This window comes from Callithrix jacchus, chromosome 4 (assembly GCF_049354715.1).
Source record: "Callithrix jacchus isolate 240 chromosome 4, calJac240_pri, whole genome shotgun sequence".
In the NCBI taxonomy this organism is placed as follows: Eukaryota; Metazoa; Chordata; class Mammalia; order Primates; family Cebidae; genus Callithrix; species Callithrix jacchus.
In genome coordinates, this window is record NC_133505.1 from 42,724,868 (window position 1) to 42,841,563 (window position 116,696).

Sequence of the window (116,696 nt, forward strand, 5' to 3'; positions counted from 1 at the left end):
TCTGGGCTGGGCCCTCCTGGCTTTGGGAAGAGGCGCAGCATGAAAAAGGGACAGAAGGCAGGAGGGCCAGGGTGTGAGCAGGCTGATCTGCCAGGTTTTCTCCTCCTTGGCCTAAGGCTTGCCTGCATGATGAAGGAGGCCCAGCTGGAAGGAACACCTTGTGCTCCCAAACTGAAAAACAGCAGAGAGGTTGTGGGCTGGAAAGGGTGCTTTGCACTGTGAGCTTTGTAGGAGCAGACAGGTGTGATTTCTTTCCTCACCCATCATAGGGAGCATGCCAACACTCCTGTAACAAAAGACAGTTAACAAGACAAAAGCATACCACATTTATTTAATCAAAATTTTATGTGACATGAAACTTTGTCACATGAAAAGACAAAGCCTTCAGAAATGGAAGGCCAATGACTCCTGAAAAATGGTCTATTTTTACACTTGGATTGAAGGATAGACAGCCGTGTGGAAATGGGATTGGACAAAAGGGCATGGTCTGGCGGTAACAGACTGAGAGGGGAAGACTGGTGATGGCAGTGGCTGCTGGCATCCCACTGGCTACAGCAGGGAGGCATGGCTGGGGCTGCATACTCCATGGAGCTGGTGGGCACCCCACCCCTTCTGAGTCGGGGCAGGAGCTCCCTGGGTGCCGCTGCAGCTGCCCAAACCGTGCCTGCAGACCCTGGCCTCCTGCTCTGTGGAGCAGGCAGGAGCCTTGCCCTCCTGGGTGGGGCCACAGCTATCCAAACTGCAGCTGTGGCCCAGGTTCTCTGTGCTGTTGGAGCCGGCCAGGAGCAGGCAAGATCTGCCCTCCTAGGTGCCGCTGCAACCCCCTGACCAGCAGCTGCAGATCTGGGCCTCCTGCTCCACGGAATTGGCAGGAACTGGGGATAAGCAGGAGCCCCGCCCCTTCTGAGTTGCTGGGGTGGGAGTTCTGGGGTGCAGCTGCAGCTGCTGCCCTTCCAGGTGCAGGACCTGGGAGTCTCTGCAGCCTGCACTCTCCAGGGTCCCAGGAATCCTCCCTCCGACACTTCATCCCATCTCTGCAGGCTCGGGGTGTCTGCTGCTTCCACCTCCTGGCCTCTCTCCTCTCCCAGCACCTGCTCTGATCTCAGAGCAGGGTTGGAGCTGAGCCCTAGGGCCATGAATGGCAGTGGGAGGCCTGGGTAGATGGGGGCAGGTCCCCATTTAAGGCCCCAACTTCAGGCTAGAGAGGGCGGGCCTGAAAGCTGAGGGCTGGGCTGCCCCTCCCAGCTGCCAGTCCCAACAAACTGGAGTGGGGACTCATGGTGCCTCTTCTGGCCCACCCATGGCCACTCTTGTACCAATCAGCAGGTTCTCTCTAAGGTCCATAGAAGCCCTGGGCCCAGCCAGAGCAGGGCAGAGGATGGCCAGAGAACAAAGAGGGCAGAGAGACAATGGGACACAACCAGCTACAGAGAGGAACTACCCTCTCCAGGGCCTCCTCTCTGCTGAGCACTGAACACTTGACTGAAGGATGCTCTGCCTACAGAGAGGAGCTACCCACCGCGGTCTCTTCTAAGTTGTTGTAACACTCAATAAAGCTCATCTTTGTCTTCTTTGCCCTTCACTTGTCTGTGTACTGCAGGATGAGAACTTGGGCAAATGTACCATGTCTGGCCAGAAAATCGACACCCCGAAGATTCTGTAACAGCAGCAAGGCCCGGCAAGGCCTTCTGTTCAGATTCGTCTTGGTCTCTCTGTGCAGCATTCCTTCCTTCCATGGTCTGAGGCAGGACCCTTCCAGAATGAGGGTCTTCAGGAGAGAAGGGACAGGGTGACCTTTTAGGTTTTACGGCTTGCTTTGGGAGAGAGACGATCTAGTTTCTATGTCTCACCTTGGAGAAGATAAATTCTGGTTTCTACGACTCCCCTCAGGGGAGAAAGAGGGGCAGGAGACAGAAGAGGGCGAGAGACTTTGTTTCTGAGGCTACTTTGGAGGCCTTTCCCTTAGTTCAAAGTACTTAACTTGCCAGTGTGTCATATTCGGGTTTTGTTTGCTCAGCTCAGCAACCTGATGGCAGTGCTTCTGTTTAACTCCTGTTTTCTTCTTGGGTGCATTTGCTTTGGAGGAAGTAGAAGCTGAAGCACAGCCCAGGATTGAAGAGAAACTCAGCCCTAAAATTCTGGAGACCAGGGCTTGAAGCCTAAGCGTGCCACGGACTCACTGGGACCCCTGACCAACTCACCCAGCCTTTCTGGGCCTGGGACACGGGAGCTTGACTCACTGGGGCCTCTCCAGTTACAGGATACAGGTTCTGGCCATCAGGCTTGGGTTCAAAGACCAGCTCAATGGATGCCTATTGGATGAGTCATTTTCTCATTAAAAAAATGTAGGAGTCAAAGTAATATTTGGTAAGAATCAAATGAAACAATGCATGTGGAGGCTCTTGGAAAACTGAAAAATCAATACTTTGTACAGATTCTCTCCTGCCCCCCACCATTCATTTTGAGGATGACATTACTAATGATGAATTCTGCCCAAGACATTTTTGACTGGACACAGTGGCTCACACTTGTAATCCCAGCACTTTGGGAGGCTGAGGCAGGTGGATAGCTTGAGGCCAGGAGTTTGAGAGTGGCTTGGCCAATATGGTGAAACCCCGTCTCTACTAAAAATACAAAAATTATTGTATTTTTGGGCGTGTTGGTGCACTCCTGTAATTCCAGCTACCGGGAGGATGAGGTGGAGGATCCCTTGAGCCTGGGAGGTGGAGGTTGCAGCGAGCCATGATTATGCCACTGCACTCAAGCCTAGGAGACAGAGCAGAACCTTGTTTCCAAAAAGAAAGGAAAAGAAAACAAGAAAAGAAAAGGAAAAAGAAAAAGTTAAATTGACCTGGCATCCTAAACAAGCAACCAAAAATTACAAAATCTGTCAGGTGTGGAACCTGACGGCCAGCCTTCGGTTAGGTATTCTGCTTGCGTTTAAGGTACAAGGCCACTAGGTGGCGATGGTATCTGGGCCATTGGGGCTTGTTCCAGAGTTGGGTACCCCAAGGACAATCTCAAGCGTCCTCTCTTTTTATACTTGGAGAGAGGCACCCCCGATGGACCCACCGAGCCTCAGTTTCCTCAGTTGTAAAATGAGGGTAAGCGTACCTACACGGGGGCAAGTTTGCAAACGCCTCCTGTGCATAGTAACGTGCTTAGCAAGTGTTTGCTTCTTTCCTAGCTGTATGGTTAGGAGCACAGCTCTTGGAACCAGACTGCCTGGGTTTGAGTCCCAGCTCCACCACTCACCAGTTTTGTGACCTCAGGCAAGTTACCTAACCTCTGTGGGCCTCCATTTTCCTGTCTGTGAAATGGGGGCTGTAATCAGACTCATCCTGTAGTTTCTATGTGTAAAGCTTAGAAAGTGCCTGCTCTGCTGGGCACAGTGGCTCATGCCTGGATTCCCAGCACTTTGGGAGGCCAAGGCAGGTGGATCACTAGGTCAGGAGATCAAGATCATCATGGCCAACATGGTGAAACCCCGTCTCTACTAAAATACAAAAAAATTAGCCAGGCGTGGTGATGCACGCCTGAAGTCCCAGCTACTCAGGAGGCTGAAGCAGGGGACTCACTTGAACCTGGGCGGAGGACGCCGTGAGGTGAGATGGTGCCATTGCACTATAGCCTGGACAACAGAGCAAAACTCCATCTCAACAAAATAATGATAATACAATAAAATAAACAACTAGAAAGTGTCTGCTCCAGGAAAAGGGCTGTGTTTGCCACAGTGTCTGCATGTCCTGGGTGAGTAGGCCGGATCTGTGTCTTAACTCTGGGTGCCTCCCAAGACCGAGGGCCTTGTGAAGGTGAGATGTCTTCAGGGAGTTTTTAAGCCCCTGGGCATGAGTCATGGACTGAGGAAGCCACAGATCTGAGGCTCCTGGCATCCTGGTCTCAGGAATCAGGACACAGCTGGCAACAGCCTCCATCCACCAGGCAGGTTATGGCACTCAATTTGCAAGTGTGAAGCCAGCTGGTGGGAGGATAAGGCGAGGGCAGAAGGAGCTGGGAGACTGTTTTTAAAGAACTTTTGTGCCTCAGGGGTGTCCTGCTCACATCCCTGCGTGCTGCTGAAAGGCAGCTCAGAATATAAAACACCCCACTGGGCGACTGGGCCAATTGCTTTCCACATTCTGACCTGCCCACTTCTATGCAGGTTTGTGGGGGAGTAATCATGTGGTAAAGACAGCACCTGACCAGAAGTCAGGAGATCTGTTTTTAGCCACAGCTCTGTCACAGATGTGCTTTGTGACCTTGAATGAATCACTTTCCCTCTCTGGGCTTCAGAGTCCTGCTCTGCCAAAATTTGGGGAAAAAAAATCAGTGTCTTTTCTTTTTAAGCAGAGATGTGGTAAGAATAGAGAAACTCTTCAAAACCCCACCTTATCCCTGAAACCTTTCATTTTGGATGGAACAAAAGGGAACCCATGGCATCTCCACCACCCTCCTGCTTTCCTATGCTAAATATGCAATATTAATTAACATCCATTATTCATTTATTGATCGATTGATTTCACAGGCTTGTCCAGTGCTGTTCTGTTCTTTCCACATGTTATGTCTGCATGTGAAAACTCCTCTGGGAAGTCTATGCCTGCCTCGTTGCCCTCTATGGTACAGACCGCCTAACGGAGGAGGCTTCTGATGGAGGGAGGGCTCAAAGCTCTCGGTGGAAAGGAAGGTCCCATGGAAACTGAGGCTGGTCAGATCTTAATGGGACTGAGAAAAGTGCACTGAGGCTGGGTGTGGTGGCTCACGCCTGTAATCCCAGCACTTTGGGAGGCCAGGGTGGGTGGATCATGAGGTCAGGAGTTCAAGACTACTCTGGCCAACATGGTGAAACCCTGTTTCTACTAAAAATACAAAAATTAGTCGACCGTGGAGGCACGTGTCTGGAATCCCAGCTACTCCAGAGGCTGAGGCAGTGGACATTGCCGTTAGCTGAGATTGTGCCACTGCACTCCAGCCTGGGCAACAGAGCAAGACTTTGTCGTGGAAAAAAGAAAGAAAAAAAAAGGTGTGTTGAGAAGACAAAGGACGTGAAACGCATTTTGAAGAGTGAAAAGTGCTGTGCAAAAGGGAGAAAGTCTTATTCTCTGAGTAGCGGCGCAAAACAATTAGAGAGGAGAGAGAGGGAGAGAAAAAGTTTATCTTTGATGCATATAACTTTTGCAGGCAGAAAATCTAGAAGAAAACTAGTTTAATTTTAGGAAGCATGGAAGTTGTGTCAATTCCTAAAATAACAGTTTATTTTAGATTACACAGGACAGGGGTGTGTGTGTGTGTGTTCCCCTTTGTTTTTTCATGGCTTGGGGCTGCTAAGGTCTGAATTCAGCTTCAGGAAAGCCTCGTAAGCCCAGCCTCATAAGCTCAGTCTTCTGTCTTCTCCCTCACCCCGCTCCCCACCCACCTCCCTCCCTCCCCCTATCTCTGCCCAATCAGGTCTGCTTAGCCACTGCCCTTCCACACTGTCCCCAAGTGTCTCCACCCCTGTGAAGGCAGAGTCCTCCCTGTGCCCTCTGCATTGTACCTGTCCCCTGTGAATGTCCTCTTCCTGCTCTTGCCATTCTCCACCGAATGCTGCTGCCGAGGGACATTGAGTGTCCTCTCTCAGTCAGCGTCCTGTGCTCTGGACTTCACTGCCTTTTCAAAACCTTCCAGGCCTGGGCTCCATGCCATCTACATCAAAGCTCCTGATGACACATTGAGCCAGGCTAATGTATTAGAAGGGGAGGGGCCGATTGTTAGTCTATCCATCCTAGATTGTCCTTTAAGAGCCTCTTGGGGAATTAGCTTCTCTACATTAAGAAAGTCCTGGTAGGGCAGGCGCAGTGGCTCAAGCCTGTAATCCCAGCACTTTGGGAGGCTGAGGTGGGTGGATCACGAGGTCAAGAGATGGAGACCATCCTGGTCAACGTGGTGAAACCCCGTCTCTATTATAAATACAAAAAATTAGCTGGGCATGGTGGCGTGTGCCTGTAGTCCCAGCTACTCAGGAGGCTGAGGCAGGAGAATTGCCTGAACCCAGGAGGCGGAGGTTGCGGTGAGCCGAGATAGTGCCATTGCACTCCAGCCTGGGTAACAACAGCGAAACTCTGTCTCAAAAAAAAGAAAGAAAGAAATTCCTGGTAGGCCAAGCATGATCGCTCATGCCTGAAACCCCAGCACTTTGGGAGGCTGAGGTGGGAGGCTGGTGTGAGCCCAGGAGTTCAAGACCAGCTTGGGCAACATAGGGAGACCCTGTCTCTACAAATAATTTTTAAAAATCAGCCAGGCTTGGTGGCATACACCTGTAGTCCCAGCTACTAGGGAAACTGAGGTGGGTGGAAGAGAATTGCTTGAGCCCAGGAGGTTGAGGCTGCAGTGAGCTGTGATTGCGACACTTTATTCCAGCCTGGGTGAAACAGCAAGACCCTGGCTGAAAAAAACATTCTGTCTAAAGATGTGTATTTCATAGCACTGTGGTAGACCAGAAAGGGAGAAATTTTGGGGTGCATGTAGTTGATGGTAATAATAATACCATCGTTGTGGCACACCTACTAGGTACCAGGCACTATGCTAGGTGAGTTACGTTCTTTGTCTAATTCCAATAACCCTATGAGGCAAGTGGAATTAACATCATCATCATCATAAATACAACAAAAATAACTGAGTACTTATGTGCTAAGCAGTTCACCTAGATTCTCTTGTGTGGTAGGCGCTGTTGCCATGCCCATTTTCCAAGCCCAGAAACCAAGGAACAGATCAATTAAGCAACTTGCCACATAGCTATTAAGATGAAAAGGCTGAATCTCAAGGGGTTGAATTACTTGTCCATGTTCACCCGGCAAGCAAGCAACGGAGTGAAGTTGATGTCCCCTCGCCTCTGCCCTACATGCTCATCACACCTCCTTCTGGGGTACTGGGAAATTCTAGGTTGGGGTGAGGGCAGCTAGAACCAGGAACTGCTGGAGTGGGAGTGGGGAGTGGGGCTTCACCAGCCCGAGACAAAGAGCATACCCCTTGCTCAGATGGTATCCAGCAGTGCTCCACGACTCAGCCCTAGCCACCTGCCAAACGTCCCCTGGCTTTGCTGGTCTTTCCTAGCAATCCATCCCTGCCTCCTGCCCTGTCTGGCTTATTAGAAGCCCAGTTAACCTTTGGCACCCTGTTGGAATGCTGCCTCCTCCAGGAAGCCTTCCCGGATGGCCCTGAACCAGAGTGTTCTGACCTCCTCTAGAATATTGTTCACTCACTTGGCGGTCCTATTCAGGCTTGAGGTACATACTACCATCTGGCCTCCACAGCTAGGTGTTGAGTTCCCCAAGGCTCCAACACCTAACATGCAGGTGCTCAGAGAACTCTTTTTTTTTTTTGAGATGGAGTTTCACTCTTGTTACCCAGGCTGGAGTGGAATGGCGCGATCTCGGCTCACTGCAACCTCCGCCTCCTGGGTTCAGGCAATTCTCCTGCCTCAGCCTCCTGAGTACCTGGGATTACAGGCACGCGCCATCATGCCCAGCTAATTTTTCGTATTTTTAATAGAGATGGGGTTTCACCACGTTGACCAGGATGGTCTCGATCTCTTGACCTCGTGATCCACCCGCCTCGGCCTCCCAAAGTGCTGGGATTACAGGCGTGAGCCACCATGCCCGGCCCCAGAGAATTCTTAATGCATGAGTAAATACAGCATTCAGGCATTCCACGGGGTCACAGGGGCATGAATTTCAGTGCCTCTGATGAAGTGTGTGGAGAGAGAAGTCAGGAACTATAAACGTGGTTATTCCAGGCTCGAGCAATAGGGAGTAGTGAGGTCTGCAGCAAACTGGAGTCTGCATGGCTATCTGAGGGGCTCACAGTCAAATAAATCACCGCCCCCACCCTCCAGTCCCGACACACATAAAGGGCAGGGACCCATTCTGGTGCTGAGCAATCTCACTTCCTTTCCCTTCCTCCAGCTTTATTTTTCTTCTCTGTGCATACCACTTTAAAACACTCTTAGCTACCGACACTGAATGTCTGTCTTCCCTCGCACAGGTGAACTACGAGACGGCAGAGTTTTGCTTTGTCCCCTGCTGCAGCCCAGCCCCTCATCAGTGGCTGGCACAGAACAGGCCTTCAGTAGGCATGTGCCCCGCTACTCCCTGCAGCTTCCGGGCTCCAGGCAGCATTCAGGACTCAAGTCGGGAAGAGTGAAGGCCGTTGAGGACTTGTTAGGCCCCAACTCCCCCAGAGAACCCCAAGGGGACGGGAGCTTTGAGTTTTTTTGGCGACAGCCGGTCCTGCTGGAACTAGGACCTGAGGGTTAGTGACTCTGCCCCATGGGGTCACCGGGCAGAGGCTGCGGGCGGGAGTGGGCATCGCTGGGGCGGTGGTGCAGGCTCCCACGCACCTCTTCAACATGCCCATCACACAGGCACCCTCACGCACCAGGGGTCGCCGAGGCTCCGGAGCAGAGAAAAGGCCAAGGCGGTGGGGAGATGGGGAGACAGGCGGGGAGCAACACCCGGGGCTCCGAGCGCGCCAGCTGGGAGGGCTGGGAAGGAGGGTGCACGGGAGGGCTCCTGGCCCGCGCGGGCCCGCGGGCAGCCCCCGGAGGAGGGAATCGGGCAGGACGGCTGGGGCAGGGGGCGGCTGAAGCAGGGGGGAGCCGGACCCCACCCGCCACCCCCGGCGCCTGCCAAACTGGTGGCTGCCTCCCCGGCAGCCGCGGCGCGTCCACCTGCGCAGCCACCGCGCCGCCCTGCCCGAGCTGCCATTGGCTAGCTAAAAATGCCTCTCTAATCTGCGCGGCTCTGTGCACGCCTCCTCCTCATCCTTCCCCCCCGCTCCGCCTCGGCTCTGACCTTCCTCCTTCCCGCAGCCCAGGCGAGATCCCAGAGAGACGCGGTGGCGGTGGCAGCGCCAGCCCCTCCTCCCCCGGGAAGTCGGCCGGGCTTGAGGCCGGGCCCCAGACGTCCCGCTTCGCCCCGAGGCGCCGCCAATGGTGCCCCGCGCTCCTGCCCCCAGGTAGGGGGTCTGGCCCTTGAATAGAGGGTGGGGGGTTATGTGGGGGGCGTAGAGTTAGGGAGTGCGTGTTCGAAGTGGGCGCCGAGACTGGCATCTCCCTGGGCCAGAGCCCGGGGCGGGTTGGGCTGCTGTCTGGAGAGAAGTGCGTGCGCGCCCGGGGATGCTTTGCTGGGACCGGAGTTCGGGGGCATCACCCAGGCAGTGCTAGGATGCCCCTGCGCTGTGTCCATTGTGGGGGGACGAGCCGGCAACGGAGGCCTTTACCCCAGGAAAAGCGGCGGAAATAGGTTCCTGGGGAAGCTGGGGCCTGGGCTCGGGCGGTCCGGGTCTCTGGACTGCTACCAGAAGGGGTGGGTGGGCTGATGCCAGCTTGGTGCGTAGGCTATTTATGGATCAGAGTGGGCTGGGGAGAAACACAGCAGCTGATGCCTGTCTGGCTTATGGTTAAAGGTATTTCCTTCTGCCCCCTACCCCTTCCCCCACAGCTGGGATGGGAGGGGGAGGAGGCAAGAAGGAGGTGATGATGCTAAAAGGCCCGCAGTTACAGAAGCCACGGGCTGCTGGGCACTGCCCACCCCTGCAAGCCCCAGGCCACTTGCTGCCTGTTGAAGCTGTCTCTGCCCCTTATTTTCACCTTACAAGAGGCTATGAAAAGGTTAAAGGGTCATCAGGGTGTAGGGGACATGGTGGCAAACCCGGGAGCTTGGCCAGACCCAGCTTCAAGCCTCAGCTGCCCCTGCCCACAACAGCCCAGCTCTGCACCACATAGGTAGTGACATATATGGCCGCTTTTTTCTAGGCTCAACCATAAATAACCCACATTGCCCCAGCCCCTGGCATAGCTGGGGTGCAAACAGGACTATCCGTCAGTGATTTTGCTTCCACCCTCCACCGTGGCCTTTCCATTACATGTCCAAGTCACCCCTCTCAAGCCGCCCTTCCAGGCAGCTTCCCTGATACTTGCCCCCTCCCCTGTGCTCCTGGACTGCCTTGTGGCTGGGTTATTTGTCTTGTTTGTCTCCTTCTGGAGCAGAGTTATCTTCAGGGGAATCTGATTCATCTCTGTCATTGCCCCTGCACCAGAGCAGGGTTTGGCACCAAGTAAATAATTTGTGGAATGAATGATTGAGTGACTGAATGTGAACTCTGGGAAATAGCTGGCAATCCGAGGGAGGGGGTTGAGCCCACTCTTGGGCTTTCTCTCTATCCCCCAGGACCAAAGAGCCACCCAAACCAGACAGTTCTCTTGAGGCCCCTCCTAAGCCTGGAGTTGATGGGCAGCTATGGCTTTTGGAGATACTGTTGCAACCTGCTGGCTCCAGAGGGTCTTATGGGCCCCTGGTTTGAGTGTCCAGGCCTGGTCCTGGCTCTGGGGAAGGTCTGATGTGAAGGTCTGGCTCTCCTCAGGCTGCTGGGTTAGCACTTTCTTCCCGGGGTGCCAAGCTTAGAATAGGGTCTCTGCCTTGGTCGCAGCCCTTGGGAGGAAAATCCAGGTCAACAACAGGGAAGCTGGGAAGGCCCAAGCCAGGCCGTCCTCAGCGTCTGGGGTGTTCACAGCAAGCTCTCAGGGGTCTCATGACCCTCGTGTGTGGAGGAGCAAACCCAGTTCTGAGGAAGAGGCTGCTACCAAGGGTTCTGGCCCAGCCACGGGCCTGTGTCTGTGAAGGATGGCAACACCTCCAGGCTTAGGAGGGGCCTAGAGAGAACTGTCTGGTTTGGGTGGCTCTTTGGTTGTGGGGAATAGAGAGAAAGCCTCCCTCCCTCAGGTTGCCAGCTATTTCCCAGAGTTCACAGTCATTCAATCATTCATTCATTCCACAATGGCCCATGTTGCTATTTGACGTGGCTGTGCCACCGTCCCCATGCCCAGTCTAACTCTTCCTTCTTTGTTTTTTTGGAGATGGGGTTTCACTCTTGTTGCCCAGGCTGGAGTGCAGTGGTGCAATCTCGGCTCACTGCAACCTCCACCTCCCAGGTTCAAGTGATTCTCCTGCCTCAGTCTCCCAAATAGCTGGGATTATAGGCATGGGCCACCACACCTAGCTAATTCATATTTTTAGTAGAGATGGAGTTTCACCATCCTGGCCAGGTTGGTCTCGAACTCTTGACCTCGTGATCCACCCCCCTCGGCCTCCCAAAGTGCTGGCATTACAGGCATGAGCCACCATGCCTGGCCTCCGACTCTCCCTTCTCACTCTCACTCTGCCCCCCAGCTGCCCTGAGCTGCTTTCAGTTCCTCAAGCAAGTGGGGCTTCTGTCACCTGCAGGCTTTGCACAGGCTGTTCCTGCCTCCTCCTCTCCCTCCTCCTTCCCACCCAAATCTCTCACCCTCAGGAGTTCACTGAGACTCCTCTTCCTTCCAGAAGCTTCCCCAGCTTGGGTTGGGAGCCTCACCCATGAATCCCCTTCCTGCAGCCTGGCTGCCTCCCCTGGGAACCCTCCCTTCATACAGTGTCCTCTCGGGCTTCTGATCACCCCTCCCTGCTGGGCTGTGGGGTCTGTGGGTGCAGAGTCTGTGTGCTGTTTCCAGTGGCCCCTGGCGTGGCACAGAGAAGTCCCAGCTCTGGCTTGTGGAGTTGAGTGAGTGAGTGGCTACTGGTCTCATCATCTGCTTTCTCTCCTCACCAATATCAGGACACATTTTGCATTCTTCTTCTCCCATTAAGAGTTTGCAGGTATCCCCAGTAAGAAGGAGTTGGTGGTAGAAAGCCTTCCCTGGAGAAGTCAAACTGGCTACAGGTCTGGAAGGACAGAAGGGACAGGAGAGGACATTAGGGGTGGGGGCATACACTGATTTAGGGGGGCCTCCCTGGGGAAGCAGGTGGATGGGTTGGCATAGGAGTGGGTATACTAGATAGGAAGGAGGCTGCTTGATTTGGTTTTGCATGTTTCTTTTTTTTTTTTTTTTGGTTTTGCATGTTTCTTAAAGAAAAATAACTTTTTTTATTTTTCTTATTACGAAAATAATATGGGTTTGCTGTGGGCAATTTAGAATATTGTGGAAAGCCAAATGAAGGAAACCCATTAGCCATATCAGACCCACCCACCATGGGCACTTCGTAGCTGGCTTCCAGCCAGCGGCAGGGTGGACTGGAGGGGAGGGCTGGGCTGGGGACTTGAGGGGCAGGTCAGGATCCCAGGAAGTAGCTGTGAGGATTGGCAGGAAGGTAGGGGAGGGGAGCTCCCCTGTGGAAAGCAGCGAAGGATGAGGGAAGTGGACTCATGCAGTCCCAACAGGCGATGAGGTGCCCTGGGGCTAGAGTGGCCTTTCAGGTTGTGCTCATTTGCTTGGGAGAGTTGGGCTCTAGACCCCAGCATCTGCACCCATCAGGCACTGGGTGTGGGTGGCCTTCCGGCAGGTGGCTCTGTGGTAGCAGCAGTCCCTGAAGCATCTGTCCACAGAGGTTGCCTGCTGACAGCACCAACCCCCTGGGACAACCGATAGCGTTCCCCACCAGGAAGAATGGGTTGGGAGGAAGCCAGAGGTGGGCCGGAGGGACAAGATCAACTGAACCTGGCCTCAGCTGGCACTGGGGTGACAGGACCTCTAATGCCAGGGAAGTAGCTGGTGCCATTTCCAGGAAGGGAGCGTGTCTGTGGGGAGCAATTTAGAATGTACTGGAAAGCCAAATGAAGGAAACCCATTAGCCACTTTAGACCCACCTGCCATGGGCACTTTGTGGCTGGTTTCCAGCCAGGGGCAGGGTGACCTGGACGGGAGGGTTGGGTTGGGGACTGGGATGTGGGCCTCTCCTCCACCCTCTCCTGGGTGGTGCCTCTGAAGACCTCGAGCTTGGGTGTGAGGGGCTGCAGGATACCTGAAGACTAGGAGGGCAGAGGAGGCCTTGGCTCCTACTTAAAAATCACTCAATATTATTATTGCCATTTTCTTTTTAGAGAGAGGGTCTTGCTCTGTCACCCAGCCTGGAGTGCAGCCTCAACCTCCCAGGCTCAAAGGATCCTCCTACCTCAGCCTCCCGAGTAGCTGGGGCTACAGGTGGCGTGCTACCATGCCTGGCTAATTTTTCAATTTTATTGTAGAGATGGGGTCTTACTATGTTGCTCAGGCTAAAAAATCACTTGATATTAAAATGCTGGGTAGGGGCTAGGGTAGGCTTTCCATATAAAATGCAGGATACTCAGGTAATCTTAAATTTCAGAAAAACGACAAATGTGTTTTTGTTGTTTTTTAATCTATGTGTGTCCCAAACATTGCACAGGACATATTTTTACTAAAAATTGTATTTATCTGAAATTCAGATTTAACTAGGTGTCTTGAATTTTTATTTTATTTTTATATTTATACTTATTTATTGATTGATTTTTATTTTTCAAATGGAGTTTCGCTCTTGTTGCCCAGGCTTGAGTGCAATGGCACAATCTCAGCTCACTGCAACCTCTGCCTCCTGGGTTCAAGCAATTCTCCTGCCTTAGCCTCTTGAGTAGCTGGGATTATAGGTGCCCACCACTGCGTCCAGCTAATTTTTGTATTTTTAGTAGAGATGGGGTTTTGCCACGTTGGCCAGGCTGGTCTCGAATTCCTGACCTCAAGTGATCTGCCCGTCTCAGCCTCCCAAAGTGCTGGGATCACGGGCGTGAGCCTCCTCGCCTGGCTCTGAATTGTTACTGACTAAATGTGGCCACTGTAGGCTGGGATAGGGAGGAGTGAAGAGAGAGGGTGAGAATTTTCTCTTCTTGAGTGTGGGAGAAGAATCAATAGATACTTGTTTGAAGTTGACAGTTTTAAAACATTAACACGTCCATTTTTAGAAACAGGTGAGGTGTTCCAAATTTCCCATCTGTTAACTTTCTATACTGGCTAGAGAGTAGCCCCTTATTTGTGGATTTTGGCTCCTTAGTGCTGCTGAGAAATAATAAAACAATAGTTCCCTCATTTATTCAGGTGGGGCAAAGGGCGATGTGGTGATCAAGGGTGGAATCACTAAATAGGGCTAATCCATTTAAGAAATAAAAATCCTCATCCTAAGAAAGCGCTCATCTGGCAGAGGGCGTGGGAAACTGGAACGCCCACGTCAGCCGGGGAGCGTACGTTAGCACTGTGTTTTTGGCAACGGCGGTCACAGCTTTGACTCGGCAATTCCACTCATTGGGACTTATCCCACAGGTACACTCTGAGCAGGGTGCAAAGATTAGCTGGGCTGACAGTCAGTGTAGCAAAGCTAGATGTCCCTCAGAGGACCAGTGAGAGTCAAGACTTCTTCGTATGCTGTGATTTTAGGCATTTGTTGGTTCTGGGATTTAGTCAGTGGATCTCTGAATGTATTTTGTGCCAGGCCACTTTAGGTGCTCGGGGACACTGAGACCAGACGGGGCGGAGCTTATTACCAGTGTGGAAAGATGGTCACAACATACGGATAAGTTAAAGCAAGTAGCTTTGTAGAACATTGTGCGTAGTATGATGTCCATGTACATATGTTCCTCTCTGTTCATTTCTATGTAACATGCATAGAAGGCTGCACACCTGATTGTGATTAGAGCTTACCTTTGGGGGAGGCTGATTGCCGGGATGGAGGGAGAATGTGTCCTCTTTATTTCAGCCATCCTGTGCTGTTTGCATTTGACAAATATCATTACTCATGAAGAAAAAAATAAAACTGCACTTGATGGTACTGGAAATATTTTCCTTAGAAAGCTAAAAAAAGTGAGCATGTAAACTGCCTTCCCTTTAATCTGACGGGAATGCTGTTGAGTCACGAGCTGCCATTGTGTTTGGGGAGTTTTTATATGTGGCTGGTTCCTAACTGGTCCTCTTATGGGCTTATTTCTCCTCTCCCTCCTCCCAGACCTGTGATGCATGAAACCTGGCGGGATGGGAACGGGGGTAAAGTAACATCTGGGTATCAGGAGGCTGGGTATCAGGAGCATGGCAGAAGTGGGGCATCTGGGAAAGTGGAGGCTACATAGCACTGGGGTGTCCTGTAGGGGCACAAAGGAGGGGCCAGGGATCCCTGACATGTGTTGGGCACTCTTCGGTTTATCCATATTTATTAAATCACTTAGTCCTCTTAGTAACCTCATGGGGTTATCCCCATTTTACAGATGGGGCAACTGAGGTTAAGTGACTTGCCTGAGGTCACACATTGAATAAGTGGCTGAGCCAGATTCACAGGGTGCAGTCTGGCTCCAGAGGCTCCAACCTCTGTGCCCCAGCACCTGTTGTCAAGGAATAGGGATAATCTCTTGTGTCAGAGACTGGAGGCAGGGGTGTTCTGGAAGACTGAAGGAGGGTTGTCTTCTGCAGAAGGCAGACCTGGATGGTCAGATCCAGAGATGGTCGGGGGTGGGTAGGGGTGGGCATTCCAGGCAGAGCGACGGCAGAGACAAAGACGCAAAGGCTGAAATGTGAGTGCTGGGCTCAGGATCTGGGGAGGAAGTCAGCACAGGAACACGAGGGAGGACACGGGCTGTGAGGCTGGTGGGGCAGCCAGCCAGGACTGCTGCTGCTGGGCATTTTAAATGATCTGCCTCATAGGACCTTGGTCCAGGGCTCTCTCTGCTCCTCCTTGCAGGGCCTGGCAAAAACCCTGCATCAGTCAGCCCCACTCTGCCCAACCTGGGCCTCCCCTGAGGTTACACATCTCATCCCTGGGTTCCTGGGGTCTAGCCTTGACCAGACACTGAGGACAAGAGGGGCAGCCGAGGCACAGCTGGAGGGCTGGGGTTGGGGGTCCAGGCCAAGGTCCCTGCCCTGACACTGACTCACTGAGCCACCACTGAGCCATCGCTCAACACGCTCACTTGGATTCTGTTTCCTCTTCTTTTTTTGGCAAACTTTTTATTATGAAACATTTACAGAAGTAGAGAAAATATTATATAACAGTCATAGACTCATGGCTTAGCATCAACAGATGCCAACACATGGCCAGTCTCATCTCAATCAAGATATTTCTCTAAAAGATAAGGACTTTTTGTAATGTAATCCCCATACCATTATTATACCTGAGGAGTAATAATTCCTTTGTACAGTCAGTTATCCACTTAGTATTCACATTCCCTGTTGTCTCAGACGTGTCTTTTTGTTTTTTAAATCCTTTGTTTAAATCAAGTTCCAGGTAAGGTTCACACATGGTGATTGGCTGATATATCTTAGCCTCTTTCAATCCATAGTTCTCCTCTCCATCTTTTCTTATTCTTTTGCAGTTTATCTATGGCAGAAAGCAGGTGGTTTGTCCTGCGTGTTTCCTGCAGACTGGATTTTGTTGATTGCATCCTGTGGTGTTGTTTAGAATGTTCTTCTGTCCTCTCTGTAAACTGGGAGTTGCATTTGTCTGTCTCTGACACCTCATCTAGTCATCAGTAAATCCTTCCAACTCTATATTCAAAACACCCAGAATCTACTCACTTCTTGTCACCTCCATTGCTGCCTTCCCTTCTTGGCCTCCACTATCCTCTCCTAGATGTGTGCAGCAGCCTCTACCTGGTCTTCCTGCCCTATCCTTGCCTCACCAGCCAAAGGTCTTTCAAAACCTAAATCAGATCACATCCTTTCTCTGTTAAAACTCTTCAATGACTCCCCTCCCATTCAGAATAAAGCCCAAAGGCATATAACAGGCCAGGCGCAGTGGCTCATGCCTGTAATCCGAGCACTTTGGGAGGCCAAGATGGGTGGACACCTGAGGTCAGGAGATCGAGACCAGTCTGACCAACGTGGAGAAATTCTGTCTCTACTAAAAATATAAAAAATAATAAATTAGACTTGATCAAAATGTAAAATTCTGGCCTGGTGCAGTGGCTCACACCTGTAATTCCAGCACTTTGGGAGGCCAAGGCAGGTGGATCACAAGGTCAGGAGTTTGAGACCAGCCTGACCAACATGATGAAACCCCATCTATACTAAAATTACAAAAATTAGCCAGGTATGGTGGCACCACACACCTGCAGTCCCAGCTACTCAGGAGCCTGAGGCAGGAGAATCCCTTGAATCCAAGAGGCGGAGGTTGCTGTGGGATGAGATCATACCACTGCACTCCAGCCTGGGCGACAGACCAAGACTGTCTCTAAAAAAAAAAGTCCTAGGCTGGGTGCGGTGGTTCACGCCTATAACCCCAGCACTTTGGGAGGCTGAGGTGGGTGGATAGCCTAAGGTGGGGAGTTCGAGACTAGCCTGACCAGCATGGAGAAATCCTGTCTCTACTAAAAATACAAAAAAATTAGCTTGGCGTGGTGGTGCACGCCTGTAATCCCAACTACTTGGAAGGCTGAGGCAGGAGAATGGCTTGAACCTGGGAGGCGGAGGTTGCAGTGAGCCGAGATCACACTATTGCACTCCAGCCTGGGCAGCGAGAGCGAAACTCTGTCTCAAAAAAAAAAAAAAGTCCTATAATGGCCTACAAGTTCCTGTGTGATCTGGCTGCCCAATGCCTCAGACCTCATCTCATGCATCCTAGCCTCACTGAGCTCCAGGTCATTTCTTAGACCCATCAAACACCCTGCCCCAGGGCCTATGCACTCCTATTCCCTCTGCCTGGAATTCTCTTCCCCAGAGGTCTGCATGGCTCACGATGTTCACATCTCCACCCACATGGCCCCCTCAGAGAGCCCTCCCGGACCACCTCATCCAAAACAGCCCTTGTTGTTCCCCATCCCCTGGCCCTGCTCTGTCATCTTCATAGCACTTATGCCTGACATTATGCTCTTGTTGATATCTTGTCTGTCTCCCTTACCTGCCCGAGAGTTCCATGAAGGCAGGGTTTGGGGGCAGAGCAGCATGGCAGCCCTTTCGCTTTCCCTGCCCCTCAACCCTGACCACAGAGCTAATCGCCTCCTCCTCTCACATTGCTAGCACCTCTCCTTTCAATGTTTCCTAAAATAAAAAAAATTTTTTTCAAACTCACATATTTGTGCCTAGTGTGTCATAGTTTACAAAATACTTCCTGTCTCAGGTCGGGTCTTCTAGAAGCAGAGCTGAGGCAGGGATTCCTGGGCAAATGATTTATTGCAGGCATGCTGACATTAGGGTGGAAAAAGATGTGCTTACAGCTGAAGCCTGGCTCTAGCTGATCCCCCGGGGAGCTCTAGATTATGAACAGGGAGTCTCACAGGGTTATCCTTCCTCCAGGCAAGAGGCCAGGCCTTTGGAGCCCCTTAGTAGGTGGTGGTTGTTGCAAGCTGCTCCCCGGGGAGGGCCTAACCTGCCCCGCATCTCCAGGTGAGGCAGCTTCTGTAAGCCGAGGGCAGCTCTCAGGGGAAGGGAGCAGCTGTGAGCTGTTAGCAGCCAGCACCTACAGCTGCTGGAGATGGGTCCCCCACCTGATAAACGGACAGTAGCAGCACCCCCTCTACTTCCATATCCATTTCTGCTTTGAGCCTTGCCACAAGCCTGTGGGGATGGTATTTATTAATGATGATTATTCCCATTTCTTAGAGGAGGAAGCTGAGGTTCTTAGGATGAAATGACTTGCTGGAGGGTGCACAGCCAGGAAAGGGTTAGATTTGAGCTCCGATTCTTACTCAGGATCCTCTGATTAGCTGCCAAATCATCTTAGTGGCTGCTGGTTTGAAGTTTTACTCGTGCATTCATCCTTACGAATGTTAAATGAATATGTATTGCGTGTGGTGTGCTGGGTACTCAGGTAGACGCCTGGCCATTCAGCAGTGACGGACACACACTTTGTCCTTGTCACTGGAGTTGTCAGTCGGTGGGTCTGCCCAGTATGTAGCCGCCACCATCGTGGTTACCCCTGCTGAGCCCTCAGCGGTTCCAGCTTCCATAATGACAACACAATGTCTGTCGGGCATGAACTATATGAGCTAGCACCGTGCCAGGCTCCCTTCGCCTTCCCAGCACCTCATCTTCAGATGGGTAAGCTGAGGCTGCAGAGGGACTCACAGCTCCCGGCCGAGGTCTCTCAGCAAGTGTGTGATAGATTCTGGGATTCAAAAGCACAGGACTGGATGTGGCTCTCTCCCTTCCTGTGGCTCCTTCCCCAGCCCCCCACCCTCCCCCACAGCAGGATATCTGGTGTCACCTCTATCATCAGCTCCATCGGACACTGGGCTGCCACTGCTGCCTGCTCCCCGAGTATTGGGTGACTGGCTGCCATCTCACCTGCCCCACTTGGCCCTGCCCCAGATGGGGCACCTCTGACAGGAGGCCTCCCCCACCCTACAGGGCCCAGGATCCCTGCCTCTGCCCCCATGCCAGCCCTTGTCACTGGCCCTGACAGCTGGGTGGGCCCTTCTGCCAGCCCCAGCATGGCCTGGGTGTTGGTGGCCCCTCCCCCTTGCACCAGCTGGCCTGGTAAGCCGCAAAGCTGGCTTGGCTCAGCTTGGGGGCCCCAGGATGGGGCTGGGGGCGGGTGGCAAATCACAGAGGACTTCCTTCCTCCCTGCCAAACAGGATCAAGACAAGCCTGACAGGGAGCAACCAAGTCACACAATTGCCACCTGAGGGTTAGAAGGATTGTAAGGATGGCGAGGGCACCCCCCAGGACTGCCTTGGTAATGGGAGTCTAGGAGGCAGTAGCTTGGGGGTGGGCAGTCCAGGCCTGTGTCAGCTTGGGATCCCAAGCCGCCTTTCCTCTCTAGGACCCCCTTGTTCCTGGCCCTCAGGCCTCTCTGACCATTGCTCATTTGGGCTGTGGCAGAGGAGGCTGGTGCTCTGTTCCAAACCTCAGCCCTGAGGGCTTCCTCCAGGGGCTGTACTGAGGAGGGACTGTCCCTCTCTTGGCAGAACTTCAGGAATCTTTGTGTGAATTTTGGGCATGAAATAGTATGTGAAATATATGCAAATAAGCATGTCGAGGCTGGGCATGGTGGCTCATGCCTGTAATCCCAACACTTTGGGAGGCCAAAGCAGGAGGATCACTTGAGCCCAGAAGTTCAAGATCAGCCTGGGCAACAGAGGTAGATGCTGTTTCTATTAAAAAAGAAAGAAAGAGAAAAAAAAAGCATGTCTGTCTCACTGTGGGTGTGGCCCGCTGGGGTGCTGTGGTCTGCAGGAAACAGACACTCCCTGCAGCAGTTGGGGGACAGGGCACAGAAAGGCGAGGCGCCCTGAGGGTTCTGCCTGTCTCATCTTTACTGCAACCTCAAGTCCGCTTTCCATCATATTTTCTCCTCTCCAGATGGTGATTTTGTTCTAATTTGACCATTTTGTTTGCATTTATCAGTTAGACTTCTACAAAGAACTATTCCTTTCACCTATTTTGTTGTTCTGAAACATGGTGCATTCTGGAGGATAAAGGCTCCATTCTTCCCCTGCATTTATCCTTTTTATGTTTGTTTACTTTTTGAGACAGGGCCTCCCTCTGCTGCCCAGGCTGGGGTGCAGTGGCACTATCCTGGTGCATCACAGCCTCAACCTCCTAGGCTCAAGCGATCCTCACACCTCAGCCTCCCTAGTAGCTGAGACTACAGCTGTGTGTCATCACGCCTGGCTAATTTTTTTTTTTTTTTTTGTAGAGAAGGGTCTCCCCATGTTGCCCAGGCTGCTCTTGAACTCCTGGACTCAAGCAATCCTCCCGCCTCAGCCTCCCAAAGTATCGGGATTACAGGCATGAGCCACCATGCCCAGCCCCTTTATTTATCCTTTTATTTTTTTTATTTTTAATTTTTTTTTTTGAGACAGAGTCTCATGCTGGAGTGCAGTGATGTGATCTTGGCTCACTGAAACCTCTGTCTCTTGGGTTCCAGAGATTCTCCTGCCTCGGCCTCCTGAGTAGTTGGGACTACAGGTGTCCACCACCATGCCCGGCTAATTTTTTGTATTTTTAGTAGAGATGGGGTTTCACTATTTTGGCCAGTCTGGTCTCGAACTCTTGACCTTGTGATCCACTTGCCTTGGCCTCCCAAAGTGCTGGGATTACGGGGTGAGCCACCTCACCTAGCCTATTTGTCCATTTTTAAAGAAATGAGTTGGTGCTGTAGCAACCTCCAGTGGTGACCAGTGAATATTTTTTCCAAATGTATATAAAATAGGTTGTCCATTCGTCTTAGTCTTTTTTGTGTTGCTGTAACAGAATTCGTGGTCCCCGGTAATTTAAAAGGACAAGGAGCTTATTTGGCTCACAATTCTGGAGGCCATGACGTTCAAGCAGCATGGTGCCGGGTCTGCTTGGCTTCTGGTGAGGACCACCTGGCTAAATTGTAATATGGCAGAAGCAAGTGCCAGAGTGACAAGTGGGCAAATGCAGAAGAGACACAGACGAGAGGCTGGGCTCACTTTATAACAACCTGCTCTCATGGGAATTAATCTGTTCCCACATTGAGAATTCACTCACTCCCGACAGGTTAATCTAGTCATGAGGACGGTGCCCCCACAGTCCAAACACCTCTCACTAGGCCCCACCTCCCAACACAGCCACATGGGAATCAAATTTCAACATGTGTTTTGAGAGGGGACATACTCAAACCATAGCAACATTTTTTTTTTTTTTTTTGAGATGGAGTCTCACTGTGCCGCCTAGGCTGGAGTGCCGTGGCTTGATCTTGGTTCACTGCAACTTCTGCCTCCTGAGTTCAAGCGATTATCCTGCCTCAGCCTCCCGAGTAGCTGGGATTACAGGAGCCTGCTACTGCACCTGGCTAAATTTTGTAGTTTTAGTAGAGACAGGGTTTCACCATCTTGGCCGGGCTGGTCTCCGCCTTGGCCTCCCAAAGTGCTGGGATTACAGGTGTGAGCCACTATGCCCAGCCCATAGCAACATTTTAACAAATTGAACATAAAGCCAATGTCCAAGTCTCCATCATATAGGAAAAAAAATCAGAACATTGCCGCAGCACCAAAGGACCGCCTCAGACTCTTTCCCATCACTAGCCCCTTCTTCCCCAACTGCGACCCACCATTCTAAATAGGTAGGGTTATTCACGGCTTTGATTTCAGTTTTACCATGTAAGTATGCATCCAAAAACCAAAGAGTTCTGTTTCTTTTTGAATTTTCTGATTTTTCTTTATTTCTCTCTTTTTTGAGACAGGGTCTTGTTCAGGCTGGAGTGCAGTGACATGATTTTGGCCCATTTAGGTTCAACTTCCTGGGCTCAAGCAATCCTCGGTCCTCCCACCTCAGCCTTTTGAGAAGCTGGGACCACAGGAGTGTGCCACCATGTCCAGCTATCTTTTTTTTTTTTTTTTTTTTCTAAAGAGAGATGGGGATTCCCTCCGTTGCCTAGGCTGGCCTTGAACTCCTTGGCTCAAGTGATCCTCCTGCCTCAGCCTCTCAAAGTGCTGGGATTACAGGCATGAGCCACCACACTTAGTCTCTCTGATTTTAAGTAATGAATTATGTATCCTTTAAAGTCTGTTCTTTTTTATTTTTATTTTATTTATAATAATTATTATTATTTCTGAGATAGCATCTCACTCTGTCACCCAGGCTCTAGTACAGTGGCATGATCCTGGCTCACTGACACCTCCGCCTCCCTGGGTTCAAGCGATTCTTCTGCCTCAGCCTCCCAAGTAGCTGGGACTGCAGGCGTGTGCCACCATGCCCAACTAATTTTTGTATCTTTAGTAGAGATGGGATTTCACCATGTTGGCCAGGCTGGTCTCAAACTCCTGATCTCAAGTGATCCAGCTGCCTTGGCCTCCTAAAGTGCTGAGATTAAGGTGCGAGCCACCGTGCCCGGCCTCCGACATCCTTGTCCTGCAGTCACACTGGTCTTTGAAAATGCCCTTGTGTTCTGGTGTGAAGAGGCTTCACGTTCCTCAGGGCTGGACTCAGCCAGCTCTCCAAGGACCTGCAGATCTTTCATAGAAACACATTTTTTATTGAAATACGATTCATACGCCATAATATTTACCCTTTTCAAGTGTACACTTCAGTGGTTTTTAGTATATTTACAAAGTTGGGTAACCACTATCTAATTCCATAACTCCAAAAAGAAACTCCATATCCATTAGCAGACATTTCCAAATTCCCCCTCACTCAGCTCTGGAAACCACAAAACAACTTTCTGTCTGTAAATTGGCTCATTCTGGAAGATTCATATACATTGAATCATATAAGCCTTTTGTGACCGGCTTCTTTCTTTGTTTTGGTTTTGGTTTTTGAGACGGAGTCTTCCTCTGTTGGCCTGGCTGGAGTGCAGTGGTACCATCTTAGCTGCTCACTGCAACCTCCACCTCCCAGGTTCAAGTGATCCTCCTGCTTCAGCCTCCCCAGTAGCTGGGACTTCAGGTGTTCACCACCCCCAGCTAATTTTTGTATTTTGAGTGGAGACAGGTTTTACCACGTTGGGCAGACTATTCTTGAACTCCTGACCTCAGGTGATCCACCTGCCTTGGTCCTCCAAAGTGCTGGGATTACAAGCGTGAGCCACAGCACCCGGCCTTGGCTTTTTTCACTTAGTGTAATGTTTTTAAGATTCATCCACTTTGTAGCATGTAACTACTGCCTTCCTTTTTAGGGCTCAATCATACTCCATTATATAAACACACCACATTTTGTTTATTCATCCATCCATTGATGGACATTTGAATTGTTCCACTTTTTATTATGCATAATGCTTCTAAGAGCATTTATGTGCACGTTTTTGTGAAGCATATATTTTCATTTCTCTCGGATATACACCGAGGAGTAGAATTGCTGGGTCATATGGTAACTCTGTTTTGTTTTGTTTTGAGACGGAGTCTCGCTCTGTCACCCAGGCTAGAGTGCAATGGCACGATCTTGGCTCACTGCAACGTTCACCACCTCCTAGGTTCAAGCAGTTCTCCCTGCCTCAGCCTCCTGAGTAGCTGGGATTACAGGAGCATGCCACCATGCCCAGCTAATTTTTGTATTTTTTAGTAGAGATGGGGTTTCGCCATGTTGGCCAGGCTGGTCTTGAACTCCTGAACTCAGGTGGTCTGCCCACTTTGGCCTCTCAAAGTGCCGGGATTACAGGTGTGAGCTACCACTCCTGGTCAACTCTATGCTTAACCTTTTTTTTGAAACAGGGTCTCATTCTTGTTGCCTAGGCTGGAGTGCAGTGGCATGATCATGGCTCACTGCAGCCTGGACTTCCTGGGCTCAAGTGATCCTCTCACCCCAGCCACCCAAGTAGCTGGGACTACAGGTGTGAGCGACCATGCCCAGCTAATTTTTTTGTATTTTTAGTAGAGATGGAGTTTTGCCATGTTACCCAGGTTGATCTCGAACTCCTAGGTTCAAGTGATCTGCCCACCTCGGCCTCCCAAAGTGCTGGGGTTACACACATGAGCCACCGTGCCTGGCCCAGACTTTCTGAATTCTAGAAATCAACCTAAGTTTCCATCCAATGAAGCTCTGGACAAAGGGCCTTGGGCTGTAGCACCAACCTTGCCCCGTCCCTTCATCTACGGTAAGGTTTCGGGACAGAGGAGGAGGCAGCTTTTGCAGGGCCACGAAGCCTGCGGGCACCAGAGCTAGGGGTCAGTTTGGTTCCTGCTGCTCCTGTAGGGGTCCTCACCCCAGCTGGGCGCATGTCCTCCAAACCTCCAAACCCCACCACTCCCTTTATCTGGTTCTGGCGCCCTGTTCTGTGGCTCCCAGCCTCTCTCCTTCAAGGACTTTATGGGCTGCCCCAGCTGAGAGAGGGGACTTGCCCTTCTAGTCTGATCTCCCGTGGCACCCCGGAGGTGGGAGGTGGCACCTGGACACATTGTTCGTGTTCCAATTTGGGAAATTTACCTTTGAGTTCAACCCAGGTAAAGGGTGTTCTTTAGTGTGGGCCTCATCAGGCCTTTAACATGCTGCTGTGTATTGTGAATGTCAAGACATTTAATTGCCAACATTTAGAAGCAATCAAGATGTCCTTCAGGAGGTGAATGGCTATAGAAACCGTGGCACATCCACATCCAGGCAACGGAATATTATTCAGTGCTCCAAATAAATGAGCTATCAAGCCATGAAAAGACATAGAGGAAGCTTAAATGCAGTTTACTAAGTGAAAGCAGCCAATAGAAAAACACCACATACTGTATGATTCCAACTGGATAACATTCTGGAAGAGGAGAAACTATGGAGATAGTGAAAAGATCAGTGGTTACCAGAGACTGTGGTGGGGCAGGGGGAGGCAAATAGGTAGAAAGCACAGAGGATTTTTAGGGCAGGGCAACTTTTCTGTATGATATTACAATGGTAGATACATGTCATCAACATGAGTCAAAACCTATAGAATATACACAACCAAGAGTGAACCCTAGGGCAGGCATGGTGGCTCACACCTGTAATCACGAGATCAGGAGTTCGAGACCAGCCTGGCCAACATGGTGAAACCCCGTCTCTACTAAAAATACAAAAATTAGCCAGGTGTGGTGGCAGGCGCTTGTAATCCCAGCTACTCCAGAGGCTGAGGCAGGAGAATCGCTTGAACCCTGGAGGCGGAGGTTGCAGTGAATGGAGATGGTGCCATTGCACTCCAGCCTGGGTGACAAGAGGAAGACTCCATCTCAAAACAAAAAAAAACAGAGTGAATGCTAATGTAAACTATGGACTTGGGTGATAATGATGTGTCAGTGTAGGTTCATCAGGGCTAACAAACGTACCACACGGATGCAGGGTGTGGACGGTAGGGGTGGCTACTGTGTGGGTGGGAGGGGGTATATGGGAACTCTGTACTTTCTGATCAATTTTGCTATGAGCCTAAAACTTCTCTAAAAAATAAAATCTATCAATTAAAAAAATATGTACATGTACACACACACATATATTAGGGAGTGATAAGTGTTATAGAGAAAAAATAAAGCAGGGGTGAGGGTTCAAGTGAGGGGTAAGGGGCATGGGCTGGCTGTTCTGGATGGGGCGACCAGGGGGTCAGCATCATGAATCAGAGACTTAAAGCAAGGAAATGCGCCCTGCGGATATTGAGGAGGAGCATCTTGAGACAGGAAGCGGCAGGTGCTAGCCCTGAGGCAAGGCAGGGAAGAGGAAGCACAGGAGGTCTGGAGTGGAGTGAGGCGTGGGGAGTGGTCCCAGGTGAGGATGAGTCAACAGGTTGGGCCCAGAGGTTCAGGGATCTGGTTCTCAGATCGGTGAGTCACTCGCTGGAGGGTTTTGGCAGGGGTGTGATGTGTCAAAATTGTATTTATGTTTTTACTTTTCAATTAAAAAAAAGCCAGTCAAATTTAGCAGTGGAGGGTTGTGTATCAACCTTAGTGACACTATTTATGTTTTAAAAAGATGACTGCAGCTGCCACCTTGCAGATAGACAGTAGGGGGCGAGGGTGGAAGCCGGGGGACCCCTTAGGAGGCCGTGTTGCCCTCTGGGTGGGAGAGGGGGCTGTGCAGACCCTGGCATCTGTGGCCGAGGAGTGAGAGGTGGCTGGATTCCAGGTATAGTTTGAAGGGAGAGTCAGCAGGGTGTGGGGTGAGGCCGATTCCTGACTTCTTGGGTGAACAGCAGCGTTGTGACCCGAGATGGCAAAGGTCAGGGTTGGAGCAGGCTTGGGGGCAGTCATTTGGGGACATGTTAAGTTGGCCTGTCCCACTTCCAAGTGGTGCCGTTGAGGAGGTGAGTGGATTTGTGAGGCTGGAGTTCAGGGGGGTCTAAGGCCACTGCCCAGATGAGATCCCAGATCGAGGGAGGGGACATGAGTGGAGAAGAGAAAAGGCCCCAGGCCTGAGCCCTGGGCATGTGAGGGTCTGCCCAGGGAGACCGAGGTGTGGCACAGAGTGGGAGTGTGGTGTCTGAGGAGCCCGAGGCATGGGACAGGGTGTGTAGAGGAGGAGGACTGGAGACTGCCCATGGTGGGCAGCGGTGGCTGGGAGGGCCAGAGGTCGACTGGAAAGGCTTCAGCGGGAGTGGACAGTTGGGGATGGACAGGCTTTTCAGGAGTGTCCTCTGCCACCCTAGGGAGGAGGCACATGGATGGGCCCGCCACGGCAGCGGGGTTGGGGGGCACTGGGCACTCTAGGAAGTCCTTTTGACTTTCTCTCTCTTTTTTGTTGAGACAGTCTTCCTCTGTCGCCCATGCTGGAATGCAGTGGTGTGATCTCAGCTCACTGCAACCTCCACCTCCTGGGTTCAAGCAATTCTCTGGCCTCAGCCTTCTGTGGGAATACAGGCACCCACCACCATGCCCGGCTAATTTTTGTACTTTTAGTAGAGACGGGGTTCACCACGTTGGCCTGGCCGGTCTCAAACTCCTGACCTCAGGTGATCCACCCACCTCGGCCTCCCAAAGTGTTGGGATTACAGACATCAGGCACCTCGACTGGCCTTGACTTTCTCTTAAATGAGAAAAACAACAGCATGATTCTCTCTGGATGGGAAAGATTCTCATGTAAGGGAAACCCGGTCATGCAGGAGAGGGGAGAGCACATCCCAGCCTGGCAGCAGGGTTGCCAGACAAGGGGGTCGGGGAGTAGGGGCAGGGGGCCTGGGGCCCAGGGGGAGGAAGGCAGGGATTAGGGGCCGGGTGAGGCAGGTGTGGGGTACAGTGTCTCCAGGTGCCTCCCTTTTTCCTCAGAGAAATAAGCAGCACAACTGTCAGCTGAGAGGGAGGGAGGAGGAGGTGCTGTAAACTATTTGTCTCCAATTCGGTTCTCACAGCCACTGGGTGAAGTAGGTGCCATCACCCCCGCTTTGCAGATGAGAAAACAGGAAGGGGGCCAGGTAAATCGACAGTTAGGGCAGGATGAGATTTGAACAGGGTCTAGAGGGCACAGGGTGTGGAACTGGGGTTCAACTCCACCCTGCCCCTACTGCCTCCCAGTGCAGTCCAGTGGTGCATCAGCAGAGAGGACACTGGGGTCCAGAAAGGGGAGGTAATATTCCAAGGCCAGACAGCAAGAAGGTGTCTCCGGGGAGGAGGCATAACCTTGGATGAGGAGGCTCCCTTCAGCCAATGGCAATGCCCAGGGAGGGACTCAGGCATGGGCTGTCAGCAGGCAACATTCCCAACAGCTGGGGCTGAAAGTGACCTCACCTTGCGGGGGCTACAAACCTGGGCACCCCACACAGCACCCACTGCAGCTTGCTCCTCGTGCTACTTGGAAATCTGAGGCCTATAATAATTCATGCCACCTGGGAACAGCTTCTTCAAGGTCCTGGTTGGTCTCTTTTCCTGGGAAGTTTACAAGGTGGACAGTGAGATGAGCCACAGTCCCGCTGCTGCAGCGGGACTCTGGGCCACAGCAGACACCTGCAGTCTCCCTCGTCAACAGCCCTGACCTTGGCTAGCACCTCTGCTGATCTAGCTGGCTCACCTGGTGAGGGGACCCGGCCTCTCATGTCTCAGGGGGTCTGAGTCTCTCCTTCCTGCTCTTCTCAGACTGTGACCATTGCCCTTGCCCATTTTCCATCAATACCAGGCAAGGGAGCACCAAGACATGCCCCAGGGAATTGCCTGGCCACCAAGGCTCTGATTCTTCCCTGCCCTTGCTGTACAAACAGTGGGAGGCTTTCACAGCAGGCCCCTGTGGAGGGGCAGGGCCAGTTATTCCTGCCAGGAGGGTGACTCCATGGTGGTATTGTTTTCCCTGCTGGTTTCTTGCCACAAGGGACCTGAAGGGAAGTGGTGGCAGTTGTGGCTGAAAGCTTCTTCTCACTCTTACTGTCTCTTGGTGGAACTGTTTCCCCTTTGGGAACCAGGATTTCTAAGCTTGCAATGGCCAGAGTTGTCCCTGGGTGTGGTGGTGAGTGGGGCTGCTTCTACTTCTACCCCATAGTTCTTGGATGTATCTATTCTGGTCCCACTGGGGACCCAGCACCATTCGGTGGTCATTAGAGTGTATGCCATGTTCCAGAAGACAGTTCTCCATCCTTGCAGGGGATCCGCTCCAAGCTGGCACCTCATCTGTATCTTTTTTTTTTCTGTTTTAAAGACGAGGGTTCACCATGTTGGTTAGGCTGGTCTTGAACTCCCGACCTCAGGTGATCTGCCCACCTTGGCCTCCAAAGTGCTTGGATTACAGGCGTGAGCCACTACTCCCGGCCCGCATCTTTTTATTATTATTTCATTGACTGATTGATTGATTTGTTGCCCAAGCTGGTCTTGAGCTCCTGGGCTCAAGCAATCCTCTAGCCTTGGCCTCCCAAAGTGCTGGGATTATAGGCATGAGCCATCTTACTTGGCCTATTATTTTTTAAAGTGACAAATAAAAATTGTCTATATTGACTACAAGCCATGGCTCACGCCTGTAATCCTAACACTTTGGGAGGCTGAGGCAGGCAGATCACTTGAACTCAGAAGTTCAAGACCTGTCTGGGCAACATGGTGAAACCCTGCTTCTACTAAAAATACAAAAATTGGCCAGGCGTGGTGGCGTGCACCTGTAGTCCCAGCTACTTGGGGGGCTAAGGTAGGAGGATCGCTTGTGCCTGGGAGGTGGAGGTTGCAGTGAGTGGAGAGGGTGTCGCTGCACTCCAGCCTGGGTGACAGAGTGAGACTCTGTCTCGAAAAAAAAGTATATTTTTATGGTGTGCAGCATAATGTTTTGAAATTGTGGAATGGCTAAATCAAGCTAATTAACATATGCATGACTCACATACTTTTGTGGTGAGAACACTTAAAATCTATTCTTATAGCAATGCTCAACAATACAGCACATTGTCATGAACGACCGCCACCATGCTGTACAGCAGAGCTCTTGGTCAGCTACATCCAAAAGTCTGCCACATCACCCCATCTGGCTGCAGTTCTGGGTGGTGCGGTGTGTGGTGACAGCAGCAGGTCCCACTTTGAAAACCCGCAGCCACACCTCCTTCCGTGGCAGGTAGTTTCAAAGGCAGTTTCAGAGGCTTCCAAGAACTATCGTAGCTCCACAGCCCGAAGCACCAGTGTAGGGGTTCTGCAATGTGTGTCTATTCCAGTTATACACTCAGGGACCTGTGAGACCACCACTGGACGTCCTGTGGATCCAGTGGACCCCCTGTGAGCCGAAGCTGGGCCAGGACTCCACTTATCACCTGCCCCCATATGCTCCCACCCTAACAGGGGGCCATGATGCCTATTCGGGTCCCCAGACCAATGTCCATGTGGTTCCTGTGTCTGACAGTCTTTGAAATACCTGGGCATTTCTCTTTCTCCCACACATGGCTACTCAAGTAAAAGGTGTGTAAGTCCTTCTTGGGAGGGACTGATGGAATCATCATCACATGTGCTGGTTCTGGGGTTGCAGGGTTCTTCCTTCTGGGGACCTGGTCTCTCCTTCACTCAGTTGGATCTGAAACCTTACTCGGCTCTGGAAACTTGTCAAAGGATCAGGACTTTTCATTCGGTTGCTGCCCTCAGCCCCCATCATCAAGCCAGGGATGTTCTCTCTCTCTCTCTTTTTTTTTTTTTTTTGGAGACAGGGTCTCACTCTGTCACCCAGGCTGGAGTGCAGTAGTGTGATCAGGGCTCACTGGTGGCAGCCTTGACCTCCTGGGTTCAAGTGAGTCTCCAGCCCCAGCCTCCTGAGTAGCCGGGACCACAGGCATGTACCACCACACCTGGCTAATTAAAAAAAAATTGGGGAGGACTGGGTGCGGCTCATGACTGTAATCCTAGCACTTTGGGAGGCCAGGCAGGCAGATCATGAGGTCAGGAGTTCAAGACCAGCCTGGCCAACATAGTTAAACGCCATCTCTACTAAAAATACAAAAATTAGCTGGGCATAGTGGCTTGTGCCTGTAGTCCCAGCTACTTGGGAGGCTGAGGCAGGAAAATCGCTTGAACCTGGGAGGTGGAGGTTGCAGTAAGTCGAGATTGTGCCACTGTACTTCAGCTTGGGCAACAGAGCGAACTTCGTCTCAAAAAAAATTTTTTTTTTTTGGCAGAGACAGGGTCTGCCTATGTTGCCCTTCCCCTTCCACAGGCTGATCTCAAACTCCTGGGCTCAGGGGATCCTCCCACTGAGGTCTCCCAAAGTGCTGGGATTACAGGTGTCAGCCACCATGCCCAGCCCCTGGACTCTTTTGATTGCATCGAGTGGGCAGTGTCCTTGTTGGCTGTCCATGGCGTCTGTGAGCCATTTCCATGGTCTGGCAGGTCCATCAGCTCTGACCTGGCCACTCTCGGTGGTAATTGCCCCCACCCCCATGACTCCTGAGCCTGTGCTTCTGATGACCGAGTTCCGCCACCTGCCCTCTTCCTTCGGATCCTGTCATCCTCACTGCAGTCAGGGCGCCCAGTTCTATAACTGCAGCTCCAACTAGCAGGTGTTCAGAGGACATTCACCTGAGCTTCATATGGTTTTCCCATTGGCCTTAGTAAACGAGGTGGCTGCCCGGCCTTCCTGCAAAAGACAGACAATGAGTGGCTTTCTGACTGGACATGGGAGAGACCCAAGCCTGCCCCGCCTCCAGGCCTTTGGATCTGTTCTTCCGCTGCCTCACGTGGCAGCCCTGGTGTTTCTACTTCTACCTTGGGCTTTCGTTTTCTCCAAGTGGCGTGTTAAGGCCCTCTTGCCAAAGTGTTAATTCTCGTATTATGGGATTGACTCTCCTTTATCTTACCTGACGTCCCACCACCACCCTTGGGCCAGCTCCTGATCCTCTGTATAGTCTTGAAGCAGGGGGAGCACTCGCTGGGGGTCACTTCTACACCTCACTCTTTCCCAAGCAGGGTCTGACCTTGAGGCAGCCAACTGACTCAGCGTGGGCTGAGCATTCGACTTCGTCTGTTTTCCGTTCCACTCACAACTACGCCCTGGGCCTGCTCCTCAGCTTTTTCCTCCCCTCCGGCTGCAGGAGAGGAGGATTTATTTGCTGCTAAGGAGGCCCTTGGCTTTCTTGCTTGGCCTTAAATTAGTGATGAGTCACACCCAGCCTTGCGCCGTCTTTTTCTAGTGCACTTGGGCCCCAGCACAGCCGTCCCCTTCCAGTCTTTATGATTAATTACCACTTCCCCGGCCTCTCCGATTTGGGAGCTCTTGCCCCTGCAGCGTGCTCCCTTCCCTGCTACCTGCTGGGTGCCAGCTCTCCTAGCACTAGCGACGGTGGGTGACCCAGCTCCAGGTCCCAATATTCAGAGGCTGCTTTTAAAAATCAGTCCTGACACCAACTGGGGTACTTTAGGTCCTGACTTGGAGACTTGTGTGCAGGAGGGTTGCTGGGAAGTGCTCCTTGGAACACCATGGATAAGAGGAGAAGGCTGTGTGCACCATAGTGTAAATGCACCACATTTTATTTATTTATTTACTTATTTATTTGGACAGTCTCACTGTGTCACCCAGGCTGGAGTGCAGTGGCATGATCTTGGCTCACTGTAACCTCCACCTCCGAAGTTCAAGCGATTCTTCTGCCTCAGCCTCCTCAGAAGCTGGGACTACAGGCGCATACCACCACTCCCAGCTAATTTTTGTATTTTTAGTAGAGATAGGGTTTCACCATGTTGGCCAGGCTGGTCTCAATCTCTTGACCTCATGATCTGCCCACCTCGGCCTCCCAAAATGCTGCAATTACAGGTGTGAGCCACCAGGCCCAACCCACATTTTCTTTAATTCACCGTGTTGATTCCCTGTTTTTGCTATTGTGACTAGTGTGAACATATGAATACATGTTATTTTTGGCAGAACGATCTGTTTTTCTCTGGGTATATACCCAGCAATAGGATTGCGAGTCAAATGGTAATTCTGTTTTCAGTTCTTTGAGAAATCTCCAAACTGCTCTCCACACTGGCTGAATTCATCTACTTCCCACCAACAGTGTATCCGTGTCCCCTTTTCTCCGCAGCCTTGCCTGCATCTGTTCTTTTCTGACCTTTGTAATAGCCATGCTGACTGGTGTGAGATGGTATCTCACTGTGGAATACTGTGCAACCATAAAAAATAATAAAATTATGTCCTTTGCAGCAAGATACATGGAGCTGGAGGCCATAATTCTTTTTTTTTTTTTTTTTGAGACACGGTCTCACTCTGTCACCCAGGCTGGAGTGCTGTGTGGTGACATTTCAGCTCACCGCAACCTCCACCTGGAGGCATAATTCTAAGGGAATTAATTCTTGAACACGTCCCACGTTCAAGCAATTCTCCTGCCTTAGCCTCCCAGGTAGCTGGAACTGCAGGCATGCACCACCATGCCTGGCTAATTTTTATTTATTTTATTTTTTTGAGGCAGAGTTTCTCTCTTGTTGCCCAGGCTGGAGTGCAGTGGCGTGATCTCAGCTCACCGCAACCTCCACCTCCTGGGTTCAAGCGATTCTCCTGCCTCAGCCTCCTGAGTAGCTAGGATTACAGGCACACACCATGATGCCCAGCTAATTTTGTATTTTTGTAGAAATGGTGTTTTGCCATGTTTGTAAGGCTGGTCTCAAAACTCTTGACTTTAAGTGATCCACTTACCTCTGCCTCTCAAAGTGTTGGGATTACAGGTGTGAGCCACCGCAGCTGGCCTGGAGGCCATAATTCTAAGTGAATTAACGCATAAACAGAAAACCAAATAGTGCACGCTGTCATTTATAAGTGGGAGCTAAGCACTGAGCACCCAAGGATATAAACATGGGAACAGTAGACACCATGGACTTCTAGAGGAGGGAAGGAGGGAGCTGTGAGTCATGAAACCACCTATTGGGTACTATGCTCACTACCTGGGTGCAATATATACCCGTGTAACAAACCTGCACATGGACTCCTGTATCTACAACAAAAGATAGAAAAAAAGAAAACACACACATGAAAAAGGAAGATAGGGAAGTGGGACAGGGCAGAGAGTGGGAGAGGGTGAGCTAAGGTGACCTTGTTTTTGATTTTTTTTTTTGAGATGGAGTCTTGCTCTGTTGCCCAGGCTGGAGTGCAGTGGTGTGATCTCGGCTCACTGCAACCTCCACCTCTTAGTTTCAAGTGATTCTCCTGCCTCAGCCTCCCGAGTACCTGGGACTACAGGCACATGCCACCACATGCAGCTAATTTTTTGTACCATTAGTAGAGATGGGGTTTCACCGTATTAGCCAGGATGGTCTCGATCTCCTGACCTCATGATCCACCTGCCTAAGCCTCCCAAGGTGCTGGGATTACAGGCATGAGCCACCGTGCCTGGCCCTAAGGTGTCTTTTACTACAGGCCTCAGTTGATCCCATATGGAGCACTGGGACTGAGAGGGCACTTCAGAGTTGTCCCGAATCAAGCAAGGGATCCGGGCCTGGGTCAACTGTTGGTTGGTTATGAGTTGCCCCTGGGTGGGGCCCAGCAAGAGGAGGGCAATTCCTGCAAAAGAACCCTCAGAGTTGTTAGCAGTGAATAGCCCCTGCAGCTGGGGGATGGAGTGTCTTGACCCTGACCCTGGGCTTCAGGGCCACACAGGGCATAGCATTGTACACAGTTTATTTGTTTAGTTTTTCAACTATTGGTGGACATGTGGGTTGTTTGGGGGCTGCTATGAATGTGGCTGCTGTGAGCATTCATATGCATGTCTTTTGGTGGCCTGGGCGCTCATTTCTGCTGCATGTAAACCCAAGAGTGGATGTGGTGGTCTAAGGCATATGCCTGCTGAACTTCAGTAGAGATTGCTGCATAGTTTTCAAAGTGGCTGATCCCGTTTTGCAATCCCACCAGCAGTGTTTGAGAGTTCCGATTATTCTGCATCCTTGTCAACACTTGATATTATCTGTCTTTTCATTTTAGCCATCCTGATAGTCCAGACATCACTGATTCTGTTGCACAACCTGGTGGGGGAATCAATGCTCCCTAATAGGTAGGAGGATGTGAGGTATGGGGAGCCCTTGGACCACCCCTGCCTGACTACCTAATTCTAATTCTAAGGGTCTTCAAAAGCACATCCTGGCAGACACATTGAAGTATTGCCAGATCGTAACATCCTCAAGTGCCCGGGCTTGTCCAGCTCCTTTCAGCGCAGGATCCAGCCATCAGGTGTGGGAAGGGAGCAGAGGTAAGCTTTGCTGCCTGGGAGGCCAGGCTTCTGTGGACATTGGGAAGCAGCTGCATTGACTTGCCCTGGCCGGCATTTCATGGCGTCCAATGCATCTTCTCATCTCAGCTCCTCTGCTTCTCACAATAGCACTCAAGGCAGCAAGAGCACAGAATATCAGCTCTATCTGACAGAAGACAAAACTGAGGCCTGTTATTGGGCAAAGCCACACAGAAATCAGTAAACGTGAGCCTGAATCCAAGCTGCAGGTTCCAAGTCCAGGACACAAAATTTACTTACTTGTTAGTTTTATTGGCCTATCTTACCCCCCCTTTCCTTTAGAAAGCAACTCAGGCTGGCTCCCTGGTAAGTGAATCCACCCTGCCCAGTTCCCCAGGGCCCACCCCCATTCTTTGTCTAATGGTATCCCCTACCTCTTGCTCATCAATGTCTTCTTAGGCCATCCCCAGAGCTATCTGTGCTTAAATTAGTCAGACCAGAGCGTCTCCAATCTTAATGTACATAGGTATCCCCTGGGGGCCTTTTAAAAAGATTCTGATCTAGTAGGTCTGGTGGTCCTAAGAGCCTGCATTTCTTTTATCTGTTCTTTTTTGAAACAGAGTCTTGCTGTGTTGCCCAGGCCTGAGTGCAGTGGCATGTTCATAGCTCACTGCAGCCTCAACCTCTTGGGCTCAAGCAATCCTCCCACCTCAGCCTCCCAAGTAGCTGGGACCACAGGTATGCATTACCATGCCTGGCTAACTTCTACATTTTTTGTAGAGATGGTGTTTGGCTGTGTTGCCCAGGCTGCTCTTCATCTCCTGGGCTCAAGCAATCCTCCTGCCTTGGCCTCCCAAAGTACTGGGATTACAGGTACGAGCCACTGAGCCCAGCCAGAGCCTGCATTTCTAACAAACTCCCAGGTTATGCCAGTGCTGCTGGTCCTTGGACCACATTTTGAGTATGGAGACATTAGATCACTCCCCCTCATCGGCTGTGTAGGCAGTCTTTATACTGTGCCCATCCTCTCCTGCAGAGCTCAGGCAAAAACTGGTTAGTTGCTGTCTGAACTCTGGCACGGTGCTAGTTACTGTAAGTCCAGGCCTCTTTCTGGTTTTCCCATCATGGTATTTACCATTCAAGTCATTTGGTTCAGTTCACGGGGCCTCACTCTTAACACCTCTCTCAGAAGCACCTCTATTCCCGCCCTCTTCCGGCTAGCTTCTCTTTCCTCCTCCGTCAACACTCCTAATTCCTACCTGATCCTCCCCCAAAGTGTGCAGGATCTCAGCTAGGCATTAAGCAAAAAGCTAGCTGAGTGAGATTATTTATACTAAAGTGTGAATGACTCACATATCTTCCCTTAACTCTCCCAGTGGTTATTTAGATGTGCAAAAGGAGCTTTTGGTTGTTGGAAATGGTGACAGTGAGGGAGAGAACAAGAAACATTCAGAAATCCTTTCCTGTACCGCCTAACATTTCCCATATATGGGCTAATGATTGAAATCACATGGAGGAACTTTACAGGTGAAAACCAAAACCCGGACACTTGGATTTTTCCCTAGATCAGCAGAATCAGAATCTCCAACGTGGGGATCAGGAATATTATTATTATCATTTTTTTTCAGACAGAGTCTCACTCTGTCCCCCAGGCTGGAGTGCAGTGGCACGATCTTGGCTCGCTGCAACCTCCACCTCCTGGATTCAAGCAATTCTCCTGCCTGAGCCTCCCGAGTAACTGGGATTACAGGCATGCTCCACAACACGGGGCTAATTTTTGTATTTTTAGTAGAGATAGGGTTTCACCATGTTGGTCAGGCCGATCTCAAACTCCTAACCTCAGGTGATCCACCCAGCTCGGCCTCCCAAAGTGCTGGGATTGCAGATGTGAGCCACCGCCCCAGCCAGGAATGTACATTTTTAAAGGAGAGTTCGTTGCACATCCAGGTTTAGAACCTTCTTTCCTAACTCGTACCATGGGTTCTAGTTGTGTTTCCATCTCCCCTGTTTCTAAAGGAGAGATTACTCAGAGGGTCCCTCTGTCTCGCCCAGGCCCAGGAGAATGTAGAGTGGGAAGAAATGGGGCCTAGGTGAGGTGTTAAGGTCTAACTCCTGCCAGAACTCGACTGGTTACAGGCTCTTTATCCTTGGTGAGGCTGAGCCTCAGTTTCCACATCCCTACAACAGGGATGAAGCCAGCTGCCTGCCGCTCACCTGTGTGGTTGTGACTGGAGAGCAGAGAGGCAGCAAGTCTCGCAGATGCAGGTGATTGTGCCACAGGACAAAGGGCAGCTATGATGGGGAGGGTGAGGGACGGAAACCTGGCTAGAGGGGCACAGCACCTGGGCTGAATGCAGCCGCAGCCACAGTGGCTCAGGGGATAATTGCTGCGGTAATTATGAAGATTGCACAGGCAAATGGATTCTAGTTACATTCTGCTCTCCTCCAAAGGTTATCTGTAATTGCTTGACTTCCTCCCCACAGCAGGGAGGAGGCCATGGTGGAGACCTGTCAGAGGGTCTCTAGACTGCAGGCCCAGGTTGGGGGGGTGGGGGTGGGGGTTTCTGGGGTGATCTCTGTCGGCCTGAGGGGGGAGGCACATGGGTGAGCTCTTGGCGCAGAGGCTGCTTGGCCTCCTCCTCCTGGATGGTACCCCAGCTCCTTAGTGCACCTTCAGCTGTGCTGGCTGGAGATGGGAGAGGCAGAGCTTGCTGACTCGCGGGGAGACTGACACTGAGACCAAGGCGGTGGCTTGTTCTGCCCGTCAGTCTGTCTAGAAGCCTCAGATCTGTACCCTCTCAATCTGACATGCTCCCTTCTCTGGTCATCTTTCTCTACAAATGAAATGGTTAGATCAGACTAAATGGCTTTACAAGGCCCCTTCCAGCTATGGATTCCTGGATTCCAGGACTCCAGCCTCTGGTCCCCAAGTTTTGTGGAAGATTTGTGCATGGGCTTTGGAGCTGGATACAATATAGTCTGAATCCTGGCTCATTCCTGCTGTGTGACATTGGGCAACTGACTTTACCTCTCTGAGCCCCAGTTTCAACTTAAACAAAAGGAGATAATGGTATGCATCTCTCTCTCTCTCTCTTTCTCTCTCTCGTTTTTGAGACGGAGTCTTGTCTTGCTCTGTTGCCCAGGCTGGAGTGCCATGGCGCAATCTTGGCTCACTGCAACCTCCGCCTCCCAGGTTCAAGTGATTCCCATGGCTTAGCCTCCTGAGTAGCTGGGAATACAGGCGCTCCACCACCTTGCCAAGCTAATTTTTGTATTTTTAGTAGAGACAAGGTTTCACAATGTTGGCCAGGCTGGTTTTGAGCTCCTGAGCTCAGGTGAGCCACCCGCCTTGGCCTCCCAAAGGGCTGGGATTACAGGCTGAGCCCCGAGCTCAGGCAACGTTATGCATCTCTTAGGGCTGTTGAGATTAAAGGAGATAATGGTGGAATATATAACTGACATTATTATTATTATTATTATTATTATTTGAGAAGGAGTCTTGCTTTATCCCCCAGGCTGGAGTGCAGTGGCGTGATCTCGGCTCATTGCAGACTCAGCTTCCTGGGTTAAAGCGATTCTCCTGCCTCAGTCTCCTGAGTAGCTGGGATATTACAGGTGCCCGCCACCACACCCGATTAATTTTTGTATTTTTAGCAGAGATGGGTGTTTCACCATGTTGTTCAGGCTGGTCTCGAACTCATGATCCTCCACCTCGGCCTCCCAAAGTGCTGGGATTACAGGCGTGAGCCACTGTGCCCGGCATATAACTGACATTGAGTGTTTCCTGTGTGTCAGGCACCGTTCCAGGTGCTTTTCATGCCTTACTCCAGATATCTTCACAGTCACCCTGTGAGGCAGGTGCTGCTATCATCCCTGGTTAAAGAGGAGGAGGTACTGTGGAAAGCATGGACAGACAGGCTTCCCGCAGAAGTCAGCTGCTGCAGTAATAACTCCTTCCTTCCTCCTGGGAAGCTTCTCCAACAAGGCTCCTCACAGGTTCACCTCAAGCTCTTCCACCTTCTTGGAATCCCTTCCAAGAGTGTGCCAGCCCCACCTCCAGGCAGCCATACCTCTCTGATTCTGTGAATGGACAACACGCCCCACCCTGTCGTAACTCTGTTGCCATCTGACTCTGTGGTCTCTCTTGATCCCTCCCACGCTCTGCTGGGGCTGAACCCATGGTTGGTTCTTGTTCATCTTCTTGAATGCAGTGGCCATGGCATGGTGCCAGGGGGGTCCATTTATTTGAGAAGTTCCAGGGCTAGAATCTCCCTAAGTCCCCACTGGGTCCAGTGTACCCCTTATTCTATGTGTCCATGGGCTGTGCCTCATGCTAGAAACTGAGAATACAAAGACCAGTGCAAAATGACCTTGAGCCTAAGATTTCAGTGCCATAGACAATGGTTTCAGCCCAGGCTGCCCATGGGAGTTACCTGGGGAAACTTGAGTTCTGATGCCTGTGCCACACCACAGATATTCGGGGGTGCAGAAAAGTCCTTTGCCTGTTTTTGTTTGTTTTTTTGAGACAGAGTCTCTCTCTGTTGCCCAGGCTGGAGTGAAGTGGCACGATCTTGGCTCACTGCAACCTCTGCCTTCTGGGTTCAAGCAATTTTTCTGCCTCAGCCTCCCAATTGCTGGGACTACAGGCGCATGCCACCACGCCTGGCTAATTATTGTATTTTTAGTAGAGATGGGGTTTCACCATATTGGCCAGGCCGGTCTTGAACTCATGACCTCAGGTGATCCACCTGCCTTGGCCTCCCAAAGTGCTGGGATTACAGGTGTGAGCCACCGTGCCGGGCCCTTTTGCCTGTTTTTTAACTGGGTTGTTTGGTATTTAGTTATTGAGTTGTAGAAGTTCTGCATATATTCTAAATATTAATTCCTCATCAGATATGTAATTTGCAAAATACTTTTTCCTGTGCAGCAGCCTGGTCTTGAGGAGTTTTAAAAGTGTCCCAGCTGGGCACTGTGGCTCACACCTGTAACACTTTGGGAGGCTGAGGCGGATGGACTATTCGAGCCCAGGAGTTTAAGACCAGTCTGGGCAACATGGCAAAACCTTGTCTTGACTAAAAATACAAAAAAAATTAGTCAGGTGTGATGGCACACACCTGTAGTCCCAGCTACTCCGGAGGCTGAGGTGGGAGGATCACCTGAGCCTGGGGAGGTCATGGCTGCAGTGAGCTGTGATTGTACCAATGCACTCCAGCCTGGGCCACAGAACAAGACTTTGTCTCAAAAAAAAAAAAAAAGTGTCCCACGTAAGAAAACCGGATATCCACGGGCAAAAGAATGAAGTTGTATCTGTACCTTGTACCACAGTGGTCCCCAACCTTTTCAGCACCAGGGACTGTTTTCATGGCAGACAGTTTTTCCACAGACCAGGGTTGGGAGATGATTTTGGGATAATTCAAGCACATTACATTTATTGTGAACTTTATTTCCATTATTATTACATTGTAATATATGATGAAATAATTATACAACTGGCTGAAATATAAAATCAGTAGGAACCCTGAGCTTTTCCTACAACTAGACAGTCCCATCTGGGGGTGATGGGAGACAGTGACAGATCATCAGGCATTAGATTCTCATAAGGAGCGTGCAACCTAGATCCCTCGCATTCACAGTTCACAATAGGGTTTGCGCTCCCAGCAGAACTAATGCTGCCAGACAGGAGGCAGAGCTCAGGTGGTAATGTGAGTGAGGGGGCGTGGCTAAAGCTTCCCTCTCACCACTCACCTCCTGCTGTGCAGCTCAGTTTCTAACAGACCACAGACCATAGCAATCTGTGGCCTGGGGGTGGGAGACTCCTATTACAACATATACAAAAATTAACTCAAAATGAATCAGACATAAATATGAGAACTAAATGTTTTAAATTCTTGGAAGAAATATAGGGAAGGGTCCGATGCAGTGGCTCATACCTGTAATCCCAGCACTTTGGGAGGCCAAGGTGGATGGATCACTTGAGGTCAGGAGTTTGAGACTCGTCTGGCCAACACGGTGAAACCCCGTCTGCTGAAAATTCAAAAAAATTAGCTGGGCATGGTAAAGGGCACTGTAATCCCAGGTACTCAGGAGGCTGAGTCAGGAGAATTGCTTGAACCCAGGAGGTGGAGGTTGCAGGAGCTGAGATGGCACTATTGCACTCCAGCCTGGACAACACAGTGAGACTGTGTCTCAAAAAAAAAAAAGAAAAGAAAGAAAATATAGGGAAGAAGCTTTATGACATTGGATTTAGCAATAGTTTCTTGGATATAACACCAAAAGCATAGGCAACAAAAGGAAAAAACTAAATTGAACTTCATTAAAATTTAAAGCTTTTGTACATCAAAGGACACTATCAAAAGAGTCCTTTGATGTACAGAAGGACAAAGGACACTATCAAAAGCAGCCAACGAAATGGGAGAAAATATTTGCAAATCATATATCTGATGAGGGGTTAATAGCCAAACTATATAAAGAACTTCTACAACTCAATAGCAAAAAAGACAAACAACCCAGTTAAAAAACAGGTAAAGGACTTTTCTCCAAAGAAGACATACAGTTGGTCAGTAAGCACATAAAAAGATATCCAGCATCGCTGATCCTTAGGGAAATGCAAATAAAAAATGCAATGAGATGCCACTTCACACCCATTATGATGGTCATTATTCGATAATGACTCATTATTATGGTCATTATCGAAACAGAAAATAACAAGTGTTGGGAGTCTCTGAGCCTACTCTGGTCTGGGAGGCCTCCTGAAGTCTTCAAAAAAATAAAATAAAATAAAATGAGTGTGGCAGGGAAGTGTAGAAATGGAAACACTCGTACATTGCTGGTGGGAATGTAAACTGGTACAGCCACTGTGGAAAACAGTTTGGTGATTCATTAAAAAGTTAATAATAGAATTACCATATGATCCAGCAATTCTACTTCTAGGTACAGGAAAATGTTGGAAAGATTGTGGGTTTGGGTCCAGACCACTGCAACAAAGTGAATATTGCATAGCATGAATTTTTTGATTTCCCAATGTATATAAGATTATGTTTACACTATGCTATAATAGTCTATTAAGTGTGCAATAGCATCGTGCCTAAAAAATGTACATACCTGGCTGGGCGCAGTGGCTCACACCTGTAATCCCAGCACTTTGGGAAGCTGAGGTGGGCAGATCACCAGAGGTCAGGAGTTGGAGACAGCCTGGCCAACATGGCAAAACCCTGTCTCTACTAAAAATACAAAAATTAGCCAGGCATGATGGCAGGTGCCTGTAATGCCAGCTACTTGGGAGGCTGAGGCAGGAGAATCACTTAAACCCAGGAGGTGGAGGTTGCAGTGAGCTGAGATTGTTCCATTGCACTGCAGCCTGGGTAACAGAGTGAGACTTCATCTCAAAAAAAAAAAAAAATGTGCATACCATCATCAAAAAATCTTTTGTGGCTAAAAAGCATAGGATCATCTGAGCCTTCAGTGAGTCCTCATCGTTTTGCTGGTGGAGCTTCTTGCCTCAGTGTTTGTGGCTGCCGACTGATCGGGATAGAGGTTGCTGAAGGTTGGAGTTGCTATGGCAATTATAAAAATTGATGACAACAGTGCAGTTTGCTGTGTCAGTTAGCTCCTCCTTTCATAAAAGATTTCTCAGTAGCACATGATGTGGTTTGATGGCATTTTACCCATAGTAGACCTTCTTTCCAAATTGGAGTGAATCGTCTCAAACCCTGCTGCTGCTTTCTCAACTAAGTTTACATCATATTCTAAATCCTGTGTTGTCATTTCAACAATGCTTCATGGCATCTTCACCGGAGGCAGATCCCGTATCAAGAAATCACTTTCTTTGCTCATCCATAAGAAGTCACACCTCATCCATTCAGTTATTATCAGCAATTCAGTCACATCTTCAGGCTCTAATTCTAACTCTAGGTCTCTTGCTATTTCTACCACATCTGTGATTCCTTCCTCCACTAAAGTCTTGAGCCCCTCAAGGTCATCTATGAGGGTTGGAATCAATTTCTTTCAAACTCTTATTAATGTTAATATTTTGATCTGCTTCTGTGAATTGAAAATGTTTTTAATGGCATCTAGAATGATTAGTCCTTTTCAGAAGGTTTTCAACTTACTTTGCCCAGATCCATCAGAGGAATTACTATCTATGGCAGCTATAGCTGTGTGAAATATATTTCTTAAATAAAAGGACTGAAAAGTTGAAATGACTCCCTGATCCATGGGCTGCAGAATGGATGCTGTGTTAGCAGATGTGAAAACAACATTCATCTCCTTAAACATCTCCATAGAAACTCTTAGGTGACCAGGTGCATTCAATAAGCAGCAATATTTTGAAAGAAATCTTTCTTCTGAGCAGTAGGTCTCAACAGTAGGCTTAAAATATTCAGTAAACTGTTGTAAACCTGGATGTGCTGTCATCCAGGCTTCCAGGCTTTGTTGTTCCATTTATAGACAGAGGCAGAGTGGATTTAGCATAATTCTCAAGGGCCTTAGAATTCCAGGAATGGTAAATGAGCACTGGCTTCAACTTAAAATCACCAGCTGCATTAGCTCCTAACAAGAGAGTCAGCCTGTCCTTTGAAGCACTGAAGCCAGGCATTGACTTCTCTTCAGCTATGAAAGTTCAAAATGGCATCTTCTTCCAATAGAAGGCTGTTTCATGGGTGTGGAAAAATCTGTTGTTTAGTGTAGCCTCCTTCCTCAGTGATCTTAATTAGACCTCTGGATAACTCGCTGCAGCTTCTGCATCAGCACTTTTCTTAATAGTTTTTTATTTTTCTTTATTTTCTTAATATTTTTAATTGAAGTGTAACTTATAATGTTATATTTTTAAAATTGAAGTCTAACATATCTTAGCTGTGCAATCCAATAAACTGTACACCTGTGAAAACCACCTCTCGAATCAGAATAGAAAATATTTCCAGTGCCCCAAAGGCATGTTCCCACCTGTTGACATCTCCCAGAAGCAATTGCTGTTCTGACCTCAATCTCTGTGAATTAGATTTGCCTGTTCTGAATTTATCTGTAGTATTTGTGAGTGTATCTCTTTGTATAGATTTTTTTAGTAGTTGCTCTAGGCATTACCATATATATCTACATACCTATATCTGTTTGTCTATATTTATGTCTATCTACCCATCCATCCATTCATTCACAGTCTGCTGGTGTCTGTGTTTTACCAGTTCAGGTGAATTGCAGAAAACTTACTTCTCCTTAAGTTCCTTTACCCTCCCCTTTATAATCTAATTGTCATCAATTTTTCCTCTGCATGCTTTAAGAAGCACATCAGACAATGTTATATATATACGTGTGTGTGTGTGTGTGTGTGTGTGTGTGTTTTGAAACGGAGTTTCGCTCTTGTCACCCAGGCTGGAGTGCAGTGGCACAATCTGGGTTCAAGCAATTCTCCTACCTCAGCCTCCCGAGTAGCTGGGATTACAGGTGCTCACCACCTGTATAAAAATTGTTTGTATTTTTAGTAGAGATAGGGTTTTGCCACATTGGCTTGGCTGGTCTCGAACTCCTGACCTCAAGAGATCCACCTGCCTTGGCCTCCCAAAGTGTTGAGATTACAGGTGTGAGCCACCATGCCTGGCCACAGTGTTATCATTTTTGTGTCAACCCTCAAACATAATTTAGAAAGCTTAAGAGAAGGAAAGTTGACCATGTTTACCTGTATTTTCACTCTTTCCACTGTTCTCTCCTCCTCCCCAGTGTTCCAGGAGGATGCCTTCGTTTATCTTTCCTTTCGGTTTCAAGAACTTCCTTTATTCTTTTAGGGTAGGTCTGCTAACAAAAAAAATTCTCTTAGTTTTCCTTCATCTGAGAATACCTTGATATTCCTTCATTCCTGAAAGATGTTTTCTCTGGATATATGGTTCTGGGCTGGCAGTTCCTTTATTTCAGCACTTGAAAAATGCTTCGCCCCTTCTTTCTGGCTTCTGTGGTTTCTGATTTTTAAAAACCTGTTGTAATTTGTTCCCCCCACTTTTTTTTAATTTTTAGATTTTTTTTTTAGAGATGAGGTCTCACTTTGTTGCCCAGGATGGAGTGTCGTGGCACAATCATAGTTCACTGTAGCCTTGAACTCCTGGGCTCAAGTAATCCTTGGACCCAGGAGGCCTCAGCCTCCCGAGTAGTCAGAACTACAGGTGCATGCCACCACATCCATTTTTTTTTTTTACATTCATGACTCTGGCTCACTTTATTTTTGGCCCCAGCTCAGGTCTCCCAAAGGGTTTCCCAGCAGTCACTTCAGAGTCTCCTGCAGAGTCACCATCAAGCAGACATCTTTCTCGGGAGGCCGTGTCATTGCCCCAATCCTTGACTTCTGGTATCACCTTCTCCTGTCACCTGGGCTCCAGTCTCTGTCCCATGACCTCAAACAGGACTTCAAGCATAGCTACCAGTTTGAAGGTGCCCTCAGGCTTGGTAGGAACCACGTCGACAAAAGTCTTGTAGAGCACAGCACCCTTGGGCAGCCTGGTGATGAGATCCACAGCCTCCGTGTTTCTGGGATGAGGCACGTAGACATCCTTAGCGTAGTGGACTATCCCCTCTTCCAGGGCATACAGACATTTATTCTTCCCAAAACCCACATGGGCACCTGGGTGCCAGTGGAAATGGCGCTGTGTTCCAAGGATGTTCCCAGCATGAACATGGTGTCCTTCCATTTTCTTAATGCCTAGGCGTCTGCCTGATGACTTTCCACTGAGGTTTTTGGAGCTACCACCCGTCTTCTTGGAAGCATATCTGACAGCAAGAGCTGTAGCCGGAGGGGGGCTCAGCAAGGATGTAATGGCTGTCCAGATCCTCAGCGCCAGCACCGACGATGCCCCCAGCTGATTTTTAAATTTTTTTTTTTTTTTGGAGAAATAGGGTCTTGCATTGTTGCCCGGCCTGTTTTTCCCTTTTAAATAAAGTGTGATTTCTCTCTCTGCTTTCAAGATTTTTCACTGTCTTTAGTTTTCAAGAGTTTGACCATGATGTGCCTTGGAGTGGATTTCTTGGGGTTTTGTCTGTTTGGAGTTCACTCACTTTCTTAAATCCATTGTTTGTCTTTTGCCAAGTTTGGGATTTTTTCAGCTGCTATTTCTTTGAATATTTTTTCAACCCCCACTCTTTCTCCCCTCCTCTTGGACCGTAAAAACATGAATGTTAGAGCTTCTATTTTAGACCTACAGGTTCCTGAAGTTCTTTTATTTTTTTTTTTCAGTCCATTTTCTCTCTGTTGTTCAGACTGGGTAATTTTTTTTTTTTTTTGAGACGGAGTCTCACTCTGTTGCCAGGCTGGAGAGCAGTGGTATGATCTCAGTTCACTGCAACTTCCGTCTCCTGGGTTTAAGCAATTCTCCGGCCTCAGCCTCCTGAGTAGCTATGATTACAGGCGTGCACCACCACGCCTAGGTAATTTTTTGGTATTTTTAGTAGAGACGGGGTTTCACCATGTCGGCCAGGCTGGTCTTGAACGTCTGAACTTGTGATCCACCCACCTTGGCCTCCCAAAATGCTGGGATTACAGACATGAGCCTGGCCCAGATTGGGTAATTTCTATTGTTCTATCTTCAAGTTCAATGACTTTTTTCTCTCTTACCTCCATTCTATTTTTTGTTGTTGTTGTTTTTTAAAAGGGAGTCTCTCTCTGTCACCCACGCTGGAGTACAGTGGCACGATCTCGGCTCACTGCAACCTCTGCCCCCTTGGTACAAGTGAGTTTTGTACCTCAGCCTCCTTGGTAGCTGGGATTACTTTCAGTAGAGATGGGGTTTCACCATGTTGCCCAGGCTGGTCTTGAACTCCTGGTCTCAAGTGATCTGCCCACCTCGGACTTCCAAGTGCTGGGATTACAGGTGTGAGCCACCACAACCGGCTTCCATTCTATTTAGAAAGCTCACTGGATGTTGATCTCATCCAGCGAGCTTTCTAAAATTCTATCGATTTTGTTCTTCTGTGTAATTTCTATTTGCTTAGGCTTTCTATTTTTTGTTCGTTTCAAACATGTTCATAATTGATTGCTATAGCATTTTTAAGATGGCAGCTTTAAAATCCTTGTCAGATAATTCCAGTATTTATGTCTTGCTGTTGGCATCTGTTGGTTGTCTTTTCTCATTAAAGTTGAGATTTTCTTGGTTGTTGGTGTGACAAAATGTTTTCCTTTTTTATTTTTTTAAGACAGGGTCTCACTCTGTTGTTCAGGCTGGAGTGCAATGGCACAATCCCAGTTCATTGCAGCCTCGATTTACCGGGCTCAAGCAACCCCACCTAAGCCTTCAAGTATCTGGAACTGCAGGCATGCTCCACCATGCCAGGCTCATCTTTTCATTTTGTAGAGACAGGGTTTCACCATGTTGCCCAGGCTGGCCTCAAACTCCTGGCCTCAAGCTAGCCTCCTGCCTTGGTCTCCTAAATTGCTAGAATTGCAGGTGTGAGCCACTGCTCATGGCCACAAATGATTTTTTATTATATCCTGGATATTTGGGGATATGTTACGAGATGCTGGATCTTCTCGAAATCTGTTTCAGCAGGCCTCCTTTAATCCTGGGCCTTATTAATGCAAGGTAGGGGTAGAAATCCAGGTCCCCCACTTGACCTGGTGGGGGTTCAGGGGTGCCTCCTTACTTCTGGGCAGTGGTGGGAGTTCTGGCTCCAGTGTTCCCTCCCAGCATGGGAAGGGAGGGTGCCTTGTTACTGCTCCTATGTGGTCTCCACTGACCTGATTACTCTTGAATGGGGTTGAAAGTCCTGACACCAACCCAGCATGGAAGGGGAAGGACACCTTGTTATTGTTGGGTGGAGTGGAAGTCCTGGCTCTCCCTCATTCTTCACTGTTACCACCCTGGCCATGGCAGACGGGGCTTCTGGTTACGACCAGGCAAAGCTCCCTACCTGGCTTTTGCTCAAAGAGGAGCATGGGTCTGGGGCTGTAATTTCTTCCATGGTGTTTGGCTAGAGTACGGAGGTCATTGTTTTACAGGTTTTTGTTTTGCTAGGCTGGGTCTCCGTTGGGCCTTTGGCTAAAGAGAGCAGGTCTCTCTCTCTCTCTCTCTCTCTCTCTCTCTCTCTCTCTCTCTCTCTCTCTCTCTCTCTCTCTCTCTCATTATGTTCTAGACCCATTAGTAGGAAGCAGAGAACAGGTTTTTCCTGGGGCTGTTTTTGTCTGTGTTTATTGGTATTTCTGTTGCTGACTTCTTCCAGCTCCAAATCTGGTGTATACTGGGCAAAAAGAAAACCCAGGGAACTCACTGCTCTGTCATTGTTTGGTCCTGAGGTCTCTAGTCAGTCTGCCTTCTTCTCTCTACCTTTCAGAGTCTTCTGATGTTTGTTTTATATATAGTGTCCAGGGGTTTTAGCAGAGGGCTGGGGAGAAGTGCGTCTAGTCCATCTTGTTCAGAATCAGAAGTCCAGATTCGTCTATTCTTGAACTTCACATAAATAGAATCTACTGTGTGTGCTCTTTTAAGTTTGGCTTCTCTTGCTCGGCAAGATGTCTTTTCCAAAAAATTTTATTGTGGTTAAAAAAAAAAAAAGCTCACATAACATGAGATCTACCCTTCTAACAAAATCTTAAATGTACAGTATTAACTATAGGCCCAATGTTGTGTAGCAGGTCTCTAGAACTTTTTCATCTTGCAAAGATGAAGCTTTATACCCATTAAATAGGAACTCCCCATTTCTTCCTCCCCTCAGCCCCTGGCAACCACCATTCTCCTTCCTGCTTCTATGGGTTTGACTACTTTAGATACTTCATAAAGTGGTATAATGCAGTATTTATCCTTCAATGACTGGCTTATTCAAGTTAGCATAATATCCTCAAGGTTCACTCATGTTGTGGCATGTGATAGGATTTCCTTTTTTAAGGCTAAATACTATTCCACTGTATGTATATACCACATTTTCTTTATCCATTCCTCCAGTGATGGACATTTAGGTTGTTTCCACATCTTGGCTACTGTGAATAATGCTGCAATGAACATAGGAGCACAAATTTGTCTTTGAGACCCTGATTTCAATTCTTTTGAATACATACCCAGAGTAGTGGTATAGTGGTATTGATGAATCATATGATAGTTCTTTTTTTTTTTTTTGAGACAGAGTTTCACTCTTGTTGCCCAACCTAGAGTGCAATGGCACGATCTCAGCTCACTGCAACCTCTACCTCCTGGGATCAAGCAATTCTCCTGCCTCAGCCTCCTGAGTAGCTGGGATTACAGGCATGTGCCACCATGCCCGGCTAATTTTTTGTATTTTTAGTAGAGATGGGGTTTCACCATGTTGGCCAGGCTAGTCTTGAACTCCTGACCTCAGGTGATCCACCCACCTTGGCCTCCCAAAGTGCTAAGATTACAAGCGTGAGCCACTGTGCCTGGCAGTAATTCTTTTTTAAATTTTCTTTTTTTTTAAATTTTTATATTTAGTAGAGATGAGGTCTTGCTATGTTACCCAGGCTGATCTTGAACTTCTGAGCTCAAGCAATCCTCTTGCCTTGGCCATCCAAAGCGCTGGGATTAGAGGCATGAGTCACCGTGCCCAGCCTATTTTAAAGTTTCTGAAAAACTTTCATACTGTTTTTTATAGCAGCTGCACCATTACACATTCCCACCAACAGTGCACAAGTGTTCAAATTTATCCTCATCCTTGCCAACACTTGTTATTCTATTATTATTACTTTTTAAATAATGGCCATCCTGATAGGTATGAGGTGATATCTCACTGTGGTTTTGATTTGCCTTTCTGCAATGATTAGTGATGTTGTGCCCTTTTAAATATTCCAGTTGGTCATTTGTATGCCTTCTTTGGAGAAATGTCTGTTCAAGACCTTTGCTTAATATTTAATTAATTTTTTTTTGAGATGGAGTTTTGCCTTTGTTGCCCAGGCTGGAGTGCAATGGCACAATCTTGGCTCATCTCAACCTCCATCTCCCAGGTTCAAGTGACTCTCCTGCCTCAGACTCCTGAGTAGCTGGGATTACAAGCATGCGCTACCACGCCCAGCCAATTTTTGTATTTTTAGTAGAGATGGGGTTTCTCCATGTTGGTCAGGTTGGTCTCGAACTCCCGACCTCAGATGATCCACCTGCCTCGGCCTCCCAAAGTGCTGGGATTACAGGTGTGAGCCACTGCACCCGGCCTAATTAATTAATTATTATTTTTTTTAGCTCTCTGGTTATGGGAGTTTCTTGCATATTTTGAATACTAATCCCTTGTTAGATATGTAGTTTGCAATATTTTTTTCCCGTTCAGGGGGTTGTCTTTTCAGTCTGCTGACTGTTTCCTTTGCAGTGCTTAGACTTTTTAGTTTGATGTAGTCTCATTTGTCTATTTTTGGTTTTGCGGCCTGTGCTTTTGGTGTCAGATCTGAGAAATCATTGCTAAGGCCAACATTCTGAGGTTTTCCCCTATGTTTTCTTCTAGGAATTTTATGGTTTCTGGTTTTAAGTTTTTAATGCACTTTGAGCTGATTTTTTACTATGGTGTAAGATAAGGATCCAATTTTATTCTTTTGCGTGTAGAAAGCAGTTTTTCCGTCACCATTTGTTGAAGAACTGTTCTTCCTATCATTTCCCCATTGTGTCTTCTTGGCACCCTCACTGAAGATCTGTTGACCATATATGCATGGGTTTATTTCTGGGCTCTTCATTCTGTTCCATTGGTCTGTATGTCTTTACTTATTTATTTATTGCTGGTGACCATAATATGCATATATGTCTGTCTTTATGACAGCACCATACTGTTTTAATTATTGTAGCTTAGTAATATATTTTGAAATCAGAAGTATGGGGTCTCCAGCTTTGTTCTTCTCAAGAATTTTTTGGCTATTTTGTGGACCTTTGTGGTTCCTGTGATTTTAGGATTCTTCCATTGAGATCTTAAGAGGGATTACATTGAATCTGTAGATTGCTTTGGGTAGCACGGATATTTTAGGAATATTAAGTCTTCCAATCCATGAACATGGGGTGTTTTAACTTATTTGTGTCTTCTTTAATTTCTTTCATCAATATTATATAGTTTTCAGTTTATAAGTATTTCATCTCCTAGGTTAGCTTTGTTCCTAAGTATTTTATGCTTTTCGATGTTATTATAAATAGAATTGTTTTCTTAAAATTTTTTCAGAAATTCAGAAATTTCAGAAAACTTTCAGAATTTCTCAGAATTTTTTGTTTGTTATTAGTGTACAGAATCAGCATGATGTCTTGAAATTTATCCATGTGATTGTGTGTAGTGAGCTGTTTTTCATGGCGGTGTAGTATTCCACTATATGAACAAACCACATTGTAGAATTTATACAATGTAATTCTACACAGCAAACTACCTTTACTACATGCAGTAAAATGCACAATTTGTTTGTCAACCCCTCTGTGGGTGGGCATTTGGGTTGCTTCCAATTTGGAAATATTAAGAATGAAGCTTCTATGAACATTCCTGTACATGTGTTTCTGTGGCTATTAGCACTAAATATTGCAAAAGCTTCTTTGTTTTTTTTTTTTGAGATGGAGTTTCGCTCTTGTTCCCCAGGCTGGAGTGCAATTGCGCAATCTCAGCTCACCCACAACCTCCGCCTCCCGGGTTCAAGCGAGTCTTCTACCTCAGCCTCCTGAGTAGCTGGGATTACAGGTGCTTGCCACCACACCCGGCTAATTTTGTATTTTTAGTAGAGATGGTGTTTCTCCATCTTGGTCGGGCTGGTCTCGAACTCCTGACCTCAGGTGATCCACCCGCCTCAGCCTCCCAAAGTGCTGGGATTACAGGCATGAGCTACCGCACCAGGCCACAAAAGCTTCTTAACTGGTCTCCTTGCCTCAGCCTTTGTTTCCTTCTAATCACTTCTCCATGTAAAAACCACTGTGATCTTCTGAAACATAATTTGGATCCCTTTCTCCCCTTGCTCAAAAACACCAATGGCTTCCCTTCCTGTTTAGAATAACATTCAGAGTCCTCACCATGGCCTACAAAGCCCTCCGGGAGCCACCCCCTGCCCGCCTCTTCTTTATCACTATCTTGTTTGCCACCCCTCTCTGTCTGGCTTGCTCTGCCTACCATCCATTCATCCACCCTCCCATCCACCCATCCACACATTCAGCTGCTGTGGGCTGCTTTCAATGTGCTCAGCTTACTCCCACCTCCAGACATTTGCCCTTGCTGTTCCCTCTGCCAGAAACACTCTTCCTTCAGATCACCACATACCTACCTTCCTTTCTCCCTTTATTTAGGTCTCTATTCAAATGTCATCTCTTCAAAGGGGTATTATAAAATGTTCCTGCCTCATACTCTCTGTCTCCTTAACCCACATTATTTTTCTTGATTGCACTGCTCATCATATCATCATTTGAACTTGTATTATTATTTTTTGAGACGTAGTCTTGCTCTGTCGCTAGGCTGGAGTGCAGTGGTGTGATCTTGGCTCACTGCAACCTCCGCCTCCCAGATCATGTGAAAATGCAGATTCTGATGCAGGAAGTCTGGGGTGGCACCTGAAATTCCCCATTTCCAGCGATTCTCCTGCCTCAGCCTCCCGAGTAGCTGGGACTACAGTTGCACATCACCATGTCCAGCTAATTTTTGTGTTTTTAGTAGAGACGGGGTTTCACCATGTTGGCCAGGATGGTCTTGATCTCTTGACTTGTGATCTACCCGCCTTGGCTTCCCAAAGTGCTGGGATTACAGGTGTGAGCCACCATGCGTGGCCAGACATACTTATTTTATTTATGGTGTGTCTCCCTTTGGCATGAAATCTCCCTGAGGTCATGGATGTTGTCTATCTGTTGTGTTCCACCCTAGAGCAGCGCTGCACAGAGTTGCATTCAGGAATTGCTTGTTAAATGCACGAAAAAACTAGCATAGGATTTAGTCAGTCACCTCATATATACACCAGCATCATCCTGCAGCAGCTGTGTATTACAGTATAGGGTGAGCCCCTTAACCTCGGAGTCCCACCCCGATCACCTGGGATTGTGTGAAAATGCAGGTTCTGATGCAGAAACTCTGGGCTGGGACCTGAAATTCCACATTTCTGACCAGCTTCCAGGTGGTCCCCAAGCTCCTGGGCCTTGGAAAGTGAGGCCTTAACTCCTTGGACCCTCAGTTTCCACATCTATAAAATGGCTTATTGTAAAAAGCAAAAACAAAAAACAGTGGATACAGTATAGAGCACCATGCACAGTGCCTAGATGTGACAGGGACTCAGTGAGTGTTAATATTTGTTGCTCCTCCTCTGGCTGCCTGCTGGGGCCACTGGACATTTTCTCACTCTGATCTTTCCCCTCCCAAGTACCCACCCCACATGCTTAGCCACCTACACAGAATCCCACTAAAGCCTTTTCCATATTCTTTCTCCAGAGCTGGCCAGCCCTGCCTACTGTGGGCTGGGGCTGGGGAGGATTCTGGCATTTTGACAGTCATCGGAATATTATGCAGATGAGATGCAAAGCAGCAGCTAATGAGCACTGATTGCTTTTCCCCAGGCTCCGGGGAACACGTGGGATAACTGTGCTAAGCTGGAGGAAGAGGGCAATGAATGCTTTTGGGGAGCTGGATAAGGAGGCAAGGAGACGGATGACAGAAGGAGCAGGCTTCTCTCAGGGGCGTGAAGGGCCACTGCCCTGTAGCCTGGGCCAGATACCCTCCTCTGATCTCACCTGTGGGACAGAAACATGGCTAAGGTCCAGGAACAGGAGCTGAGATTGGGCATGTGCATGAGTGTGTGCATGTGTGTGTACATGGTGTAGGGGATGTCCCTGGACCTGCAAGTGGGAGAGTAGAGGGCCTTCATTCCCAGCAGCAGATGGGGCCAGATTAGGCTGACAGTGGGGGTGGGGTGGGGGTGGATGGTCTCTGGGCAGGAGAAGAAGTGGGAGACAGAAGGGGTCGGTTTCTTCCACAGGGCCTGTCTGGAATCCTTGAGTGTGGGAGGACAGGACGTGGGGGTCTGCCAGGCAGCAGATGGGGCCTGATCAGGCTGACGGAGGGGTGGGTAGGAGGGCAGCTGTCTTTGGTATCCCTGGATGGGGCCGTCTCTTTAGGAGAAAGATGATCCTGGGCTGGGGGCCGGCAGGTGGGCAGGGGGCTCTGCTTACAGCACCTGGAAATTCAATCCCTCCCTGTCCCCCAGCTGAGGCCTCCTCACTCTCCAGGAAGCCTCTGCTCTTGGGGCTGGGAGTCCCCACCCTCCTGGGCTGGGCCTTGACCTGAGGTCCTTGTGTCTACCACTTTGACTAGCACATCCTGCCTTTGACCTAAGGATAGAAGCTAACTTGGCTATGAAACTTTTAGAAACTGGGTGGCTGATGCCATGTTTCCCAATCAGATCTTTCTTAATGGAATCAACATGAGGCACCGAAAAAGGCTTGGCAGGTGGAAGGTTTGAATCCCAGGCCCAGCCACTGGCTGCCTTTGTCACCGTGGACAAGCTGCTCATCTCTCAGAGCCTGTTTCCTAGTCACCATGCCCTGTGACAGCCAAAGATTGCAGGAGAGCCCCTGAGACAGGCCCGGGCTTTCCGGGAACCTACTAGCTCCTCATCTCCTCAAGGGCAGGGACTCTGTTTTGCCCACAGCTGTATCTCAGTGTCTAGAACCATCTGTGGCACATGGTAGGTAGGTGCCTAGTCAGTATCTGTTGAATGGATGAAATGCTCCATTTTTCTATTCCGAGACAATTTTTCTCTTATCACTTGACATCTCTAAATTGAGATGCTTCGTGCAATTGACGGCATGTCTGAGTTTCACTGGCAGCAGCCTTGTGATTGAGAGGGGTCTTGGAATGATGAATACAGAAGAGCTATCATTATTACCAGAGGGCCTTTTTAAATTATTTTTATTTTTTTAAAGAGATGGGGTTTCATCATATTGGTCAGACTGGTCTCCAACTCCTGACCTCAGGTGATCCACCCACCTCGGCCTCCCAAAGTGCTGGGATTACAGGTGTGAGCCACTGTGCCCAGCCCACCAGAGGGCCTTTTGCTTCATTTGTGGTGGCTTCTGGTTCCTTCCTGTTGTATCTACCCTCGCTGGGGAGTGTGGGGTCCCTGAGAATCACCCTGGGGCACAAGGGCTGCAGTGACATTTGCCCGAGGTCCTGCAGGGGTGTTGGGCTGGTAACAGGATGTTCTGTGGGGCATGCTGTGTGTCCCGGGCATGCTGTGTGTCCCCACTCCTGTCTCCTACCACCTGCCACCCACATTGTCCCTCCTGGGGGTTGGCAGGAGTCTAGAAGCCTGTCTGAAGCCTGGAATTCTCTCTTCGGGGACAGTCATTTTCCTCTGTCCTGTCATAACCCCAAGTCTGGTGACTGGACAGCAGCCAGGGGGAGGGTAAGGATATGTGTGAACCCCCTAGGCTGAAGGGGCTCTAGGTGGGATCTAGTGTGGATTTTCAGAATGAGAGTGAGGGAGGGTGGGCCCTGTCTCCACCCCCACCCCATTCCCCGTCACACTGCTGAGATCAGATTAGTGCCTGGTCCCAGGGCGGGGCGGAGCAGACAGGCAAATCCTCCTCTGGGAGGCCAGTCATCATGCAACCCCCAGCCCTGACACTTCTACTGCCACCACTGAACCCCGCCCATGGGGCTAGCTAGCATCAGGGCTGTGTGTGCCTCAGTGAGTTTGTATAGGAAGGATTTATGCGTCACAGGTTCTGATCCATGTCGATGTGTGTGCACGTCTTAAAGATGTGTGTATGCTGATATTAGTGTCACAGTTACATGTATGTGTGTTATAGGTGCACGTGTAGGAATATACACAGACTTGTGGAAATGCACGTGTGCAAATATGTGTAATGGGTGTTTGTGTCTCTAAGTGTGCTGTTGGGATCCACATGTCCTGGACACCACCCATGTGTGTGCCTGAGTGGTGTGTGGCAGCCATGGCCCACAGGAGAAGCGTCGCAACTGACATCACAAGGCCTCAGTGCCGACAGCTAGCCCAGGAACCTTGGGCGCTCAGTCTTTTACTGCTGTGGCCAATCAGCTTCCAATCTGTAAAATGGGTATGAAGTCTCATGGCACGAGGTTGTGCCTGAACATCTCTCACACCCAGCCTGGCCTAGAAAAAACTCAAGAGGATAAATGATTCAACAAATAGAAATGCTTCACAGAGCAGCAGGCACTCAGATTTTAAGGACCTGAGGGAAGTGCATGGCAGGGAGCAGCTGTCTGGAAGGACAGTTGGGAGGCAGGATCCTGGGGAGAAGGGAAGAAAGGGGATGGGACAGGGCTCCCCAGTGGAGGGCGGCGGCCCAGCCCGTGTCCCCACCAGCCTCTCTGTGGCTGTGAAGTGTGTGCGTGCGTGCCCATATTGATGTGGCGCACCGTGCGGGAGGCGGGCGTCCCCTGCTGTACATGGGAGGGAGGCTGTCTGTGTGGAGCATTGCCCAGTTGCCATAGAAACCAGAGAAGGAGGTGGGTGGCTGGAGAAGGAGGCGGGTCGGGAGGGGGGAGTGGGGAGGAGGCAGCGGTGGGGGGAGCTGGCTCCTGCAGTTCTGGCGCTGCTGCCTTCCAGAGTGAGCAGTGGAGGGAACCCTAGAGGACAGAGCCCCCAGCCCGGCACCAGGCCTCCTCTCTGCCCGCCACCACGGAGGAGAAGGAGGACAGCCAGCCCCTCCGGCCCTGGCCTGGCCCAGCGGGGGCAGTAAGCTCCTTCCTGCCCCCAGCTTGGTGCCCACACGGGCCCAGGTAGGCATTTCAGTGGCTGGAGGAGGCTGTGTGGAGAGTGGCGAACCGGACTGCCCTGCCTTCCTACCAGCCGCACCTGGTAGGAGCCAAACAGGCCAGACAGAGGGGCTGGGCCAGGGACCCAGCTGGGGAGTGGGGTGTGGGGCACAGCCGGCATCCCGAGGGGCCTTCTCAGAACCTTGATCCTCCTAATCAGGGGACTGTCCCTGTTGCCTTTCCTCCTCTGTACCTCTTATCTCTGCCACTAACAGGTCCTGACTTTGTAGCCATGGCCCCTCATTGGGGCAGTGGGTTGAGGGAGGCTGTAGCCTCCAGGGACCCAGAGTCTGAAGCTATACAGGGTAGGCAGCAGAGGGCAGGGAGGAGTGAGGATGCCCCCACCCCACTCAAGGCACTGCCGGGCTCTGCCCATCTGGGATAAGCAGACTCACCTCCCACCCCCGATGACACCAGAGCCTCCTTGTTGGCCCTGGATGTTCTCAGGCACTGGGCTTAGAGCCCCCAGGTCAGGTCAGAGGCATATACCTCCTGCCCCAAGCTCAGGCCCTTCCCCTTCCTCATTCTCGCTGCAGACCTAGTGAACTCTTCCCCACCCCAGATCTCCCAAAACACAGCCGTGGCCATCCCCAGCAAGCCCAGGGTCTCCAAGTTGGGGCACGAGGGAGCAGGCCCTTGATGGGGTGGGAGTGCCTGTGACCCTCCCTCCTGTGCTCTCTGTCCCTCTGCTGCATTGCTCCTGGGAACAGACTCACTGCTGCTGGAGGAGCTCTCGGGCACTGCCACTGTGGAGCCAAGCCGCTGCCGGCTGCTCAGGAGGGGGCGGGGTGGGGACAGGGGAGGAGCTGGGCCCTCAGCCCCCACTCTGGGCAAGGAGGGGGCCCACAGGAGTGCACGGGTGGGAGCACCTGGTCCAGGTTTACTCTAGATGGAGCTGAGCCACCCTGAGTGGCATGGGGAGGAGATGCCAGCCTGAGGGGCAGAGGGTTGATGTGTCAACTATGGGTGTGCTTAAGGTCCTGCTTCTCCCCCTGCCTTCTCTCCTGCACTCCCTGACAGCCCAGCTGGGTCATTCACTGGACCACAGTGTGGGGTGTCCCCCTCCCCGGGTGCTCAGGTCAGAGGGCCTGGTGCAGGAGCTGAGGTGGGGTGGCATGCTGGGTGGGGGAATATATGCTGAGAAGCTGGCATAGCTCTGCTCGTTTCTGCAGACATTAGGTGCACATTTGCAGAGTGCTGGACACAGGGGCTCCCACTTTGGGATCAAGGGCCTAGGAGGGAGGAGGGCAGGTCTCAGGGGTGGCAGAAACAGATGCAGATTCGCATGTGAACGCTGGCACTGCCTGCCCTGCTCCTCTAAACCCTGCCACTCTCCTCCTCCCCCGGCAGGGTGGCAGCTGGTATCTGCCCTGTCTCACCTCCTGCAGCTGGGCCTGCTGGCCTCAGTTGTCAGTCAGCAGCTGCCCCATCTCCACTGCAGCAGGGGCTGGTGAGGCCTGGAGGGCAGGTTCTTCAGGTGAGAGCTGAAAGAGTGTCTGTGTGCTCAGCAGGCCCTCCAGGCCTGGCCCCGGCCTCCTGCCCCTGCCCCGGCCTGCCTCCTCTAGATCCAGCCTCCCATCAGGTTTTGCTTCACAGGTCTGATTGGTGCTGCCTGTCTTTCTCCCACATTCTTGCCACCAGACTCTGGGGCAGTGAGCCCGCCAGGATGGGCTGCTGAGGCACACTTCCCTGCCTCACTTTGTGGCACACAACGCGCCCATGGCCCATGGCACCTGCCTGGAGGCCAGATTGGGACTTGACCTCCCCCGGCCAACCTTCTCATGTGAAAGGGAGCTTGAGGGAGGCCCCAGAAGCACTGAGAGGCCTGGAGCTCAGCAGGGGCTGGGGCCTAGGGCACAGGAACATCTGGCTCCTAGCTGGCCCCTCCTCACTACCCCTACCTCGGTGCAGGAGCTGGCCAGGGTGAGGAGGTGTCTCCAGCTGGCTGTCCATGGGCATCTCAGGGCTGCAGAACTGAGCTCCGGTCCCCCACAACGCCGTTCCTCCCTCAGTATCCTCAGCTCTGCAAACAGCAGCTGTCTGCCAGCTGCTCCAGGAGGAGCCATCCTTGACTTCTCATGCCACCATCACATCCAAACCATTGGCAGATTCTGTTGGCTGGAATGTCAGCATTTCCAGACTCCAGCCTCTTCCCGCTCCTTCTGACATTACCTCCTCATTCTGAGGCCCCATCTTCCCTCACCTGGGGGACTGCCGCTGCCTCCTAGAGCTTCTCTGCCCACTCTGCCCTGCTGCAGTCTGCTCTTCCCCCAGCGGCCACAGAACCTTTAAAACAGAAGCCAGATCACATCCCACCTCTTCCCAACCCTGCAATGGCTCCCATTTCACTCTGAGAAAAAGCTAAAGGCCTCCCTCTGACCAACAAGGCCCTCCCCAGCACCCTCCCTCCACCTCTCCAGCCTCACCCCTTTCCTTCCCTCCCCAGCCCCCTTCCCCCACCTCTCCAGCCTTATCCCTCCCCTTCCCTCATCTGCACAGGCCACATGACCCCCTTGCTCCTGAACTCTGGCAGCTGCACTTCTGCCCTGGGCCCTTTGCATGGGCTGTTGGGGCTGCCTGAGTGCTCTGCCTGGCTTCCTCCCCACCTCCTTCAGGCCTTTGCTCCAAGGCCACCTGCTCAGAATGACCTTCTCTGACCATCCTGCGTAAAGGAGCACCACTCCTGTCCCTCTCTGCCCCCTCCCGTGCCTTGCTTTCCTTCACAGCCCTTGTCACCTTCTAACACCCTTGATTACCACTTATTTATCTCGTTTCTTGCCTGCTCAGCCCCCCTAGAATGTCAGCTCCACAAGGGAGGGGGTTTCTTGTCTTGTCACTGCTGTAGCCCAGCTGTGCACCCTGGGAATCAGGGCTGCAGTATAAAGCCAGGAGTGTCTCCCTCAGGGGCTGGCTCAGCGTCTGTGCCGTAGTGGGGGGCCTATTATTCTGTCCTCACAGGGGAAGGTGATGCCCACCTACCTGGGCCATTGCCTCAGGGGTATTGGGTCGGACAGGATGCTGGGCCTACACTGGGTCCACGTGCCTTCCTTTTCTCCACTCCAGCTGTAGCCAGAGCAGCTCTGCCCGGCCAGGACGGGGAAGAGAGCAAACCACATGTATCCTGCCAAGCCACTGATGCGGGAGAGTCACGACCCCTTCTTCCTGGTCAGAACTCATCCCTGAGCTCCCTGCGTTGCAAAAACATGCCTCACTCCCACCAGGAGTGCTGCCCACAGAGGGGGCAGCCTGGTCCCTGCTCTCCAGGTGGCACAGAGGTGGTGGGCTCAGGACCACCTGCAGAGGGGCCAAGTGTGTGCTGACTAGTCTTGAGAAAAGGGATGCCCCAGAGCAGGCCGGGTGCCCAGCCTTCCCACCAAGCTCCTGCCCTGCCTCCCCATCTGCGGCATCTTACTTTGGGCTCTCCCAGAAGCCAACCCTGAGACAAGAACATGATGCATTTAGGAGGTGGCCCACAGAAACACTGAGGGTGGGGAAATGAGACAGGGAGACAGGCAGTCCAAAAAGGATGCCTTACCAAGCAAGTTATCACTGCGGGCAATTCACCTCACTCCCACTGGGAGGGGTTTTGAACACACCTTTGACTCAGCCCAGGAAGGAGGGAAGCTGGGGTATGTCTACACCACCTTCCCGTGGCTCTCCACCAGCCTTCACCCTGTCCCTCTTACGCTGCCTGAGTTTCCTCTGAACTGCAGTCACCACCTAACGTGATATTTATTATATTTGCTTCTTGGCTTTTTGCATGTGCTGGAGTGTAAGCTCCATGAGGGAAGGGCCGGTCTTATTCCCTGCTGAGCCTGCCCCAGCTGAAACAGGCTTAGAGGCCCTCTAACGATTCGGGCTGTGCAAAATGCTGCCTTGTCTACTTGGCTTGGGAGTAAGGAAGGGATGTAGGCCTTTTGGGGTGATTTTCTGGAGGAGAAAAAGAGGGTTGGGGCTCTTAAGGGGGTGGCTGGAGAAGGAAGAGAGAGCAGGGGGATGGTGAAAGGTCAGACCAGGAGTGGACTAGGGAGGAGGGGCTGCCACAGAGGCTGGGGTGCCTGAGGCTGTGTCTGAGGCTTGCCTGGTCTCCCAGGTGGGCGGCCAAGGGGTGCCTTGGGCCCCTTCCTGGCTGGGATGAACTGGTTGCCTCTTCCCTGGGCTTCTCTGGGGCCCTCCAGCCTCAAGTGAGTTTGAGCTCTGCCTCCCCAAGTCTCCCCATTTGTGTTTCCATCCTCCTCCTTCCTCCTCACCTTGGGATCATCATTTCTAATGAACAGGCCCCTTGGAGACTGCCTGGAACACCCCAGGTTAGAGGAGATGGAGGTCTAGGGGACTGGTTTTCAGATCCAAAGAGGAAGCCTGGCCTAAGATCTTCCTTTCATGGGTGACCTGGAGACCTGGGGGTCCCAGGTGAGGCTCAACCCTGGAAGGGCTCTGGGAGTATTAGCTGAGGAGACGGGATGGGGGGGCCAGGTGATTCAGAGATATGAGGCTCAGGTCATGAAGGCTCTGTACCTGTCAATACCCATAATGCTGCAGGTGAACTCGGCCTCCTGTGCACTGGGTTCTCATTTCCTCCTACACCAATCCCATGGGGTAGATGCTATCAACACCTCCATTTTGCAGATGAGGAAACTGAGGCACAAAGAGTTTAAGTAACTTGCCAGGGTCAGTGGCAGAGCCGGGATTTGAACCTCATCTCCAGACATTCTGTCTGGCCCCTGGGGCAGTGTCTTAGCTATTGTGCTAATCGGCTCTTCGGGACAGCAAGTTGCTACGCCTGAACTAGCAAGACTGTTTAGGGCAGGGCGTGCCTAAGAAGGCACCACTCTGTCAGTGTCAGCGGGGTCAGATGGGGGGAGGGTAGGCGAGGGCTGGGTATTCAGGGAAGGCTTCTTGGAGGGACAGGGACTGAGCTGGCCCTTGAAGGGAAGCAGGGTTTTTTGGGGAGGGGTGGGTGACAAGAGGGAGGACGCATGCGCCCTAGGCTGGGTTGGGGAGCGGCATGAGCAAAGGGGCAGAGGCTCTAGTGGACACGGTGGGTCTCAAGCTGACCCGATTCCTTCCTGCTGCGTTGGGAGCCCCAGCAGAAGCAGGTCAGAATCTCTGTGTGGCCCCAGGCCTGGCGAGGCAAGCCTGTCGGTCTGTCTCTGGGTGAGGTGAGGGGCAGGTGGGGGTGCTGTTGGAAATGTTTTGTGGGACCTGAGACTCTGGGGGAGGGGCAGGCAGCTCTGGTTTCACCATGGCCCTGCCCCTGAGCTGAGCCTGTCCTGCCAGAGAAGGCCTTAGGCCAGGAGGGCTGGAGTGACACCCACGGAGAACTGGGAACAGGGGCAGGGGAAGGACCCACCCCCGAGTCTGAGTCTGGCTCTTCCTCCTCCCTGCTGTGTGACCTTGGACAAGTTATCTGACTTCTCTGTGTCTCCGCTGCTGTCTGCAGAACAGGGAAGGCAACAGCTATCTCAGTGGCTGTGAGAATTGGAGAGAAAGCACATGAGGAGGCACTATAATGGCACACAGTAGGCCCTCAAACACGGTTGTGTCATTGACGCTGCCTGTGTGCTGCAGCACCCCTGAGGATGGGGGGGGTGCCCTGCCGAGGGCAGGATGGTCCTGGGACCACAGGAGGAGGAGACCCTGGAACCGGGCCCTGAGGGCTGACCGAGAGGAGGGAAGGGCTCTCCAGGAGAAGCCCAGCCTGGAGACAGACGGTGGGTGGGACATGGGACCCCCTCCTGGCTCCTGGCTCCTGGTTGTGTCATCATCATCATCGTCAGCATTGGCTGGGAGCCCACTTCGTGCAGGGAACTGTGTCTGGCTCTGGGATGGAGAATTCATCACTTCTGGTGTTTATTGAGTGAATGTTCCAGAAGGTCCTTGGCAATTATTCATTCATTTATACAACAAAAGTGCACTGCGCACTTACTATGTGGCTGGCACTGCACTGGATGCAGTGGCACGATCTCAGCTCACTGTGACCTCCGCCTCCAGGTTCAAGCAATTCTCCTGCCTCAGCCTCCCAAGTAGCTGGGATTACAGGCATGTGTTACCAAACCTGGATAATTTTGTATTTTTAGTAGAGAAGGGGTTTCACCACGTTGGTCAGGCTAGTCTTGAACTCCCAACCTCAGGCGATCTGCCTGCCTCGGCCTCCTGAAGTGTTGGGATTACAGGCGTGAGCCACTGTACCCGGCCCAGGCTCGTGTTCTTAATTCCTCTGTCCCTTCTTCAAGCCAGGAGTGGATGAAACACAGCTGGGGCCCCTGCCCTCCAGGGTTTCCTAGAGGCCCTGTCAGGAGATGCCTGGGCCTGAGGAGAGACACCTTTCACCCTGGGGCTCCTTTGTCACTAAGCCCATTGTTCAAGTTGGAGAACTGAGGCCTCCATCACAGACTTGGTCCAGATCTCACTGGTAGTGGTTGGGGGAGCTGGTGCCAGAGCCCTGCACCCGCTGTCTGCACTTCACAGGCTGCATTGTCCTCATGGATGAGAAAGGCAAGACGCTTCCTGGCTCCACAGAGAGAGGGTCATCCCTGAGATGGAGCTGTCGCCCCACTACTGGCAGCAGTGGTGGCGAAAGGACAGTGAGCGCCAACACCTATGGAGAGCTCGCGTGCGTCACCCATTTTACAGATGAGGACGCCGAGGCCCGGGAAGAGGAGGAGATCCACACAGGGTCACACAGCTCATGGAGAGCCAGGGTTCGGACCAGGAATATTTGGCTTCAGAGTCTGGGTTGTAATCCTACTTTGTGCTGCGCGGGCCCCAGGGTCAAGTCCTCACTCTGGCACCCTGTAGCCACATGATCTTGGCTTACCTCTCTGAGTGTTGGTCTCTGCAAGAAGAAAAAGAGGAAGCCCCTCGCTGTGAGAATGAGTGAGGTGCTGGGTGTGAAGGCCTGTCCTGAGGAAGCCTTGCTTCTGCTCTCCCTCAGGAGTCCTGGGAATCAGGCTCAGCAGGGGCCATGCAGCAGGGGTGGGGCTGTGGCTGGAGCAAGATTGAATCCCAGCTCCACTGTTGACTGTCTCAAAGGCCATGGGTGCACTATTTTAATCACTCTATGCCTCAGTTTCCCCATCTGTAAATAAAAATAAGCCACACATAAGGCATCTAGAGCAGTACCTAGCACACAGTAGGCACTTGGTAAACAGTAGCTAGTGACAGCCAGTGTTAATGTCAACACCGCTTCATGTCATGAGAGTGTAGTGGTCAGGAGTGTGCGCTCTGGATCCGGACCCTGGGCTCAAATCCCAGTTGCACCTTTCCCTACCTGGGTGTATTAGGCTCCCCAGAGAGATATAATCAATTGGATGGATGGGTGGGTGGATGGATGGATGGACGGATGATAGATGGATAGATAGGTAGGTAGCAAAAGATGAATGAGAGGAGATTTATTAGGGGAGTGGGCTCATGTGATTGTGGAGAAGTCCCATGTTAGGCTGTCTGAGCTGCTGAACCATGGCTCAGTTCAAGTCCGAAGGCCTGAGAACCAGTGGAGCCGGCGGGGTCACTCTCAATCTGCGGCCGAAGGCCTGAGGACCTGGAGATCTGATGTGCAGGGGTAGGAGAAGAATGTCAGCTCTAGAACAGAGCAGGAGCTCACCATTCCTCTGCCTATTCCTTCTCTCTAGGCCCTCAGCTGATTGGGTGGTGCCTGCCCACATTGGGTGAGGGCAGCTTTTCCTTCCTCAGTCCACTGATTGCAATGCCAGTCCCTTTCCAAACACCCTCACAGGCATAGCCAGAAATAACACTTCACCAGCTATCTGGGTATCCCCTAGTCCTGTCAAGTTGACCCCTGAAATTAACCATTACACTGGGCAAACTTTGGCAGGTTATTTCGCCGCTCTGTGACTCAGTTTCCTCATTTATAAAACAGTGTAACAGTAGTTCCCATGTCACATGGCCGTTGTCTGTTTGCTGAGTTCCCACATGAAGTCCTGTGCACCATGCGTAGGACATTTGGCCCTCACTGCCTGCTGGCCACTGTCATGCTGTGATAGCCGTAAACAATAAGACCACGCAGGGATGCTGTGATGCTCTGGGCTCGCTTCTCCTCATGTCATGTGGACAAGCTCTGTCCCTGTTACATCCCTGAGCCCCTGGATTCTCAGCTACAGTGTGGGGGTGACAGCAGAATCTGCCTGGTCAGGTCATGGTGAGGACTAGAGGAGGTAGATTTGACATGTGAATTAATGCTGGCTGTCATTTATCGAGACACTAAAGGGTCTTCAGGGCTGAGATAGCCTCACAGCCACTGGTGAGAGAAGGCAGATGGGCCTCGTGCCCCTTTAAAGGATTGAGGAAGGCTAAGAGCATGGCCCACAGGGAGTGCCAGGTGCCAGCCACATCCCGTTCTGATGGTGAGAGATGAAGCCTTTTTAGTGACAGCAGGTACCAACTGCCCTTCAGGAAGGACATGGCATTCGTCCAGAGTTGAGCCTCCTGCCTGCCCCCCGGGTGGGGGTGTGAGGCTAGTTTGGAAGAGGTGGAGGTAGGCTGGGACGGTGTGTCTAGCCACATGATAAGGGGGTCCACATGCTTCTTCCTGAGCCCACCCCTGTGTGGGTCAGACCTGAGGCTGGAGTTGGGAAGGCCTAGAGTCTGCCATGGGCTGGACACTCACCACCTCATCAAATCCTTAAGTCAGCCATATCATCCCCATTTCCCAGCAAGGCCCAGAGAGGCCTGCAGATTGCCCATGATCACACAGCAGGTTGGTAGCAGAGCAGGGACCCCGAGGTTGGAGCTGTTTCCACTACGCTTGCTCCCTCAGCTGGGAGCTGGAGAGACACATTACCTGCTAACACCAAGCGTGGACCCCAGCAACTTCCAGGAGCCCTGGGCCTGGCCTTTTCTGGACGTGGTGGAGAGTGGTCTCAGCCATCGGGCATTCTAGCCTGACATGGCAGGGCTCAGCTGCATTGTCCCCTCCCTCCGTGCTGACAGCACCCTCCATCCTGGTTCCTAGCTCTCTCAACTCTTCCGACACAAGCAATTCTGGCTGGACACAGTGGCTTACACCTATAATCCCAGCACTTTGGGAGACTGAGGCGGGCGGATCACCTGAGGTCAGGAGTATGAGACCAGCCTGAGCAACATGGAGAAACCCATCTCTACTAAAAATACAAAAATCAGCCAGGCATGGTGGTGCATGTCTGTAATCCCAGCTACTTGGGAGACTGAGGCAGGAGAATCACTTGAACCCGGGAGGCGGAGGATGTGATGAGCTGAGACCACGCCATTGCACTCCAGCCTGGGCAACAAGAGTGAGACTCTGTCTCAAAAAATACAAATATAAATATTAAAAATATGCAGTTCATGCAGATGTGGCAAAATTAAAAGGGCACAAAATGACCTACAGAGAAAAGTCTCCCTCCCCCTGCATCCCTGGCCACCCCATTCCCCAAAGATAGTCGCCATATCCAGTTTCTCTTGCAGTCTTCCCAAAAACACTCCCTGCTTCTGTATTTTCCCCAGCCGCACGGTTCTGCACCTTGCTCACTGGCTTTAGTGATGTGGTGCGGGGAAGGTTCCATGTGGGAGCGGAGCTTCCATGACAGGCCTGCACGGTAACTTATGGACCCAGCCCGCCGTGGACGGGTATTTGGGTTGTTTCCAGTCTTTCGAGTCCACAAGCAGTGCTGTAGTAAATAATCTGATGCATCACCTAACTGACCGACTGGAAGGCAATTCCTAGAAGGGGTGTTGTGGGTAAAGGGTGTGTGCCCATAATTGTCTCGATGACAGTTGTGTGGTATGAAGTTACTTTCACATTACCGTGGTGAGCACACATGCTTGGGTTCTACCTTTGTTCCCATGAGGGAATGAACGGCTCTACCCTCCACCCAACTCCCGCCCACCCCTCCAGCCCCCATGGTAGCTATGCATTATGGGGGAGTCCCAAGGGGCAGAGTTCTGTGTGACATTAAGGGTTCTAGAAGGGACTAGTCCCAGGGATTCCTGTCTCGTCTGGCTGACCGTGCTTCCTTAAGCATCCCTGCTTTCTGCTTCTCTGTATCTAAATTTAAAGTGTTCCTTATGAAGCAAGTACTGCTTTATAAGTGAAAAGTGCCAAGTCAAGAAAAGAAAACTTCAGACTCATTTCTTTGTCCCTTGATGAAATCCAGCCGCCCTCCCTCTCGCCCACCCCGACTGTGTGTGAGTTTATGGGAAATTCTGCTGGTGGTTCTGCTTAAAGAGAAGGAACAAAGTATGTTTAGATGCCTGAGAGTGCAAGAGGCAATGCTGGGCTATTACTGGGAAAGGGCCCCAGGCCCTGGACAGATGGGGAGCCGTAGGGGGAGGGACGTCCTCCACCAACCATCCTCACATGTTGTTAGCCCTGCCCTGAGCCTGACAGCCAGCTGCTGGTGAGGGCTGGGGGGTCCCCTGGACCCTCAGATTGGGCTGAATCTTTCAGAGGCCAGCCCTCCCTGAGCATCCACACTGTCAGGGTTCACAGTCCTGGGGCTGCAGTGCAAAAGCAGGGAGGCGTCTCCTAGTGCCCAGATCCAGCCAGAGGCTGGCAGCTTGCAGCGGGGCCAGGCCCAGCCTGCACTCTGCTGCCTCTTTGAAAACCAGGCTCCTGGCCCTCTGAGTCCTAGCTCTTGACTACTGAGCCGTTCTTGCCTGAGGTAACAGTGAGGTCTGGCTGGGGGAGGGGAGTAAGGGAGTACCCACCTCGGCCCTGGGGCAGCACATGGCCTAGATTGGACAACTGTGATGCCTGCCAACAGATCCAGGACAGACACAGCCACCCCAGACACTTCCATAGATCGTGGTGCTGTGACCTGTGGGCCAGGACGCCACACACCTGGGACTCCCAGGAGACTTGTAAGGAGCTAATGGGGGCTGCCAAGGTTGGAAGCAAGGGCAGCCAGAAGGGCATTTACAAGATTCCGGGACTCAGGTAACTGAGTAGGCACTGAGCCCGGGCTCCAACAGTCCAGGAGACAGAACCGGCTCTGGGGGCGGGGTCTGGCTTCTGAGCGGAGGTGGTCATACTGGAGCTAGAGGATGGATTCGAGGGAGGAGAAGGAGTAGGGAGGGGGAGGTGAGCATAAGGGTAGTATAGGGTGACTGAGGTTACCTTAGGTCTGGTGAGCTAGTCTCTGGACAGGAAGCCAGCATCCTAATGCAAGCCTCCTCCCATTGAGCCCCCCCATCCTATCGGCTTGGGGACCTAGGACTGGAATGGGGCAAAGTGTGGAGGGTGTTTCCCTCGTCTCCAGGGATCTCTCTCCTGCCTTCCCAGCGCATGAGCAGCGGAGTCTGCTGACGGCAGCTGCGCACCTGTCCATCCCCCTGTGGCTACACCATGTCTGGCTCCTACGATGAGGCCTCACTGGCTCCAGAGGAGACCACCGACAGCTTCTGGGAGGTGAGGCTCTGATGCTCCCCAGGTCCTGGGGATCAGAGAGCCTGGCTGTTTGGAGGCCAGGCTCCCCCATCGCTCACCCCGTGAGCTCAGGCGGCACTCCCCATGCCCCGGGGCCCCTCCAAAGCCCTAGATGTCCAACAGGCAGCGGTAGCCATGAAGTGGCATAAGAGCCCTGCCCACTGAGCCAGGAGCCCCTCTCTCCCCACAGCTGCCCCCAGAGAGAACCTGTGGCATTTCACAATGTGGGAACAGGCCCTCGTGAGTCTGTGGCACTTCCATCAGGCAGGTGCAGCACAGCCTTTCCCAGCTGTTCCCATTTCCCTCTCTCAGCTCCCATCCCGAGGTGGGCAGGGGTGGAGCGCTGGACACAGAGGAGGGAGTGAGCTCCCAGAGCCCTACCGGGCGGCGGAGGGGAGGTGCGGCCAGAGCCAGCATTTTCAGAGCCTTCGGAAACATCTGAGACCTGGAGGAAAAGAATTGCTATTGGCTCCCAAAACCCAAGACGAAAACTGCCAAACCTAAATTAATAAGCGTTTAATGCGATGTCTACAAAACATAATATTATGTCAAGAAGCTGCAGCTCAACTCAACGCTTATATGGCTATATAAATATAATAGATTTAGCTCCAAAAACAAAATGAATAATTCATTCCAGCCCAAGTCCAAATTCTAAAAATCCTTCTGCATTTTGTGGCAGCGAGATCATGTTTAAAGTGGGGTGAGGGTGCATGTAGACGGTAGGGCCTGACGCAGGATGCTGGAGCCTCCGAAAGTTGGTTTCCCGGGTACACTGAAGCCCGGCCGCGGGGAGGGGGGCGGGGACGTGGGCGGAGCCGGAGGCGATGGGCGGGCGGAGGCGGGGGGCGGGGCCGCTCTGGATGCGGCCGGCGGGCGGGGCCGGGGACGCTGGGAACCCGCGGGAGTGGTGCTCGCTGCTTGGCCGCCAGGTGGGGAACTACAAGCGGACGGTGAAGCGCATCGATGACGGCCACCGTCTATGCAACGACCTGATGAACTGCGTGCAGGAGCGCGCCAAGATCGAGAAGGCGTACGCGCAGCAGCTCACCGACTGGGCCAAGCGTTGGCGCCAGCTCATCGAGAAAGGTGCTCCCCCAGGCCCACAGTGTGGGCGCCCCCAGGCCGTCGCCGGGCCCCTCGGTCTGGGTCCTGGGAGCTCTGCATCTACCAGCCACAGGACCTTCTCAGGCGCTCTTCCCTCCTAGATCAAACCAGACCTACCTGTTCATCTCTATTTTGTACAACTTTAGGTTGGGTTAAGAAAGAAAAAAACCTTTTATTTTGAAATAATTTAAACGTTGTGAAAGTTGCATCAGTAGTAGGGAGAATTCCTGCAACCCTTTCCCTGGACTCACTGGCCCCACCTTTGTTTTCTCACTGTTTATTGATATACATATTTTCGGAACCATTTGAGAGTAAGTTGGAGCCATTATCCCTGTTCACCCCTAAATTCTTCACGTATGTCCTAGGAATAAGAGCATTTGCTCATGTAACCATAGTTCAGCTATCAAATCTGGGACATGTAATACGACCCATGCGCACCTTTACCGTAGCAATTGTGCTTGCTAGTTCAATATCCGGAGCAGTCGTACATGGCCTCTACGTGTCGTGTCTCCAGGTTCCTTTCATCTAGAACAGTTTCAAGTTGCGGTTTACATACACTTGTTCATGTTGTTCTCTTGCAGTATGCTCTGAACCCCATGAGGGCAGAGTCTGGGCCTGCACCACCTAGCACAGTGCCCTGCACAGAGCCAGTGCCAGTACACAAACAAGTCAATGTGGAATGACTGGTTTCCGGTGGCCTCCGGGCCTCTGTCACAAGTTTCAGCTAACATTCCTGGAGTGCCTACTGTGTGCCTGGCGCTGTGCTGGGCTTGTCAGAGCTCACAGGGTCCACACCTCCTTCTCCGACTCCATTCCATGAAGCTCACATGCTGATGGGGGAAATAAGGAGGGAGGTACAGCCGCAGATACTGTGAGAAGAACGCAGGGAGGGCTGCAGGCCGTGGTGTGAGGGCAGAGCAGTCAGGGAAGGCTTTCTGGAGATGGTGGCTGATGTGGGACCTAAAGGATGAAGGCGAGTAGAGCAGAGGAGGGCATTTCTGTTGTCATAGGAGGAAGGAGAACACCTCAGAGGAAGGAGGTGTGAGGGGGGCCTCTGGGCAGCGGGCGATGAGGTTCCTGTGACCTATTGCCATTCCCTCAGGCCCACAGTATGGCAGCCTGGAGCGGGCCTGGGGTGCCATAATGACGGAGGCAGACAAGGTGAGTGAGCTGCACCAGGAGGTGAAGAACAACCTGCTGAACGAGGACCTGGAGAAAGTGAAGAACTGGCAGAAGGACGCCTATCACAAGCAGATTATGGGCGGCTTCAAGGAGACCAAGGAGGCTGAAGATGGCTTTCGCAAGGCCCAGAAGCCGTGGGCCAAGAAGATGAAGGAGGTGCTCAGTGGGTGCTGCTATGGGCAGGGTGGGGTGGGCTCATCTGATCAGAGGGTGCTGATTCCAGGGAGGGTATCTATGGATGCCCTCCAGGATTGTGCCCAGGGGAGCAGCACTGTCTTCCAGGAAGAAATATTCATAGATGGGCAGGCAGTGCCCTTGGGTTAAGAGATCCATGGGCAGAAAGGGGCACTGTCCCCAGGAAAGATACCAGCGGGGGCAGAAGGGCACATTGGCCTCTTGTCCCCAGATGGGGCAGGCACTGTACTTCCTGACAGGAGGGTATCTGCAGGGGAGCAGGAGGTGCCAAGCAGAGATGCGGCCACAGATAGAGGGGTGCTCCTGTAGCCAGGGCCTGCATCCCTTCTGCCTCTTGAGTGTGGCTCACAGCTCCTGGGGAGTGGGCAGGGGAGGAGTTAATGAATGACCATGTTTACTTCGGTCACAGAGGACAACCCTACTCCCTATTGCACCTTCCCCACAGCTGGAGACAGCCAAGAAGGCCTACCATTTGGCTTGCAAAGAGGAAAAGATGGCCATGACACGGGAGATGAACAGCAAGACAGAGCAGTCGGTCACACCTGAGCAGCAAAAGAAGCTGCAGGACAAAGTGGACAAGTGCAAGCAGGATGTGCAGAAGGTGCTGGCGGGCACGGTGGGAGCAGGCCTGGGGCCCTTGCAGCAGGTGGTGCTTGGGAGCTGCAGGCCTGGCTAGGTGTCACCCTCTCTTCACTCTGGTGCCCACAGACACAGGAGAAGTACGAGAAAGTGCTGGAAGATGTGGGCAAGACCACACCCCAGTACATGGAGAACATGGAACAGGTGTTTGAGCAGTGCCAGCAATTCGAGGAAAAGCGGCTGGTCTTCCTCAAGGAGGTGCTGCTGGACATCAAACGGCACCTCAACCTGGCTGAGAATAGCAGGTACCTGGTCATGGCAGGCACAGAGGGCACAGGCACAGCCAGTAGATGGTGTGACCAGCATGCAGGACCTCCCAGCCCTACATCACAGTGATGGGAAGGGGAGAGAGAGCTGCAGGGGTCAAGAGGGACAAGGCTTCAAACACAGGGGCTGTTGGATGCAAGCTGACGCACACTGGGTACTCTAGAAACACATGCTGGATGATGGGTGAATGGCCAAGGTGGGAGGGAGAAGGGCGTCCATTGAGCATGCCCGGAGCTGCTGCTTGAAAAGCCCACATGATTCCTGGCTGGGCAGCATGCCCAGCACCCTTGTCCCTGAATGGTCTCTGGCCCCTCACCAACGATGAGAAGGGGCCACAGTGAATCTGTGCCCTCCACCTCCCCCATCTCCCTGAGCACAGCTACATCCATGTGTACCGTGAGCTGGAGCAGGCCATCAGGGGGGCTGACGCCCAGGAAGACCTCAGATGGTTCCGCAGCACCAGTGGCCCTGGCATGCCCATGAACTGGCCCCAGTTTGAGGTGAGGATATGTGGGGAGGGGAAGGGGAGCCTGAAGAGGCTGAAAGGTGCCTCAGGGTGTAGCCCCCCAAGCCTGACTGCTCCACTGCCCCACCAGGAGTGGAACCCAGACCTCCCTCACACCACCACCAAGAAGGAGAAACAGCCCAAGAAGGCAGAGGGAGTGGCACTGTCCAATGCCACTGGAGCGGTAGAGTCCACATCCCAGGCTGGGGACCGTGGCAGGTGAGTGCCTCCCGAGGAGCTTCCTGGGGCCAAGAGGCACCCACACACTGGGGCAGCTGATTTTTGCTTCAGGAGACAATAATGGTCTTGATCACAGCAACTGTGTCACCTCTCTAAGGGACAGAGGTAGTTCATCACTTTAGAGCAGAGGTCCCCAGACTTTTTGGCACCAGGGGCCAGTTTTGTGGAAGATAAAACTCTCTTCCATGGGTGAGAGGAAGGTGGTTTTGGGATGAAACTGTTCCACCTCACATCAACAGGCATTAGATTGTCGTAAGGAGGATGCAACCTAGATCCCTCCCATGCGAAGTTCACAGTAGGATTTGGGCTCCTATGAGAATCTAATGACACCGCTGATCTTACAGGAGGTGGAGCTCAGGAGATAAAGCTCACTAGTCACTCACCTCCTGCTGTGCTGCCTGGTTCCTAACAGGCCACAGACTATCTGCAGCCCCAGGGTTGGGGACCCCTGGTTTAGAACATAGGAACCAAGCCTCCTCTCTTAAAAAATAGTGGTAGTGGATCGTTCTAGAGAACCTACTGTGTGTGGCACGGTTCTATGCACTTTCCATGTGTTAACTCATTCAAGCCCAAGTGCATAAATATTCCCATTTTACGGATGGAGAAACTGAAATCCAAAGAGGTTAAGTGGCTTGCCCAAGGTCACATAGCTAGTTAGTAAATCTCAGAGCCAGATACGATGACCAGGAGGTGACTCCAGGATCCTTGCTCTTAGCCAGCAGGCGGTACTCCTCCTCTCCAATGAACGCTCAGATGTGCCCTGGGGTCCCCTTCAGTGCCCTCTCCCTCAAGGGCTGAATAATAACGCAAATAAAAACGCTGTAAACATCTGTTTAAAGCACGCATGAGGGTCACCCCCTCCTATGTAGACAATCCTTGCTCTAGCCTTGGTAGAATTCGGGGTCAGAGCTCTGATTAGGAGGAGTGAATAGCCATCGGGGTGCGGTGCGGGGAGACATCGAAGCTGGATCCTCCCTCTGCGTCTCAGTGTTAGCAGCTACGACAGGGGCCAGCCCTACGCCACTGAATGGTCGGACGACGAGAGCGGGAACCCCTTTGGGGGCAGTGAGGCCAACGGGGGCGCCAACCCCTTTGAAGACGACTCCAAGGGAGTGCGCGTGCGGGCGCTCTACGACTACGACGGCCAGGAGCAGGACGAGCTCAGCTTTAAGGCCGGTAGGGCGGCTGGGCGGAGCAGTGCTTGAGAGAGGCCTGGGCCTGAATTGGGTGTTTGGTGGGGCAGGGGCGGTGCCTGAAAGAGGTCTGGGCCTGGATTGGGTGTGTGGTGGGGTGGAGGTAGGGCTTGAAGACGGGTTGCAAGGATTTGCAGGGAACTGAATGGGGCGTGGCCTGGGCCCAAGATGGGAGTGGGGGCAAGATTTAGAAAAGGGGATGGGGATAGGGCCCCGTTGGTGCCAGGGGCAATGTCAGAACCTGAGAATAGGGTGGATGCGAGGTCTGGGCTTGGGGGCGGACCCGACACCCAGATTAGGTGAATGAGGTAGGCCAGGACGCCTATGCTAAGGGTGGCACGTGAATATTGGCGTGGGTCTGGGGCTGGTCTTCGTGGGTGGGCCCTGTGCCCAGAATCTAAGACCCAGTACTGTAATGAAGAGGGGGCACTGGAGGGCTCCCCTAGCAGCGGGTGTGTTGAGGGAGGGGCTGTCTTCTCTCTGAGCCCCTCCCTATGTTCTCTTTACCAGGAGACGAACTCACCAAGCTGGGCGAGGAGGATGAGCAAGGCTGGTGCCGTGGGCGGCTGGACAGCGGACAGCTGGGCCTCTACCCCGCCAACTACGTCGAGGCTATCTAGAGTCCGGCTCCCTCCACACTCCCCTCACTCCTCCCCACCGCCTCCCCTCCCCTCCTACTCTCGTCTCCTTGCCATAGAGTTCCAGACATATTTTCCGATCAAGCTTTTATTTTTTTAAAAGTCAAAACAGAACAAAACAAAGTATTACAGAGACAGAGCATTTGCAGGGCCACCAGGAGGCTAGGGTGTAGGGGCTTGGGATGATGGCCCAGGGTAGGTTGGGGTCTTAGGACTTAGCCCAACCTTACAACATCTGCTCTTCAGGTTCCACCAGAGTCTCCTGAGCCCTGAGGGTTGTCTCCTGCCCTTCCACCCTGCCTCACTCCCTCCATCGCGCTCCACCTCAGGCTGCCGGCACCTGCCCCCTTCCCTGGCCTGGTTTCCTAACCTCTTCCTCCCCTGCCCTTCTTCCCCTCCTCCACCACGCTGTTCTCAAAAGCCTCCTCTCCAGACCCCAGGAAGGAAGGCTTCCCCATCTTCAGTCTTCCACTCTGCCCCGGGGAGCGTCCTTCTACTCCTAGCCCCGTCCCTTGGGATCGGTGGGACTGGAGGAGGAATGGTCACCCTCCTTCCCCATGGAGGTTTCCAGGGGTCTCCCAGACATGAAAGAGGGGTGAGCTGGAGGAAGTGAAGGTATCACTGGGGTACAGGAAGCTGCATGAAGGGCGTGCAGGCCCTTGGCCAGGGCTGTGCCAGCCCCCCAGACCCAGGCCCATCTGAGGGGCCAAGACCCTGCTATAATACAGGGCCTTCTTTCCAGCAGTCAGCACATTGAGCATCAGCTCTTCAGCAGATCCAGGTCCCCTCAGCAACTTGCAGAGGATCTGTTCCCTCTCATAAGTCCCCTGGCCTAGGGTGGGGACCCCCAAACCCATGGCAAAGCCAGCAACAGTAGCAGCCTCCTCCCATTTCCCAGGGAGGAGGTCATCTTGTCCCCCTGGCCCCCCACCCTCCCTCCATGTCCATCTAAAAATTGTAAAATCCCTGGGTTCCACATCAGCCTCCATGAGGCCACACCTTGTACCTGCAAGGCTCTTGGCCTAACCATCCCTCTCTTCTCTTCTCTTGCCTGCCTGGGGAGCCCCTGAGGGCCCCATGGGTGCCTCCAGCCTGAGTCATCAGGGGAGAGCCTGCAGCTGAGTTTGGCAAGAAGGAGGAGCCCTGGCCCTCAGGAGGAAGATAGTCACACGTCTTTCTTCCTTGTCCCCACGGCCCCCAGAACAACATTCCCTCTGCTGGCAGCCCTTCCATCTCCCCAAGCCTGGTCAGAATGAAAGCACCTTTGCGGGTAGGTGGGAGCAAAGGGCCCACCTGCTGGTTGGCTACAGCAGTGGTGCCGGAGTGCTAGGTACCAGCCTCTCCCGCACGAGAGGAGTTCAGAGGCTTGGGAAAGCAGACCTGGGTTGAACAAAACCCCACAACGTCAGAGAGCTGAAAGAAAAGGCTCTTGGGGACCTCCAGGGCAAGGAGTTGAGAAGTCCTGCAATACCAGGTGAGACTTGTTTACGGTGGATGCCACTTCTAGGCCTCTGGGCTGCAGATGCCCTCCTCCCTTCTGCACATCTGGCCTCCTGGGCCTCCAGGTAAAGAGAGCGAGCCAGCCCAGCCCTGTCACCCCTTAGTCCTTCTTTGCTCCTGATGCTTCTCCCAACAGCCCACTGTTAGGAGGTAGTAGACCCCAGCCTCAAGGCTCTGACCTTCTCCATGTGGGCATGGAGAATCCTGACACTGGTAGGGGCTTGAGCTGGGGCAGGCAAGGAATGTGGCCAGGGACGATGGCACCCAGGGACAGGCAGACCTCCTTCCTGCTGCCAGTGCCCCCTTCCTTATCACTGTCTGGTCTCTGGGCCTCAGCTGCAGCCTGAGATGTGTCCTGGGCTCCTCAGAGCCTGAAGCAAGATTTTGGAAGCCTGTAGTCCTCCCAGCTCCAGTGCAGAAGTCTTTCCAGCCTCTCCCCAGGCAGGAGTTGGGGTTGGGGGCCTCTGTCCCTCTTCGCTTTACCTTGGAAAGATGGGAAGCTGGCACATCTGCATCTTGGGGCCTGGGCTCCCCCTCTCTGTGCCAGTGGCTTCCCAGCCCCTGCGGAGGAGCTGCAGCCTGAGCTGGACTCCAGCCTGTCCCTCTTAGCACGCTAGCTGCCCACTCCAGGGCAGGGACTTGAAACCCCCTCCCTCCTGAGCAGCCACCTCGGGGGCCCTGTTTGGGACCACTCTCTCTCAGTCGTCCCCAGGCTCCTCAAGGCCCCAGAGCGGGAGGGTCTCCTTCCTGGAAGTCCCCGTGAGCTCCGGGGCCCAGCCCTACCTGCCAGTGCTGGTGTCAGGGCACTCTACACCGAGTGTGGGGGCCACATTCCTTGCCATGCCCACGGCCTCCTCCTGTAGCTCCTGCCCACACTCTTGATGCTGCACGGGCCCGCCCCGGCAGGGCTCGGCGACTAATGTGTTTTGTCCCCAATTAACCACCATTCTGCGGCCTGGTTCTTCGAGGAGCCGGTGCTGCCCCACCGCCCGCCGTCTGCCACCCTAGGCTTCCTGACTCCATTAGTTCCGACACTTGTGAAACTCCGAGAAGTGCTGTGGTCTCAGCAATGCCCCTGTTTTGTACATGATTGTGTAATTTAAAGGTATATAAATACAAATATATATATATATCTGTTGTGACTGTATGACTGTGGATAAAATCCGGAATTGTGTCAACCTGGCTGCGCATGGTCATCTTGAGTCTTGTGTGCCTTCTCCAGCCCTGGGGGTTGCTGAGCCCTCTGAGAGCTGTTTGTGTTGGGATGAGGGGAGCGGGGTTGGTGTCCGAGCAGGACTGGGTGCTGTCTTGGCCGATCATCCACAGACTGGGCCGCTGAGGGCTGGTCCCTTCGCCCTGCAGGGGTCTGGGTCTTGTCTGGACTTGGGAGGGGGATACTGGAGGCTCCTGGAGATCTGGCCCATTCAGGATCTGGGTGCCTGGTGACAAGCCCTGATGGATCAAGAAGGAATGAGGTGGCTGGGTGCTGTGGCTCACACCTGTAATCCCAGCACTTTGGGAGGCCGAGGCAGGCAGATCACGAGGTTAAGAGATCGAGACCATCCTGGCCAACATGGTGAAACCCCGTCTCTACTAAAAATACAAAAGATTAGCTGGGTGTGGTGGCACGTGCCTGTAATCCCAGCTACTTGGGAGGCTGAGGCAGGAGAATTGCTTGAACCCAGGAGGCGGAGGTTGCAGTGAGCCAAGATTGCACCACTGCACTCCAGCCTGGTGTCTGGTGACAGAGCAAGATTCTGTCTTAAAAAAAAAAAGAAGAAGGAATGAGACCCTCAAATAGGTTTTGCTTTTTATTTTTTATAAATTTTTATTTATTTATTTATTTTGAGATGGAGTCTCGCACTGTCGCCCAGGCTAGAGTGCAGTGGCACGATCTCGGCTTGCTGTAACCTCCACCTCCTGGGTTCAAGGGATTCTCCTGCCTCAGTCTCCCAAGTACCTGGGATTACAGGCATGTGCCACCATGCCCAGCTAACTTTTTGTATTTTTAGTAGAGGTGAGGTATCACTATGTTGGCCAGGCTGGTCTCAAACTCCTGACTTGTGATCCACCCACCTAGGCCTCCCAAAGTGCTGGGATTACAGGTGTGAGCCACCGTGCCTGGTGGTTTTGCTTTTTAAAGCAGAATTCTAAGTGACTGCTGAGGCCCGTGGTTCCTGGCTGTCCACAGTGCCAACCAAGCTCCCTGTGTGGTGACGTTGGGCCATGCCATGCCCTCCTGTATCCCACCTGGCTCTGAAGGCATTTCTGTGTGGGACCCATGGGAAGGCTCCTTGAGGAGAATTTCTCAGGGGCATGGGCAGGACCAGAGCTCTCGGCTCTTGGCTGTTCTGCCAGCCCCAGGCCAGCCCTGGCTCTGCCTCCCTGACCCCACCTCCTGCACCCCAGCCCCAGGGGATCTCTTCTGGGGCAGCTCGGGAGTTCCAGCTCCAGTCCCAGTTCCACCATCAGCTCACTGTTTTCCCACCCTCACCAGGGCCTCAGCTTCCCGTCTGGTGAGATGTCTCTCTAAGGGTCCTCTGGCCCCAGGAGCCTGGCAGGGCCATCCCACAAGCCCATTTCTAATGGTAAATATACCTCAGCCCCCTCCCCAGCACCACTTTCCCCCAGCCTCAGGGTGTGCCAGGCAGGAAGAAAGGTTGAGATGGGGATTGAATTAATTTGCCACCCCATCTTCCTTACTCCTCCAAACTTACCTCCATGTGAATCCCTGGTTTTAGCTAAACAGAGGAATCTTCAAATAAAGACAAATGGTTGTTGTATTGTCTTATCTGCACTAAATGGCTGTTCCATTTAGTGATGGGGAGCCCTGAGGGTGGGGCCCCATGGAGAGGGGTCAGAGAATACCCAGCCAGGTGGGGTTCTGCTGGGAGGTGTTTGGATGAGCGAGAGGAGTCTGCAGATCGCTGCCAGCTCACAAGGTGTCACTGGATAGGCATGTGCCTGCCAAGGTTCACGGGCAGGGGCTGCCTCACCCGGGCCCCACATCTCCCCTTTCCGGAGCTGCTCCAGCTTTGCACTCCTAGCTCTACTCCCCCTACTCATCCTCCTGCCCAGCCCCTGCCTGAGACCTGATGCCTTTCCAGGCCCGGGCCCAGTTGGGGACATACAAGCAAGTGGTTCCAGGGACTCAGTTGGGAGCAGGGGACTGGCTGGAGACAAAACCAGTTCAGCAGAGCAGAGCCTGATTCTGGCCAGGGTCCCAGTCTCCCCCCACATTCCCCCCTCCAAGGGAGTGAGAGACAGCCGGGGCCCAGCGAGGCACAGGCCTGGGGCAGGGCCCCCTCCCAGCTGACAGATGCCAAGGTGCTATTTGCTCACTGCCAGGAGTAAACTTTCTTCTGAAGACAATAAAATTGCTGAGGGCAAAAGGCAGCAGCACAGGGTAGCATTTAACCCTTGGTGATCTGGATGGTGCTGGCTCCCCTGCTGTTTCCTGCAAGCCAGGCGTCAGATGGTAAGGGTGATGGGGCACCAAGGGTGCTGACTGGTCAGGAAGCTGGAGGGCCAGAGGAGCAGAGACAGCCCTGTCCTTGGGGAGAGACGGGCATGAGTTATTCTGCTGACCAGCTGTGTGACCATCAGCAAGTCACTTAGCCACTCTGAGCCTCAGTTTTATCTTCTACAAAATGGGGTGTAGCCCTACCTCATAGTTTTGTTGGGAAGATGAATGACAAAGCGCCTAGCACACAGTAGACCATCAGGACACTGAGCCGGGTGACAAATGTGAGGGAAATATGAGGAAGTTGAATGAGTCGCTTTGCCCAGGAGAGTGGGTGGCAGGTCCTGGTCACCCCCAGCATGCCCACAGACACCGATGCATCCCCTCTTCCCATCACGCATGGGGGGGTCTCACACCCACTCACGGTAGCTCACAGCTTCACAGGTGGCACTGCTGAGGCCTTGAGGAAACAGAAACGGAAGCCAAGCAACCTCTCTTCCATGCTGTTAGCTGCAAAGCCAGTGTCCCATGAGGGGACTGAAGTGACCTCCCCCCACAACTCCAGCTCCCTTAGATGGCTGAGCAGAGACAATGGCCCTGGGCCTCCGGTCCACCCAGGCACAAAGTCCTGCTCTACAATACAGCAAACAGATGCGGAAGATGCTTTCCCCACTCCGGTCCTGCACACAGACCCTCTTTAGCGCTGGCCCTGCCGCCTGCCTCTCAGCCCAAAATGGGATAGGCCAGACAAGATGGTTGTTCTAGTCCCTCCTTCCCTTCTTGCCTTCGAAGACTCACTATCCCTCTCCCAGAAGCATCTACCAATCAATTACCCCTTTCCCATTAGGCTCAGTCCACAGCCTCCTCCTCCAGAAAGCCTCCCTCGGCTACTCCAGGACCTGTGACCACAACCACGTTTGACCATTGATGGCCTTGGGCCTGGGCCATTCACTGCACAGACACTGGGGACATGTCAGTTCTCTAGTATCTTTATTATCCATTCCCAGGGGCACTCCTGCCTCCCCAACTCAGGGGTGCAAACACCTCCCTGCACCATGCTGGGTGTGGTACAGAATGGGAGGCAGGACGATGGAGCAAAGAGAGCCCTGAACTGCCTGTGGCCTTCGTGGAGTCCCTGCCCTTCCGAGGCTTTGCTCTGGGAATGCTGGGGACAGAGGCAGGTGAGGGTCCTTTGTTGGGGAGCAGTGAACACTGACAGTAGCCCTGGCTCCTCTGTCCTCCAGGAGAGCAGCATGCCTGCCCCGGGGTCCTGCAGACCCCAGAGGGCCCGCTTTTCCCCAGGGAGCAGTGGGGCACCCCTCCCTCACTTTGGGCTCTGGAAGGCCAGAGCAGCAGAGCAGACTGCCCGTCTTCCCCCCAGCTCAGGGCTTGGCTGGGGAAGGGCAGGCAGGAGGGAGGCCCCTAAGGGCTGGTTTCAGGCCCTGGGCCAGTGGCTAGGCCAGGCACTCAGATGGGGTGCACGAACTGGTAGACGAGGCGCTGGGAGATGTCTGGCTTCCGGATGATGCCCTTCTTGTAATACTGGCGGATGGATCGGCTCAGCTTGTCGTAGTTCATGGCAGGACGGTTCTTGCGGATGCCCCACAGCCGGGCCACCTGGGCTGAGTCCTCAATTTTGAAGATGCCTGGAGAGCAGGAGGGCCCCAAGAGTATGAGTGAGGTGGCAGGAAGGAGAAAGATGCAGACCACCAGCTTAGCCTTGAGGCGAACCAAGGGACCCCGTGCGGAGGCCTCCCTCAGCTCAGGCGGGATGGGTTGTGGGGACCGGAATGCCGACTTGCATGCTGTATTTGCAGTAGGGGTTAAAGAGACGTGTGCAAAGCAGGTGCTGCAGGCCCCAGTGAATGGCAGAGAATACTCTGGAGTCACAAACCTCCCGGCACAGGTGAGCCTGTGTACCTTAATGGGTTCCCTGGGGCCCTGTGGGTCTGGCCCTTGCCAGCCCTGCTCCGTGTGGGGTTTGCATGCCCTAATCCAGACTCCTGTGTGGCTCCCGGCAGTGCCCATGGCTGACTGAGCAAAAACACCCCTCCCCCACTACAGGTGTCTCTGTAGTTCCCAAGCCTAAAATAACCTCTTTGCTATTCTCAGGCAGTCTGGCCTGCGCAGCCCTTTCTGGTAGGATTAATTAATACGAGATGGTGCAGAGAGAGTGGACTTGGAGCTCAGCCAACTGGACTTGAGTCCTGGCTCTGCCATTGGCCACCTTCAAAACCTGAGGCTCCTTTTTCTGTCTGTGAGAGGGAGTTACATGACTACCATGGGTTATTGAGCTGTTACAGAAAGCGCTCACTTGGGACAAGTTATTCCATTGTTCATACCCTCAACTTTCATTCTATTAAGAAACCCTCCAGCCCAGGCCCAGGCCAGCATCCCTTCTCCAGGGAGGCTTCGCAGACCACCAGTTCTTCCCGAAACCCCTCCCTAGAACTCCACCATGGGACTGTGCCCAGACTGGCTCATACTGTCTCAAATACACACCCAGGGCCACCAAACTGTGCACAGGTGCATCTTTGCCACCACCCCCCATCTAACTAACTTCTCCTCCATGAGTCCTGGACCTAGCCCTCCATAAATGTCTGCTGAGCAGGTGTGGAACCAGAGCAGTTGCTGGCTGAAGGTTTGTTGGATGGATGAATCCAGTCCATTTGACAGTGGAGACAGCGGAGGTCCAGGCTCCCACAGCACCTACGGCACGTTTCCCGCCTCTGAGCCTTTCTCTAAACACACACGCACCCACGCACAGGCATACTTGCACATGCCCTGCACACTCCAGGGTAGTAGCCACCAGCCATATGGCTCTCAAGTCATGAAATGTGGCTTAATTCGAAATGAAATGTGTTGGAAGTGTAAAATACACACTAGATTTCTAAGACTTGGAAGATACCTCATTAATAAGTTCTATATTAATTATATGTTGAAGTCTGAATAATTTATAATATTAGATTAAATAAATGTATTCTTAAAATTAAGTTCACCTGCTTTTAAACTTTCTCTTTTCTTTTTCTTTCTTTTTTTTTTTGACCCAGAGTTTTTGTTCTTATTGCCCAGGCTGGAGTGCAATGGCACGATCTCAGCTCACCGCAACCTCCACCTCCCTGCTTCAAGTGATTCTCCTGCCTTAGCCTCGCAAGTAGCTGGAATTACAGGCACCTGCCACCACACCTGGCTAACTTTTTGTATTTACTAGAGACAGGGTTTCACCATGTTGGTCAGTCTGGTCTCAAACTCCTGACCTCAGGTGATCCACCCGCCTTGGCCTCCCAAAGTGCTGGGATTACAGGCATGTGCCACCGCCCGGCCCAACTATTTTTCTTAGAGACAGGGTCTCACACTATCTCCCAGGCTGGAGTACAGAGGTGAGATCACAGCTCCATACAGCTTCAAATTCCAGGGCTCACACGATCCTCCCACCTCAGCCTCCTGAGTAGTGAGGACTACACTGTGAACCACTGTGCCCAGTTAGAAAACTTAATATTGCAAACATGGCTCAGATTCTATTTCTTGCTGGACATCATTCATCCCCCAGTGAAGCTATGATGTTTTGAGGGCAAAGACTGTCCCATTCCCAGCAAGTAGCTTTCAGGCTCTCCTAAGTTCCAGGCGCTGTGTCATACGAAAGCTCCTAAGCAAGACAGAGTCTGGCGGGAGACAGATACGGACACAAATTGCACACAGACCGCCAGGGCCGTCCCATGAGAGCAGCGTATTTGGCATCCAGGACAGATGGGTCAGGCGGGAATCAGCTTCACCTCTCCGCCCCGCCCCCGCCCCCACCACAGTGCCCGGCGGGAGCCCCCATCACCTCCGTGCTCGCTGCTCCTGCCGCGCCCCTTGGGCACCCCGCTCACCCTTCTCCTTGTTGAGCCACCTGATGAAGCGGCCGTAGCTGTGGGGCTTGAGCAGAAGCTCCTTGAGGAACTGCCACAGGTGGATGGGCTGCCCAGAGCACGATGAGTCCACCTCGCTGTCCGGCCAGCTCTCCTCACTGGTCGAGGCTGCGAGGCCAGGGAGGGTGGCAGTGAGTGGGAAGGGGAGTCCAGCCCCTGCTTCAGTGGCAGCCACCCCTCCACCCCACCCGAGCCCCCACCCCCACCCACCCCTGCCTGGCTCACCACAGTAGTGAATCGTCCCAGGTGAAGTCCGCTCTTTCATCCAGGCCGCTGCAGGGCAAGGAGAGGGGGTTGGGGACCCAGGAGAGACCCCGAGGGTGGAGGAGGGGAGGCGCTTGGGCTACGGCTGTGGCTGGGGGTTACCCCTGTGGCTCCCTGCCTCCTGCCAACCTGGGGAGGCAAGCTGGTGACAAGGAGCTGCTTCCTGGAAGAAAATTCAGGGTTTCAGAGCTGGGAGGGGCCGTAGAGGCCTTGCAGGCATCAACTTGTGCAGATGAGGGCATCTGACATGGGGCTTGCCTAGGCTGGGGCAGGGCACTGGTCTCTGGCAGGGTCATATGAGGGGGTCCTGTGTCTCATTCCTTGGCTCATGGAACAGGCACCACCTCCTCCAAAGCATCCGGCCCTGGGCAGGTGGTGCCCAATGAGCTCAAGATGATTTAGACATTCAGGGGCTGACACGCAGCCATTCGAAATACAGGGCAGGCCGGGCATGGAGGTTCACGCCTGTAGTCCCAGCACTTCGGGAGGCCGAGGTGGGTGGATTGCTCAAGTCCAGGAGTTGGAGACCAGTCTGGCCAACATGGTGAAACCCCATCTCTACCAAAAAATACAAAAAGTAGCAGGGCGTGGTGTTGCACCTGTAGACTCAGCTACTCGGGAGATTGGGGTGGGAGGATCCGATGAAACTGGAAGTCGAGGCTGCAGTGAGCTGTGACTACGCCACTGCCCTCCCGCCTGGGCAACAGACTGAGACCCTGTTTCAAAAAACAAAAACTAAAATTAAAACAGGGCTGCTGCATACAGACTGACAGGGGCAAAGTCCGAGACATACTGTGGCGTGCAGAGCAGGGTGATACTCTGCTACTGTCGGTGTCAAAAAAAAAAAGAAAGAGCTGCATGTATGTATATGATGTATATGTGCTTGAATATCCACAGACTTTCCCTGCAGATACTCAGAAACTGGTAACAGTGGTTGCCTCTAGGGCGGGGGTTGGAAGCTGGGGGTCAGGAGTGGGAGGGAGAAACTATTCATGGTACACTACTTTTCACTGTGGTCTATTTTGTAACATGCACATTTATTACTTCTCTAATAAAAAACAAAGAAAAAGAAATTTTAAAAGGAAAGGACTTCCTAGTGCCCACAGTTGCCCCCAGCTCTGACGTCCTGCATCCTCACAGTCTGACTTCTACCTTTTGACCTCCCAGGTGCCGTTCCAAAGCTCTGGGGCCTTGACCCGGGCTGGAAGTGGGTGTGGATCCAGGAGGAAGCGGCAATGGGGCTGAGATTCAGAGTGAACTCCAGGCAGGGGCCAAGGGGCTACGGCCCCAGCAGAGGGAAACCTCCTGGCCTACATCCTGTCCCCGACTGGAGCCCAGGAGGGGCCACTCCCACCCACGCCACATCTCACCTGACTTCCAGATGTCCAGGTGCGCGTGCAGCACATCCCCACCCAGGGGTGAGCGCTGGCGGAACTGCTCCTCCGACATGGCACACAGCTCCTTGCCCGCCAGCTCCTGGAAGGCCTTGCCCACGGGGGGCAACCGGTACTGGTGCTCAGTCCACAGGAGCCACTTCTGCACGTTGCCAGGGCTCCAGTCCACGGGATCTGTGCAAGAGGCATCCCCTCAGCTCAGGGGCAGCCTGAGGGCACCACCCCAAATATGGCTGACCCCTCTGTGATGGGGCACCCACAGGAATCTGTGGCCTGAGACCAAGTGCTCCTTAGGGTAGGGACAGGCCAGCTCTGGACAGGCCCGTGAGGGCCCCTGTGGAGGTGGGTACCCAAGGAGAGAGTTGGGGGCATCAGGAAGGAACCAGGGACCTAAAAAATGAACTTGGTTCAGGGCAGGGTAACCTGGTGCATCTGTACGGCCTGCCTCACCCTGGCCTTGGGTCCTCCCAGATCACCCCCCGCCTCTCCAAAGGACCTTTCGAGGGAGCCCCAGCCCGGAAGGGACAGTGACATTCTACCAGAAACACCTGGGCTTCTCCCTCAGGTTCTTCTTGCCTTTCCCAAACCCCTCAAGGAATCAGTGACACACCTACCTGGAAATTAGTCTTAGAACCCCACCATTCCCTCCAGCCCCTGTATCTTACAAATAAGGAAACTGAGGCACAGGGCACTCCATCCCCTTGTCCTCCATGGAATACAGGCCTGGACACACAGGAGCTGCTCCATGCGCATGTTGAATAAGTAAATGGCAGGGCACAGGGTGGTCATGGGCAGCCACAGGCCCCAGAGGCCAGGAGGGGAGCCCCGGCTAGGGCCTAGATGTCTCCCTGGGGTGCTGCTCTGGGGTAAGCCTGATAGGCCTACAGGTGGGGGCCAGGCTGGTGGACATGGTTACAATGGGGCCTCCCAGTGAACACCGTGGTCCAGCCAATGTCCCAGCTCAGTGACCTGCAGGTTGGGCTGCCCCCACTTAATAAGCCCATTTTCCTCCCCCGAGGTCAAAGCCGTTTGTTTCTGTTCCCATTGTTCATGGAGCAGGGCCCTTTCCTCCCTAGCCCTGTGGGTGGGGAGGTCTGTGGGAGAACTCCTGGAGTCGGCTGGCATGAGCATTGGGAAACCAGAGGACTGCAGCATCGGCAGGAGCAGCTTCAAAAGATGCTCTGTGGGAGCTCTGGGGGCAGGGGCTGGGCCTGAGGGATGTGTGAAAACCCCTCCTTCCCAGAGAAAGCTACACAGAGCTGGATGCTGCAATGCCAGGGCCTAAAGACTGAGGGACATGGGTCAGGCCTGCCTGAAGCTGGAGAGGTGATGGCAGGACAGAGGACTGGAGATTCAGCAGCCCCGCCACCCACAGCATCAGCTCCGTAACCTTCCAGGTCTGACTGACAGTCACACATGTGCCCACCCTGGGAAACTCCCTTCTCATAAATAGAGATATGTGTCTAGAGATGAATAGAGAAATGTGTCACCAGACCAGCGACACATTTCTCTATGTATCTATGATCTGTTTCCCTCGCCATAATGTCAGCCCTGTAAACATAGGGACTTTGTGTTGTCTTCACCACTCAACTCCCCAGTCCTAGAGTAAAGCTTGGCCTATTAAGAAGTGCTTGTTGGCCAGGAGAGGTGGCTCATGCCTGTAATCCCAGCACTTGGGAGGCTGAGGCGGGTGGATCACCTGAGGTCAGGAGTTCAAGACCAGCCTGGCCAACATGGCAAACCCCCATCTCTACTAAAAGTATAAAAATTAGCTAGGTGTGGTGGTGGGCACTTGTAATCCCAGCTACTGGGGAGGCTGAGGCAGGAGAATCACTTGAACTTAGAGGCGGAGGTTGCAGGGAGCTGAAATCATGCCACTGCACTCCAGCCTGGGTGATAGAGCAAAACCCTGTCTCAAAAAGAAGAAAAAGAAACGCTTGTTGAACAACTGCTTACTGAGCATCAGTTCTATGCAGATCCTAGGATATGAAAATGGAGTGATGAACAAGACAAATGAAAATCCCGCCCCTGTGGGTGTGACGGACACACAGCGAGCAAGATCAACAGACACTGAGGAAGCACGTGGGAACAGGAGGTAGGGATGTGGGCAGAAATGTTTCTTCTTTCTTTTTTTTATTCATTTTTGGTTTATTTTCTTTACTGTGTCCTGTGCTCATGGACGTCAATTTTAATGGAGGGGTCAGAGAAGGCCTCACTCAGATGGTTCCATCGAAGTGAGCCAAGCTGAAGGAAGTGAGCCACGCAGATATTTGGGGGAAGGAGCAGCAGCCTAGTGAGTGTCATGGGAACCACAAAGAGCCCAGTGTGGCTGGAGCAGAGCGAATGAGGGGAGAGCGGAGTCCAAGAGGAAGTGAGGGACACAGAGTTGGAATTCATGTCATCCAGCACCTACCAGTGGGGACAGTAGGCTGGCATGGTTGGGGTGCAGAGAATGGGTGGAAACCCTACCAGCCCAGGCTCACAGCTGACTGTGGAGAAGCGCCAGCAACCCCGAAGCCGCCCGAGGCGGGGGCAGAGGTGGGCAGAGTCCATCCAGCAGTGCCCCAACCCACCCACCCCAGCGACCTCAGCCTGGCCTGCGACCCCTCTTACAGAAGCAGGCACGGGGAGAGGGCTCACCTGCGGCGATGTTGAGCAGCTTGCAGGCCGTCTCGATGTCCTTGAGCACCTCGCCCACCACCATGGACTGCACCTGCTCCAGTGAATGCTCCTCCAGCGCCAGCCCGCCTGGCCCCAAGTCCAGGCTGCCCCCTGGGGCTTGGCTGTCAATGACCGGGCACTGCTCAGGCTCCTCAGGCGGCTCCTCCCGACTGCTGGCCCCAGGGGCCTTGGCTGCCCAGCTGCTGTCCTCAGGGTACAGCATGTCAAAGTAGGAGAGGTAGAAGGCAGACAGGCCCTGCTCGGGTGTGGCGGGTGGACTGGGGCTCCAGTCCCGTCTCTCGAGACCCACTGCCCCCGCTGCCACCTTCTCCAAGCCTGTCCGAGACACCGAATCGGGGGGCAGCAGGAGGTGGCTGGGGGACACGCTGCTCAGACCCGGGCTGGCGCTGCCCATGCCGCTGCTGTTCGGGCCGGCGACTGCGTCTATGGAAATGAAAGAGGACTCAGGTCTGACTGTTTCTCCATCCCCATGGGGGCCGCTAAGCTGGTTATGGGGATGAGGGGCCCTGTGGACAGTGGGCTGGGCCTGGGACAGAGCTGGGTCTTCCGGGTCATTGGGCAGCCAGGACATGGTTGGGCAGACAGGCCTTCTGGCTGGGAAAGACAGCGAGGTGGAGTGGGAAGCCAGGCTGGGTGGGAGCCGCAAAGCTCCACACATGGAATGTGTTCAAACGGCCTTCTGAGGTTCCTGACCTCATTCAGCCCTCACAATGGAAGGCATGATTGGCCCCATTTGGCGGATGAGCAAACTGAGGCAGGGACAAGGAGCTCTCAATGTCCAAATCTTTTCTGCTGTAGCAAAGCTTGTTTTTCTTTTTCTTTTTTTAAGAGACAGGGTCTCGCTATGCTGCCCAGGCTGGAGTGCAGGCGCGATCCCACTACTGATCAGCACGGGAGTTTTGACCTGCTCCATTTCCAACCTGGGCCAGGTCACCCCTCCTTAGGCAACCTGGTGGTCCCCCGCTCCTGGGAGGTCACCATATTGATGCCGAAATTAGTGCGGACACACGATCAGCATAGTGCACTACAGCTCAGAACTCCTGGGCTCAAGAGATCCTCCAGCCTCAGCCTCCCAAGTAGCTGGGACTATAGGCAGGCACCTCTGTGCCTGGCACAAAGCTTGATTTTCTTCTACCCTTGATAGGGATAGGAGCAGAGGTGGCAGGCAGAGGCCACCATCCTAAAGGTGGCCTTCATCGTCACCAGCAGGGGAGAAAAGAGAGGAACAAGGTGGGTGATGGGGTAGAGACCCTCTCACACACTGAGGATTTGGCAAGCCCTTGCCCTCCCACAGGGCTCTCTGGGGGATCTAAGTAAACTCTCGAGGCAGCCACTAAGAGAGAGCTCACAGGTTTGCTTGTCTCTGCACACCCCAGGCTGGGTGCATAGTACCCACCTCCCCTTATCCTCCCTCGAACAGTGCTGCCCCCAGGGCCCCTCCCAGCTCCAGGCACCAGCACCCTCTACTTTCCCCTATGCCTGGAGGAGCGCACAGCCTCCTGGAGGTGGTGCCACAGGCCAGGCTTTCCAGGGGAAAGCCAGGGTGATGGTGAGAAGGGGCAGGGCTCCAAGGAACATCAAAAACCCTTAGCAACTCAGACACCTGCTCCTCACTTCCGCCCTAACGCCCTCCAGGGGGAAACATTTGGCCTTAACACAAGCAGTCAGAGGCCCTGCTCCCCATGGGGGCACCCAGGCTTGGTTTTGCCCAGGCCCTTTTCCCTGAACCCCACATTAGAGTGCACAGTTTGGATGAGGAGGGAGCTGGAGAGGGAGCACAAGACCCAAACCCCAGGATATTCTGGAATATAAGTGATGTAGGGGCCTGAAACTTAAGAATACATTGAGACAGTCCAGGCACAGTGGCTGACACCGGTAATCCCAGCACTTTGGAAGGCTGAGGTGGGCGGATCACCTGAAGTCAGGAGTTTGAGACCAGCCTGGCCAACATGGTGAAACCTGGTCTCTACCAGAAATACAAAAATTAGCTGGGCAGGAGAATTGCTTGAACCCTGGAGGCGTTTGCAGTGAGCTGAGATCGCACCACTGCACTGCTGCATTCCTGCCTAGGCCACAGAGCAAGACTCCATCTAAAAAAAATAATGACAGAGGCAGAAGATTACCAACAGTTATATGCTTCTAATAGTACAGAGAACCAGTTAGAGAGGGGGAAAGGAGCAGATAAACCTGTTAAGGGCAAGTTAATTGGTGTCCTTTCTCGGGGCTATTTAGATTTTCAAGCAGTGGTTCTCAAAATGTGGTGCCTGGCCAGCAGAACCAGCGCCTCCTAGGAGCTTGCGAGGACCTTGGCTTCTCAGGCACTGCAGAGCCACCGAATCAGCAGCTCCGGGGGAGGCCCCGCAGTCGGTTTAACTGGCCTCTTGGGTGATTCTCACGCATGTTCAGATTTGAGGATCACTGCTTTACAGGCAACCGGCCAGTGCAGGGGAAGGCTTTAAGCACTGAAATCCTCCCTAACAGTGGCATTTATGGTGTCACTGGGACAGCGGGCAGATAAGGGGGCTCCCTGGTCCAACTCCAGTCACCCTGTGGGACTGACCCACACATCCTCCGTATGCAGCTGGCATTTGCCTCTGCAGGTGGGACAAAGGAAAGAACCCAGTTTGGAAGACGCCTCCAGTTTGACAGGGCCACAACTAGCCCATTCATCTTCACACAACTCAGAAAATGGCACCCCTTCCCCCTGGATAGTGCAGCTTGACAAATGGAGCCCAGGTAGAATTTCAGCTCCCACTGCCCACCCTCCTTGTGCAGTGCCCAAGCTTCCCAGCATTACATGGCAGCCCTGCAGTTTACTATGGTGGAGAGAATGCCAGCAGGAGGGAAAAGTGTTCCCTTTGAATTCAACTCTCCCATTCAAGGGCTCCTTTAAGTGACAAGGAAGGAAAGGTCAGGGTGGGGAGGGGTAGGCAGAGACCGAGGCGGGGCTGGGATGTGGGGGACAGAGGGCAGACCTGGAATCATTTCAAGTCCTTCTGTGCAAACACTTGTGTGTGCTGTGGGCCCACATTATTTACTCAGGCAGTGCCAACAGCTCACTCTGCCCCTGGGCCCCACCCTGGCCAGTGCCCATGCCCTACCCGCTACGTGGCTCCATCCCTGGGGACCCCCCCTGCAGCCCCAGTCCCCCATATCACCCCTTCCCTGCCTCCTGCCCTGTCCGCATCCCCAGAGCCCCCATGCCTGCCACGTTAGGACAGTTTCTGCCAACACCCTGGGCGCCATGCCAGGGAGACCGAAGCTTTTCCAAGAGGCAGAACTCACTTCCCTTGTGGTCCTCCTGTTTGCTTGGCCTCAGCCACAGGTAGGACGGGAGGCAGCTGCTGCACTTCAGGCCTTGGTTTCTAGAGGGGTCGGTGGGGATGAATGGGCAGGGCAGGTAGCAGTATTTGTCAGGAAGGGATATAATGACACATCCTTGACACATTTGCTGAATGCGTGCGAAGCCCTCGCATCCGTCCCCTAGCCAGGAGAAAGGCAGAACAGGCCTTATTCTTTCCTTTTTTTTGACACAGGGTCTTGCTGTGTCGCCCAGGCTACAGTGCAGGGGCACAATCACGGTTCACTGTAGCCTCGACCTCCTGGGTTCAAGTAATCCTCCTGTTTCAGCCTCCCAAGTAGCTGGGACTACAGGCGTGCACCATCATGCCTGGCTAAATTTTTTAATCTGTTGTAGAGACACAGTTTCACCATGTTGCCCAGGCTGGTCTCAAGCTCCTGGGCTCAAGCGATCCCCCACCTCAGCCTCCCAAAGTTCTGGGATTACAGGCACAAGCTACCTCATCAGGCCCAGGTCTTATTCTCATCATTATTTTGCTAATGGGAAAGTCAAGGTGGAAAGAGGTAAATCTGCAAATCCAGGTCTTCTGACCCCTGGCTCAGGCTCCTTCCCCCCTACACCCCACATGCCAGCTTGCCCTTGCCCTCTATCTAAATGCCAAGGAATCTTCCCCTCTAAGCCTTGGTCCTAGCTCCAACACTTCCCTGATGAAAAATAAGTTAATGGTTAACTGTGTGTCTGGAGGAAAGGTTTGACTCTCAGCAGATTGGGGGTGGCAGGGAATGCTCCGTCCCCCAGGCAGCCCAGGTCTGGAGTAGGGGGGCTTGGCTTACTGGTCAGGGAGCCAGGGCTGGTGTGCCCGACCTGCAACTTGGCATCTGCTCCAGGCTCCGGGCTGGCCTCTGGAGGGAAGAAGGGAGAACGGCACCAGGAGGCCCTGGCAGGGAGCACCAGTGCCACGTCCAGGGCTTTCACCCACATCACCTGCTCTCCTATTCACAGCCAGGGTGACGTGGACTCCAGAGCCCTGCTTTATAGATGTGGACAGTGAGGCTCGGGGAGGCTATGCAGCCTGCCTGGAGTTCTTCCTGGCCAGGCACAGGCTCTGCTCACTGGACCATATTCTCTCTGAGGCTCATGCTCTGGCCAGTCCCATCTTCCTAGGGGATCTGCCCACCTCCTGACCTGGCTCCTTGATGCTCTGAACTCTGTCCCCACCTCTTGGCTGTTCATTCCACCCCACTGTTCATTTCCCTGCAGCACCCTTTCATTTCTGTGCTCGATAATCTTCCATGACTCCCCATTGCCTTCCCTGCCCCATCCCAATGCCTGGTGCCCACCTCTGAGCCCACCTACCTAGCCCAGATCAACAGAGCTGGAAGGGGCCATATACTATGTGATCATTTCATAGATGGGAACGATGAGTGGGGAAGGGATTCATGTGCATATTAGCGGCAGGATCTGGACCCGAACTAGGGATTGACATAGTGACCACAAGTCCAAGCTCTAATGAGAATGCCACTTCATACCTGCCCTGTGCTGTGGGCACAACATGGGTATTTTCTAGGATGCCCCTTCCTCCTCATCACAATTCATCCTAAAGCCCTCCTCCCCCAGGGAGCCCTCCCTAACAGCTCCCTCCTATGCTCCCAGGCTCTCCTCATCTGTGCCATGCAATTCAGCCCAGGATGAAATCCACAGGTGACGATTTGCCCAGGGAAATACATATGCACTGGGAAAGATGAGGCTCAAGGAGTGGCAGGGAGGTGCTCACACAGCACAGCCAGGGCCAGACGAGAGGCCTCCTGACACTCAGGCCACTGCTCCGTGGGCCGAGGGTCCTGGGGCGAGCTAGGCGTCTGCCATATCCAGGATCCTCAGAGGGCAGATCCTGGCAGTCTTGCAGCCTTGGCCTGCCAGCCCCAGGGGCTGCTGTCTCCTGAGCAATGCCTCCAGCTCCCAAACCTCGAGTTGATCTCTTCTGGATTAAGCCACGTGTCTGGATTAAGGCTCGGCGTGTCCTGGCTCCCTCCTGCTCCAGAGGCCCCGGATACCACTCCAGACAAAGAAAGTTTGGTAACAGCTGGTAGAGGCCAAGGCCCGGAGACAGGAGCAGATTGGTGGGTGGCAGCCCCTTCTCTCAGTGCCCCCCATTCCCCTGGGAAGGAAGGTTAAGGAAAGAGAGCAGAGGGATCCAAAATTAGAGATGTGGTGCAGCGTTTCCTGCCACCACCCTGCCTACTTTCACCTCTCGGGCCAGGAATGTGCCCCTGGAACCCCTTGCCTCCCAGGTTTTCACTCCCACACCCTAACTGGCACCAGCAAAAGATGCCCTCCCTGACAGCTCCCGAACCACAGTTTCCAGGAATGGAGTCACCTGGGAGGCCTTTGCTAAGGTCCCAGGTCACTGTGGAGTTGGAACCTGTCTTCCATATCCTGCTTGGTCGGGACTCTCAGCCCCACCTCCTGGGGGGATGGTGGTGTGGGGTGAATGTACCCTCACCCCCCCTAATCCTGAGACCCAGCCCTCCCAGTGCCCAGGACCCTGGGCTTCAGTCCCCATTGAGAAGAATGCCGAGGGAGTGACAGAGATGGCCACTTTGGCCCTGCTGCTCAGCCCCCTGCTGGCCTCACTCCAGGAGGAGTGATGGGGAAAAGACCTCCTCTGGCTTCCCCGCCCCGCACCCGCCCCGCACCCCCCCCACACTATGGCCTACTGAGCTGGCTGTCAACTCCTCCCTCCATCCATTCAAGCCCCTGGGCCCCCTTAAATGGGCTGAAGTCAGGGGGCTGTGGCGGTGGGACCAGGACTTGGCCAGGAGCCATGCAGAGTGGACAGCACCTTGGAGAAGAGCAGGGCTACCAGGGCTGCAGGAAGCCCCAGCCAAGGCCCCTGACCAGGCCCAGAAGCCGCAGCATGTCCGGCTTCTCTGAACCCCTGGACCCCTGCCCTGCCCCATCCCCTCAGGGCCCCAGCCTCTCCCTTGCTCTGCCATTCCTCCCACCCCTTCTCTGCTCCTTCAACCCTCCCATGGGGAGGACTTCGCAGCAACCTTGCCCATCAAACTGCTCTTCAATCTAGCTGGATCCAAAAGAAGCACGAGACCCCTTCCGGCCCACCATTCACTGCCCAGAGCACCACCTCTGCCCACTGGACAGACCACCCCGCTGCCCAGGAAGGGGGCCCAGGCTGCCACCTCTGGGTTGGCAGCTCCTGCGCTCTCTCAAGCACCCCATGGTGGCCATCTCCAAGCACCTGGTTCCCCAGGGTGTCCAAGGGCAGAAGAAGGGAGGTAGGCTCGGGCAGCAGCGAGGTGGCAGAGTGAAAGAGACTTTACTGTTCTGGATTCAGCATGAGAGTGGAGGAGGTGGGTTTCTTCTAGACCCCCTGGCTTTCCCCACCTCCTCCGGGCACAGACCTGTCCAGGCCACCTGTCCCCCTAAGTTCAGCAGGAGAGCTGCTCTGTGTGAGGTTCACCTCGGGGGGCCAACTGGTGTCCAGGAGCTGGGGTCTGTGGGGAAAGTACAGGGGAGGGGATGTGGTTTTGTGGGGTGGAAGGTGGGTGAAGCTGGGGCCAGGGCCACATAGCGGGAGGATGGGACACAGGAAGCCAGGGGAACTCAGTGGGTTTTGCTCTTCCCACAGTTCCCACAGGCAGCAGGAACACGTCCGCATCAGCGAAGTCTCCTCTGTGCTCTGCTGCCTGAACAGCCTCGGTGTCCACACACACCCTCACTGACATCACTTCCAGCACTTTCTGGGACAAGAGGAAGGTCAAACTGAATAAACTGCTTTGCCGGGCTCTCCCAGCTGGGGCAGCCACCATTATTCCCACTTGACGGAAAAGGGCGCTGTGACCTGCTACAGGGCGCCCGTCTGTGTGTGAGCGAGCAGGGACTCGAACTCAAGACGCGGCCCCACCCTGCCAGAAATGCTGGTGCTGGCAGACCCCAAACCTTCTAGCTCCTAAGGTGGCCCCTGCTGACCATCCCTTTTGCTTCCCCTCAGGCCATCTGCCAACCCAGCCCCACAACAGTCACCTTGGTGGGGTGTGGGTGGCACAGGTGCCCCCAGCCTGGAGGTACAGAGGCCCACCGCAGCCCCAGGCAGACCATCGTAGCTGAGTTTGTTCTGAAGGGGGATGTTGGCTGGAAGAACTAGAAGCCTCAGCTTTGGGAGATGCAGGTCATGCCCTGCCTGTTCCTCTGTAGGAGACGCTGGGCGAGGCCCTGCCCCTCAGTCTCCTGCTCTGTAGGGCAGGGCATCTCTGAGGACTTTTCCAGCCTGGGCACTGTCTGGATTCTATGACCCAGGACCCTCATCTTGCTGTCAGCCTGGCTTTGGGGACTTAAAGAAGGATGGTGGAGATGCAGAAGGGGACACCTTGGGCTTCCTTGTAAACAGGTGTACTCCATTCACAGCTGACACTTTTGGCAGGATGAGGGGTGTGGCTGTGTGTCCCCCACTATCCCTAGAGCTGGTGTCTAGAGGCTCTGAAAGACTCGGCCCACCCTTCTAAAGAAGCAGAGCCGGCTTCAGGCTGTCCTGCACCTCATGAGCTGCCCGTCAGCAGCGGCACCTCCCCTGGCTCCCTCCTCAGCAGCGGCACCTCCCCGCCTCCTCCAGCCAGCAGGGACCCCACCCCAGACAAGCTTGGGGCTTGCAGTGAGTCACGATGATGGGGCAGGGACAGAACCCAGTTTCCTACCATCGCAAGTACAATCCCTCTCAACTTTTAGGACTTTCCAGAAACTGTCATTCACATCTTCCCTCAGCCCTGGTTGAGCCCATGTGTGTGTAAATATATTTCACTTCTTGGTGCCCCAGTCAGGCCTCTTTGCCCCGCCAAAGCTGCCATGGCCCCACCACCTGCACATACATCCCAGCTTTGTGACATAGCCCAGGTCACATGGCCGCCCCTCTGGAATAGTCTCATCCTCACACCCACAGCACCTTCCCTCTTCTCTGCTCTCCTCCAGCCCTGTATACACCACACCTCCCAGCCTGCCACAGGACAGGGGCCGTGAGGTTTCCTGGGTGTCTTTCTCCCTTTGGCCTTGCCCAGCCAGGCCGCCAAGTTGTTGAGGGCACGAGAACACAGGGATGTACCTGGAGCGCTGCCCCTCCTACCTGGGGCACCCTGGCCGATCTCAGCCTCAGAAGTGAAATGGGGACTCGTAAAGACAGCTGTGCCTCTGGGTTTTGAAGTCACCAGGCAGCACAGTGATGTGAAAAGCCTTCCCATCTCCCAAGAGGTGAGCGTCCACAATGGTTACTGCTGTCTCTATCTGTTTCTGCAGCCCCCTCCAGACCCATCACAGGCCAGGAAGGCAGAGCCCCCCCCTCCCCCACACCTGGTTGCTGATCTGTAAAATCTTGATGAGCTGAGGGGAAAATCCTGCCTGAGCCCTGATCCCCAGGCCCTGGAGCACACCTCCAGGCTAGGAAAGGGGTGTTAGGACAAATCGAAGGACTCCAACACCACAGATGAGAAGAGTTCAGAAAGATCTGTCCTGAGAAGCTAAGAGTAGACATGGCTACCGACAAGGCTGAGCTGTGCAGGAATGGGTTATTGGGGGTTATCAGGGTCGTTCCCACCTGTGAACTGTCAGCAGAGACACATCCCCCTTTTGTCCTGGCACAGAGGATGGGCTGGGCAGAAGGAGCTAGGTCCCAGCAGCCCTCAGGGCAACTTGCTACCCCAGGAGCAGAGGCCTGGGCCTTGCCCCCCAACCAGTCTCAGGTGCTGGAGCCCCAGCCTAGGCAGTCCCTCCAGCCACCTCTCCCCTGTGCCAGAGCTGGAGGGAGGAGGAGGGGGGCCTTGGTCCTGGTGGTGCTCAGAGATACCCCACTGCCTGTCATAATCCTGGGGAGGCCTTGGTCCCATCCGACCCCCAGCAGAGTCACACTAAGGTCCTCGGCTGGGGAGGAAGGATGAGTCTCTCCTTCCGCAAGCCTGTAGACCCCCTCCATGCCCCCACCCCAGCCACTGAGAGGTGGGAGAGCGAATCTGGCAGGGGGCGCCTCCCAGGCTGAAAACACGCAAAGTAGCCAGGAGAAGGAGCCTGGCATTAAATGTCAGGAAGAGCCCAGGGCAACTCGGCTTGTGCAAAGTTTGCTTTGGGAAGAGTTGTTCCACCTGACAGGCCACTCACTTGGCTGGGGGCACTGGGTGGGGCATGAATGGGGTGGGGGTGGGGACCAGGGGAGGGTCCCAGACCAGGTTTGATCCCTGACTCTCTGCTCTCTAGCTCTGTGGCGGGGGCCAGTTACTCCGCCCTCTCTGAGACTCAGCTGTCCTGTCTGTCAAATGGGCTGTCAAGAGCATGTCTTAAAGGGTTGTGGAGATTGAGATGGAGGGTGAATGGAAAGAATTTATGATGGGTTGAGCGTGCCTGTGTGAGGGGGGCCCTGGGAGCAGGTGAGGGGATCGGCTGGAGAAGAGAAAAGAGAGAGGGAATGGGGTGAGGAAGCAGAGGGAGCAAAAGAAGAAGCAGGCGGTGACGGCGGGTAGAGGGGGTAGGCCAGAGGGTGGAGTCTGGCGGGAGCTGAGGATGGCAGTGAGGGAGGCCGGGGTCCTGTCCTGCTCTCTAGCCCAGTCCAGGCAGCTGCAGGCATCACCCACCCTCCCTGCCCTCTAGGAGGAGCCAGAACCAAGAATTCCCGCCCCTCCCATTTCCCCCCACCCCAGCCCAGGAGACAGGCTGGCAAATCCGACTCCTACACAGTCTTCAAAGCCTGCTCAGGTTGTCTCCTCCAAGAAGCCTGCATTAATAGACAACAGCCTTGTCTAACCTTCTTGTCTCACAGACAAGATGTTGCAAGTGCAGTGAGGAAAAGGGACCCGCCACTGTCCCACATAGCGGGACCTCACCCATTCCTTCTTGCCCTCTACCTAGAGGGTCTCTGTCCCCCATCAGCCTGAATTAACTTCCCAGAGGAAGTGAATTAACATTCTGAGGCATCAAGTCACTTAGCACAAAACTGCTCTAATTGTTTCAGGGCTGTTCACTTTATACTTGCGACCACCTCGGTGGTAAAAATTGGGTCCCAGTCTTCGCACTTCCGCCAGCATCACACTTTCTGAGCATTGATTGAGCACTTACTGAGTGCAGCCTATGCCATCAGACTTGGTTGACAGAGAAGCCCTGTCTAATTCAGAAGGTCCTTGTGAAAACCGAAGTGTTTTATAACTAATAGTGTGCAATAAACAAGTCTGGTAGATTTCAGCTCTGGATGCCCAGGGCCTTGATCAGAGGAAATGTTTGTACGTGCACTCTCAGGCTCTCAAAGAGGAGGGCGGTCCCCTACCCCGTAAGACCACATCCTCCACAGAGCACCACCTCTCTGGGAGCTCTGAGGATGCCCCCCACCATTTGTCTGTGAAGTGGGGTAGTGGGACTCCAAGTTGGGGGTCCTTGGCTCTGGTCCCTGTTGCAGGTGGGTGGGGGGAAGCTCAGCCCAACTGGCCTGACTGAGCCATGGCCTGAGCCTACCTATCTGGTGGGGCGTCTCCTCCACATCCCTGCCCATCAGCTTGGGCCTGGGGCAGCCTGGACGCCTGTTTGCTTTGTTACTCAGCTGAGCAGCTGGTGATGGGGAGATGCAGCTTTATTGGGGAGGCTGGGGCAGGAAATGAGGCAAGTCCCAGCCCTGGCCAAAGAGGAGGAGAAAGCCCATGGCCATCATAAAGGACGCAGGCTACTTGGGGCTCGGGGCCTGGGTGTGGGCTGCTGGGTGGCCCCAGACGATAGGTGAGGTGGGGGATCTGGGCCTGTCCATCCCCAACACACACGCACACACACACATGCACACACACACACCACACACACCGTGGCCAGCCTCAGGGGCACCCAGTCACCCAGGTCCTTCAGCTTCCTACCCTGTCATCCCACCCCCTACTTCCTGTCTCCCCACTGCAGGAATCTGGCAAATCTTGGAAATGAGCACCTTCCAGGGACCACTAATGCTGCTTTCCTTGTGTGCCAAGACTGGGACCCAAGGCCCTCAGCTTCTCCCGGTGTCCAAGGGCTCAGAGGGTGTGCTCGGCAGTGACCACAGACCCCTGGCTCCTGTGGCCACCCCTGCCCAGCCCAGCTCCTGTGGCTCTGGACTTGTCTCCCCTGCCCCGACCTGGACCCGGCCTTGGCTCCAGCCCTGACCCACCAGGTTCCAGCGAGCCCTTGCCCTCTGGTGACCCGGCACCAGGGAGACCCTTCCCCTGGCAGAGCAGCTGGGCTGGCAGAAGCTGCAAAGCCACTTGTGTTTTGCTAGCCAAGCAGAACTGGCTGGGTCTCAGGGCCAGGCGCTCTGCACCTGCACAGCGGCCTTCCCTCCCTCAGGCTGGGTAGACTGGGCTCGATATGGGGTACCCCAGGCCTTGCCAGACAAGGGGGCTCACCCAGCATCTGGAGTTGGCCCCAAGGAGGCAGTCTGGGCAGCACGAGGAGCGGGGCAGGAATTCTGAGGATAAAGGGACCCAGGTCACAGGGTCACTGATGACTGGGAAGTGAGCTCTGAGCTGGCAAAGTGCGCCCCCACCCCAAGTCCTACCTGCAGTTACCCACCCCACAGCTGGCAGGGAAAGTCCCCATGCCAGGAGGACAGCAGCTGCAAAGCCATTTGTGGCCCCCTGCACCTCCCGTCAGACTCACCTGTTAGCTGCCTGGTGCCCAGGGAGCTGTCTGCTGCAGTACAAACTTCGGAGGCCAGGAAGAGGTGTGGGCAGCTGGGGCCACTGGCGTGTCTCAGCCAGGCATCTGGGGGGCCAGTGGAACTAGAGGCCAGCAGGCCTGGTGGCAGAGGCAGCACTCGCGTTGACTGCTGGGGGCCTGGTCACCCTCAAGGGGTGGCTCTCTGAGATCTCAGGGCTATGTGCCTGTAGAGAGTCCCCTACCCCCAGCCCAGGGCTACCTGCTGGCACCGTGGCAAGGCCCAATCTGAGGGGCTTGCAGGGAGGTGGCAGCAGGCTTAGAGGACTGGGTCTGTGAGGCAGTGTGGACGCAGCAGAGTGCAGGAATGTGCTGGGAGGAAGTTAGCCGCAAGATGAAGAGCTGGCCAGGGCCCGATTTCCCATTATAAGTAATCCTTCCTTATTTACCTGAACAAATACACTCCTTGCTTACCTCAGACCACAGGCAGGCTCCCGGTTAACCCTTGAGGGCCTCCCCTCTTTGCTTGGGGATCCATGCCCTGACAGCCAAGGGACTCGTTCATTCACTCGCTCATTTACTCATTCATTGCTTGCTGCATAGCTACTGAGCTCACATTATGTGCAAGGCGCAGGAGATGCACTGAGTGGGAGCAGGGCTGGGGTTCTAAGATGGATCAGCTGAGGGCCAGGGACAGACAAGTGAGCAGCAGTGGAGATCCAGAGCCACCCATGCCCTGATGGCGGGCTGTGGGGGCACTGAGGGTGTGCATCAGCCAGGGAAATCAGTGAGGGCTTCCTGGAGGAGGTGCTGTCTGGATGCCCAGGCCAGGGATGGAGAGCAAATCAGAGAATCCTGGGGAGGGGTCCTAAGGCTTGTGGGACAACCCCCACCTGATGGGAACGGTGTTCTCCGTGTCCCACAGGGGCCTCATGCAGGCCTGTCACACAGTGGCGGTGAGGGAGGACTCCCAGCTCATTTTCCCAGGCCCACAGTGGGGACCAGCCAGCAGCAACTGGCCCTCCCTCAGCCCCAAAGGGTGACAGCAGGGACATCACACAGGACAAGGGTACCCACCACCAAGCACCTACTGCCCCAGCCTCTCCCCCTCCATGAGCCCACGGGGGCCACGGAGTCCAGCTTTTGGCTTCCTCTTTGTCCTGCCAGGTGGGCTGAGGGTGGTCCCTGGAGGCTGGGCCTTCCTTTCTCCAAAACATCTCAGAAGGGCTTCACGTACCTGCTACCTCCATTCTGTCAGGGGAGAAAGTTCTAGATAACGCTGATTCTCTTGTTTCAGAAGTCACCGTGTCACTGTGACAGTGTGAGTATCCTGGAGCTGCAGGAGGCTCCTGAGGCCTTCAGAACTCGCCCCTCACCTTCACCAATACCCATGTTCTCCAACGTAAGGCAGCACTCTGCACCCCAGGGAGTCCTGTACTTGGCTGTTATCATCACTGGCACATTGGTGAGGATCAGTTATCAGTCATTCTCCAGAAAAGGTTGAGGTAGGACAGGCGGAGGAAGGGGAGGTAAGGTCCTGAGAAGGTACGCTCGGCCGACCATTCCTAAGCCAGTGGCCCAGCCCTCCAGGGCCAGTAAAGAAAGACATCCTGCTTTTCTAGGTGGACCTCCTTCCCCTAGAGTGCATTTCTGTGCCTGCTTCTCTGCTGGCCAGGCCCCCCTCCCCACTCTCACAGAAGCCTGGCTTATATCACAGCATTCTGATGCATTAATAATAATGGCCACTGCTTAACAGGCACCTACCATATGCCAGGCACTGTTTGGTGCTCATGAGATGCTAAGCTATTCATCATACTATAATGTGGGTAAGTACAAGGAATACCTAATGAATGTTAATTGAGGCCAGGTGCTGTGACTCACGCCTGTAATCCTAGCACTTTGGGAGACTGAGACGGGCAGATCACTTGAGGTCAGGTGTTCAAAACCAGCCTGGCCAACGTGGTGAAACCCCATCTCTACTAAAAATAAAAAAAAATTACCCGGGCGTGGTGGGGGACACCTGTAATTCCAGCTACTTAGGAGGCTGAAGCAGGAGAATCGCTTGAACCCAGGAGGTGGAGGTTGCGGTGAGCGGAGATCATGCCACTGCCCTCCAGCCTGGGAGACAAAGTGAAGCTCAAAAAAAAAAAAATGTTTATTGAGTGGGTGAGGTGTCAGAGATAGCTGCCCATTCTCCCCTTTTCCTCAGTAAACAAGGCTTTTTATTTTTTATGTTATTTATATTTGTAGAGACAGGGTCTCCCTATGTTGCCCCGGCTGGTCTTGAACTCCTGGCCTCAAGCAATCCTTGTACCTCCGCCTCCTAAAGTGCTGGAATTATAAGCATGAGCCACTGTGCCTGGTCAATGCCTGGTTTTTAGCTGGGCATATGGCAACCTAGAATCAAGACCATCCCAGCTTCGCCTGCAGCTAGATGTGACTCTACGACCAAGCAGAAGTGTCATGTGCCAAGATTCTAGGAATCTTACTTAAAAGTAAGATGGCATGTACTATTAACTCCCTTCTTCCTTATCCTTCCTCCATCTTGCTGTGTGGAATGCAGCTGTGATAGCTGGCATTCTGGCTGCCATCTTAGACCATGAGGACAAGAGAGTAGAGCAGTGAGCTCTACTCTCACTAGAAGCGAGAGAAGGAGCCCAGGTCTCTCAGGATTGTATAAAACTTCCATACAAGCAATAGACTGCCTGCCTCAGGACTTTTATGAGAGAAATGGACTTTTCACTTCCGTTAAGTGGGAATTCTTATTATTCGAAGCCAATCCTAATCCTACCTTAAATAGATAAGAAAATGGACAGACCTATGAAGACACAGCATTCTTGCAGCCAGAGAAGATACCTCACTGCTAGGTGGCATTGGGAAGGAGTATGGTCATACCATGGAAAACCCTGACCTTGAATGCTGGGTGTGGCCTCACTCAAGGCTCAAGAGAGCACTTCACAGAGGTCTCCTGAATGGATGGGCCCAGCTAAGCTCTACCTGGTGTGGACAGGGTCTTTACCCATTCAAGCCTGGAGGAGGGAAACAAATATTGCCTCTGGAAGCTGGAAAAGGTCCACCGAGAGAGCAAACTAGCGCTCCTCCATCTGCTCACCTGGGCTCACACAGGCCCCGCCTCCAAGGCAATGCTGGTGGGCTCCAGGGGAGAAAAGCTAACTTTCCCAATGAGGGACTTCTGGGTGATCCTGACACCGTGATGCACCGGGGATGGTGTCTTGGCACCAGCTTGGGATTTAATCAAGTACATTTCCTGGTTCTGCCATTTTCCAGCTTTGTGACTTTGGGCAAGTGTCTGAAACCTGCTGAACAGTCACCTCCCATATCCAGAGAACCCTGAGAGCTACGTGAGGAGGGAGAAAATGCTGGTGAAAGTGCTCCATGAACCTGGTTGCCCTGTTCCAGGGCCTCGCTGACCACCAGCTGCAGCCACGTGTTTGACGAAGACCATCTGACTCTTCACAGCGACGCTTCCAGGTAGGTGTTGCTATGCTCATTTTTCTTTTCTTTTCTTTTTTTAAGACAGAGTCTCACTCCGTCACCCAGGCTGGAGTGCAGTGATGGGTTCTCAGCTCACTGTCACCTCCGCCTCCTGGGTTCAAGCAATTCTCCTGCCTCAGCCTCCCCAGTACCTGGGACTACAGGCACTCCCCACCACGCCGGGCTAATTTTTGTCTTTTAAGTAGAGACGGGCTTTCACCATGTTGACCAGGTTGTTCTTCAACTCCTGACCTCAAGCTATCCTCCTGCCTCAGCTGCCAAAAGTGCTGGGATTACAAGTGTGAGCCACTGGGCCAGGCATATGCCCATTTTTCAAGGGAAGAAATTGAGGCTTGTACATTTAAAATGTCATGACCAAGGTCATAGCTGGGAAGCAGATTCAAACTCAAATCCCTAATTTCCATGACTGCCCCATGCCCAGTAAGACCGTGTTGCTGCTCTCACGCACCCTCAGGGTCAAGTCCCGGGTTCCTGGAGTAGGTCGCTGGGTCCACTAGACTTCCTGCCTCCAGCTCCCTGGGCTGGACTCCTGTCTCATCCTCCTCTGGCCAGCTCTCATCAGGTTAGATGGGCCCCTCCTGTCTGCCCTCCATCCAGACCCCACTCACCAGCTGTGGGCGATGCCTGCTCCACAGCCACTCCTTCCAGATCTGGGGTCCAGTACACAACCCCAGTTGGCCCAGTGTGACTCTGTCCTGAAACTTTTCTCCAACCTACTGAGATAACAAATTCTCTCTTGCAACTAGAGTTTCCAAGCCTTGACGTGTGAAGTCAGGAGCTGCTACCCCCAGGGAGAATTTGGACAGTCCAGAGGAGGAGGAGCCAGCTGGAGCCGGACCCACTCCTGACATTGCTGTGGGAACACCTGGATGCACCCCTGATTTCCTTTTCCCATCGTTCAAAAGGACTTGAGTTCCTCCTGTTTTGGTGGAGAGAATCCCCATCCTTCTGAGTCCCATTTCAAGAGCTCTCTCCACCAAAAGCCTTTCCTTGTCCCCTCCAGTCCTTGCAGACCTCACATATCCCAAGTCTTTGTTCTCTAATTCTTTCCCCAGTATTTCTTATTTCTTTCTTCCCAAGATTCTAACTCCTTGAAGGCAGGGATTCTAGAGCAGCTGGCAGCATCAGACCCAACACACCAGTTTCTGGAGCCACTGGCCTGAGCTTCCTCCCCACACTGGTCCTCTCTGGCCCCTGGCTCATCAGAGGTGAGTGTGGAGAGCACCAGGGATCACGAGCGAGTCTCAAGCACCCTGGGTCTCCCTCGCCTCCTCTGGGAATAGGGATAACAACACTTGCCCTGCTGACCTTGCGGGTGGAGTACTGTGATGAATGACTGTCAACGGGCAACAGAAGTGGGCACACTCTGGAAAGCATAGTCCGTCTAAGTCAGTCTGTCAGTTGGATTCCTGCCTTCCTAGCTTTCTGCCTCCATCTCCCTGCACCCCCATCCTTGCTGCGTCCTGCCCTCTGATCAGCTAGACTGGAGATGGAGGCAGAGACAAGGCTGGGACCCATGCCAGCTACAGGGACACGCAGCTGCCAGTTAGTTCCTGACTGACACAGGGTCCCACCCCCAGACCCAGACTCTAGCTGCAGGAAGGCTGGACAGCTGGGGGGAGGGTGCCCCCTTTTGAGGTGGGAAGAGCCTAGGGCTGGTCACCCAGACAGGACCAAAGGGGACAGGATGGGCAAGAAACTTGGTTGGTGGGATCCCAGAGACCACCCAGCCGTCTCGTGGCACAAAGACCTTGGGACCAGAGAGGCTAGGGACCAGGCCTAAGGACACACAGCAGGGCTGGGATCTGAATCCAGACCCCAATCTGTGCTCCCAAATGACATGTGTTATCTCATTTAATCCTAGCAAGTCCACCACCAGAGGGGTTCTCTGCCTCCCGCACTCACAGACAGGAAAGAGGCTCATTAACATTCCCAAAGTTAAGGCTAGATAATGACACAGGAAGGATTCGGGCTGCCCCTGTTGGAATTGTCTTTCTAGGACGCTGTGTTGCAGCTGGATGGCGAGCGTGGGGCTGGGAAGCAGCCCACCCGGTGGCGGCTGTGTTCTCAGGCCATACCACTAGGCACTTCCAGCAACTGCAGCAGGCCAGGGCCCCCCAGGCACACCTGGGCCACCACACGTTGCTCTGCCCAGACCTGCACTTACTCTGTGCCACCAGGCCCTAAACAGGTCCTGGGACCAGGGTGGCCAGGCACAGTGGCTGGGCACAGCCTGCCCTTCAGGATAGTTCAAGGCCCGGTGGTCACAATCACTCAGGGTCTTCTTGCCTCAGAGGGCAGTGATGACTCCTAAGGGCAGCCATCTATGGGCCTGCTAGTTTCACAAACACCTGCTATATGCTGTGACCCTGAGTGACCCTCTCCATTCTAGGGAGAAACAAAAGGTAGAAGGGCTTCAGGCCTGGTTCCATCACTGGCATCTCCTGCTCGTCCACAGACTCACTCCTCAGATAGTGGCCCCAAGCTCCTGCAGGGGGACGAACAAATGCACCATTTCTCCCTGTAGCCAGGTTCGCATCTGGGAGGTCATCTGAAGAGGCCCCATCCCATCCCAGGGGTCCAATCCTCGGGGTCCTCAGAGTTCCCGTGTGGACCTAGCCAGGCAGGACTCCTGCCAGAGTTAGGTGCCAAGCCTGAGAACCCTGCAGCCCCAGCTTGGGGGACAGACAGGACACACAGCCAGCATCCTCCTGACCACCTCCACCTGGTGATGGGAGCAGCGCGGCCTGTGCCTGCCCGCAGGCATGCACTCCCTCCACAGGCACGTACAGGAGGCCTGCTGGGGGCCAGGCACGGGTCATCGCATACAGCAGAGAGCCTCGCCAGGATTACATGCTACAGAAGGGCCGTCAACAGGAAAGGTGCAATGAGTAGATTACACAGTACAGTGGCAGGTGGTGTGTGCTTGACAGGAAGGGGCCAGGCCGCCTGGAACGCTGGGCAGGGTGTGAGAGCAGCGCTGGATGTGGTGGTCAGGGCAGATCCCTTTGGGGAGGTGGGATCTGAGCAAGGCACAAAGGAGGCGGGGTGTGAGCTCTGCAGGCCTGTGTGCATCCCGGTGGCGGTGGCGGGAGGTGAAGTGAGGGTGCACTGTGGAGTTAGACTGAGGGGGCCTTGAAGCCCTGGCGGCTCATTTCCCGGGTCCCCTGACCAAGCATCTCACCTCTCCGCACTCACTGAGAGGTACTACACTGGTTGCTTGAGAGCAGTTAGCTCATTTCATTATCTTAATGGTCCTTTGAGGCGGCACCCATCATTAGCATCCCTATTTTAACCTCAGGGAGGAAACTGAGGCACAGCGGGCTTAGCACTTGGCACAGTAAAGGTAACAGCCAAGATCTGGCGCAGAGCTCCACTCTCAGCCACCACTGCTTATGATCTGGTGTGTGTCTGCTGGCCCTCCCTGAGCTGCCCCCACCCCAGAGAACCAGGGGCACCCCCAGCCCAGCAGGCCCGTCGTGGGGGGTGGAGGAGCCCCACATCACTGCTCACACCCTAGAGCTGACCGCTGCCTTTCCCCCATTAATGCAGAGCCAGCTGGGCCTTACAAAACCACAGGCCCAGATAAGAGCACAATTGGAACCTGTTTTGCTCAGAGGCCAGCTCGGTGGCTGGGCCCTCTGGGTGGTGGGAAGTTGGTGGGGAGGCTGCTGGCAGCACCCTGGCCCTGCTATCAGTAGCCTGCACCCCCCACTCCATTAGCCCCTTTGAAATTTACTCACCTTATCAGGGTGCAAGCTTTCCAGCTTTCGGAGGGAGGGCTATTACACCTTTGTGTCCCGCCGCTGCCTTCCGCCTCAGCCCAGAGGATACTAAGGAAACTACGTGAGGAGGCAGGGAGGGTAGTGGGGTGGAAGGGGCAGGGAGCTGTAGGAGAGGAGGCCCTCCAACCCCTAAGGGGGCCCCTGTACTCACACACGTGGACCTGGGCAGCCCATCACTGCCAGGTGGGCACTTCCCAGGCACTCCTTCCCTCCTTTTCCTGAACACTGCACACTTACCCTAAGCCTGCAGCACCCCCAGCTCTCATCCTTCTCTTAGCCAAGCGGTGAGCACAGCTTCCTCCCCGTCCTCACGCCCCTGCCCAGCTTCCTCAGAAACTCAGGCCTGATCCTGGCACCCCCCCCCCACGCCCCGACCCCTGCCACATCCTCAGCAAATGTTTATTGAGCACCTACTACACTCCAGGCATGAAAGGCACGGCAGTGCACAGGACAGACCCATCTCACCCTCCCATGGCGCTGACGTGCTACTGCTGGAACCGGGATAAATACACACAAGTAAGGGTTGGGAGGTGAGAACTGCCGTGGTGGGGCCAGAACGAAGCAGGAAAGGAACATGGGAAGTGTTGGGGCAATTTTAAGTGTGTTTTATGGGGCGTGGGAGTGATTTATTTTGTTTTGTTTGTTTTGTTTTTTGAGACAGAGTCTTGCCCTGTTGCCCAGGCTGGAGTACAGTGGCACCATCTCAATCTTGGTTCACCTCAGCCTCCGCCTCCTGGGTTCAAGCGATTCTCCTGCCTCGGGATCCCGAGTAGCTGGGATTACAGGTGCCCACCATGAACACCAGGTGCCCACCACAAACATCTAATTTTTTTGTATTTTTAGTAGAGATGGGTTTTTACCATGTTAGCCAGGCTGGTCTCAAACTCCTGACCTCAAGCCTCCCAGAGTGCTGGGATTACAGACATGAGCCACTGTGCCCGGCCTTCAGGTGACATTTGAATCCAGACCCGAAGGAGTCTAGCCCTCTCCCACTCTGGAGTTAGAATCACACACACAAGCAGGAAGAGCCGAGAGATAGAGATCCACCGGTCCAACAAGCTTCCTTTTTTTTTTTTAACTGAGGCTCAGAGAGTGCAGTGAGCTGCCCGAGGCCAGACGGCATGATGGCAGCAGAGCCATGTAGGAGTTGAGCCCTGGACCTGGGTGGCCCACAACCAGGACTCTTCCCCCTATTCCTGCTGCCCCCAGGCTGGGGCAGTGCCAGGGCCCTGGGCAAAACAGTTCTGGCTATCTTGGGATGAGAGGTAGAGGAACTGAGCCGGGGGGTGCAAACGTCCACAGCCATTTGACTGCCTTCTGCAGCCTACTGGAGTGGCCAGGCCTTGTTTGGAGCTACAGAGTGCACATGGATGGCTTCATGGCGCCAGAAGGCCTGCCTTCAGCCACCCAGCTCCCCCAGAGCCTCAGCAGCCCCTGCCTGGTGCCAGTCCTCTGCGTCCCTCACTTCTGCTCCACCAGTGGCCTGACTCCAAAGGCTCGTTCTTCCAGGAGAAGCCCCTTTCTATGGCCCCTTCCTCCTGTCTCCCACCCTCTCACTCCTAGCATTCCCCTGGCCTCCTGTGAAGTGGGGAGTGGCCTGGAGGGGAGAAGGGAACAGCCCTGAGCATGGTGGAGGGTAGGGTCATGGGCCAGGATGCATGGACACTCCCCAGGGGGCCTGGCTCCTGCTGGATGAGCTTTAAGGAGATGGATGAGAAGTGGGTGCTAAAGGGAGCCCGCTACGCGGCTGCTGTGTGTGTTGTCACCTCTGGGCCCTGGGGAGGCGGCCGTGTCCAGAGGCCCTCAGGCAATGTTCCTATTGAGTTGGGGAAGCCCAAGGCAGTTAGGAGGTTGGAGAAAGAGCTCTGAGTCTGGAGGCTGAGTTCAAATCCCAGTTCTGCTGCGTTTCTGCTGAGTGTCCTCGGGCAAGTCACTTCTTCTCTCAGCCTTAGTGTCCTTTCTGGGTGAAAGAGGATCAAGGATCTCTTCTTCAAAGGGATACTGTGAGGAGGAATGAGGACAAGTGCAGCGCCTGGTGTGCAGCCAGGAATCTGTCAACAGTGTGCTCCCTCCTCTCAGGGACCTCCATCTCACCCTCCCCCAATTACTGCCAGAGTTTAAGGCGATGCAGACTGGCACTCAGCAGGTGCCAAGCACTTCAAAGGCTTTTTTTTTTTTTTTTTTGAGATGATGTCTCGCCCAGGCTGGAGTGCAGCGGCGCAATCTTAGCTCACTGCAACCTCCACCTCTTAGGTTCAAGCAATTCTTTTGCCTCAGCCTCCCAGGTAGCTGGGATTACAGGCACCCACCACCATGCCAATAATTTTTGTATTTTTAGTAGAGATGGTGTTTCACCATGTTGGTCAGGCTGGTCTTGAACTCCTGACCTCGTGATCTTCCCACCTTGGCCTCCCAAAGTGCTGGGATTACAGGCTTGAGCCACCTTGCCTGGCCTCAGAGGCATATTTTCATGACCTCGGGTACACACTGGATTAACCATAACCCTTGGTTTATGACACACACTCCCCAGGGTCCACAAGTGGCCACCTCTTAATTTTTAATAATATAATGGATACTGGGAACCCACTGGCAACCCAAGATCACGATTATTACCAGAAATGTCACATGTATCACAGCTCACTTATTTTTCTCCACAGTCTTATAGTTTTGGGTCTACACTGTCCCCATTTTACAGAAGAGGAAATTGAGAGTTCAGGGCATCTTCTCTGCTGGACGATGCTGAGATGTGCTGGGCACACTCTTTGCACCAACTCCTCCTGCTCTGGGCTCCAGGCAGACAGAATCCTGAGGGATGATATCATCACATGACCTCCACTGCATCTCATGTTCTGAAGCCCCTTTAAATCCCAGCCAGCCCCTCCCCACTGCAGGACCCCACCTTCCACAGCCCTGACCCGTGGGGTGAGGGGGCCCCAGGGAGGAGCCTGCCTGGGCCTCCCCTGGCCTCTCTTCACCCCCCAGTGACCTCCCAACCCTGCTCAATGAGACAAGAGCTTGGTGCTCCTAACACTCTCATGTCTTCCTTATAGGTGGTGTCCAAGAATAAATAAAAGTAATAAATGAGGGCCAGGTGTGGTGGCTCAGGCCTGTAATCCCCTAATGCCTGTAATCCCAGCACTTTGGGAGGCTAAGGCGGAGGGATAGCTTGAGGCTAAGAGTTTGATACCAGCTTGGGCAACATTGTGAGACTCTCGTCGTTACATAAAATTAAAAAATAAATTAGCCGGATGTGGTGGCATGGGTCCCAGCTACTCTAGAGGCTGAGGTGGGAGGATCATTTGAGCCCAGGAGGTTGAGGCTGTAGTGAGCTATGATCACTACAGAGCAAGACCTTGTCTCAAAAAAGAAAGAAAGACAAAATGAAAGGAAGGAAGGAAGGGAGGGAGGGAAACAAAACAAATCAAATTAATGAACAAATGAGCCATGCATAGTGGCTCACACCTGTAATCCCAGCACTTTGGGAGGCCAAGGCGGTGGGTCACTTGAGGTCAGGAGTTTGAGACCAGCCTGGCCAACATGGTGAAATCCCGTCTCTACTAAAAATACAAAAATTAGCCGGGTATGGTGGTGCATGTCTGTAATCCCAGCTACTCGGGAGGCTGAGGCATGAAAATTGCTTGAACCCAGGAGGCGGAGGCTGCAGTGAGCTGAGATCACACCATTGCACTCCAGTCTGGGTGACAGAGTGAGACCCTGTCTCAAATAATAAATAAACAAACATCTGGGAAAAGGCAACAATTGGGCATGAAAAAAAAAAGAAAGAAATGAATGAGGATGGTGAAAGTGGGAAAGGGACATCAAAAGAAAAAAAAAATCACCACATGGCCCTGAGCACTGGGGTGGGGAAGGAAGGTAGAATCAGTGTTGAAAGACGCCCCTCTGCCAGCCGCCACACTCAGGGAGCATTTGTGCCCCTTTGGCTGTGTTGATCTGACCCGCTGATCCTACTGCCCTTGCCCTGTCCCTGGCCTGAGTCTTGCCCCTCCCCCATGGCAACTTCTCAGACAGAGGTTGCAGTGAGCTGAGATTGTGCCACTGTACTCCAGCCTGGGCAACAAGAGCCAGACTCTGTCTTGAAAAAAGAAAAAAAAAAAAGCTATGGAATTTCACACACACACACACACACACACACACACACACACACAAAATCCCAGGGGCTCACAGACCGCCCCCCCAGTGGAAGCACTTTCACAGTCCCCGTTCTGGACAGTGGGTAACGTGTGGGCTGGACTGTTGGACTCCTCTGGCTCACAGCACAGTGACATGCAGGAGGTGTTCACTATGTGCCTATTTCAACAGATCAACAGATACTGACTTATTGGACGAAGGAAAGGACAGCTGGGGGGAACATGCGCTGGATCAAGTCAGAGTCAGGGAAAGGGAATGGAGGGTGAGGTGGGGGCCGCCCCTCTGCTAACCACCTCCCATGGCTCCCACTGCCCCGTGAGAAAGCACGAGGAGTCTGTGGGGCAGGAAGGCCCGTGTGATCCTGCCCCGTCACCCATTTGCTTCACTTTACAACCATGTGCATTGGTTCAACCCTAGAGGCTTCCAGCAGCTCTCGCCAAACATTGACTTATTCTAACATTTACTGAGATGTTCTAGGCACCGGGGATACAACCGTCAACAAAACAGGCTCTGCCGTCACAGGCTGACAGTGGCTCTTGCTTCCAGACTTTTCTGCACGTCCTTGTACTCGTCTTCAGAATCCAGCGTGGGCATCATCTGTAAGAAGGCTTTCCCGATCCTGCCATACTTGGGACCCTGGGGTCACAGCACATATCTGGCTTTTTTTTTTTTTTTTTGAGACGGAGTCTCGCTCTGTCACCCAGGCTGGAGTGCAGTGGCGCAATCTTGGCTCACCACAACCTCTGCTTCCCGAGTTCAAGCGATTGTCCTGCCTCAGCCCCCCAGGTAGCTGGGATTACTGGCATGCGCCACCATGCCCAGCTAATTTTGTATTTTTAGTTGAGACGGGGTTTCACCATGTTGGTCAGGCTGGTCTCAAATTGCTGACCTCAGGTGATCCATCCACCTCAGCCTCCCAAAGTGTTGGGATTACAGACATGAGCCACCGCGCCAGCCATATCTGGCATTATTAAGCAGTCCTTCTTGTCTGACGGCCTCCTGATCTGGGAGCCCACAGGGAGAGGGCTCTGTCACACATGCCTGGCATCCTTGGACCCCAGTGCAGAGCCTGGCAGATAGCTGTGCATGGATTGAAGGAATGGACAGGATGGATGGACTTTGCTGGGGCTGGGGTACCAATGGGGAAGCAGGAGGTGAGTGGGGCTGGGGCTTCGGTGGGTCTGAAGATGTCCCTGAGGAGGGCAGAGGGTGTGGGGTAGGTTCTCCTCCTGGTTCCCATGTGAGATCTGATTGTCTTGGGCAACAATGGACACAGGCTTGTGGGAAGGAGGAGGATCGGGGAGGGGTGACGGAGAATAGGATTTGCTTCCTGGTGCGGGGTTTCCTGGAACCCACCCTGGGGTTCCAGTCAGGGGCACCACTCCCCTGAAGTGACTCAAGCCATGTGGGGTGGGAGGGGTGAAGGGGAGGAGGGCAATGCAGACCACCGAGTCAGGCCCTTACCTCCCTGGGTGGTGACTCCTATCACTAGCTCCACAGGACAGGCTGAGACACGACCCGCCCTGTGCAGACCCCAGGACAGGCTCAGAGAGTCAGGGGTCTGCCTGAAGTCACACAGCAGGGGCAGGGCTTGACTCACAGACTGATGTTTTTACTCCCGGGCAGCACCTGCCTAGCTCTACAGGGCCAGGAAGGGGGAGGGCTTCTCTGAGGGAGGGGCAAGCCAGGCCTGCCTGTGAGGGCACCACCCCGGTTGGAGAGAAGCAGGGGCCTAGCCCAGCTGCCCAGCGTGAGGACAGAGGGTACTAGTGGTAGCAGGAACAGGACAGAAGGCTAGTGTGAGGAAACCCATCACCTCTCCTCCCCGCACTGTCCCAACCCTACAACGGACACCCCAGCCCCTTCAGCTGCCATCCTTAAGGAGGGGAAAGGAGGCAAGGAGAGCGAGGACGGAGAGTTCAGGGGGACCCCGTCCTCAGGTACATGGGAACTATGAAGGTGGGAGGGGCATGACTCCCCTCCCCAGAACTGTAGCCCTCAGAGCCCAGAGGAGCCTCAGGCTCAACCTGCGTAATGACTCATTTCACAGGGATGTGGTGGAGGCCCAGAGGAGAGAGGCTTGCTCGAGGTCACATAGCATCGTGTCTGTTGAGGCTATGGAGTGTTTTCCGGGTACAAGGCGCTCTTCCACTTGATTCACACAGAATCCTCCCCACAACCCTATGAGGTAGGTGCACTACTATAATCCCTCTTCTACAGATGGGGACACCGAGGCACAGAAAGGTTAAGGAGGTTGCCTGAGGTAACACAGCTTGTGAGTGGGGCAGAGCTGTCTGGGAGCCCAGGCGGCCAGGCTCCAGAGCCTCGGCACAATCCCAGGCTTTGGTGCCTCTAGCTGGAGTCACCAGGTAGGACTTGGTCTCACCTTGGCTTCTGCCTGCTGAGTGCCTGCAATTTGGTCCTTCATGATCTCTGTGTCTTTATTAATAATAAGTATAATAATATTACTATTTGAATTTATCGAGCCCTTTCTGTGGTACAGGCACTGTGGACTCACACTTTTCTACATATTACTTAGTTCTCATAATAACCCTCTAGGGTAGGTATAATACCCCCATCTGCAGATAGGAAACAGGCAGAGAGGTTCACGAACTTGCTTAGGGACACACAGCTAGTAAGAAACAGCCAGGACTTGAGGCCAGCCAGGCCGTGACTCTGTCCTGCCCGTACAGGGGCCAACTTGGATGAGGGGTCCCAAGGTCAGTCAGTCCCAGGAGGTTGTTCTGTCCAGACCCTTTCTCCACTTTTGAAAACCTTCGCCATTTGTGCCCTTCACTGCACCCGGGAGCCCCACATGACCCCAGAAGCTACCGGCCCCACCCCCGGCTGGTGACCCTTGAACTCTTCTGCCCGCCTGACACAGCTTTTGCGTCATGTCAGAGAAGCTAGGATCCCCGCGCCCAGTCTGGGACGCAGTTGGCAGCAGCTGCAGGAAGCAGGACCCACCCAGCTTCTCGGGTGTCACTCAGAAACCTCCCAGGTGTCACTACCTGGCAGGTGAGGAAACCTCACACACCACACCACCCTCCTCGCTCACCCCCTCGCTCCCTCACTCACACAGTCATTCATTACTTCCTTTTTTTTTTGAGCTGGGTCTCATTCAGCCACCAAGGCTGGACCACAGGGGTGCAATTGTAGCTCACTGCAGCCTCCAATTCAAGTGATCACACAATGCCACCTCAGCCTCCCAAGTAGCTAGGACCATGGGTATGCACAACCACACCCGGCCAGTTAAAAAAATAATTGTGTGTGTGTGTGTGTGCACGCAGATGGGGTCTTGCTATGTTACCCAGGCTGGTCTTTAACTCCTGCGTCAGCCTCCCAAGTAGCTGGGACAGCAGGTGTGAGCCACTGTGACCTCGGGAGGTCATGGTCTAAGGAGCTGAGAACGGCATCTGGCACCGGGCAAGTGTCAGGGAAACAGGGACAGGGATAGACAGGAAGAACTCCAGGAGCGGGAAGAGGGGCCATGGTGGGGGTCTGAGAGGCTGGGAGGAGAGGCAGGCTGGGAGCCAAGCCTTGGAGAGGAGTGAGGACGGGGAAGGAAGAGGCATGTGCTGAGCGTTTCTCACCTGTGAGGCAATACATGAATGAGGCAGGGTGGATAGACAACTGTGACCTCAGGAGAGACCCTCCGTCTCCCCAGGCCTTGGTTTCCTCAGGCACAGAGACAACAGCACTGACCTCTGGGTTGAAGATCAACCTTTGCAGGAACACGTGGACAGCAGAGAACAGATAGTGAGTGCCGGGAGGGCTGGGGAGGCCTTGTATCGCCTGCTGAGTCCTCACAACAACCCATTTTAGAGACAGAAAAATGGAGGCAGGGCAGGGGCTACGCAGTAGCAGAACTGACTGGCCTGCTTCACCAGGCGTCCTAGAACATTTGGGGCCAGGGTGGGTGGGAAGCCTGGGGATCAGAGATGGTGGAGCTTGAGGCCTCCCTTGGCAAGCCTCGTGGTAGGCAGCCCAAGAGCCTGCACCAGAGGGGTCAAAACCCAGCTCTAGCAACTGCTGTGTAGCCTCAAGTTCCTTTTCCTCTTTGGGGTCAGCCTGGTCTTCTGAAGGCCAAGAGGTTGTGTTGGGCAGTCTGTCACTAGGTCCCTGGTCGGTGTCCCCCACAACATGCACACAGGCAACCTCACTGTGGCGAAGCCCCCGCCTGTCCCCCACAGTCTCCTCTCCATCACTGTCCCCAGTGCACTGGCACGTCAGGCAGGCTGGATAGCTCTGCACATACGCTGTCTCATTTCATTTGCACATGCCCTTGTGAGGAAGGTCTCATTTCTCACTTACCGATGAGGAAACTGAGACCCAGAGAAGGTAAATGGACAACCAAGGCCCCTGGAGAACAGGTGAGTGGCCAGAATGAGAAGCCAAAGTCTCCCTGTCCCTCCTCTCCCAGGGTAGGGAGAGGCCATGGCTAGTGGAGGCCATGGCTGGCTTGTCCTTCAGCCCCCACAGTGGGAGGGAGGTTTCAGAACGGGGCACCTCTCACCCTGCCAGTCGCCCACACACTGGCCAGAGCTGTTCCACATGGCTGGGATCTGGGGCCTCTTGTGCCATCTTTCCCTGGGTCAGCCTTTTCTCACGATGGGCTGCATGAGTGTATCCTGAGTTGGAGCTGCTATCTCTCTGCACTGGTCCATGAGCGAGCTTTTCTGGTCTCCTCCAAGGAACATGAGCCCTGCCTTCTGGGAGGCCCCATTCTCTCTAGGTGAACGTCAACCTCGCACTGATCCCAGGTGGTGGGTGCTCCTGCACTTTACAGGTGAGGAAACTGAGGCAGAGGGGAGGTTTTGTTACCTCTTGGGTGGCACAGCACAAAAGCAGAGAACCACGTGCTTGACTCTCTCCCAACCCACATGAAACAAAGGGAAACAACAGCAGACAGGAGTGAAATGTACAGGACAGATGGAGGAAAGCAGAACGCAAGAGGAGACGAAAGCCCCAGTCCCTGTGACTGAGGTGTGGGCAGATGGTGGTCAGGGCTGAGGCACAGGTCTCCTGGGACAGGCTTTTGATCCGCTCTGGGTCCCACTCACAGGGCACTGTACCCAGCCCACCTCCAACTCCCTCACCAGCCCTGTTGTTCCCATTGCACAGATGGGAAAACTGAGGCCCAAGCTCCATCCTGCAGGGTCCTCAGAAAAGAAGGGTTGGGCATCTGGCTGAGGGGACAAGTGAGTTCCTAGAGAGCCAAGAGGAGAGGACACCAGCCCTGCTGGCCTGGGACCTCAACCCCCCAGGCTTCCTGCCCCTGCCCACCCCAGGAAAGATCAGCCCTCCTCACTCATACAGTAGCGGGAGGTGGTGAGAGGACAGAAGGCCGCCCTTCAGCTGGGGCCTCCCAAAGCATCCTTTCAGCCCTCACAGCTAGCCCAGGAAGGGGCTGCTGAGTTCTTATCCCCATTTCAGAGGGAAAAACTCAAGCTCAGAGAGACTGACTTGCCCAAGGTCACACAGCTGATTGAAAGTGGGTCAGTTTGCTTTTCCAGAAGAGCAGGACCAGAGAACTGAAAGAAGAGAGAGGAAGGGGGATGAGGAAGAGAAAGGCAAGAGGCTGGTCAGGTCTCAGGACCTCCCAGCTCCCTGCCCAGACTGGCTTTCCTCCCCCTTCCCAGAAAGGAGGAGCCCGCTCTCAACTGCTGCCCCTCACACCTGTTCCTGGGCACGAGGCGTCCTTCAAGGGGAGCCCTGCTGCTGTGGTCTCCAGTGGGGTGTGGCCTCCTGGGAGGGGCTGAGGAGGGGCTGTTTGTTCCCGGGTAGGCCAGGTTCAGGGGTGGCTTTATGGTGCCATCTGGAAGATGAGGCCTGGGCGGGCCTCGCTGGCACAGGGCCAGGGCAGGGAAGGGGGCACTGGGCACAGTGGGGAGCTGTCCCCCTACCAGCTATTGCTTGGCCCCCAGAGGAGGGTGGGGGCCTCAGGTGAGCCTGAGTCCAGCATAGTCTGACAAAGACCCTGTGAAATAGGAAGTAGCTCCATTTCATGGATGAGAACACTGAGGCCCAGCAGATCAGTAAACTGCCCAAGTTCATAGCTGGCCAGCAGTGGAACTGGTACTCAGGCCAGGAACAAGAGACATTAGAGCCTACCTACCTCTCAGCACTGCCAAGCATGGGTGCTGGGGGCAAAGGGTGGGTCTGGGGCAGAGGACCTAGCCCAGACACCCTGAACCTGGAGCAGGGTCTCATTCTCCTCGGCACTCTGTTTCCTATACTGTAAAATGGGGATAATGTACTACACCTTCTGGACAGATGAGAGAAAAATTGAGATTATATTTGTGCACACTCTCAGAGGGA

General features: G+C 53.1%; 2 protein-coding genes and 1 long non-coding RNA gene across 8 annotated transcripts; 1 reads left to right on the forward strand and 2 right to left on the reverse strand.

The window, feature by feature from the left end:
* Positions 1 to 317: 317 nt before the first annotated feature.
* LOC128931750 (uncharacterized) lies at positions 318 to 5,689 on the reverse strand. Its single transcript, XR_008480623.2, has 2 exons — positions 5,534 to 5,689; positions 318 to 2,785 (listed from the first exon to the last, which is right to left on the reverse strand). It is a non-coding gene; the product is annotated as an uncharacterized LOC128931750 (long non-coding RNA).
* Positions 5,690 to 8,825: 3,136 nt separating this feature from the next.
* On the forward strand, positions 8,826 to 76,436 carry PACSIN1 (protein kinase C and casein kinase substrate in neurons 1). Of its 5 annotated transcripts, XM_035295360.3 has the most exons (11): positions 8,826 to 8,991; positions 34,596 to 34,722; positions 67,652 to 67,777; positions 68,725 to 68,881; positions 70,002 to 70,237; positions 70,722 to 70,877; positions 70,985 to 71,160; positions 71,562 to 71,682; positions 71,779 to 71,906; positions 72,916 to 73,103; positions 73,631 to 76,436. In XM_035295360.3, exons 3-11 carry the CDS (start codon positions 67,715 to 67,717, stop codon positions 73,738 to 73,740), a joined length of 1,335 nt encoding a protein of 444 aa, XP_035151251.1. In that variant the 5' UTR covers positions 8,826 to 8,991; positions 34,596 to 34,722; positions 67,652 to 67,714; the 3' UTR covers positions 73,741 to 76,436. The 5 variants fall into 5 exon arrangements, with proteins under 5 accessions (XP_035151251.1, XP_035151249.1, XP_035151247.1 ...); XM_035295358.3 differs by lacking the exon at positions 34,596 to 34,722 and having other exon boundaries at positions 67,629 to 67,777; XM_035295356.3 differs by lacking the exon at positions 34,596 to 34,722.
* A 3,260-nt stretch (positions 76,437 to 79,696) lies between these two features.
* SPDEF (SAM pointed domain containing ETS transcription factor) lies at positions 79,697 to 99,329 on the reverse strand. Of its 2 annotated transcripts, XM_035295361.3 has the most exons (7): positions 98,929 to 99,095; positions 86,931 to 87,395; positions 84,267 to 84,464; positions 83,496 to 83,612; positions 82,858 to 82,905; positions 82,594 to 82,740; positions 79,697 to 80,367 (listed from the first exon to the last, which is right to left on the reverse strand). In XM_035295361.3, exons 2-7 carry the CDS (start codon positions 87,364 to 87,366, stop codon positions 80,189 to 80,191), a joined length of 1,125 nt encoding a protein of 374 aa, XP_035151252.1. In that variant the 5' UTR covers positions 87,367 to 87,395; positions 98,929 to 99,095; the 3' UTR covers positions 79,697 to 80,188. The 2 variants fall into 2 exon arrangements, with proteins under 2 accessions (XP_035151252.1, XP_002746500.2); XM_002746454.6 differs by lacking the exon at positions 83,496 to 83,612 and having other exon boundaries at positions 98,929 to 99,329.
* Between the last annotated feature and the right edge of the window lie 17,367 nt (positions 99,330 to 116,696).

Coding starts and splice junctions, on each gene's coding strand:
- PACSIN1 (XM_035295360.3), top strand. CDS start 67,715: ATGTCTGGCTCCTACGATGAGGCCTCACTGGCTCCAGAGGAGACCACC. Junction 70,878..70,984: donor GCAAGCAGGATGTGCAGAAG/GTGCTGGCGGGC, acceptor TGGTGCCCACAG/ACACAGGAGAAGTACGAGAA. Junction 71,161..71,561: donor AACCTGGCTGAGAATAGCAG/GTACCTGGTCAT, acceptor CCCTGAGCACAG/CTACATCCATGTGTACCGTG.
- SPDEF (XM_035295361.3), bottom strand. CDS start 87,366: ATGGGCAGCGCCAGCCCGGGTCTGAGCAGCGTGTCCCCCAGCCACCTC. Junction 84,465..86,930: donor GCTGCTCAACATCGCCGCAG/GTGAGCCCTCTC, acceptor CCTCTTGCACAG/ATCCCGTGGACTGGAGCCCT. Junction 80,368..82,593: donor GTGGCTCAACAAGGAGAAGG/GTGAGCGGGGTG, acceptor CCTGCTCTCCAG/GCATCTTCAAAATTGAGGAC.